Consider the following 143654-nt stretch of genomic DNA (forward strand, 5'->3'; position numbering starts at 1 on the left):
CGACCCCCAGGTGACCCTCATGGATTTGGCTGAGCATCATAGCTCGCATGCTCTGCGGAATCACGATTCTATCGAGCTTCATGAGGATGCCGTCCACCTCCGTCACGTCGTCCTTGACGTTGTAAAACTGGGGACACTGTCCCTTCTGCCAGCCATTTGTGAGGTGCTGCATCACACGCTGTAGCAGAGGATCCTTGGCCGTTTCCTCATGAATTTGAATGACCCTCTCATCAGAGGCCGGAAGGTTGGAGGCACACAATTGCACCTGCGCGTCGATTTGGCAGACAAAGTCAGTTTGCTCACATGGTGTGGTGATAGATCTGGAAAGGGCATCTGCAACAATGAGTTCTTTGCCTGGTGTGTCGACAAGTTCAAAGTCATAGCGGTGTGGCTTGAGAAGGATTTGTTGTAACCGGGGCATCATGCCGTTTAAGTCCTTCTGGATTATGTGGACTACTGGCCTGTGGTCCGCCTCAACCGTGAATTTTGGGAGGCCACACACATAGTCGTGAAACTTGTCGATTCCCGTTGGGAGGCCCAGGCATTCCTTCTCAATCTGAGCGTACCGTTGCTCAGTGGGCGTCATGGCTCTGGAGGCATCTGCAACTGGGGCCCAAGAGGAGGAGTCATCCCGTTGGAAGAGCACTGCCCCAATATCGTCCAGGCTCGCGTCAGTGGATATTTTGGTCTCCTTGGTAGGGGCGAAGAACGCCAGAACCGGGGCTGTGGTGAGTTTTGCCCTCAGCTCACGCCATTCTTTCTCATGAGCGAGCAGCCACTGGAATTCCGTCCACTTTCTGACGAGATGGCGGCGGGCTGTGGTGTGGGACGCCATGTTGGGAATGAACTTCCTGAGGAAGTTGACCACCCCTAGAAAGCGGAGGACTGCCTTCTTGTCCTCTGGGGTGTTCATGGCGTTGATCGGCGAAACCTTGTCAGCATCTGGCCGCACACCTTGCTGCGAGATGTGGTCACCAAGGAATTTGATTTCTGATTGATCGAACGAGCACTTGACCCTGTTGAGTTGGCGGCCATGCTCGTAGATTCTGTGGAATCTACAGAATCTCCCTCCCTCCCTCCCTTCGTCCCTCCCTCCCTCCCTTCGTCCCTCCCTCCCTCCCTCCCTTCGTCCCTCCCTCTCTCCCTTCGTCCCTCCCTCCCTCCCTCCCTCCCTCCCTCCCTTCGTCCGTCCCTCCCTCCCTTCGTCCCTCCCTCCCTCCCCCCCCTTCCGCCCTTTGTCCCTCCCTCCCTCCCTCACTTCGTCCCTCCCTCCCTCACTTCGTCCGTCCCTCCCTCCCTTTGTCCCTCCCTCCCTCCCTCCCTCCATCCCTTCGTCCCTCCCTCCCTCCCTCCCTCCCTCCCTCCCTCCCTCCCTCCCTCCCTCCCTCCCTCCCTCCCTCCGTCCCTCCGTCCCTCCCTCCCTTCGTCCCTCCCTCCCTCCCTTCGTCCCTCCCTCCCTTTGTCCCTCCCTCCCTCCCTTCGTCCCTCCCTCCCTCCCTTTGTCCCTCCCTCCCTTCGTCCTTCCCTCCCTCCCTTCGTCCCTCCCTCCCTCCCTCCCTCCCTCCCTCCCTCCCTCCCTTCGTCCCTCCCTCCCTCCCTTCGTCCCTCCCTCCCTCCCTTCGTCCCTCCCTCCCTTCGTCCCTCCCTCCCTTCGTCCCTCCCTCCCTCCCTTCGTCCCTCCCTCCCTTCGTCCCTCCCCTCCCTTCGTCCTTCCTCCCTCCCTTCGTCCCTCCCTCCCTTCGTCCCTCCCTCCCTCCCTCCCTTCGTCCCTCCTCCCTCCCTCCCTTCGTCCCTCCCTCCCTCCCTTCGTCCCTCCCTCCCTTCGTCCCTCCCTCCCTTCGTCCCTCCCTCCCTCCCTTCGTCCCTCCCTCCCTTCGTCCCTCCCTCCCTTCGTCCCTCCCTCCCTCCCTCCTCCCTCCCTCCCTTCGTCCCTCCCTCCCTTCGTCCCTCCGTCCCTCCCTCCGTCCCTCCCTCCCTCCCTTCGTCCCTCCCTCCCTCCCTTCGTCCCTCCCTCCCTCACTTCGTCCCTCCCTCCCTCCCTTCGTCCCTCCCTCCCTCCCTTCGTCCCTTCGTCCCTCCCTCCTTCCCTTCGTCCCTTCGTCCCTCCCTCCCTCCGTCCCTTCGTCCCTTCCTCCCTCCGTCCCTTCCTCCCTCCCTCCCTTCGTCCCTCCCTCCCTCCCTCCCTCCCTCCCTCCCTTCGTCCCTCCCTCCCTTCTCCCTCCCTCCCTTCGTCCCTCCCTCCCTTCGTCCTCCCTCCCTTCGTCCCTCCCTCCCTCCGTCCCTCCCTCCCTCCCTCCCTTCGTCCCTCCCTCCGTCCCTGCCTCCCTCCCTCCGTCCCTTCGTCCCTCCCTTCGTCCCTCCCTTCGTCCCTCCCTCCCTCCCTCCCTTCGTCCCTCCCTCCCTCCCTCCCTCCCTCCCTCCCTCCCTCCCTTCGTCCCTCCCTCCCTCCCTGCGTCCCTCCCTCCCTCCCTCCCTTCGTCCCTCCCTCCGTCCCTCCCTCCCTCCCTTCGTCCCTGCCTCCCTCCCTCCCTTCGTCCCTCCCTCCCTCCCTTCGTCCCTCCTCCTCCCTCCCTTCGTCCCTCCCTCCCTCCCTTCGTCCCTCCCTCCCTCCCTTCGTCCCTCCCTCCCTCCCTCTGTCCTTCCCTCCCTCCCTCCGTCCCTCCCTCCGTCCCTCCCTTCGTCCCTCCCTTCGTCCCTCCCTTCGTCCCTCCCTTCGTCCCTCCCTTCGTCCCTCCCTTCGTCCCTCCCTTCGTCCCTCCCTTCGTCCCTCCCTTCGTCCCTCCCTTCGTCCCTCCCTCCCTCCCTTCGTTCCTCCCTCCCTCCCTCCCTCCGTCCCTCCGTCCCTCCCTCCCTCCCTTCGTCCCTCCCTCCCTCTCTCCCTCTCTCCCTCCCTCTCTCACTCCCCTGCACACAGACAGAGGTTACACTCGGCAGTTTGTACACCTTGTGCAAACTGTCTGCCTGGCAATGACTGCTCGGAGAGAGGCAACAAACACAAAACAGGAAGCAGAGGCCCGGACCGTTAGTTGAAGCTACGGAGTGTGAAAATTATACTGAGGGCAGAGGGCCTTGGCACGCACTCACTGACACACAGGGAGAGAGAAAGGGAGAGAGAAGGAGCTGGCCAGTACCGGGAGCTGACAGAAGTTTGTGCAGGGGAGTGGAGGCCAGTGACAGGGTAAGGGAGCGGTTTATTCCTCGCTCACTCTGGATTTGGAGATGGGTCAATTGTGGGTGTGGAAGGTGGGCCTTTGGTTGCTGAACTGGGAAACAATGCAGTAGCTGCCCGTCACACAACGAGAGATGGATGTTATGTGATTGGATGGAGTAGAGAGAGGGGGATAGAGATAGAGGAGGGAAATGGAGTGGAGGAGTGTGCCATAAAGCAGGAAAGAGAAATGAAAAAGAAGGAGCGTAATAGAGATTGGGAGCGCTAGCAGAAAAGAAAATACAATGAAGAATTATATTGTAGAGTGGAAGAGAGAGAGAAGGAAAGAGAGGGAAAATGGAGGTGTAGATCTTGGATCGTATTGTAATTGATTGGTCAGTATATTGTGTTCTAATTGATTGGTCAGTATATTGTGTTCTAATTGATTGGTCAGTATATTGTGATAATTGATTGGTCAGTATATTGTGTTCTAATTGATTGGTCAGTACACTGTGTTCTAATTGATTGGTCAGTATTTTGAGATAATTGATTGGTCAGTATATTGTGATAATTGATTGGTCAGTATATTGTGTTCTAATTGATTGGTCAGAATATTGTGATAATTGATTGGTCAGTATATTGTATTCTAATTGATTGGTCAGTATATTGTGATAATTGATTGGTCAGTACATTGTGTTCTAATTGATTGGTCAGTATATTGTGATAATTGATTGGTCAGTATATTGTGTTCTAATTGATTGGTCAGTATATTGTGCTGAAATTGATTGGTCAGTATATTGTGATAATTGATTGGTCAGTATATTGTGATAATTGATTGGTCAGTATATTGTGTTCTAATTGATTGGTCAGTATATTGTGATAATTGATTGGTCTGTATATTGTGTTAATTGATTGGTCAGTATATTGTGTTCTAATTGATTGGTCAGTATATTGTGATAATTGATTGGTCAGTATATTGTGATAATTGATTGGTCAGTATATTGTGTTAATTGATTGGTCAGTATATTGTGTTCTAATTGATTGGTCAGTATATTGTGATAATTGATTGGTCAGTATATTGTGTTCTAATTGATTGGTCAGTACACTGTGTTCTAATTGATTGGTCAGTATATTGTGATAATTGATTGGTCAGTATATTGTGTTCTAATTGATTGGTCAGTACACTGTGTTCTAATTGATTGGTCAGTATTTTGAGATAATTGATTGGTCAGTATATTGTGATAATTGATTGGTCAGTATATTGTGTTCTAATTGATTGGTCAGAATATTGTGATAATTGATTGGTCAGTATATTGTATTCTAATTGATTGGTCAGTATATTGTGATAATTGATTGGTCAGTACATTGTGTTCTAATTGATTGGTCAGTATATTGTGATAATTGATTGGTCAGTATATTGTGTTCTAATTGATTGGTCAGTATATTGTGCTGAAATTGATTGGTCAGTATATTGTGATAATTGATTGGTCAGTATATTGTGATAATTGATTGGTCAGTATATTGTGTTCTAATTGATTGGTCAGTATATTGTGATAATTGATTGGTCTGTATATTGTGTTAATTGATTGGTCAGTATATTGTGTTCTAATTGATTGGTCAGTATATTGTGATAATTGATTGGTCAGTATATTGTGATAATTGATTGGTCAGTATATTGTGTTCTAATTGATTGGTCAGTATATTGTGTTCTAATTGATTGGTCAGTATATTGTGTTCTAATTGATTGGTCAGTATATTGTGATAATTGATTGGTCAGTATATTGTGTTAATTGATTGGTCAGTATATTGTGTTCTAATTGATTGGTCAGTATATTGTGATAATTGATTGGTCAGTATATTGTGATAATTGATTGGTCTGTATATTGTGTTAATTGATTGGTCAGTATATTGTGTTCTAATTGATTGGTCAGTATATTGTGATAATTGATTGGTCAGTATATTGTGATAATTGATTGGTCAGTATATTGTGTTAATTGATTGGTCAGTATATTGTGTTCTAATTGATTGGTCAGTATATTGTGATAATTGATTGGTCAGTATATTGTGTTAATTGATTGGTCAGTATATTGTGTTCTAATTGATTGGTCAGTATATTGTGATAATTGATTGGTCAGTATATTGTGATAATTGATTGGTCAGTATATTGTGTTAATTGATTGGTCAGTATATTGTGTTCTAATTGATTGGTCAGTATATTGTGATAATTGATTGGTCAGTATATTGTGATAATTGATTGGTCAGTATATTGTGATAATTGATTGGTCAGTATATTGTGTTACGATTAATCAATCATTATTTTGTGCCATGATTTATTCACCAATACATTGCATTCCGATCCATGCACACCTATATTGAAATTTATCCAGGTAAATTCCATTGCCCTACTCTGCAGGGATTCTCTGGAAAAACAAGATACTGCGGATGCTGGATATCTGAAATAAAAGCAGAAAGTTCTGGAAGAAATCAGCAGCCATTCCAAAGAGGACCCAAATTGGACTCGAAACGTTATCTCTGTTTCTCTCTCCACAGATGCTGTGAGACTCGCTGAGTTTTTCACAGGACTTTCAGCATTTTATTTTTGAATTCCCTCGTACATGAGCCTGGAAATTACTCCCAATATCTCACAGAATTTACAGCGCAGAAGGAGGCCATTCAGCCCATCGAGTGTGCACCGGCCCGACTTAAGTCCACACCTCCACCCTATCCCTATAACCCAGTAAACCCACCTGACCTTTTTGGAAACTAAGGGCGATTTTGCATGGCCAGTCCACCTAACCTGCACATCTTTGGACTGCGGGAAGAAACCGGAGCACCCGGAGGAAACCCACCCAGACACGGGAAGAACGTGCAAACTCCACACAGACATTCATCTGAGGCCGGATTTGAACCCGGGTCCCTGGAGCTGTGAGGCAGATGTGCGAACCCAATGTGCCACCCAGAGTCCTGAGGTTTATGGGGATTCCCTCATAAATGAAGGCGGGAATCTTCCAGATATCTGATTCTGGTGCAGCTTCCCTCAATATTTATTCCTGGGATGTATTCCCTCAGTATCCGGTGCTGAGGTATATTCACCCAATGACTATGCCGGGTATCACAGCCAGACACGGGATTGGGAATCTCCCGCAGTGAATAGTTCTGGAGTGAATTCTCCCAATGCTTGTCCGGAGAGTATTCCCTCTCACTTAGAACTGAGAAACTCCTCCAATTTCCCTTTGGTACCTTCCTCTCCTGTATTTTGGTTCTGCAGTGTGTTAACCCACTGTTTCTATTGGGGGAATTCCTTTATAGGACTGAGATGAGGAGAAATGTCTTCACCCAGAGAGTGGGCGGCCTGTGGAATTCACTCCCACAGAAAGCAGTTGAGGCCAAAACATTGTTGGCGGTGATTCAGCCACCGCGGGTGGATCTGGCGAGAGCCCCAAATCAGGCTGCCCACCAGGCATCCGGCCAATAGCAAGTCACCCGACTCGCTCCACCCAGCGCGATATGGATCTTACCCTCGCTGGGCGTGATCCAGATCAGCATATTTAAATGAGCCGGACTCCACTTTCACCCGGAGCCCGGGTGTCATCACCCAGCCTGCGAGACCTCGACAGGACGGCGTTCAGCACTGGGCTCCACAAATGTGGACCAGATGTGACGGCACCTCGGGGAGTCTGGCAGGCCATGAGAGACCGCGCCAGCTGTGATACCCAGAAGACTACCGGACCCATCCATTAGAGGTAGACGGAGATAGGCAGGGTGGTACCTTCGCATCACCTCCTGGCACACTGGCCGTCCCACCTGGGCACTCCTGCAGTGCCAACGTGGCACCCTGTTAGTGTCAATCTGGTACTGCAAGGGTGTCTAGGAAGCACTGCCAGGTTGGTGCTGCAAGGTTGCCAGACTGGCAATGCCAAGGTACTCGGGTACCAGGTTGCCACTGCTGTCACTGGCACCCTCCACCATCCCAGAGATGCTCACCGTGGTCGGGCACTTTAGTGAAGAGGCTCCTGAGACACTATCTGGTGCGCACGACACAAATGTAGCGGTGCATCAGGTGGAGGTAGGAACCCCCGAGGGGATGGACGGTCAGTGGGCGGCCTATCCCCTGGGACTAGCTGCAGTCCAGACAGGTCTAGCGCCTCTCGAAAGGGCGGTCCCATCAATGTTGGTGATGAAGGCGCAGAGCCAGGGTCTACATGAGGGGGTGTCAGTAACCATCCAGCGCCTGGAGGTGCAGTGGGAGGAGTCCCACCACCTGCAGGAGGAGGAGGCACTGCTGACAATTCGTGCCTCCCAGACCAACACCACATGGGTTGTGTCCGCAACGGCGGCCTTGGGCACGAATTTCCTCCAGTACCTGGCCCTTGGATATATCCACCCAATGACTATACCAGGAGGGGATTTTCTGCTCCCAGGTCATGTGGTCTCGCTGAAAGTCAACAGGCTCTTTACTGGGCGCCCGAATCTCCCACGGCAGGACCCCCACACCGGGGCCAGGAAATCCTGGCCTCCGTGTCCCTCAGTTTTATCCATCTCTTCACACCACCGCTTATTTCATTGTATCTTTTCATTTTTTATTGACCTGGTTTCAAACCAAAACATTTACATCAGTGAAAACACTTTTAAAAAAGCTGCAGGCAATAATCTGAACATTTGTTTTTACAACAGTTTCCACAAGACCCAGAGAACAAGCCCTTCCCTCCTTCCCATTCTCACACTCCCTCCTGACCCCAAATTCCCAATTCCCCAGTCCCGTCCTTCCCAACTCTCCCCCATCCCATCCCAATTCCCCATCCCAATCATCCCCAGTCCATTTGAACTTTTAACTCCCAGAATGAGTTGTTGCAGTGCAGTAGCCGAGTATTTTCCAGTGTCTGGCAGAAAGTTCCATTCCCAAACATCACAGGGACATTTCTGGACAATTTAGCTCTTGTATAAATCTGAATGTGAGCTGTGAGCATCTGCTGGTCACTGCTGAACCTGTAATACAGATGTCAGAGTGAGAAATGTGTGTGAGCCTCAGTATATCAGGCAGGGTAACCCAAAAACACAGGTAGTCTGTCTGTCTGCTCGGAAGTGACCCTGAAAGGACTCGGGCCTGTCCTTATTCTGGGAAATGGACCCGAAAGAGCTGGCGTCTGTCCTTATTCTGGGAGACTAAATGACAGGGGGTCTGTCTTAATTCTGGGAGATGGACACGAAAGGATAGGGGACTGTCCTTATTTTGGGAGATGGATGCTAAAGGACAGGGGATTGTCCTTATTTTGGGAGATGGATGCTAAAGGACAGGGGATTGTCTTTATTTTGGGAGATGGATGCTGAAGGACAGGGGATTGTCCTTAATCTGGGAGATGGACACTAAACAATAGGGGGTCTGTCTTTATTCTGGGACATGGACAGTAAAGGACAGGGAATCTGACCTTTTTCTGTGGAATATAAACTAACGGACAGGCAATCTGACATTATTCTGGGAAATGGACACTAAAGGACGGGGAATCTGACATTATTCTGGGCAATGGACACAAACGCACAGGGAATCTGACATCATTCTGCAGGATGGAGACTGAAGGACGGGGAATCTGACCTTCTTCTGGGGGTGGAGACTACAGGACAGAGAATTATTCTGGGGCATTTACACGGAAGGACACGAAAACTGACATTATTCTGGAACATGGACATAAAAGGATAAGAAATCTGACCTTATTCTGGGAGGTTTTCGCGAAAGAACAGGGAATCTGACATCATTCTGGGGAATGGACACTAAAGGACAGGGAATCTGACCCTATTCTGGGGAATGGACACTAAAGGACAGGGAATCTGACCCTATTCTGGGGATGCACATTAAAGGACAGGGAATCTGACCTTATTCTGGGAGATGGACAAGAAAGGACAGGGAATCTGACCTTATTCTGGGGGAAGAACACTGAATGACAGGAATATGACATTATTCTTGGAGATAGACACTAAAGGAGAGATAGTCTGACCTTATTCTGGGACCTGGACACTAAACAACATCGAACCTGACCTTGGGCGAAATTCTCCGACCCCACGCAGGGTCGGAGAATCGGCCGGCGGCGGCGTTATTCCCGCTCCCGCCGGGTTTTTAATTCTCCGAGCGGCCAAAAACTGGCGTTGTGCAAATCCCGCCGGCAGCCTCTGAAAACAGCTGGCGCCGGCGGGATGTCATTGATTTTTAACAGACAGATATTCTCCGTGCCGGATGGGCCAAATTCCCGCCGACGTGGCCACGAGTCACGTCGGCGAAAAACAGAGTAGCTTTAAAACGGCGTCAACCATTGATGATGGTTGACGCCGTTCAGTAACCTAGGGCGAGTGCGGGGGTAGTGGCGTTGGAGAGGGGTGGATTGGGGGGGGTTGCGGCGTTTGGGGGGGGGAGTTGTGGAGTTTGTTTGGGGGGGGGTTGCGGCGTTTGGGGGGGGTTGCGGCGTTTGGGGGGGGTTGCGGCGTTTGGGGGGTTTGCGGCGTTTGGGGGGGTTTGCGGCGTTTGGGGGGGTTTGCGGCGTTTGGGGGGGGTTGCGGTGTTTGGGGGGGGTTGCGGCGTTTGGGGGGGGTTGCGGCGTTTGGGGGGGGTTGCGGCGTTTGGGGGGGGGTTGCGGTGTTTGGGGGGGTTGCAGTGTTTGGGGGGGTTGCGGCATTTGGGGGGTGTTGCGGCCTTTGTGGGGGGGGGTTGCGGCATTTGGGGGGTGTTGCGGCGTTTGTGGGGGGGTTGCGGCGTTTGGGGGGGTTGCGGCGTTTAGTGGTGGGGGTTGCGGCTTTGGGGGGGTGTTGCGGCGTTTGTGGGGGGGTTGCGGCATTGGGGGGGTGCGGCATTGAGAGAGAGGGGGGGCGGCATTGGCGGGGGGTAGGGGTGGTGGTGAGGGGGTAGGCGTGGTGAGGGGGGGGTTGGGGTAGGGGCAGCGGCATGCAGAGGGGGGGGCGACGGTGCGTTGGCCCCGGGGATCCATCGCCCCCACCTCTCAACGCCCCTACCCCCCTCCCCACCACCCCTACCCCTCTCCAACGCCGCCCCCCCCCCTCTCAACGCCGGTACCCCCCCTCCTCTCAACGCAGGTACTCTCTCCTCTCCTCTCAACTCAACGCCGCAACCCCCCATCTCCTCTCCTCTCAACTCAACGCCGCAAACCCCCCCTCTTCTCTCCTCTCCACTCTCCTCTCCTCTCAACGCCGTAACCCCCCCTCCCTCTCTCTTCTCCTCTCAACTCAACGCCGCAAACCCCCCCCCCCCCCCCCAAACGCCGGGATACTGTCTCTCTCTGCCACCCCCCCCCCCCAAACGCCAGGTCTCTCTCTTCCCCCCCCCCCCCCCAAACGCCGGGTCTCTCTCTTCCCCCCCCCCCCCCCAAACGCCGGGTCTCTCTCTCCCCCCCCCCCCCCCCCGCCCAAACGCCGGGTCTCTCTCTCCCGCCCCCAAATGCCGGGTCTCTCTCTCCCCCTCCCAAACGGCGGGTCTCTCTCTCTTTCCCTCCCCCCCCCCCCCCCCCCCCCCCCCAAACGCCGGGTCTCTCTTCCCCCCCCCGGGATCTCCGGGCCGGGTGCGATTAACGCGACGGCGCCCTGACGCCAGTCCACCGATTATCCGGTTACTGGAGAATCGGCGCATTTGGCGCTGGCGTGGCACCAGAAAACGCCCCCCCCCCGCCGATTCTCCGCGTGGGATGGGCTGAGAGACCGCGAAGATAGGCCGAGTCCCTCCGGCGACGTTCACATGTCAATTCGATCGATGCGCTGCCAGTCGGGGGTCGTTGAAAGACTCAATTCTCCGCGGACGATCAGCCGAGTTCCCGACGGCGTGGTTCTAATATGGTTCTACCCGGCGGGAGCTCAGAGTCCCGGCTGCATTGGCCGTCCTGGGGGGGTGGGGGGTGGGATCTGTCACCATGGGGGCCTCCATGACGGCGGCGACTGCAATCGGGGGCCACTGATAGGTGGGCGCGTGCGATCTGGGGGGGCCTACTTCTTCGGTGCCAGCCCTCTGCGTGGTCCGCCATGTTGCGTGGGATGAGCCACCACAGGCAGCCGCTGCGCGCCTGTGCGGACCCCCGGCCGGACGTGCAGGGCCCCTTATCGGTAGCCGGAGCTGCGTGGAGCAAGCCCACTTAAAAATGGAGAATCACCCCAGACTTTCAAGAAAAACATCCGGAGTGATTCGCGCCCGTTTTCTTGCGGGTGTGGGTACATAGCCCCATTATTGGAGAATCCCACCCGACCATATGTAATCCCCGCCAACGTGATTCCCGGTACTGGGCTCCGGAGAATCATGGAGGGCCAGAGAATAGAGTGCTGGGCCTGCTAAGGTCATTTACATCCTCCCGCTGGCACGCCATCGTGAACCTCCATCCCGCCACCAGTGCGGTGTTGGAGCATCGCGTTTGTATCGGCGCCGGGCGATTCTCTGACACATCGGGGACCCCGACACCAGGGGCAGGAGACAGAGAATCCCCCCCCCCCTTATAGCCGGATAATAAGATGCGCCAATGTGTTGGAGATAAACCCTGGCTTTATAGTCTGTGTATGTTGTTGTTCATTCGATAGTTAAAGTCTGGTTACCTTGACAACAGTAACAAAGGTGCTGTAGAGGAAACTCAGAATAAACAGAATGGCAAAGGCAGCGACTGTCACCGCGTTGTCGTCTCCTTCCAAATCTCCCATCTCTTCTTTTCCTTCCTCTCCTCCCACATCCTGAGGTTTTTCTGAAACAAAGAGAAAGTTGAATTTAAATCCAGGTCCAGAACATCTTCATCGTTTGAAGATAGTACAGTGAAGGAGGAGATCATACTGGAGGATCAGTGGGAGCAGTGAATCATTAGAAAGTCTTTCTCTCCTTTACCAGCTCTCACTCGCTCGCTGGTTCTGGCTCCCTCTTTGTCTTTCTCCCTCTCGCACTGCCTTCCCTTTATCACTCAGAGATTCTGTTCTCTTTCTGTTTTACCTCTCCCACTTTCTCTCTTTCTTTGTCACACTCTCTTTGACTCCTTGTCTCCAGTAACACCCTTGACTGGCAAACAAATTCATTGATTGTAAAGCACTCGGAGATTATCCCCATCGCCAGAATGAGATTCTTTATAACTTCAAATATTTCTTTCTTTTTGATTCTCTACTTCGATATAATATCTCAGTCAACCTAATATTTTCTGACGCATCGTTAAATGAACTTGTGTTGTTACTGGGTACAACACTGATGTCATCTGCTCAATGACACAAATTCTTGTGACTGGTGGTGTGAGAGAGTGAGAGACCCAATGGGATCTGAAAACCTGCAATTCATGGAAGTCTGTGACGTGGTTTCGTGGATCTTCTGGGTCAGAAGATTGTGGGTTCAAGTTTCACTCCAGAAACTTAAGTGCGTGATTCAGGTCGACACTGCGATGCAGGACTGAGAAAGTGCTGCAGTGTAGGAGGTGCCGCCTTCGAACGAGACGTTAAACGATGGCCCTCAGGCTGATGTTAATTTGTAAATGATCCCACAGCACTAGTGGAAGAAGAGCAGGGAGTTCTCTGCAGTGTTCTGAACCAGCCAACATTTATCTTTCAGCCAAAACACCGTAAACCAGGTGATCTGGTCATTCTCACAGTTCTTACTGTGGGAACTTAGTGTGTGCAAATTGAAATTGGTCAACTGAGAAAGACCAAACCATCCTGATATTAGTATGACACAATGATGATGGAGTTGTGGATCAATCATAGCAATCAGTCTCTTATTAATTAGCCTACAATAATCCCAGACACGAGGCGAGGAAACCCCAATGGGGGGAGATTTGGAAAGTGCAGGGCCAAAGACTCTGTTGGTCACCAGCATGTTACACTCACCACACCTCATGTCCAAGTTACTCATTTACTGTCTCCCAAAACACACCAACAATCAACACTCAAAACTGAAATCTTTTCACATCAGGTTTATTGAAATTGGATCAGGACATTGACATTTTGCCACATACAATTAACCCTTCGTGGGGTTTCGCACAGGTTTCACACTTGATCAAATGCAACACAAAAATATTTCAAAAGGAACCTTCAGACATTTGGCGTAAAGGGATGTTCGTTGTCTGATTTGATCACTGAATATAGTTTTTTCACAATTGTGGAGCAAGGTCAGATTTTGTTCATGTTTTGAATGAACTGCCACCAGAAGAGAGATTTTACAGAGATCATAACAATCCTCTGGTTGCGTTAACCATCCATTTACATTTATTATATAAATGGGTGATTGAATGGCCAGATGTTATGAACAGGATTTAAAGCTGTCAGTTAGGACAAGTGACACATTGACCAGGGTGGGTTTGCTGTGAGATTTATTAATGCTCCTGAACAGATTTGTTGTAGCTGACTCGTGTCCCACCACACAGGAGTAAGTGGTGCCTCTGTTCCACTCGTCTGCAGAGACTGTCAACTGACTGCCCGAGTTCCAGCCACTGCTGCCATCCTCAGTCACCGGCTGGTTCACGAATTCCGACTTCAGAAGGGTGTCGTTGGCCATCCAGGCCAGGTAGATCTCTGCGGGGGAGAATCCGGTGACCAGGCAAACCAGGGTGGCAGTCTGATCCGTCTCCATCTCATCCGGCGAAGGGGGAAGGAGGTAGACTTGAGGGTGAGTCTTAACCTCAACTGGAAACAGAGACAACATAGGTTAGACTGAATCTTTCTCTCATCCTGTATTTACCCAACATGTTCACTTACACAAACCTGGACAACTTCTACATCCCCAGGGACTGCTCCCATATCAGAAACTAAAGACAATTCTCTTTCTGGTCATTGTTGGGGCTGGGGTCCAAGAGGCAGGATCATTGATCTGACTGATTTTATAACTGCCGCTGAGGATAACTTGTTCAGTTTAAACATCGGCAAACAATGAACAACTGGCAATCTGCAGAAAGAGTGTCTGAATGGTGATTGGGGCTGGGCTGATCTTCAAATGATCAAATTCATCAAAGTGCTTAAATTCATGAGGGATTTTAATGGAATAAATCAGGAGAGACTGTTTCCAGTGGCAGGAGATTGAGTAAGCAGAGCACAGACATTTTAGAGAATTGGTTAATGAACCTGAGGGAAGGTGGGATTTTTATTGCTGAGTGAGTTATGATGATCTGAAATGCACAGTCTGAAAGAGGATGGTGGACTCAGATTTTAAATAGTAACTTTCACAAGGGAATTGGACATATTCTCTGTCAGAAGGAAATTGTAAGCCTATTGGAAAAGGGCAGATTGGGTGTGAGATTAATCGAATAGCTCTTGCAAAGAGCTAGCACACGCCGATGGACCAAATGGCTGCCTTCTATACAAGAACCAGAGATCCACTTCCAGACCCTTCTTACTGTTGTCAAGAGGGAGGCTTCAGGGATTCATCTGGTCATGTGGTGTCTGCTCCATCTCCCTTTCCTTGGAATGGATTTTGTCATCTTAGCCTATACCTCAGACCAACAGTTTCCCTCATGTCTTCAATGGCTGACCTGACTCAGCCTCTTTGTCAAATTGTGAAAGCTGCTCATTCTTCTCTGTATATCTCCCATCCCTGTCCACCCATCCCACAGGCACCCGTGTGAGTTGGAGTGAGGTCTTTGTGATGATTCGAGGTTTCATTTGATCTGTTTCTGAGCAGGTTTTGCCCAATGGATCCTTTAACACAATCTGCCACCCCGTGCTCGATATTTACCACTAGATGGTAGTAAATCACTTCATTTGCGAAGATCAGAGCTGCAGTTCCACCCACACGTACCTTGGGCTTTCCTGATTGATCTCTTCTCCGGCGTTGGCAAACTCTTGTCCTCCACCAAACACAAATACTCTACCCCACTCTCCCACTCTGCGGCAGGGACTGTCAGTCTGCTGAAGATCATGTCTTTGTCTCCATCCCTCTTTGGACCCTGAGTCTTCACTCCATCTTCTCTCTTAATTCCATCCACCAACCAGGTTACCCTGACTCCTTCTAAATCACCGTGAAGTATCTCACAGAGAATAGTCGCCATCCTGTTCCTCCAGATCTCTTCGAAAGGAGGCTTCCTTAAAGTGACTGAGATCCCAGTGTCCACATATTCATCTGGGAGAAAAATTACAATTATTATTCAACCATTCCCCAATGGGATGTGGACATTGCTGGCAAGGTTGGCATTTCATGCACATCACCACATGTGCAATAGTGGCTTGCTGAGCTCTTTCAGAGGAGAGTTATGAGTCAACCACATGGGGTTGTGCCTGGAGCCACATCTGGGACAGACAGGGTAAGGACAGCAGGTAGCCTTCCCGAAAGGAACATTGACAAACTATTTGGGTTTTTACCACAATCTAACAGTTTCTGATTCACAGATTTGAACGTTTAATTCCTCAATGTTTCCTTTCTAAAACTGAATTCAAATTCCCAAGCTGTCATCGATTTGAACTCAGTTCTCTGGATTATTGATCATACGTGTCCTCCGCATATGAAGGTTGTATGTTCAAGCCCCACTACAGATACTTGAGTACATAATCAAGAATGGCAAACCAGTACTGAGGGAGCTCTGCACTGTGTTGAGTGCCGTCTTTCAGGAAGAGACGTGAGACCAAGGCCCTTTCTCGGGTTGAACAAACAGATACCATTGTCGGGAATTTGAAAAAGGGAAAGGGTAGAGAGGACAATGTTTAACATATTATCTGATAATAATAATAATAATATAAGATCACTTATTGTCACAAGTCGGCTTCAATGAAGTTACTGTGAAAGCCCCTAGTCGCCACATTCCGGCGCCTGTTTGGGGAGGCTGGTACAGGAATTGAACCCGCACTGCTGCCTTGTTCTGCATTACAAACCAGCTGTTTAGCCCACTGTGCTAAACCAGCCCCAATATGATCATCATATTGCTGTGTGTGAGACATTGCTGCACACAAATTAGTCAACACTGTCGTTACATTGAAACACTGACTGCACCTCATGGAAAGGACTGTTTTGGTTGCAAAACATTTTGGGACATTCTGAGGATGTGAAAGGGGGACATTAATGCAATTGTGTCTTTCTTTGTCCAAGCCTCTGGATTACTGATCCACTCAAACACCCACTGCATAAACACATGCACACTGTTGGTGTTGTACTTTCTGACCCTCATAGAGTTTATAGCCTTCGGGATCAGCAATGTCAATATTGGAGCTAGGCCCAGGATCATACCTTGGACGTGCCTCACTGTCCCATTGGTGTTGAAGTGGGAGGCTGGATGAGACACAGCACAGATGAAGGTCGAGCCTTTCTTCCACTCCTCTGTACTCACAGTCAGGTAGTGCCTGACACTGAATGTCCCAGCCTGCTCCAGATCAGTGAGTCCAGCACGGGTCTTGGAGGAGATCAGATCGCCATCTTTCTCCCAGGTGACATTTATGAGGTCCGGGTAGAATCCAGTGATCACACATTCGAGTGTGGCTGTGTTCTTCATCTTCATCTCCTCACTTGTTGGAGGCAGCAGTCTGACCCTGGGACCTTTTGGCACAACTGGAACAGATGAGTAAACAAAGGAAGTGTTATTCCTTTTTCTCTCAAGTTTAACAGATTCAAGTCATTAATGTCCCATCTCCTGCCCACCTTTTGCTCTGCTTATCCGTTTGGACACTGGTACAGATGAGGAAGCACGCTGGGCAGAGCACACAAACTCCACCTCGCTCTCCCACTCCTCTGCACTGGTTCGAAGTTGGCTGACGATAATGTGCAGGCTCCCTTCCTCTGTCGGGGACTGAGTCGAAACTCCTTCACTTATCTTCTTGCTGCTCACTTCCTGATCTGGACTGAGCTTGGATAAGAACAAACCACTGAGCACTCCAGGGTAGCAGTCCTGTTCATCCAAACCTCTTCAACAGAAAGATCTCGGAGAAAGACAGACATTCTTGGGAATGAGAAAGGGAAAACTTCAGAGGAATTGGCACTGTTTGGTGTCAGCAGGCGTCAGAATTTCAGATAAGACTTTTCTATAGTTGATCAGCAATGGAAGGATAGGACAAAAGTGACTTTAAACCACAATCATTTTTAAACTGTAAAACTTGGGCTGATATTAGATCAGGTTATACTGCAGCTTCTCGCACATTAACAGGGTTATTTCAAGGTCATCTTGCATTTCTTAGTTTTTAGTTTTTGATGGAGAAACACAATGTGAGCACCAAGAACCCACCGGATCTGTTTTCTATCCATTTGCCCAAATCTGACCAATGGATCCGCAGTGGGGTCTGCAATTTGAGTTGTAGGTCTGAGTGTCTTTTAGATGTGGTAATGTTAATAAAATGCAATCTCCAGTTTATATCAAGTGGTCTAATTAGAAAGAGAAACAGTTGAATCAAGGCTTATTTACTGACAGGCTTTGTGGAGCTGTGTATTGATTTGTGACATTGAACAAACTGAATCTTCTCCATTCAGAGTGAGCCTGGGGTTACCTCAATTTGAAACTTCTTATCCTAGTGTTCGAGTGTCTGTCTCGTCTCACTTCTTCCTGCCTGTGTAACCCTCGTCAGCCGCACAACACTGCATTCCTCCAACTCTGACCTCTTGTACATCTCCCCTCCCTTTGCCCCAGGATTGGAGGCTATGCCTTCAGCCACCTCCACCCTAATCTCGGGAACTCCCTCCCTAAACCTCGGTCACTTTGTTTTAGGCTTTCCTGAAAACAAATCTCTTCAGCCAAACTTTTGATCACCTGTCCTACTGTCTCCTTCTTGACTCAGTGTCAATCTTTATCCTCCAGTGAAGAGAAAACCATAAGAAATAGCAGGAGTGGACCATTCAGCCCCTCGAACCTTCTCCATCATTCATTACTATCATGGCTCATCTTCTTCCTCAACTCTCTGTTCCAGCCCACTCCCCATATCCCTTGATTTGATGAAGAATCAAAACATATTGACGTCAGTCTTGAATATACTCAATGCTGGAGCACCCACAGCTCTCTGAAGGAGGCAATGCCAAAGATGCACAACCTGGAAGAAATGTCTCCTCATCTCAGTCCTTCATGATTGATCCCTTAGCCTGAGGCTGCGGCCATCATGTTCTGGATTCCCTAGCCAGGGGAGACTCCCTCTCAGTGTCGATCCTGTCAAACCCCTTCAGAATCTTCTCTGTTTCAAAGAGATCACCTTTTATTTCTCTAAAATCCAGAATGTCTCAATTAACTCAGACCCTCATCATTGGACAACCCTCCCATCGCAGCAACCAATCGAGTGAATCTTCTCTGCATTGCCTCCAAGGCAAGTACATCCTTCGTTTGATATGAAGACCAAAAGTGGACACAGATTAACAGGTCTGGTCCCAACAAATCCCTGTGCGATTGAATCAAAACTTCCAGTCAGCTTGGAACAAAGGTTAACATGTATTTAGCTGCCTCATTACTTGCTGTACCAGAATATTTACTTCCTGTGTGTCTTGTATGGCGCATTCAAGTCCCTCTCAACAGAAGCTTTCAAAAGATTAATGCCTTTTAACAGATATTCTGATTTTGCTGCCAGAGCATTTAACCTCACACTTACACTTTTTATATTCCATCAGCCAGCTTGTTTCCCACTCAGTTAATCTGATTGTATCTCTTTGCAGCCTCTTGGTGTCCTCTTCTCAGCTTACAGTCAAACTTGTCTTGTCAACACATAGCAGAGTCTGTCGTACTGATTATTGTGGCACTCCACTAGTTACAGCCTGATTACTTTAAAATGTCATGTTTCTCCCGACTGTTTCTCTGTTGACAAATCCTCCATCCATTCTGATATTATCCCCAGCATAAGCTCATACCTGGTGAATTAACCTTTTATTTGGCATATTCTTGAAAGTTTTGAAACTCAAAATATACAACATCTACCGGATCCCCTGTGTCGACCCCTGGAGCTCAGTCTTCAAAAAATCAAATTGTCAGATACAATTTTCGTTTGTGAAACCATGTTGCCTTTGTCTGATCAGACGAGGATTTTCAAAGTGTGTGATTCCTCCTTAATAATGGATTCCAGCAACAATAGGTTCCAACATTTTCTGACAACAGACATCAGGCTCAGGGTCTGTAGTTTTCTATTTCCTCTCACCCTCCTTTCTTAAATCGCAGTGTTATTTATGTTTTCTAACTTCCAGTCCACGGGAGTTTGGGGAATTTTGGCTGTGAAGCACTCTGGGATGTCCTGTGGTCATGAAAGACGATAGTTAAATGCAAATTGTTCTTTGCTGTTCTTTTTCTGATTGGAGACAGCCACGATCTCCTCAGTGTTAAAATCCTGATCCTAATGTTCCATTGGCCGGGCCTCTCCCTGTCTGTGTCATCTTCTCCAGTCCTACAACCGCCCAGAAACTCTGCATAACTCTGGTCTCTGGCCCACCCTTCACTCCCTCTCCCCCAGCATTGGTGGCCATGCCTTCAGCCACCTCGGCTCTAATCTCTGGAACTCACTGCCTAAACCTCAGTGACCTGCCACCTCTCTCCCCTCATTAGAGACTCTCCTTAAAACCTTGCTCTTCGCCCAAGTTTTTGGTCACAATCTCTCCTTCTTTAGGCTCAGCGTCAGTTTCTCTTTGGTTTTCCTCCTGTGAGGCACTTTGGAATGTTTTGCTACATTAAAGGCGCTACCTCAATGCAAGTTGTCATTGATTCCCTGTCGAAGAAGATGGTTAGTTTGCATTGGGAGAGCAGCCCCCATGAGTCAGAGGAAGTAACACAAGTCCCCTCTTCCTGCAGATTGAGGATTATTTCTGCCCAACATGTACTTCCTCTAGTTTCATTCCAGAGTTACCGGCCTGGGAAGATAACGGGCGGGATTCTGCTGTAATCGGCGGGGTGGGCAACTCCGGCGGGACGGAGTGGCGTGAACCACTCCGACGTCGAGCCGCCCTAAAGTTGCTGAATCCTCCGCACCTTCATAGGCTAGGCCTGCCCCGGAGTGGTTTGCGCCCCGCCGGCTGGCGGGAAAGGGGCTTGACGTCGCACCAACCGGCGCCAAAGGGCCTCCACTGGCTGGCGCGAGTTGGTGCATGCGTGGGAGCGCCGGCGTGTGCTGGCGTCATCCCTGCGCATGCGCAGCGGGCTTCGTTTCCGCACTGGCAATGGCGAACTGCTACAGCCGCCGGTGCAGAACAATAGAGTGCCCCCACTGCACAGGCCCGCCTGCTGGTCGGTGGGCCCCAATTGCAGGCTAGGCCACCATGGGGGCACCTCCCGGGGCCAAATTCCCCCCACGCCCCTCCAAGAACCCCGGAGGCCGCCCGCGTTGCCAGGTCCCGCCGGTAAGGACCTACTCCAATTTACGGCGGTGGGACTGGCAAAAAACGGGCGGGACTTCGGGCCATTGCTGGCCGAAGAATTCGGTCAGCCCCAGGGCCCATTGAGTCGCGCCGGTCCCCGCCATTCTCCGAGGCGGGCAGCGGGATTCACGCCGGGCCGATTTTTGGGGGGCCGGAGAATTTGGAGGACGGCAGGGGCGGGATTCACGCCGACCCCCGGCGATTCTCCAACCCGGCGGGGGAGGTCAGAGAATCCCGCCCAAAGTGTGATTGAATTGTCCACATTTTCTGATTTGTACTCATCTCCCAGCTATGTTCTGTACTTGATTAAAAGAAACACATTCATTTCCTGAGGTGGTCCACACTGATTGTTCTCTCCCGATGTAATATTAATACTTGGAGAGAAACAGGGGACGGGAGAATCACCGGGGGGCGGCGTGAATCCTGACCCCGCCGGCTGCCGAATTCTCCAGTGCCGGGGATTTAGCAGGGGTGGGAATCGCGCTGCGCTGATCGGCGGCCGCTAGCAGCCGATCCCCGGCAATTCTCTGGCCCGCGATGGGCCGAGTGGGCACCTGTTTTCGGCCAGTCGCGCCGATGTAAATTAGAGTAGCTACTTACCGGCGTGGGCAGCCTCTGGGTTCCTCGGGGCGTGGGGGGGATTTGGCCCCAGGAGGTGCCCCCACGGTGTCCTGGCCCGCGATCAGGACCCACCGATCCGCAGGCGGGCCTGTGCCGTGGGGCACTCTATTCTTCCAAGTCAGCTGCTGTGGTCCTCCGCCATGGCCGACGCGGAGATGAACCCCCCTGCGCATGCGCTGGGATGATGCCAGCAGACGCTGGCGCTCCCGTACATGCGCCATCTCGCGCCGGCTGGTGGAGGTGCAAACCACCCCGGCGCCGGCCAAGCCACTGAAGGTGCGGAGGATTCCACACCTTTGGGGCGGCCCGACGCCCGAGTGGTTCACGCCACTCCTCGGCGCTGGAGTTGCCCGCCCAGCCGATTCCCGCAGAATCCCACCCAGGATTCCTATATTTGTGTCTGGATCAAAATCTTTCGTGTCCGCCAACTATCAGCTCTTCCAGCTGCAATTTGAGCTGATGTTCAGCACACGGTGTCTGGCTGACAGGACCGTGACTGTTATTCGGCTTTGGTCTTTTGAACAAAACCTTCACCAATTCCCTCCCAGATTGGGATTGCTCATTCTATTAGTGAGTAAGTCGAGACTTTTAGAAATCCCTTTTTCTAGTTTGTCTCCTGTCATAAAACCTGATAGAGTTAGAGAAAAGATTCCCCTTCCCTTGTAAAATGATGATATTATTGGACATGTGACATTTAATATTGTTTTCACCTTCTGAGAATATTTTTAAAAACACATCCCCGACTTGGATTGCTGTGAACATTGAGCTCCGATCACTGACTGATATCAGCATCCAGGATTGCAGGAGTGAAGGGAACTGTTTCGATTTCTCCACCCCAGCACTTCATACAAAACCTACCAGTTTGTACAGGACATCAGTGAAATCCTTGTGTCCTGAATCAGCAACTTGCCTGAGGACCAGCATCATTGAAGGGGCCAATCTCACCATTTTACTGGATCAACGAGACCCAACCCACCACCTCCTAACCTCACAGTCTCTCTCTCTCTCTCTCTCTGGGTGACAAATAGGCTTCTAATTCTTGGCAGCTTGAGTCAGCTTTGAGAGACAATGATCAGGCGGTGGGGTCAGGTCCCTATTCAATCTGACCTGGAACAGGTCACGACAAAATGACCGTTTAGTTTAGGAGTGGGTTGGGTGCAGGAACCCAAACCATGGCTGTAATATTCGCAGTGCTGACACTTTCATTCTGACATAAACCATGGGCTGAATCGGAACCATCCTGGATGGTTCGTAATAACATTCAACAGCCAATTCCATTCACAGTCAATCACTTTATTGTACATATCTGTTGGAAACAGTTATATTGGACCTTTTCACCATTTTTGAGGGTCAGATTGAGGTCAGTCTGATAAACAAGCTTCGGCATACACTCAGAACAAGAGCAAGGAGGGCAAGTGCAAGGTTGGTTTCCACCTGGAATTGGAAGAGATGCAGATTAAGTGTTAGACATTTTCACTTCCCCTCCCCTGTGCTGGGAAGGTGCCCAAAACCCTGCTCAGTCCTTTCAGGACCACGTGGATGATGAAAAGCTGCTTCACCTTGTCTAGAATAGTAATGTCAGGGGAAACTGACCTGTGCTTGAAGGGGACGTGTTGGGGTGGCGATTCAATTCAAGACAATGCAGGGAATACATTGATCAGCGATTAATTGGTTAATTTCTGGAGCAGGCACGGGACACAGTGAAGCAAATCCAGGCAATTCCTTCAAATGGGAAATTGGAAAGATTCCTTTCCTAAAACAGCACTTGGGAGATGGGAGCAAAGTAAACGTTAGGAGCTGATTTGAACTGTGGATGGTATTGGATGTGTTGGTCTCAGATGGGACGTATCAGGGGGACCATTTCACATCCTGCCCCATTTTCATTTCTAGTCACAGAGAGTGACATTGGATAAGGGCGTGAACAGAGAGCCAGCCAATTCCCACAGTTTCCCTGCCATTTGGTTAAAATTACTCCCCTTAAATTTAATGTCGAAGCACAAAATACTAAACATTTCACCTCTATCAACAGGATCGATATTTGTGACAGTGATTCATGATTTGAGGGTGAGTCTTACTGCATTAAGTGAAGACAAGTCTAAATTACTGACAGTTTATTCTTTTCCTCTCTCAGACACCACTTACCCTCTCGGTACCTCATGCTGATCCTCTTATCGGAGTTGGAAGGTGTGTGGGTCACTCCACATGTGTAGTCATTCCCTTTCTTCCAATCCGCCACGGGAACTGTCAGGTAAGAAACTGTTGCGAAGGTCTCGTCGCTGCTTTGCTGGGAAGGGAGAACAACACCCGTTTGGTCCATTTCGCCTTTCTTCCAGGAAACCTGTATGCTGTCGGGTGCAAATCCAGATATCATGCAGCCCATGACAGCAGTAGTTTGATTGTAGATAGTCTCCGCGGATGGAACAAGGGGGGTGACGTTTGGTGCTTGAGCTGTAAGACATTTCAATGTTTCAGATTACACAAGTGTTTTGCTTCAGGAAAACCCTTCAACTTCTCGAGTAACCATCACGATGCCAATGCCATTCATTGTCTATTTGACCGGCTTCTCTCTTCCCCTCGCCTGAAATATTTGCTGACTCTTTCATTTCGAGATTTTTCCAAACATTTTACTTCCTGAGTGACTTGCTGCGTAAGGTCAGCTTTTTCCTGCTGATACCTGACAGTCTCACAGTGCCAATAACCAGTCTGGCATTGACACAGTCAGGTAGCACTTTATAAAGTTGTTGCTGAGACGTTGGGGATTTCAGGTAGAATTTGGAATTCTTCACACAGGGTCAAGTTTAGCCTTAACTCCACATTCCACCTCCCTGTGATAACCTTTAACTCCCTAGTTAGCCAAGAATCTATCCATCACTGCCTTAATGATAGACATGGACCCTGCCTTCCCAGACCAGGGAAGACGGTTTCAATGATTGATGACCCTCTGTGAGAAAAGGTTTCTTCTCATCCACATTTTCAATAGAAGGCCCCTTATTTTCAAACTGTGTCTCCCAGTTCTGGCATCTCCCACAAGGGGAACCAGCTTTTCAGCATCCACCCTGTCCAGGCCCCACAGGATCATATATGTCTCAATAAGATCATCTCGCAATCTTCTAAACTCCAATGGATACAGGCCCAGCCTGTCCAACCTTTCCCCATCAGATAACATCCACCCATCCCAGGTATCAGTCGCATGAACCTTCTCTGAACTGCTTCTAACTCATTCATAACCGATATTAAATAAGGAATATTCTAGATGCGGTTTCTCTGACAACCTGTACAACTGTAGAAAAACATCCCTACTTTTGCATTCCATTGCCTCTGCAATAACATCAATATTCTCTTTACCTTCCTGATACTTGCTGTACCGCAGACTAACCTTTCCCTGATTCATGTACCGGGGCACCCAGATCCCTCTGTACCGCAGACTAACCTTTCCCTGATTCATGCACCGGGACACCCAGATCCCTCTGTACCGCAGACTAACCTTTCCCTGATTCATGCACCGTGACACCCAGATCCCTCTGTACCTGCAGACTGACCTTTCCCTGATTCATGCACCGGGACACCCAGATCCCTCTGAACCTGCAGACTAACCTTTCCCTGATTCATGTACCGGGACACCCCGATCCCTCTGTAACTGCATACTAACTTTCCCTGATTCATGTGCCGGGACACCCAGATCCCTCTGTACCGCAGACTAACCTTTCCCTGATTCATGTACCGGGACACCCAGATCACTCTGCACCCACAGACTAACCTTCCTCTGATTCATGTACCGGGACACCCAGATTCCTCTGTACCTGCAGACTCACCTTTTCCTGATTCATGTACCAGGACACACAGATCCCTCTGTACTGCAGACTAACCTTTTCCTGATTCATGTACCGGGGCACCCAGATCCCTCTGTACCTGCAGACTAACCTTTCCCTGATTCATGTACCAGGACACCCAGATCCCTCTGTACCGCAGAATAACCTTTACCTGATTCATGTACCGGGACACCCAGATCCCTCTGTACCCGCAGACTAACCTTTCCCAGATTCATGTACCGGGACACCCAGATCCCTCTGTACCTGCAGACGAACCTTTCCCTGATTCATGTACCGGGACATCCAGATCACTCTGTACTGCTGACTAACCTTTCCCTGATTCATGTACTGGGACTCCCAAATCCCTCTGTACTGCAGACTAACCTTTCCCTGATTCATGTACCGAGACACCCAGATCCCTCTGTAATGCAGACTAACCTTTCCCTGATTCATGCACCCAGACACCAAGATCCCTCTGCACCGCAGACTAACCTTTCCCTGATTCATGCACCGTGACACCCAGATCCCTCTGTACCTGCAGACTCACCTTTTCCTGATTCATGTACCAGGACACACAGATCCCTCTGTACTGCAGACTAACCTTTCCCTGATTCATGTACTGGGACATCCAGATCACTCTGTACTGCTGACTAACATTTCCCTGATTCATGTACCGGGACACCCAGATCCCTCCCTACCTACAGACTAACCTTTCCCTGATTCATGTAACGGGACACCCAGATCCCTCTGTACCGCAGAATAACCTTTCCCTGATTCATGTACCGGGACACCCAGATCCCTCAGTACCGCAGACTAACCTTTCCCAGATTCATGTACCGGGACACCCAGATCCCTCTGTACCTGCAGACTAACCTTTCCCTGATTCATGTACCGGGACATCCAGATCCCTCTGTACTGCTGACTAACCTTTCCGAGATTCATGTACTGGGACACCCAGATCCCTCTGTACCTGCAGACTAACCTTTCCCTGATTCATGTACCGGGACACCCCGATCCCTCTGTAACTGCATACTAACTTTCCCTGATTCATGTGCCGGGACACCCAGATCCCTCTGTACCGCAGACTAACCTTTCCCTGATTCATGTACCGGGACACCCAGATCACTCTGCACCCACAGACTAACCTTCCTCTGATTCATGTACCGGGACACCCAGATTCCTCTGTACCTGCAGACTCACCTTTTCCTGATTCATGTACCAGGACAGACAGATCCCTCTGTACTGCAGACTAACCTTTCCCTGATTCATGTACCGGGGCACCCAGATCCCTCTGTACCTGCAGACTAACCTTTCCCTGATTCATGTACCAGGACACCCAGATCCCTCTGTACCGCAGAATAACCTTTACCTGATTCATGTACCGGGACACCCAGATCCCTCAGTACCGCAGACTAACCTTTCCCAGATTCATGTACCGGGACACCCAGATCCCTCTGTACCTGCAGACGAACCTTTCCCTGATTCATGTACCGGGACATCCAGATCCCTCTGTACTGCTGACTAACCTTTCCGAGATTCATGTACTGGGACACCCAGATCCCTCTGTACCGCAGGCTAACCTTTCCCTGATTCATGCACCGAGACACCCAGATCCCTCTGTACCACAGACTAACCTTTCCCTGATTCATGCACCGGGACACTTAGATCCCTCTGTACCTGCAGACTCACCTTTCCCAGATTCATGTACCGGGGCACCCAGATCCCTCTGTACCTGCAGACTCACCTTTCCCAGATTCATGTACCGGGACACCCAGATCCCTCTGTACCTGCAGACTCACCTTTCCCAGATTCATGTACCGGGACACCCAGATCACTCTGTACCGCAGGCTAACCTTTCCCTGATTCATGTACCGGGACACCCAGATCCCTCTGTACCGCAGACTAACCTTTTCCAGATACATGTACCGGACACCCAGATCCCTCTGTACCTGCAGACTAACCTTTCCCTGATTCAGGTACCGGGACATCCAGATCCCTCTGTACTGCTGACTAACCTTTCCTGAGATTCATGTACTGGGACTCCCAGATCCCTCTGTACTGCTGACTAACCTTTCCGAGATTCATGTACTGGGACACCCAGATCCTTCTGTACCGCAGGCGAACCTTTCCCTGATTCATGTACCGGGGCACCCAGATCCCTCTGTACCTGCAGACTAACCTTTCCCTGATTCATGTACCGGGACACCCAGATCCCTCTGTACCTGCAGACTAACCTTTCCCTGATTCATGTACCGGGACACCCAGACCTTTCTGTACCGCAGACTAACCTTTCCTGATTCATGTACCAGGGCACCCAGATCCCTCTGTACCTGCAGACTAACCTTTCCCAGATTGATGTGCCGGGACCCCCAGATCCCTCTGTACCGCAGACAAACTTTCCCTAATTCATATACCGGGACACCCAGATCCCTCTGTACCTGCAGACTAACCTTTCCCTGATTCATGCACCGAGACACCCAGATCCCTCTGTACCGCAGACTAACCTTTCCCTGATTCATGCACCGGGACACTTAGATCCTTCTGTCCCTGCAGACTCACCTTTTCCTGATTCATGTACCGGGACACCCAGATCCCTCTTCACTGCAGACTAACCTACTAACCTTTCCCTGATTCATGCACCGGGACACTTAGATCCCTCTGTGCCTGCAGACTAACCTTTCCCAGATTCATGTACCGGCACACCCAGATCCCTCTGTACCTGCAGACTAACCTTTCCCTGATTCAGGTACCGAGACATCCTGATCCCTCTGTACTGCTGACTAACCTTTCCCTGATTCATGTACCGGGACCCCCAGATCCCTCTGTACCTCAGACTAACCTTTCCCTGATTCATGTACTGGGACACCCAGATCCCTCTGTACCTGCAGACTAATCGTTCCCTGATTCATGTACCGGGACACCCAGATTCCTCTGTACCGCTGACTAACTTTCCCTAATTCATGTACCGGGAAACCCAGATCCCTCTGTACCTGCAGACTAACCTTTCCCTGATTCATGCACCGAGACACTTAGATCTCTCTGTACCTGCAGACTCACCTTTCCCAGATTCATGTACCGGGGCACCCAGATCCCTCTGTACCTGCAGACTAACCTTTCCCTGATTCATGTACCGGGACACCCAGATCCCTCTGTACCTGCAGACTCACCTTTCCCTGATTCATGTACCGGGACACCCAGATCCCTCTGTACCTGCAGACTCACCTTTCCCTGATTCATGTACCGGGACACCCAGATCCCTCTGTACCGCAGACTAACCTTTCCCTGATTCATGTACCGGGACACCCAGATCCCTCTGTACCGCAGACTAACCTTTTCCAGATACATGTACCGGGACACCCAGATCCCTCTGTACCTGCAGACTCACCTTTCCCAGATTCATGTACCGGGACACCCAGATCCCTCTGTACCGCAGACTAACCTTTCCCTGATTCATGTACCGGGACACCCAGATCCCTCTGTACCGCAGACTAACCTTTCCAGATACATGTACCGGGACACCCAGATCCCTCTGTACCTGCAGACTAACCTTTCCCTGATTCAGGTAACCTTTCCCTGATTCATGTACCGGGACACCCAGATCCCTCTGTACCGCAGACTAACCTTTTCCAGATACATGTACCGGGACACCCAGATCCCTCTGTACCTGCAGACTAACCTTTCCCTGATTCATGTACTGGGACACCCAGATCCCTCTGTGCCTGCAGACTCACCTTTCGCGATACATACACCAATGCAGTTTTAAATGGGAAATAATATCTTGTACTAACGTTTATATATTCTGATTTCATGTCCCACCATTTCCTCTGGCTTGTAGCCCGCTTTGCAGTGATAAACACGACTGGCATTCAAATCTGACGCAGAGACTTGGAGCACACTGCTCATCGTGTATTCCATATCTTTTCCCTGGACTGCGGGAAACTTCTTGATTCCAGTCGTAATGACTCCGGTGTTACTGGACCAGGTCTGAGTGATGCTCTTGGTTTGAAAGCTCTTGACCAGGCAGACGAGGCTGATCTCATCTTGGTTCGCATTCACGTCACAGGAAGGGTTGGAGATGTTGACCGACGATGGGGCAACCTGGGCAGCTGAAATATAAACAATCGCACATCGATAAGCTCAGTAAATAAATACAAACAACATGTCACAGGAGTAGGCCTGTCACACCTTCGAGCTTGCTCTGTCGTTTGATCAGAGCTATCTGATTGTGGCCTCACTTTACTCTCCTGTCTACTGCCTAAAATCTTTGACTCCCTTGTTCATCAAGAATCTATCCAATTCAGCCTTGAAAATATTCAGTGTTCTCCAGCCACTGCAGTCGAGGGAAGTGAATTCCTCTCTTCTACAGACCAATGACTGGAATAAAGAATTTGTCCTCATCTCCATCCTCAGTGGGAGACTCCTTATTTTTAAATGTGTCCCTAGTTCTAGTCTTGCCAAGAAGGGGAAATATCCTTTGAGTATCCACCCTTTCAAGTCCATCAGGATCTTACATGTTTCACTCAGAGTGTTGGCTGCAACTGAAGAGTTTCTTTAATGTCTGAAACCAGGTATTTCCAAAACCAATTACAATTGAAGGTGGATAAAAGGAGGGCAGTGCAGAAGTCAGCGCTGGGTAACTTTAAACTGACTCACTGGGCAGTGAACCTGATGGACTGTGTGAGACGTCAGTCTCATCCCCATCTCAATATTAATCTCAGTGGCTTCAATGGACTGTAACCTCCAGCACAGTGTGAGACCAGTGTTACACCCAATGGACTGTAATCTCCAGCACGGGGTGAGACCAGTGTTACACCCAATGGGCTGTAATCTCCAGCAAGGTGACAGACCAGTGTTACACCCAATGGACTGTAACCTCCAGCACGGTGAGAGACCAGTGTTACACCCAATGGGCTGTAATCTCCAGCACAGGTGACAGACCAGTGTTACACCCAATGGGCTGTAACCTCCAGCAAGGTGACAGACCAGTGTTACACCCAATGGGCTGTAATCTCCAGCACGGGGTGAGACCAGTGTTACACCCAATGGCTGTAATCTCCAGCACGGTGACAGACCAGTGTTACACCCAATGGGCTGTAATCTCCAGCACGGGGTGAGACCAGTGTTACACCCAATGGACTGTAATCTCCAGCACGGTGTGAGACCAGTGTTTCACCCAATGGGCTGTAATCTCCAGAAAAGTATGACTCCAGTGTCAGAGTCCTACACGGTAGGCAGACTGTCTTCAGATGAGCAGATTTATTACTAAAAGCACAAGTGGAAATCCAACATTAGCAGTCAAAGGAATAGCAGAAAAATGGAACATTTATTTACATGAAGGTTTGTTCAAGAAGGAGAGATATACAATTCAGGATGGACAATAAATGCTGTCCTTGACAGTAATGCCCACACCACCTGAAGAAAAATAAATGTTCAAATCTTCTTCTCAAATCGAAGACAGAAAACTTGTAAATAGCAACGGAGGTGATGTACAAAACAGTCAATATTAGACAGCTGCATTGTTAAACATCCTTTTCATCGTTCTGCATTTTGATGGTTTGACAGGAAATTTGGTTCAAGTCAGTTAATGCGCCTGATTGACAGGGAGTTAGAACTGAGGGCAGGAGAGAAAAATTGTCTCTTTCTTATCCCTTCTGGATTACTCAGTCTTGGCTGACACCCAGTGTATTACTGAGGGGGTGCAGCACTGGTGGAGGGGCTGCCTTTCCGATTACTCAGTCTAGGCTGACACCCAGTGTATTACTGAGGGGGTGCAGCACTGGTGGAGGGGCTGCCTTTCCGATTACTGGCTGACACCCAGTGTATTACTGAGGGAGTGCAGCACTGGTGGAGGGGCTGCCTTTCCGATGAGACATTGAAGTTACCCCTTGTAGTCATTGCCAGTGTTTATCCTTCAACCAACATCACTGAAAACAAATCATCTGGTCAGTATCCTGTTGTTGTTTATGGGATCGTGCTGTGCATCAACTGGCTGCCACATTTCCTCTGTTACAGAGACGTCACTTCCATTGTGCTTAACATGCTGTAAAGTGTTCAGCGACAGCCCGAGCACATGAAAGGTGCTCACTGCAGGTTCTTCCTTTCACAATCACTTTTAATTCATGACCATCAATGTCAGTTAATATAACAAAGACAGGTTTGAAAGCTCACCCAGCTGGTGAGAAAAGTATGACTTGGAATTCACACAGCAACTCCTCGGGTGCAGAACTAAAAGTTAGCAATTCATTTGAAAAGTAAAGCCCGATTAAAATATCAGAAATCTGAAACAACTCTGTTCAGAAGCAAAACCCAGACCTGTATCTAACCCCTTGCTGTACCTGTCCTGGGAGTGTTTGATGGGGACAGTGTAGAGGGAGCTTTACTCTGTATCTAACCCCGTGCTGTACCTGTCCTGGGAGTGTTTGATGGGGACAGTGGAGAGGGAGCTTTACTCTGTATCTAACCCCTTGCTGTACCTGTCCTGGGAGTGTTTAATGGGGCAGTGTAGAGGGAGCTTTACTCTGCATCTAACCCTGTGCTGTACCTGTCCTGGGAGTGTTTGATGGGGACAGTGTAGAGGGAGCTTTACTCTGTATCTAACCCCGTGCTGTACCTGTCCTGGGAGTGTTTGATAGGTACAGAAAGAGGGAGCTTTACTCTGTATCTAACCCTGTGCTGTACCTGTCCTGGGAGTGTTTGATGGGGACAGTGTAGAGGGAGTTTTACTCTGTATCTAACCCTGTGCTGTACCTGTCCTGGTAGTGTTTGATGGGGACAGTGTAGAGGGAGCTTTACTCTGTATCTAACCCCGTGCTGTACCTGTCCTGGGAGTGTTTGATAGGGACAGTATAGAGGGAGCTTTACTCTGTATCTAACCCCGTGCTGTACCTGTCCTGGGAGTGTTTGATGGGGACAGTGTAGAGGGAGCTTTACTCTGTATCTAAGCCCCGTGCTGTACCTGTTCCTGGGAGTGTTTGATGGGGACAGTGTAGAGGGAGCTTTACTCTGTATCTAACCCCGTGCTGTACCTGCCCTGGGAGTGTTTGATGGGGAAAGTGAGAAGGGAGCTTTACTCTGTATCTAGCCCCGTGCTGTACCTGTCCTGGGAGTGTTGGATGGGGAAAGTGAGAAGGGAGCTTTCCTAACTGATGGAAAAGTAAATCAGATAGATTGTGGAACTAGCTGGCGATTTATCATCCTGCCTAAAGCTAATTATATCGCCATCAGTGATACATCTCTGAAGAAGATTATTCAACCTATTTTCCCCGTGCATTCTCTTCTCGTGAACTGACCTATTAATCTCACTCCATTGCTCTTTCCCAATAGTCTGCTAAAATGTTTGAGAGTCCAAGATTCATGACGCCACAGAATGAGATCATTCAGCCCATTAAGCCCATGCCAGCTGTCTGCAGAACAATCCAATCTGCCCCATCTCCCCACTCTATCCCTGTGAATATATTTCCCTCAAATGGCCATCTAATTCCTTTGAAAGTGATTGATTACTGCCCTCTTTGGCAGTGGTTTCCATGTATCCAGTTGAAGGAGGGGGAAGAACTCTCTTTTCAATGGAGAGAAAGCAGGAAGGAAAGGTACATTCAGATGTTCCATTCGTTATCTCTCCAATTCCCTTTTTGAATATCCCTATGGAATCTGCTCCTTCCACCATTTCAGGCAGCATATTCCAGAATACAGGAATGACTGTTTCAATGATCCTTCATCACGTCTTATCTGGATAATGTTTGAAAGATTCCCCCCCCCTCCCCAGTGCCCTCAGGATGATTGGTCTGTGATGTGTGAAATAATCCTGCTATTAATTTTCCCCCTGAGGAACAAAAGGAGGCCATTTATTCCGTCGAGCGTGCTCCACCATTCAATTCCTTCATGTCATTGGTCTCCAGAAATAAGAGCTTCCGCAACCTTCTGGGGTCGAAATTTCCAAAGCTTCACCTCACTCTGAGTGAAGAAATCCCTCCTCATCCCAGTCTTTCCCTGAAATTATGTTCCCTTGTTTTAGTCTCACTGGTTGGGGGAAACATCATGGGCGGGATTCTCCGGCCTCGCAGCCAATTGTTTCTCCCAGCCTGTCATTCCTCAAAACCCACTGGAATGCCGACCCGGTCTCCTCAATCTCACCTCATAAAACAATCCCACCATCCCAGGGAATAGTCTGCTCCATGTTTGCACTCCTTCGATGGGAAGTATATCCCATTTCGAGCCTAGATGACCCTTTGCCAAAGGGTCGCAACATTAGCTCTTTTCTCTCCCTACAGATACTGCCAGACCCGCCGAGATATTCCAGCATTTTCCCTTTGGTTTCAGATTCCAGCATCCGCAGTAATTTGCTTTTATGGAAGTATATCCCTCCTTAGATAAGGAGACCAAACTGTAGACAGTGTTGAGGTGAAGTCTCACCAGGCTCTCGACATCTGCATCAAGACATCCTTACTCCTGTACTCAAATGCCCTCACTATGAAGGGCCAACATACCATTTACCCTCCTCATTGCTTGTTGCCCTGCATGCTAACCTTTAGTGACACATGAACAAGGACATCCAGGTCCCTTTGGGCACCTGAACCTCCCAACCTCTACCGTCTGCCTTTCTGCTTTTCCTACCAAAGTGACTAACTTTATCCTTATTCACATCTGCCACATTGCAGCCACTCACTCAGCCTGTCCCAGTCCCCTGGAAGCTCCTTCCATTCTCCTCACAACTTGTGTCTCCCCCAGTTTGGTATCATCGGCAAATTTAGAAAATTAGACTTTATCTCTGCCCCACATCCAAATCATTGATGTAGTTTGTGAACAGCAGTGACCCCAGCACGGATCCCTGCGTTACCCCACTAATCAGAGCCTGCTATCCGGAGAATAATAATAATAATCACTTATTGTCACGAGTAGGCTTCAATGAAGTTACTGCGAAAAACCCCTAGTCGCCACATTCCGGCGCCTGTTCGGGGAGGCCGGTACGGGAATGATCCGATTATTCCCACTCTGCTTCCTGTCTGATAACCAATTCTCAGTGCAGCATACTATATTTCTCCCATTGTATCCTCTCAATGTCATTCCGATTTTAAAAATCTCTTTTCCCGCTCCCCCCACCCCATTCAACCTAAGCGATTAATCCCGGGATATTTTAAATATCTGCCCAATACAGACAGAGGCTCGAGCAGAGAGGGAGAGACTGACTAGAGAGGGAGAGACTGACTCATTCACAGAGAGAGTGAGAGAGACTGACACTGACCCATTCACAGAGAGAGAGAGAGAGACTGACACAGACCCATTCACAGAGAGAGAGAGAGAGACTCACACAGACCCATTCACAGAGAGAGAGAGACTGACACTGACCCATTCACAGAGAGAGGGAGAGAGACTGACACTGACCCATTCACAGAGAGAGAGAGAGAGACTGACACTGACCCATTCACAGAGAGAGAGAGAGAGACTGACACAGACTCATTCACAGTGAGAGAGAGACTGACACTGACCCATTCACAGAGAGAGAGACCAAGTAAGAAAAATGTGAACAAAGAAAAGTGGGAAAAAAAGGAGAAAGAAAAATGGCGTTAAAAAAGGAGATTAACAGATGAGAAGAAAGAAATGAAGGAATTTAGGAAGTGGAACCAAGGGACTAAATTCAGACAAGCTGCTGATCAATAATCACTGCTAAAAACATGGTGAAAATCAACTGGGCACGGGAAATGTTTGCCCAATTTTCAACATCTTTCTGCTGAGGAGGAAGGTGAATTAGGACCGCACAGACTGAGGTATTTTATTCCAGTTCAATAAAGCCCTCACTCAGTGTTTGTGCCCAGTGATGTTCCCATCGCACAGTCTGTGTTAGAATCAAACACTCCAGGCTCGACGTTCACCTCGGGCAGTGACACAAAATGGGTGGTGATCGGGTGGCCTGCTTTTTGTCCACAGCGCCTGTTATTCACTTCCATAGTTGTAAATTGAATTAAATATCAGGTGCTGGGTATGATGGGCAGCCAATATGATACCACCCATGTTGTGCCACCAGCCGAGATGTATTTCTGCACCGTGGGATCCAGGTGCTGAGACCCGGTACAATGAAAGTTTGCTGTGTGTTTTTTCCAAAATGAATCTGGGTAAAGTTCCTCTGGGGGACATATTGAAATCATCATTGTCCCTTTCTGTTAATTTAATTAATGATATTGTTGCAATAAACCAATTCAATGCAGAAAAGTAATTATGGATAGAACCTGGGAGAATTTCACTGTTCCCAGAAATATTTAGTGACCACAATTCCCTTCACAAATCCCTCTCTCAGCTAACCCGGCAGGTTTGGAGATGTCAATGAAACTCCTTTACCTCGAATAGACCAGAAATCTTAACCTGAAAAAGGATCATCTCATTTCTCACACACCCAACTTAAATTTGGGATATTGCCTCTGTTAAAAGCAGCGATCAGCCTGAATATTAAACCTTGTTACACTCACACTGCAAACATCTTATTCCCTCCTATTGGACTCACTCTCATGGTGATATTTAATTATTGAGTTAATATATTTGTATGAATTTCACAGTCCAATGCGTGAATGCAAAAAATTGTAAACATTGAAACAGCGAACAGAAAAATCAGATTCCGATAAATTAACAATGAACAGGTCCATTACTGTCATTCCCAGGAAAATATTCAACCACACAGAAACCCTTCCAGCTCCCAACCCTCGAGTGTGGCTTCAGTTTGAGCTGAAATCTCAGAGGCCAGAGATGATTTAAACTCTATCGAGAGGTCCGACATCACAGAGAGTTAAACAGTTATTGTCAAAGTGCTAATAAAATCCTGTCTCAATAAGACACAATCTTATTCCACATGCCGTCTGTTTCCTGTCCGTCCGGACAATTCACTGGTTTATGCTGTAAACTTGTTAGGATGAGGCATTTTTAACAATCACAAATCCCTGTTTGTCACCCTGTGGAAACCATTTTCCCTCCGGGATCACTAAACTGTCAAGTCAAACATGGAACGTATTCCATGTTCCAGCCATGTTAGAACTGAAATAAATAAAACTTTAAACTGTGACACTATCTGTTCAATCGCAGCACAATTGGATGATGTGTTTTATTTAGATTTTAACAGAATCCTAATCCACCTGCAAAATTCCTGAAATCCAAAATCACCAAACCTGTCCCAAGATAAAATGTTCTGAAAACTACCATCTGAATCAAGCAGAACACATTAAACAGATCCTGAATCTTTATTAGATTCTGGGAATCAATTCTGTGGAGTTAAATCTAAACCTTTGAGAGTAAATCCAGTTATCAGATTTCAGCTCCAATTCCTGGGTCTATTCTCGACTCGACAGAAATCCGCCTCTCTCAGATAGAATCATCTAATTGTTCCAAATATCTCACTGATTTCAGGTGAATCATACACTGCACCTGAATTATTAAATTCACAAATAACAGAAAATAAATATTCGATAAGGAAGGAATTGAGACGTTTGTCTTACCTGATGTTACTTCCACCAAGGTTCCGCTGCCCCAGTAGTCAAAGTAGTCACTGTGCTCCGTCTGTCCTTCACCCCATACAATAACTGAATATGTCCACGATATGTAATAATCTCAGGGTAATGCAGATATAAACCGGGTTTTAACCTGGAGCAGCAGTTTCCTGTATTTTGATCCGGAATTCCATCCTAACCCTGTTCCAAATGTATGAACAAATGAAGTATTTTTGCAGTTTTCCTGTCTGTGAACACCAGATCCTGCACGTTACTGAGAATCAGAATCACCTCCTTTTTGTCCTTTATTTTCCCAGAAATCAACATTTTCCTCCAACAATCCAAGTCAGTGTTTAGATATTTCACTCTGGGAAACATGAATGTGGAATCCATGGACACAGACTCTGATACACACGGTCATTTGTGGTGAGGGAGTTTGTGGCAAGCTCTCTATCGCTGTGGTTCCAGTATCACAGTGCTTCACCCCAGATCATAAACCACGGCTATAAGATCCAGCCCAAAATAAAATGTCCCAGACACGTGTCCAGGAGCTTTATTAACTCCTCAGACTGTATCCGGGTGTCCCCCACGCACCAGGTGTCAAACTCGGGGGTATTTCAGGACTTTACAGGAAGATGAGTGAATCCACACGGAGTTTTCATTGTTCTTCATCCACTCGCTGTTACTCTCTGTTATTCCCCATTTCAAATAATCTCTTCACAGAAAGTTGTTCACACCCAGATTATTGAATCAGGATCTGATTTATATCCACGAGGCATGAGGTAAAGGTGGTGATATCGCCCGAAGGGTCCAGTTTCAATCACTTTCCTGTGGCAGGTTTTTGAATGGAGGGTTCCCCCATCTCTCTCACTGTGCCACCCATATAGACACTGTGATACACTGCCGTACATTAACCTCCTCCCCTTTCACTGTCACTGAGTCCAGTCACTTCACATTGAAACCACATTCACACTGCTACAAGGGAGCAATCCTCTTCTCTCATTCACACTCACCATGGTTTGGGCTGTGGTGTTTCAGTGGATCAGTTCCTGGATCAGTGATCTGAAGGTCTGGGTTTAATAATCCAGAAAATCCCTTGTTTATTCCCTCTTTTGGTGTTTGGGAATTCCACTTTAAACATCCGGGGAAAAGCTGGGATCAGTAAAAGTGACCATGAAACTGTTGGATGGTCAGAAAATCCCAACAGGTCAAATCCTGAACTCGTCCGTCAGTGACTCCAGTCTGGTCTGTGGGTGACTCCAGTCTGGTCTGTCGCTGACTCCAGTCTGGTCTGTGGGTGACTCCAGTCTGGTCTGTGGGTGACTCCAGTCAGGTCTGTGGGTGACTCCAGTCTGGTCTGTGGGTGACTCCAGTCTGGTCTGTGGGTGACTCCAGTCTGGTCTGTGGGTGACTCCAGTCTGGTCTGTGGGTGACCCCAGTCTGGTCTGTGGGTGACTCCAGTCTGGTCTGTGGGTGACTCCAGTCTGGTCTGTCAGTGACTCCAGTCTGGTCTGTCGCTGACTCCAGTCTGGTCTGTCGCTGACTCCAGTCTGGTCTGTGGGTGACTCCAGTCTGGTCTGTGGGTGACTCCAGTCTGGTCTGTGGGTGACCCCAGTCTGGTCTGTCGCTGACTCCAGTCTGGTCTGTGGGTGACTCCAGTCTGGTCTGTGGGTGACTCCGGTCTGGTCTGTGGGTGACTCCAGTCTGGTCTGTGGGTGACTCCAGTCCCACACTCAATGCCGTTGACTGTTAGCTGCCCTCGGAAGGGGTTTGTCAGTCTCTCAGTTACCATCACTTTCTCAGGGTAACGAGGATTAGAGAACAAATGTCCGTCTGGACAGTGATGTCTTCATCCACTCGCTGTTCCTCTCTGTTATTCCCCATTTCTAATAATATCTTCACAGAAAGTTGTTCACACACCCAGATTATTGAATCAGGATCTGATTTATATCCACGGGGCATGAGGTAAAGGTGGTGATATCGCCCGAAGGGTCCAGTTTCAATCACTTTCCTGTGGCAGGTTTTTGAATGGAGGGTTCCCCCATCTCTCTCACAGTGCCACCCATATAGACACTGTGATACACTGCCGTACATTAACCTCCTCCCCTTTCACTGTCACTGAGTCCAGTCACTTCACATTGAAACCACATTCACACTGCCACAAGGGAGCAATCCTCTTCTCTCATTCACACTCACCATGGTTTGGGCTGTGGTGTCTGCCTGAACATTGATATCTTTCAGACCAGGTTCCTGTCAGACCGCAGGGTTCCCATCACATCACCAGCTCAGGAATCGCCAGCCAATAATCACATTCCCATTCCCAGGGGCGGCAGATCCCAGCTCAGTCAGGATGGGAATGAAGCTGTGCTGATAACTGAGGGTTAGTGATCATTCCTCCCCTTTCACTCATTCCACTGGCTGCAGATTGTCTGACTGAGTTTTTGTCCCAGTCCAGCCCTGCTTCCTCTCACTGTGTGTCTAGCACAGTAATAGATGGCCGTGTCGTCCACTCTCAGATCGGAGATTTGGATGTAAGCGGTGTTGCTGACCACAGATGGAGTAAATCGACCTTCAACTCCAGGTGCGAACCCTCCAGGATTGTTATCATGATACAGTAACCATTCCAGCCCTTTCCCAGGGATCTGTTTCACCCAGTGGATATAGGTGCTGCTGATGGTGAACCCACTGACTGCACAGGACAAGCTGACAGACTCCCCCGGCTTTTTCACAACTGACTCGGGCTGGGTCAGCACAAAATCGGACCAGGCACCTGTTAATAAAAGAGAAAAAGAGAATTCACTTCAATAAACCCGTTGGATAAACAGAGGGTGAAAGAGTCTCTGAATAACCAGCCTCTCTGTGTGGGGGTGAAGCCCCGGAACTCTCACCTGTCACACACAGCAGAAGCACACAGAGATAAGGAGCAATCCCCATCGTCCTGGGGATTCAGACACTGACTCAGACACTCCAGAGATCGGCTGCTTCACAGCGACTTGGTTTGGAGCTGGAGTGGGTGCTGTTTAAATAGGGAAGTGGAGGGAGTGAGGGTCCCACAGTTTAAACAGCAGCTCCACCCACTGAAACCAGCACAGCTTCCTGTCTCCGCCCCAGCACACATTTCAATAATCGACAAGTTATTTACTGATACAACAGGAGGCAGATTAGCAGAAATAATAAGATTAAAGATCCACTCACACTTTGACATGCTTTTTTCCAGAGTTAAATAGTTTGGTTACACCAGAAAAAGTGTGATATAATTCAGTGAACAGATTACACTGCACCCTCGGAAGAAGGGACAGACACACCAGTCAGCATATAGATATCTCCCTGAGAGAGAGGGGACTGAGAGACACCAGTCAGTGTACAGATATCTCCCTGAGAGAGAGAGGGGACTGAGAGACACCAGTCAGTGTGCATATATCTCCCTGAGAGAGAGGGGACTGAGAGACACCAGTCAGTGTACAGATATCTCCCTGAGAGAGAGAGGGGACTGAGAGACACCAGTCAGTGTGCATATATCTCCCTGAGAGAGAGGGGACTGAGAGACACCAGTCAGTGTACCGATATCTCCCTGAGGGAGAGAGGGGACTGAGAGACACCAGTCAGTGTACAGATATCTCCCTGAGAGAGAGGGGGGACTGAGAGACACCAGTCAGTGTACAGGTATCTCCCTGAGAGAGAGGGGACTGAGAGACACCAGTCAGTGTACAGATATCTCCCTGAGGGAGAGAGGGGACTGAGAGACACCAGTCAGTGTACAGATATCTCCCTGAGGGAGAGAGGGGACTGGGAGACACCAGTCAGTGTACAGATACCTCCCTGAGGGAGAGAGGACTGAGAGACACCAGTCAGTGTACAGATATCTCCCCGAGAGAGGGGGGACTGGGAAACACGAGTCAGTGTACAGATATCTCCCCGAGAGAGGGGGGACTGGGAAACACGAGTCAGTGTACAGATATCTCCCTGAGAGAGAGAGGGGACTGGGGGACACCAGTCAGTGTACAGATATCTCCCTGAGGGAGAAAGGGGACTGAGAGACATCAGTCAGTGTACAGATATCTCCCGGAGACAGAGTAGACTGAAATTGTTGTGGAAGGCAATGTGCTGAGGCAGTGAGATTGTGGACATGCCGGAAGGATTTGATGGGAAGGATCCTTCTCACTACCAGCCCAGTGAAAATAAATTCTGTCTTTGGGCGCATCGTCCCCATCCTGGGAATAAATTACAAACAGAGATAGTTGATCGAAGGTGGATTATAAACTCCTCACCAGTTGTCTTTCCCAAGGTCTGGACAATGAACATGACATATGTCTGGGTGTTGGGAAAGGCCCCTCCCACTGTCCTGTTCAGTGGTCAGTCTGAGAGAGGCAGCTCTTTTGATGCAGAGTTTTCAGGGACAGGACACAGACACCCAGAGAGGGTTTGGGAAACAGAAGCTCCTCAGTCAGGTGGGCAGCCAAATGATGCCCAATTCTGAGCGTCGCACTTCAGGGAAACGTGAATACCTCAGAAAGGATCCAGAGGAGGATTTTACCAGGATGTTTCTGGGGATGAGGGACTTCAGTTGTGAGAAGCCTGAAATGTTTGGACTGTGGCAGAAGGCAGAGAGTGGGGATAAAAGGGTCTTTTTCAGGATGGCAGCCGGTGACTAGTGGTGTGCCTCAGGGGTCTGTGCTGGGACCACAACTTTTCACAATATACATTAATGATTTGGAAGAAGGAACTGAAGGCATTGTTGCTATGTTTGCAGATGATACAAAGATCTGCAGAGGGACAGGTAGTATTGAGGAAGCAAGGGGGCTGCAGAAGGATTTGGACAAGCTAGGAGAGTGGGTAATGAAGTGGCAAATGAAATCCAATGTGGAAAAGTCTGAGGTTATGCACTTTGGAAGGAGGAATTTAGGCATAGACTATCGTGGCGATCCAACCACTGTATATATGTGTGCTTACAGTAGGGGGATGTATGGCCGTACCTGCATTATAGGTTTCTCCGGTAAGCCCCTGCCGGCTAGCTCCGCCCACAGGGAGCAGTATAAATATTCGTAAGTTTCACTGAGATGCCATTCTACAGCTGCCGCCTGAGGAATAGCATCTCACTGTAATAAAGCCTCTCTTGTACATCACTCGAGTCTTTGTGTACAATTGTTAGCCTTACAACTATTTTCTAAATGGGGAAATGCTGAGGAAATCAGAAGCACAAAGGGACTTGGGAGTCCTTGGTCACGATTCTCTTAAGGTTAATGTGCAGGTTCAGTCGGCAGTTAAGAAGGCAAATGCAATGTTCACATTCATGTCAAGAGGGCTAGAATACTGGACCAGGGATGTACTTCTGAGGCTGTATAAGGCTCTGGTCAAACCCCATTTGGAGTATTGTCAACAGTTTTGGGCCCCGTATCTAAAGAAGGATGTGTTGGCCTTGGAAAGGGTCCAGAGGTGGTTCACAAGAATGATCCCTGGAATGAAGAACTTGTCATATGAAGAACGGTTGAGGACTCTGGGTTTGTACTTGTTGGAGTTTAGAAGGATGAGGGGGGATCTTATTGAAACTTACAGGATACTGTGAGGCCTGAATTGAGTGGACGTGAAGATAATGGGCGGAAGTTTCCGACACCCCGAGAATCGCCCGGGGCCGGTGTCAATCCCGCCCCCGCCGTGGCCCGAATTCTCCGCCACCCGGGAATCGGCGAGGGCGGGAATCACGCCACGCCGGTTGGCGGGCCCCCTGTGGCGATTCTCCGGCCCGCGATGGGCCGAAGTCCCGCCGCTGACAGGCCGTTCCCGCCGGCGGGAATCAAAGCACACCTGGTGCCGGCGGGATTGGCGATGGGGCGGGTGCCGGGGTCCTGGGGGGGGGAGGGGGGGGGCGCCGGGCGATCTGGTCCCGGGGGGTGCCCCCACGGTGGCCTGGCCTGTGATCGGTGCACACTGATCAGCGGGCGGGCCTGCACCGTGGGGGCCACACTTTTTCTTCCGCCCCGCCATGGCCTTCACCATGGTGGGGGCGGAAGAGAACCCCCTCCGCTGTGCAGGCACCGGTATGACGTCAGCAGCCGAATTCCGCACCTTTGGGGAGGCCCAACGCCGGAGTGGTTCACGCCTCTCCGTCCCGCCGGGACCCCTGCCCCACTGGGTAGGGGAGAACCCCGGCCAATGTTTCCATTTGTAGGAAAAACTAGAACCAGAGGTCACCATCTCAGAACAAAGGGACAATCCTTCAAAACTGATATAAGGAGGAATTTCTTCAGCCAGAGGGTGGTGAATCTGTGGAACTCTTTGCCGTGGAAGGCTGTGGAGGCCAAATCACTGAGTGTCTTTAAGACAGAGATAGATAGGTTCTTGATTAACATGAAGATCAGGGGTTATGGGGAGAAGGCAGGAGAATGGGGATGAGAAAATATCAGCCGATTGGATGGCGGAGCAGACGCAATGGGCTGAGTGGCCTAATTCTGCTCCCATGTCTGTGATCTTATGTTCTCTTTGGAATCTCTGGAATTCCTTCCTTAAACCTCTCCACCTCGCTCCCCTCCTTTAAGACATTTGTTCAATCATAACTCATTGACCAAGTGTTTGGTCATTTGTCCCAATAGCCCCTCGTGTGGCCTGGTGTTAAATTTTGTTTGAGAAAGTTCCTGTGAAACATTGTGGGAGGTTTTACTGTGTTAAAGGTGCTATATAGACACAGGTTGGTGGAAATGAGAAGGTTCAGGGATGATTTGATAGACAGATGAATAAAGACAAACTATTCCCTCTCGTGAGTGACTCAATAAAGTGATTGAAAATCATTGACAAAAGATCGAGAAGGTCGAGGAGGAGAATTGTTTTCACTCCGAGAGTTGTTGGGATCTGGAATGGTCTCTGTGAAAAGATGGTGGAAGCTGATCTGATAAATAATGTTTCAAAAGGAGTTAGACAGCGACCCGCGGAGGAGGAACTGAGGGTTACAGACAAAAAGCAGGAGCGAGGGATGAAGCATGACTGCTCTGTCAAAGAGCTAGCACAGGTATGATGGGCAGAATGGCCTCCTACTGTGCTGGAAGGTTCTGGGATTCTAATTTGCAACTTGAATCAAAGTTCACCTGTGTTCCTGCTGACCTGCATTGACACCTGTGTTCCTGCTGACCTGCATTGATACCTGTGTTCCTGCTGACCTGCATTGACGCCTGTGCTCCTGCTGACCTGCATTGACGCCTGTGTTCCTGCTGACCTGCATTGACACCTGTGCTCCTGCTGACCTGCATTGACACCTGTGTTCCTGCTGACCTGCATTGACACCTGTGCTGCTGACCTGCATTGACACCTGTGTTCCTGCTGACCTGCATTGATACCTGTGCTGCTGCTGACCTGCATTGACACCTGTGTTCCTGCTGACCTGCATTGACACCTGTGTTCCTGCTGACCTGCATTGATACCTGTGTTCCTGCTGACCTGCATTGACACCTGTGCTCCTGCTGACCTGCATTGACACCTGTGTTCCTGCTGACCTGCATTGACACCTGTGTTCCTGCTGACCTGTATTGACACCTGTGTTCCTGCTGACCTGCATTGACACCTGTGTTCCTGCTGACCTGCATTGACACCTGTGTTCCTGGTGACCTGCATTGACACCTGTGCTGCTGCTGACCTGCATTGACACCTGTGTTCCTGGTGACCTGCATTGACACCTGTGCTGCTGACCTGCATTGACACCTGTGTTCCTGCTGACCTGCATTGACACCTGTGTTCCTGGTGACCTGCATTGACACCTGTGCTGCTGCTGACCTGCATTGACACCTGTGCTGCTGCTGACCTGCATTGACACCTGTGTTCCTGCTGACCTGCATTGACACCTGTGTTCCTGCTGACCTGCATTGACACCTGTGCTCCTGCTGACCTGCATTGACACCTGTGTTCCTGCTGACCTGCATTGACACCTGTGCTGCTGCTGACCTGCATTGACACCTGTGCTGCTGCTGACCTGCATTGACACCTGTGCTGCTGCTGACCTGCATTGACACCTGTGCTGCTGCTGACCTGCATTGACACCTGTGTTCCTGCTGACCTGCATTGACAGAGTTCATTTCACAAACTCAGCCCTTCCCTGGGCTCTTTCCAGCTTCGGAGTGAGGGTTGTAATGTGGCCAAGATGGGAGATAAACTGCACACAGGAATATCCCACAGACAGCAATGTCCCCAAAACAGCAATCAGATAGAATGACCAGATCATCTCAGTCATGTTGGCTGAGGGATGAATGTTGTCCCAGGACCCTGGGGAACTGTCCTGTTCCTTCATGTCCACCAGGATGGGCAGACATGTCACGATGTCCACCTCCATCTCTGTCTCACACTCTCTATGTGTATGTGTAGATCTGTTTTGTCTATATATATATATATATACAATATATATATATGCTATCATTTATCTATCTGTCTATACGTATATATGATTTCTATATGGGTTAATTATGATGAGGAACGTTGCCCATTACCGTTCCACAGTTGAGTGTCCAGTATCTGTGAGTGATTTACAGAATTGTGCAGAGGTTCACAGCCAGAAAGGATCAGCAACATTACACTGATCACCCTCTCCCCGGCCCCAACACCCACCCAGCACAGGTCAGTGGGCTGCTCACAGAACCGGTCCCCTGTCACACTCCAGATAAAACAGTGGAAACACCTTTTTAAACCGAGTCTTTATCAGCAACAAGCAGCAACGACCCACCCCAAATTAAACTCAGCCCATCAGCAATGATTGATGGAAACCGCACTCCAAATGTTCCACTGACTGGGTCAGCTCCACACACAGCAAATTGTTTCTGAGCTCAGAATGTTGTCCAGCTTCGAATAACCTCTTCCTGTCTTTTCCATCCTGTTGTCTCCTTCACTGTTTCCTCCCTCAAACCTCACTCAGTGAGGCTGGGTAGTGAAGTCTGGTCTGGGGTTCACCGAGCCCTCCCTGAGCTCGACTAACTCGTCACTGATGGGGTTTAAGGAGTGCGGGGAACTGTTCAATAACCATCGTTTCCCAGGTATATTTGACAAGAGTTGATACATTGGACAGTCTCCCTGACAGTGGGACATGGAGGGGCTCTGATTTTGTGACTGGACTCGGAATCCAGAGGCCTGGATTAATCCAGCAAATTTATAAATCCCAACAGTTTGAACATTTGGAATCATGGAGATATTTGGATATCTCAATGTGTGGGTCCAGTCCACGCTGAATCTAAACTCCCCACTGAAGCTGCCCCAGTGAGCCACACAGCCGTATCAAACCGAGATTGCAGAGGAAGATCCAACACCATCACCAGATTCTCAGGGTAACTGGGTGATGGGACTGGAAATACCAAGGCTGCTATTTCACCCACTTACCAAGAACAAGTTATTGCATTTATTGATGAGGGTGATTTTGGGGAGCTGCTGTTGTAAAATTATGTTTAATTCTAGAAATGTAACTTCAACTGATGGATAGGTTTTGGATATCAGCAGCCATCCCCAGTCCCGTTATAAACAGGTTGTTTGTGAGCACAGAACTGAAGGAAGGAGCTGAGTGAATCTCATTGTTGCTGTCGTTAGGGACAGGCTCTGATAGAGATAATCAACACTGCAGGGAACAGAAGGAGGATCCAGACACATTTCTGATGGAGATGTGAGGATTGAGGAACATTCAGGAGGTTTCTTGAACTGTGTTTAACAGCCGGAGAGTTTTTCCCCAGAGATTTTCTCCTGAGATTAAATGGAACCAGAGTTCACGACAGGGGAGAGTTTACAGAGTCTCTGACAGGAGATTAAATGGGTGGGAATCCTGGGACAGTGTGGATTATATATGGGATGTGGAAGGAGATTAAATGGGTGGGAATCCCAGGACAGTGTGGATTGTATATGGGAAGGAGATTAAATGGGTGGGAATCCCGGGACAGTGTGGATTGTATATGGGATGTGGAAGGAGATTAAATGGGTGGGAATCCCAGGATAGAGTGGATTGTATATGGGATGTGGAAGGAGATTAAATGGGTGGGAATCCCGGGACAGTGTGGATTGTATATGGGATGTGGAAGGAGATTAAATGGGTGGGAATCCCGGGACAGTGTGGATTGTATATGGGATGTGGAAGGTGCCAGATTTATGGGTTGACTGGCGTTTACAGTTCAGTGTTTCTGGGTCACAGGGTGAATTCCCTGCGTTGTTGACCAGTTAATCATCACCTTCAATCTGAGGCAATCTCCATCTACCTGATGATCCAAACTAATGTCTTTGTTTAAAGCTTTTGCCGATTTCCTCGTGATTTCAGGTGAAGAATGTCTATTTTAGAGACAGTTTTCTGATGCTCCTGTGCACGGGACAGGCAGTTCTCGAGTCGCGGAGGGAGATTGGATTTTGAGCCTCTTTTACCTTCAAACTTTCCGTCCTGTTGGTCTGGTCGCTTTTCGGTAAATATCAGAATTGTTTCTTGGTGTCGGTCACTAAATCGGAACCTCATTTCCATATGTAAAACACTGTGCTTATTCTTTTTAGTAACAGCGTTCCCTCTGGGAGGCCCCCTGTTCAGTTTAAGCGGTGCTGCTCACTCCTACAGGAAGTGGAAGGAGAAGGAAATAGAGCTGAGGTTGTGGCCAAGTTTCACACATCTGAAAACCAAGAATGAAAATATCAAACCTGTTTCTCCGAACTCGACAGCTGCACATTGAGAGATTCTGTTCCAATACAGAGAGAAATCCGAATGGGAGGAGACCATTCAGCCCCTCAATCCTGTTCTACACTTCAAATTAGACGATGGCTGATCTGTACCTGACTCTATTTTCCTGCCTTGTGTCTGGATCCTTCAATAGTCGGATTTGAACAAAACTCTGTTCATCCCAGTATTGAGTTTTTCACTGGATCCACCAGCCTCAGCATCTTTTCAGATTCGAGACTTCCTGATGTTCACTGCCCTTTGAGTGAAGAAATACTTCCTGACATCACTGGAGTGCTGAACCTGTGGCATTTGAGTGCAACAGTGAGAGTTTGCTGACTGAGGGAGTATAAAGGTTCATTTTTATTTAAAGTCTAGTATTTCTTTTATTTAGTTAATTAACTTAAAAGTTGCTGTTTGGTCCACAAGAAGGTTAATTTTGAATCAGCTTTAAGCAAGGTTCTATTTGTAGGTACTTGCAGCTGGAGTTTGTTAATTAGTTAATTGGATTAGGACAGTTTTCAGAGGCTAGAGTCACAGTCGAAATCTGAGCTAGTTATAGTGCAGACTTTGTTTGCACTGGAGTGCTGAACTTGTGGCATTTGAGTGCTACAGTGAGAGTTTGCTGACTGAGGGAGTGCTGAACGTGGTGCATTTGAGCGCTACAGTGAGAGTTTGGTGACTGAGGGAGTGCTGAACTTGTGGCATTTGAGCGCTACAGTGAGAGTTTGCTGACTGAGGGAGTGCTGAACTTGTGGCATTTGAGTGCTACAGTGAGAGTTTGGTGACTTAGGGAGTTAGGTTTGGAGGGAGTAAGGTGCTCCTTACATTTCATTTCCTATATTTATCAAAGAGCGTGAAGGGAGCCAGGAGTTTAGCGTACAACTGACTGGAAGCAGAGTCGGAGGCCGGAGGTCCAGTTGGTCTACGGGGCAGCTAATTCTGTGAAGTAAGAGGGGATGGAGGCTAGGGCAGTTGCATGCTCCTCCTGTAGGATGTGGGTGGTGAGGGATACCACTGGTGTCCCCGCTGACTATACCTGCGGGAAGTGCACCCAACTCCAGCTCCTCAGAGACCATGTTAGGGAACTGGAACTGGAGCTGGATGAACTTCGGATCATCCGGAAGGCAGAGGGGGTTATCGAGAAGAGTTACAGGGAGGTAGCCACACCCAAGGTACTGGACAAGAGTAGCTGGGTTACAGTCAGGGAAAAGAAAACTAACAGGCAGACAGTGCAGGGATCCCTCGTGCCCGTTCTCCTTCAAAACAAGTATACCATTTTGGATGCTGTTGGGGGGGATGACCTACCGGGGGAAGGCCCTAGCGTCCGGGTCTCTGGCACTGAGTCTGGCTCTAGGGCTCAGAAGGGATGGGGGGAGCATAGAAAAGCAATAGTAATCGGAGATTCAATGGTTAGGGGAATAGATAGGAGATTCTGTGGTCGCGAGCGAGACTCCCGAAAGGTATGTTGCCTCCCGGGTGCCAGGGCCAGAGATGTCTCGGATCGTGTCTTCAGGATCCTGAAGGGGGAGGGTGAGCAGCCAGAGGTCCTGGTGCACATTGGTACCAACGACGTAGGTAGGACAAGGTATGTGGAGGTAATAAACAAGTTTAGGGAGTTAGGCTGGAAGTTAAAGGCCAGGACAGACAGAGTTGTCATCTATGGTTTGTTGCCGGTGCCACGTGATAGCGAGGCTAGGAATAGGGAGAGAGTGCAGTTGAACATGTGGCTGCAGGAATAGTGTAGGAGGGAGGGCTTCAGGTATTTGGATAATTGGAGCGCATTCTGGGGAAGGTGGGACCTGTACAAGCAGGACGGGTTGCATCTGAACCAGAGGGGCACCAATATCCTGGGGGGGAGGATTTCCAGTAGTCTTCGGGAGGTTTTAAACTAATTTGGCAGGGGAATGGGAACCGGATTTGTAGTCCAGCAACTAAGGAAGCCGATATTCAGGACGCCAAAGCACGTAGTGATGCAGTGGGGAAGGTAACACTGACAAAGGGGAGTACTTGCAGGCAAGGAGATGGGTTGAAGTGTGTATACTTCAATGCAAGAAGCATCAGGAATAAGGTGGGTGAACTTAAGGCATGGATCGGTACTTGGGACTACGGTGCGGTGGCCATCACGGAAACTTGGATAGAAGAGGGGTAGAAATGATTGTTGGAGGTCCCTGGCTATAGATGTTTCAACAAGATTAGGGAGGATGGTAAAAGAGGTGGAGGGGTGGCATTGATAATTCGAGCTAGTATAACAGCTGCAGAAAGGCAGTTCGAGGGGGATCTGCCTACTGAGATAATTTGGGTTGAAGTCAGAAATAGGAAAGGAGCAGTCACCTTGTTGGGAGTTTTCTATAGGCCCCCCAATAGCAGCAGAGATGTGGAGGAACAGATTGGGAAACAGATTTTGGAAAGGCGCAGAAGTCACAGGGTAGTAGTCATGGGTGACTTCAACTTCCCAAACATTGAGTGGAAACTCTTTAGATCAAATAGTTTGGATGGGGTAGTGTTTGTGCAGTGTGTCCAGGAAGCTTTTCTAACTCAGTATGTAGATTGTCCGACCAGAGGGGAGGCCATATTGGATTTGGTACTTGGTAATGAACCAGGGCAGGTGATAGATTTGTTAGTGGGGGAGCATTTTGGAGGTAGTGACCGCAAAAGGGCAAGGTTTACAACCTTGGGGGAAGGGTAAATACAATGCTGTCAGACAAGAATTGAAGTGCATAAATTGGGAACATAGGCTGTCAGGGAAGGACACAAGTGAAATGTGGAACTTGTTCAAGGAACAGGTACTGCGTGTTTTTGATATATGTCCCTGTCAGGCAGGGAAGAGATGGTCGAGTGAGGGAACCATGGTTGACAAGAGAGGTTGAATGTCTTGTTAAGAGGAAGAAGGAGACTTATGTAAGGCTGAGGAAACAAGGTTCAGACAGGGCGCTGGAGGGATACAAGATAGCCAGGAGGGAACTGAAGAAAGGGATTAGGAGAGCTAAGAGAGGGCATGAAAAATCTTTGGCGGGTATGATCAAGGAAAACCCCAAGGCCTTTTACACATATGTGAGAAATATGAGAATGACTAGAGCGAGGGTAGGTCCGATCAAGAACAGTAGCGGGAGATTGTGTATTGAGTCTGAAGAGATAGAGGTCTTGAACAAGTATTTTTCTTCAGTATTTACAAACGAGAGGGGCCATATTGTTGGAGAGAACAGTGTGAAACAGACTGGTAAGCTCGAGGAGATACTTGTTAGGAAGGAAGATGTGTTGGGCGTTTTGAAAAACTTGAGGATAGATAAATCCCCGGGCCTGACGGGATAGAGCTGTTGGGGAGGGTTTAAACTAATGTGGCAGGGGGATGGGAACCAATGCTGGAAGTTGGAAGGTAGTAAAACAGGGACAGAAACAAAAGGAAGTAAGGGGAAAAGTGCAAGGCAGAGAAGACATAGTCAGAAATCCATAAGGGCGACAGTACAAGGTACAGTGACTGAGGGGAGCACAGTGAATAGGCCCAGTAATAACAAAAGGAATAAAACTGGAGATGTTAAGATTCAAAACAGAGGTAAAAAAAACCAACATAAGTGTACTTTACCTGAATGCTCGTAGTATTCGGAATAAAGTAAATGAGTTGGTGGCACAAATCATCGTAAATGACTATGATTTAGTGGCCATTACTGAAACATGGTTAAAGGATGGTCACGACTGGGAGTTAAATATCCGAGGGTATCAAACTATTCGGAAGGACAGAGTGGATGGTAAGGGAGGTGGTGTTGCTCTGTTATTTAAGGATGACATCCGGGCAATAGTAAGGGATGACATTGGTGCTATGGAGGATAAGGTTGAATCCATTTGGGTGGAAATCAGGAATAGTAAGGCGAAAAAGTCACTGATAGGAGTAGTCTATCGGCCACCAAATAGTAACGAGATGGTGGGGCAGGCAATAAACAAAGAAATAACTGATGCATGTAGAAATGGTACAGCAGTTATCATGGGGGATTTTAATCTACATGTCGATTGGTTTAACCAGGTCGGTCAAGGCAACCGTGAGGAGGAGTTTATAGAATGTATCCGCGATAGTTTCCTAGAACAGTATGTAATGGAACCTACGAGGGAACAAGCGGTCCTAGATCTTGTCCTGTGTAATGAGACAGGATTGATTCATGATCTCATAGTTAGGGATCCTCTCGGAAGGAGCGATCACAATATGGTGGAATTTAAAATACAGATGGAGGGTGAGAAAGTAAAATCAAATACTAGTGTTTTGTGTTTAAACAAAGGAGATTACAAGGGGATGAGAGAAGAACTAGCTAAGGTAGACTGGGAGCTAAGACTTTATGGTGGAACAGTTGAGGAACAGTGGAGAACCTTCCAAGCGATTTTTCACAGTGCTCAGCAAAGGTTTATACCAAAAAAAAGGAAGGACGGAAGAAAGAGGGAAAATCGACCGTGGATATCAAAGGAAATAAGGGAGAGTATCAAATTGAAGGAAAAAGCATATAATGCTAATTTCCAATCCACCGGGACCACCCCAGAGTCTAGTGAATTTCGGTAAATTATCACTAGTGCATCTGCAATTTCCCTAGCCATCTCTTTTAGCACTCTGGGATGCATTCCATCAGGGCCAGGAGACTTATCTACCTTTAGCCCCATTAGCTTGCCCATCACTCCCTCCTTAGTGATAACAATCCTCTCAAGGTCCTCACCTGTCATAGCCTCATTTCTATCAGTCGCTGGCATGTTATTTGTGTCTTCCACTGTGAAGACCGACCCAAAAAACCTATTCAGTTCCTCAGCCATTTCCTCATTTCCCATTAAAAAAGGAGGTAGGCAGAAAGCAGGAAATTATAGGCCAGTGAGTTTAAATTCGGTAATAGGGAAGATGCTGGAATCTATCATCAAGGAAGAAATTGCGAGGCATCTGGATAGAAATTGTCCCATTGGGCAGACGCAGCATGGGTTCGTTAAAGGCAGGTCATGCCTAACTAATTTAGTGGAATTTTTTGAGGACATTACCAGTGCAGTAGATAACGGGGAGCCGATGGATGTGGTATATCTGGATTTCCAGAAAGCCTTTGACAAGGTGCCACACAAAAGGTTGCTGCATAAGATAAAGATGCATGGCATTAAGGGTAAAGTAGTAGCATGGATAGAGGATTGGTTAATTCATAGAAAGCAAAGAGTTGGGATAAATGGGTGTTTCTCCGGTTGGCAATCAGTAGCTAGTGGTGTCCCTCAGGGATCCGTGTTGGGCCCACAATTGTTCACAATTTACATTGATGATTTGGAGTTGGGGACCAAGGGCAATGTGTCCAAGTTTGCAGATGACACTAAGATGAGTGGGAAAGCGAAAAGTGCAGAGGATGCTGGAAGTCTGCAGAGGGATTTGGATAGGTTAAGTGAATGGGCTCGGGTCTGGCAGATGGAATACAATGTTGACAAATGTGAGGTTATCCATTTTGGTAGGAATAACAGCAAACGGGATTATTATTTAAACGATAAAATATTAAAGCATGCCGCTGTTCAGAGAGACTTGGGTGTGCTAGTGCATGAGTCACAGAAGGTTGGTTTACAAGTGCAACAGGTGATTAAGAAGGCAAATGGAATTTTGTCCTTCATTGCTAGAGGGATGGAGTTTAAGACTAGGGAGGTTATGTTGCAATTGTATAAGGTGTTAGTGCGGGCACACCTGGAGTATTGTGTTCAGTTTTGGTCTCCTTACTTGAGAAAGGACGTACTGGCGCTGGAGGGTGTGCAGAGGAGATTCACTAGGTTAATCCCAGAGCTGAAGGGGTTGGATTACGAGGAGAGGTTGAGTAGACTGGGACTGTACTCGTTGGAATTTAGAAGGATGAGGGGGGGATCTTATAGAAACATTTAAAATTATGAAGGGAATAGATAGGATAGATGCGGGCAGGTTGTTTCCACTGGCGGGTGACAGCAGAACTAGGGGGCATAGCCTCAAAATAAGGGGAAGTAGATTGAGGACTGAGTTTAGGAGGAGCTTCTTCACCCAAAGGGTTGTGAATCTATGGAATTCCTTGCCCAGTGAAGCAGTTGAGGCTCCTTCATTACATGTTTTTAAGGTAAAGATAGATAGTTTTTTGAAGAATAAAGGGATTAAGGGTTATGGTGTTCGAGCCGGAAAGTGGAGCTGAGTCCACAAAAGATCAGCCACGATCTAATTGAATGGCGGAGCAGGCTCGAGGGGCCAGATGGCCTACTCCTGCTCCTAGTTCTTATGTTCTTATGTTCTTATATCCAAGGATTCTATGGCAGGCAAGAAATGAAATTGCAGAGCCGTTCGCAATGATCTTTTCGTCCTCGCTGTCAACAGGGGTGGTACCAGAGGATTGGAGAGTGGCGAATGTCGTGCCCCTGTTCAGAAAAGGGAATCGGGATAACCCTGGGAATTACAGGCCAGTTAGTCTTACTTCGGTGGTAGGCAAAGTAATGGAAAGGGTACTGAGGGATAGGATTTCTGAGCATCTGGAAAGACACTGCTTGATAAGGGACAGTCAGCACGGATTTGTGAGGGGTAGGTCTTGCCTTACAAGTCTTATTGATTTCTTTGAGGAGGTGACCAAGCATGTGGATGAAGGTAAAGCAGTGGATGTGGTGTACATGTAATGTAGTAAGGCATTTGATAAGGTTCCCCGTGGTAGGTTTATGCAGAAAATAAGGAGGCATGGGATAGTGGGAAATTTGGCCAGTTGGATAACAAACTGGCTAACCGATAGAGGAGAGTGGTGGTGGATGGCAAATATTCAGCCTGGAGCCCAGTTACCAGTGGCGTACCGCAGGGATCAGTTCTGGGTCCTCTGCTGTTTCTGATTTTCATTAACGACTTGGATGAGGGAGTTGAAGGGTGGGTCAGGAAATTTGCAGATGATACGAAGATTGGTGGAGTTGTGGATAGTGAGGAGGGCTGTTGTCAGCTTCAAAGAGACATAGATAGGATGCAGAGCTGGGCTGAGAAGTGGCAGATGTAGTTTAACCCTAACATGTGTGAGTTTGTCCATTTTGGAAGGACAAATATGAATGCGGAATACAGGGTTAACGGCAGGGTTCATGGCAATGTAGAGGAGCAGAGAGATCTTGGGGTCTATGTTCATAGATCTTTGCAAGTTGCCACTCAAGTGCATAGAGCTGTGAAGAAGGCCTATGGTGTGCTGGTGTTCATTAGCAGAGGGATTGAATTTAAGAGTCGTGAGGTGATGATGCAGCTGTACAAAACCTTGGTCAGGCCACATTTGGAGTACTGTGTGCAGTTCTGGTCACCTCATTTTAGGAAGGATGTGGAAGCTTTGGAAAAGGTGCAAAGGAGATTTACCAGGATGTTGCCTGGAATGGAGAGTAGGTCTTACGAGGAAAGGTTGAGGGTGCTAGGCCTTTTCTCATTAGAACGGAGAAGGATGAGGGGCGACTTGATAGAGGTTTATAAGATGATCAGGGGAATAGATAGAGTAGACAGTCAGAGACTTTTTCCCCGGGTGGAACACACCATTACAAGGGGACATAAATTTAAGGTAAATGGTGGAAGATATAGGGGGGATGTCAGAGGTAGGTTCTTTACCCAGAGAGTAGTGGGGGCATGGAATGCACTGCCTGTGGAAGTAGTTGAGTCGGAAACGTTAGGGACCTTCAAGCGGCTATTGGATAGGTACATGGATTAGGGTAGAATAATGGAGTGTAGATTAATTTCTTCTTCAGGGCAGCACGGTAGCATTGTGGATAGCACAATTGCTTCACAGCTCCAGGGTTCCAAGTTCGATTTCGACTTGGGTCACTGTCTGTGTGGAGTCTGCACATCCTCCCGGTGTGTGCATGGGTTTCCTCCGGGTGCTCCGGTTTCCTCCCACAGTTCAAAGATGCGCAGGTTGGGTGGATTGGCCATGATAAATTGCCCTTAGTGTCCAAAATTCTATGATTAACCTAGGACAAAAGTTCGGCACAACATCGTGGGCTGAAGGGCCTGTTCTGTGCTGTATTTCTCTATCTATCTATCTATCTATCACCCCTGAAGGGCCTGGCTCGAACTTCCAGGTTCTGCCCCCTAATTCTGGTCACCCCCATCCCCACCAGGGATAGTTTCTCTCTATAGAACCGATCAAATCTTTTATTCGGCTTCAACTGCTCGATTGGATCACCCTTTAATCTTCTATCTTCTATATTTGAGGGAATATGAGCCAAATATAACCTGTCCTCAGGATTTAACCCTTTCTGTCCGGGTTCTCCACAAGTGATCCAACCAGAGCTTTATTCAATCGGAGCACAGCGACCACCTCTTTGTATTCCAGTGTTCATCACCAGCTACTGCACATTGAGAGATTCTGTTTCAATCTGATGTGAAGATTCATTAAAACCCAAATCCTGCCTGTTGTCTCTTTCACATGAAGTAAATTTTCCACCTTGCCCCTCGTGTCGGACACGATTGGTTATTCCACATGTGGGACATTTATTTCAATCAGCTTTGTGATTGGTGTAAATGACATGCTGTATGAGTGTGACCATGGTGCACTGACCCTCCTCATCCTGTTCAACATGTCTGCAGCCTTTCACACGATTGACCACATCATCCTCCCCCAATGTCTCTTCTCCATTATCCAGCAAAGTGGGACGGCCCTCGCCTGTTTCCACTCTTCCCTGTCCAGTCATCGCCAGAGGTTCCCCTGCAATATCTTCTCTTCCTACCTCAACATCATTACCTCCGGAGTTCCCAAGATTCTCGGTCTCTCTCCGATTGACAAATATCTTAAATCTGTGTTAATAACCCTCCGGCCAATGAAATCAGTTCCTCGAGATTTACTCTGTGAAGAAACCTTGTAACATTGAACGGGCAGTTTTATTCACCCTCTCCTCAACTTCAATATGAGAACCATCCCAGCTTCTCCACACTCTCCACATCCCCCATCCCTGCCACCATTCGGAATGGGAAGACGGAAGTCACTGTCTTCAGCTCCCAACACAAACTCTGTTCTTCAGTCACTGATTCCATCTCCATCCCTGGCCACTGTCTCTGGCTGAATTGGGCCATTCACAGTCTCGGCCTCTAATCTGACTCTGAGCTGAGCATCCAAACCTCATCCTCTCCCTCACAAAGACCACCTACTTCTGACCCTCTCACATCAGCCTTCTTCAACACTTCCTCAATTTATTCACTGCTCAAACCTTCCTCTCTACTTCAATTCCCTCCAGACAACCCGATAATAATAATCTTGGTCACAAGTACGATTACATTAACATTGCAATGAAGTTACTGTGAAAGTCCCCGAGTGGCCACACTCTGGCACCTGTTCGGGTACACTGAGGGAGAATTCAGAATGTCTAATTCACCAACAGTACGTCCTTCGAGACTATTTCAATGATCTCCTGGCTGTCCGCCCATCTCCCACCCTCCATAGATTTTACACTGGCTTTCAGTCCACCAGTGCCTCCCTGTTATAATTCCCATCCAGATTTTCAAATCCCTTCATGGTCTCACCCCTCCCTATCCCTAACTTCCCGCAAGCCCCAAATCCCTGCAGGAAATCCGCGTTCCTGCAACTCCGGCCTCTTGTCCATCCGACACTTCCTTTCCTCTATCACTGGCTGCTGTACCTTCAGTTGATGAGGCTCTAAGTGCTGGAATTCACACTGGACCCCTCTGTCTCTCCAGAGTTCAGACCTTCTTTAACACTGTCCTTAAAAACTACCGCTTCATTAATCTTCTGCTCACCGTCCTGTGAATAAAACCTTCTTGATCCTCTGCCCCACCGGGAAAACGGGGCTGGTGGGATGGAGAATCCCGCTGCAGGCGGGGGAGGCAGCGTGCGGGAAAACGGGGCTGGTGGGATGGGGAATCCCGCTGCAGGCGGGGGAGGCAGCGTGCGGGAAAACGGGGCTGGTGGGACGGAGAATCCCGCTGCAGGCGGGGAGGCAGCGTGCGGGAAAACGGGGCTGGTGGGATGGAGAATCCCGCTGCAGGCGGGGAATGCAGCGCGCGGGAAAACGGGGCTGATGGGATGGAGAATCCCGCCCGCTATATCCTGTAATCCCTGGATTGTGGCCCTGGGGGCTGCTTGCAGTCCCAGTCATGTCCACTGGAGCTCCTAATGCAGGGAGTGGAGAGCTGCCACGCAGTCAGGTTGGCTGGCAGCTCTATGAGGTGGGATATCCTCTCTAATGAGGGGCTGAAGTCCCACCTCCAGTCAGTTAACCCTTGTTGAAATGTTAACTGGCTGCAGGGCAGGCAGTATTAGCGGGAATGTGTTCTCCACCAACTCTTCAGATGGCAGGAAGGGAAACATCTCATTCCTAAAACCCCTGGTCATAAAGCCATTACAGGGGGAGAAGGAAGCCATTCAGCCCATTGAGACCACACCATCGCTCAGTAACACATACTAGTCAGTCCCATTCTCCCGCTCTCTCCCCGTATCTCTACAAGATCATTTCCCCCAAACCCAATTATATGCCATCTGGAGTCACAAAATCTGAAATTTCCTTCGCCCTTTCAGATAAAGGCAACTATCAGTAAATCCAATTTGGAAATAAAAGTGGATTGTCCCACTTTCTCAAGGCAATCCTCCAAACGTGGGATAGGGTAATAGTTCCCTATCCGGAAGAGTCCGTTCTTGTAACTGCATTCACCTTTCGATAGTCCACACACAACCATTGGGTACCGTCTGGTTTAGGTACCATCACTATGGGTGAGCTCCATTGGCTGCAACCCACTTCAATTATGCCATTTTTCAGCATACTCTCAATCTCTCTGTTAACCTGTGCCAATTTGAAAGGATTAAGTCTATATGGATGTTGTTTGATAGGAACAGCATTTCCCACATCTATATCGTGTACAGCCATTTTAGTACTTCCCAATTTATCTCTATAAACTTGCCCATGTGATATCAATAACTCTTTCAGGTCAGTTCGTTTTTCCTCTGGAAGGTAACTTAACAATTCATCCCAATTTTTAAGAACATCCTCATTTTCCAATTTAATTTGAGGTATGTCAAGTTCACAGTCATCTGGATTTGGTTCGTCACTTTGAGTTAGAATCATTAAAATTTCCTTTTTCTCTCCTTCCCTTTCAAAGTACCTTTTAAGCATATTCACACGACACACTCGGTGTGTCTTCCTTCTATCTGGTGTTTTTACCACATAATTCACCTCACTTAATTTCTTTTCAATCTGATACGGTCCACAAAACCAAGCTTTTAAAGGTTCACCTACCACTGGTAACAACACTAAAACTTTATCCCCACTGTCAAAACTGCGAACTTTGGATTTGTTGTCCGCTACCCATTTCATCACATTTTGTGCAACTTTCAAATGTTGTCCATCCAATTCACCTGCTCTATTTAATCATTCCCTAAAATTTGGCACGTAATCCAATCGTGTAATTTCCGATTTCTCACTCACCAATTTTTCTTTAATCAATTTAAGTGGTCCTCTTACCCCATGACCAAAAATTAGTTCAAAAGGACTAAATTTGGTAGACTCATTAGGTGCATCCCTAATTGCAAACAATACGAATGGGATTCCTTTATCCCAATCCTCTGGACAATCTTGACCATACGCCCTCAAGATTGTCTTTAATGTCTGATGCCACCTTTCTAACCCTCCCTGCGATTCTGGATGGTACGCAGTTGATTTAAATTGATTTATTCCTAAGCTATCCATAACTTCTTTGAACAACTTTGAAGTAAAATTCGATCCTTGATCCGATTGAATTTCTGTGGGTAGTCCATATCTAGTAAAGAATTTAAGTAACTCCACAATCCTTTTAGCTGTAATATTACGTACTGGAATCGCCTCTGGAAACCTAGTAGACACATCCATTATAGTCAAAAGGTATTGATTCCCACTTTTTGTTTTAGGAAGCGGTCCTACACAATCGATTAGGACCCATGTAAAAGGTTCCTCAAATGCTGGAATGGGTATTAAGGGCGCTGGTTTTATCACTGTTGAGGTTTCCCTATCACTTTCACATGTATGACATGATTGACAAAATTTGACTACATCTTTATGTAGTCCAGGCCAATAAAAATGTTTCTGGATTTTAGCTTGAGTTTTCCTTATTCCCAAATGACCTCCCACTGGTACCTCATGTGCAACTCGCAACACCTCCTTTCTATACCCTACCGGCAATACTACTTGATGAACTTCTGCCCACTTTTCATCTGCCTGCATATGTACAGGTCTCCATTTTCTCATCAAGGCATCACTTTTACGGTAATAACACTCCTGGTATACCCTCAGATTCCTCTTCCGTATATGCTTTCTGATATATCCGTTTTATTTCTACATCTTTCTGTTGTAACTCTGCCAATTTTCCTGAACTAAAAATATCCGCCTCATCCTCCACCTGTTCTTGTTCTTTTTCAACCATCTGACCAAAAATCGTTTCTGATAATTGCACTTCAACTTCATCTTCACTCTTTGATTTCTCCTGTTGTCTTAACTTGTGACTTTGCGACCGGGTTACTACACAATCCGGAAAAATTCAACCCTTCAGTTTTCTGATTTTCCACTGGCTTATCAACCACAGTAGGCATCACTCCCACCTGTGATTCAGCTATATCATTACCCAATATAAACTGTATTCCTGGACAAGATCGTTTATCTATTACTCCTACTACCACTTCACCACTCTTCCCTGGACTTTCCAACCTTACCTTATATAATGGAACGCTACTCCTCTCACCCTGAATTCCACATATCACCACCTTTTCTGGCAACATTCTTCCCAAACTACATAATTCCTCATCTCTTACCATTAAAGATTGACTAGCCCCTGTATCTCTTAAAATTGTGAATTCTTTACCTGCTCCTCCTGATACACACGAGTAAACTTTACCTACACAAGTATATTCTTTAAAGACATCTGGCACCGTCTTAACAATTACTTCTTGAACAGGCTGTACAATCGTTTGCACCTCCTTCACTTCCCTTGGGCTTTCCTTTCCCACTCCAAGAAATCCCACTGTCTTATCCTGTCTTATCGTGTTTGAAACAAACCTGTTGGACTTTAACCTGGTGTTGTAAGACTTCTTACTGTTATCCTGTTTTATCACATCTGCCTTTCCAGTGCTTTTCTTCAAGCCCCAACACTCTGACTTTACATGACCTAGTTTATTACAGTGAAAACATTTGAAACTTTTCATTTCTTTTCCACCCTCTTGGGTTTATTTTTTAATCTAAGGTATCCACTCTCTTTGTTGTCTCCCATCAGATCATCTTTACCTTTACCACTTGATTATTTCTCATGTCCCCAGTTTCTGTCCCTCACCGGCTGAAACTGATGTCGGAAACCAATCTTTGATTTATGAACTAATTCACAATCATCTGTCATTTCTGCTGCTAATCTCACAGTTTTAACCCTCTGTGTTCCACATGAGTTCTCACTACATCAGTAATTGAATTTTTAAACTCCTCCAAAAGTATAATTTCTCTGAGAGCTTCATACGTTTGATCTATTTTCAAAGCCCTTATCCACCTATCAAAATGACTCTGTTTGAGCCTTTCAAACTCCATGTATGATTGACCAAATTCTTTCCTTAAATTTCTAAACCTTTGTCTTTAAGCTTCAGGCACTAGCTCATATGCACTTAAGATGGATTTCTTCACCTTCTCATACGTTCCAGATACCTCCTCCAGTAGTGATGCAAACATTTCATAAGCTCTACCTACCAGCTTTGTTTGAATCAGTAACACCCACATGTCCTGTGGCCATTTCACTTGTTTAGCCACCTTCTCAAATGAAATGAAAAAGGCTTCCACTTCCTTCTCATCAAACTTTGGCAATGCTTGGACATATTTAAATAGATTCCCACCAAGCCTTCAACTATGATGCTCCTTACTATCCTCATCACTATCATCCAACTGTACGTTTCCCTTTATGTCTGCCAATTTTAATTGACTTTCATGTTTCATAGCCATTTTCTGAATTTCAAACTCCCTCTCTTTATCTTTTTCCCTGATCTGTATCTCCCTTTCTTTTTCTTTTTGTTCTGCTCGGGCTATTCTTTCTTTTCTTCTTTCTTCTCTCTCCTTTTCTTTTTCCCCTCTCTCTCTCTCTCTCTTTCTTTTTCCTCTCTCTCTCTTTCTCTTTCTTTTTCCTCTCTCTCTTTCGTATTCAAGCCGCTTTAATTCTTTCTCATGTTCCATTTGTTTAATTTGCAACTGAATTTTTGCCATTTCCAATGAGTCAGACTGTATCTCAGGCAACTTTAAATGCTTAACCGCCGCCATAATTACCTCATCTTTTTGCATTTTGTCAGGTAATGTTAACTGCAATGTTTTTGCCAAATCTAACAGTCTGCTTTTCGTCTCTGTATGTAAGGTACTGCGTGTGACATTCTCCACCCCCAAAAACTTCTGAGCCTCTGAAAGAGCCATTGTTCACAACACTGTCCCCACTTAAACTAAAATACCACACCGGAAACGCAACAATCCTTTACTGTCTTTAAGTTTACAAAAGCCAATCCAATAGATAGACTTTTATCCCCCTCGAGCCCCCAATTGTTATGGGAGCGGCATTTTCAGAACCCCAAAATGTATCATGGAGTTCAAGCAACCTTTCCCTTTAATGGATTGTTGCTTTTGAAGCACGCGCTTGGTCTCCAGGTGAGGTATTACAATTATGGACACGTGGGTATTTAAGCACAAAACAATGTTTATTCCATGAATTCAACTTAACCTTTTTAAATAAACATTGGATCCCTTAACACCCCTTACTTCAAAGATAACCCCGAAAATGATACACTAAATAATCCCTCAAAATGTTCCTTCAAACCTCCAAAAGACTTAACACCTTTAAACAGAAACACATCAGGTTATTATGATTTTAAATCACCCAAATGATTCAAAGATAGTCTTTCCTGGCAGAGATCACAGCAAATCTAGCTCACTGCAAAACACAGACACACCCAAGCTCTTTTCCTCTAAACTGAAACTAAAAAGCAGAAGTGAGCACAGCTCAGATCCCCCCACCCTCTGACATCACTTCAGTAATATGAGCTGCTCTATTTCTTAAAGGTGCATTGCTTAAACATCAATTTCTCAAAGGTACTCTCACATGATACTTTAGAAATAACTCATCATCTCTGCTTCCAGGATCCTCGCAGACAGTGAGTTCTCATGTTGAGTAAATCGGTTTGTCATACCAGCACCCTGTATCTGTGCCGTCAAACCTTCAATCAAAATCCCCAAGTCCTTATCCCATCATCCAATGGGGCAGCTTTTCTTTGTCCAGCTTTTCTACATGTCATTGTCTTGTCCAACTTGATCAGATCTCCCCTCAACTCCTTCCAGCTTCCCCAACAAAACCTTGGAGATAAACCCCCTCATCGCTCACATCCTTCACAACCCTCACTTCCTTCCTAAAGTGTGGTGACTATTTTGGAGATCATTTGCCAATGGGTCTGGCCATGGATGAGACCGGAGAATCCTGCGTTGGGTTTCTGATTCCCAAATCCAAATTGTTTTTGTAAATGGTGAACAACAGTGGTCCCAGCGTCATTCCTTGTGGAACACCACTTCTCACCATTTACCAATCTAATAACTAACTTTATCTCTGTTTTCTGTCAGGTAACCAGCTTGCTCTCCATTCTGTGATAGTCCCGATTCCCACGTTCTGGCCGTCGTAATGAATATTTTCTGAGGTACTTATAGCAGACCTGGTGGAAATCTAAATGTGTTATATCTACCACATCACTCTTATCTTCCTCTTCAGGTAAATTTTTACAGATTTCAATAATATTTATCAAGCAACAACTTCCCTTTTCCTCTCCACACTGATTGCACTTTGTTATATTTTCAGTTGCTTGATATTTTTCTGTCACTTGTTTCAGTAAAGATTCCATTATCTTTCCAACAGCTGACAATTGACAAACTGGCCTTTTGGTACTTGTATTTTTTGTGTCTCTTTTTAAATCGAGGAATCGCATTAGCTATGCAATATGTAATTATATGTAATTATCACAGGGAGTGTTTGATGGGGACGGTGTAGAGGGAGCTTTACTCTGTATCTAACCCCGTGCTGTACCTGTCCTGGGAGTGTTTGATGGGGCAGTGTAGAGGGAGCTTTACTCTGTATCTAACCCCGTGCTGTACCTGTCCTGGGAGTGTTTGATGGGGACGGTGTAGAGGGAGCTTTACTCTGTATCTAACCCCGTGCTGTACTTGTCCTGGGAGTGTTTGATGGGGACAGTGTGGAGGGAGCTTTACTCTGTATCTAACCCCGTGCTGTACCTGTCCTGGGAGTGTTTGATGGGGACGGTGTAGAGGGAGCTTTACTCTGTATCTAACCCTGTGCTGTCCCTGCCCTGGGAGTGTTTGATGGGGACAGTGTAAAGGGAGCTTTACTCTGTATCTAACCCCGTGCTGTACATGTCCTGGGAGTGTTTGATGGGGACAGTGTAGAGGGAGCTTTACTCTATATCTAACCCCGTGCTGTATCTGTCCTGGGAGTGTTTGATGGGGACAGTGTAGATTGATTGCAGAAAACCTAACCTGTTTGCCTGAGGTGAATCATAAGATTGGGAGGTTGAGGTATTTGAATGAAGCCGAAATGAGCAGTTCTTAAATCTCTCAAAAGCTGTCCTCATTTACTAGGAGCTCAGTGACTATTTGTCATTAATACTTGACAGGTGTCCGAAACTCAGCGATATCATCAAGACAAGTTCCTTCTCCTTCCACTTCCTCTCAGAGATCACAGTCAGGTTTAATCTGAGCACGGGGACCTCCCAGAGGGACTTTGTTACTAAAAAGAATAAGCTCATTGCTTTAATTATGGAAATACAATTTGGATATTGTTCTTTGCGCCAATAAACAGGTTTCTATTTACTGAAAGGTGATCGGTGATAGACTGGCTTAACTGAAACTCATGGTCAAAAGATCGGCAACATCAAAACCTCCAAGATGCTGCTAACAATCCACATGTCCTGAGGAAGTTATGGATCTGAAATAGGGTTACTGAGTTGACAATTTTATCATCCCAAATTAAAGCTGTTGGACAACTTACCAAAAAGAGAATCTGGAAACCATGGAAACACAGTTACAGTGTCGGACTGTACACAGTGTGACTGAACTGTACAGAAACACAGTCACAGTTTGGGACGGTACACAGATTGAGGGGAATGTACAGAAACACAGTTACAGTGTGGGACTGTACACAGTGTGACTGAACTGTACAGAAATGCAGTTACAGTGTGGGACTGTACACAGAGTGAGGGAACTGTACAGAAACACAGTTACAGTAGTCGACTGTACAAAGAGTGAGGGAACTGTACAGAAACATAGTTACAGTGTGGGACTGTACACAGAATGAGGGAACTGTACAGAAACACAGTTACAGTGTGGGACTGTACGCAGAGTGAGGGAACTGTGCAGAAACACAATTACAGTGTGGGACTGTACACAGAGTGAGGGAACTGTACAGAAACACAGTCACAGTTTTGGACGGTACACAGAGTGAGGGGAATGTACAGAAACACAGTTACAGTGTGAGACTGTACACAGTGTGACTGAACTGTACAGAAATGCAGTTACAGTGTGGGACTGTACACAGAGTGAGGGAACTGTACAGAGTTACAGTTACAGTGTGGGACTGTACACAGTGTGAGGGAACTGTACAGAAACACAGTTACAGTTTGGGACTGTACACAGAATGAGGGTAATGTACAGAAACACAGTTACAATGTGGGACTGTACACAGAGTGAGGGGAATGTACAGAAACACAGTTACAGTGTGGGACTGTACACAGTGTGAGGGAACTGTACAGAAATGCAGTTACAGTGTGGGACTGTACACAGAGTGAGGGAACTGTACAGAAACACAGTTACAGTGTGGGACTGTGCACAGAGTGAGGGTACTGTACAGAGACAAAGCTACAGTGCGGGGCCGTACACAGAGTGAGGGAACTGTACAGAAGCACAGTTACAGTGTGGGACCGTACACTGTGTGAGGGAACCATACAGAATCAGAGTTACAGTGTGGGACTGTTCACAGAGTGAGGGGATTGTACAGAAACACAGGTACAGTGTGGGACTGTACACAGAATGGGGGAACTGTACCGAAACACAGTTACAGTGTGGGACTGTACACAGAGTGTGGGACTTTACAAAAACACAGTTACAGTGTGGGACTGTACACAGCGTGAGGGAACTGTACAGAAATGCAGTTACAGTGTGGAACTGTTCACGGAGTGAGGGAACTGTGCAGAAACACAGTTACAGTGTGGGACCGTACACAGTGTGAGGGAACCGTACAGAAACAGAGTTACAGTGTGGGACTGTTCACAGAGTAAGGGGATTGTACAGAAACACAGTTACAGTGTGGGACCGTACACAGTGTGAGGGAACTGTATAGAAACACAGTAACAGTGTGGGACCGTACACAGAGTGAGGGAACTGTACAGAAACACAGTTACAGTGTGAGACTGTACACATTGTGAGGGAACTGTACAGAAACACAGTTACAGTATTCGACTGTACAAAGAGTGAGGGAACTGTACAGAAACATAGTTACAGTGTGGGACTGTACACAGAATGAGGGAACTGTAGAGAAACATAGTTACAGTGTGGATTGTATGCAGAGTGAGGGGACTGTGCAGAAACACAATTACAGTGTGGGACTGTACACAGAGTGAGGGAACTGTACAGAAATGCTGTTACAGTGTCGGACTGTACACAGAGTGAGGGTACTGTACAGAGACAAAGCTACAGTGCGGGGCCGTACACAGAGTGAGGGAACTGTACAGAAGCACAGTTACAGTGTGGGACCGTACATTGTGTGAGGAAACAATACAGAATCAGAGTTACAGTATTGGACTGTTCACTGAGTGAGGGGATTGTATAGAAACACAGGTACAGGGTGGGACTGTACACATAATGGGGGTACTGTACCGAAACACAGTTAGTGTGGGACTGTACACAGAGTGTGGGACTTTACAAAAACACAGTTACAGTGTGGGACTGTACACAGCGTGAGGGAAATGTACAGAGATACAGTTACAGTGTGGAACTGTTGACGGAGTGAGGGAACTGTGCAGAAACACAGTTACAGTGTGGGACTGTACACAGAGTGAGGGAACCGTACAGAAACAGAGTTACAGTGTGGGACTGTTCACAGAGTAAGGGGATTGTACAGAAACACAGTTACAGTGTGGGACCGTACACAGTGTGAGGGAACTGTATAGAAACACAGTAACAGTGTGGGACCGTACACAGAGTGAGGGAACTGTACAGAAACACAGTTACAGTGTGGGACTGTACACATTGTGAGGGAACTGTACAGAAACACAGTTACAGTATTCGACTGTACAAAGAGTGAGGGAACTGTACAGAAACATAGTTACAGTGTGGGACTGTACACAGAATGAGGGAACTGTACAGAAACACAGTTACATTGTGGGACTGTACGCAGAGTGAGGGAACTGTACAAAAACACAGTTACAGTGTGGGACTGTACACAGTGTGACTGAACTGTACAGAAATGCAGTTACAGTGTGGGACTGTTCACAGTGTGAGGGAACTGTACAGAAGCACAGTTACAGTTTGGGACTGTACACAGAATGAGGGTAATGTACAGAAACACAGTTACAATGTAGGACTGTACACAGAGTGAGGGGAATGTACAGAAACACAGTTACAGTGTGGGATTGCAGACAGACTGAGGGAACTGTACAGAAATACAGTTACAGTGTGGGGCTGTACACAGAGTGAGGGAACTGTACAGAAACACAGTTACAGTGTGGGACTGTACACAGAATGAGGGAACTGTACAGAGACACAGTTGCAGTGTGGGACTGTACACAGTGAGGTTAATGTACAGTAACACAGTTACAATGTGGGACTGTACACAGAGTGAGGGGAATGTACAGAAACACAGTTACAGTGTGGGATTGCAGACAGAGTGAGGGAACTGTACAGAAATACAGATACAGTGTGGGACTGTACACAGTGAGGGAACTGTACAGAAACACAGTTACAGTGTGGGACTGTGCACAGAGTGAGGGTACTGTACAGAGTCAAAGCTACAGGGCGGGGCCATACACAGAGTGAGGGAACTGTACAGAAGCACAGTTACAGTGTGGTACCGTACACTGTGTGAGGGAACCATACAGAATCAGAGTTACAGTGTGGGACTGTTCAAGAGTGAGGGGATTGTACAGAAACACAGGTACAGTGTGGGTCTGTACACATAATGGGGGAACTGTACCGAAACACAGTTACAGTGTGGGACTGTACACAGAGTGTGGGACTTTACAAAAACACAGTTACAGTGTGGGACTGTACACAGCGTGAGGGAACTGTACAGAGACACAGTTACAGTGTGGGACCGTACACAGAGTGAGGGAACCGTACAGAAACACAGTTACAGTGTGGGACCGTACACATAGTGAGGGAACCGTACAGAAACAGAGTTACAGTGTGGGACTGTTCACAGAATAAGGGGATTGTACAGAAACACAGTTACAGTGTGGGACTGTACACAGTGTGAGGGAACTGTATAGAAACACAGTAACAGTGTGGGACCGTACACCGAGTGATGGAACTGTACAGAAACACAGTTACAGTGTGAGACTGTACACATTGTGAGGGAACTGTACAGAAACACAGTTACAGTATTCGACTGTACAAAGAGTGAGGGAACTGTACAGAAACATAGTTACAGTGTGGGACAGTACACAGAATGAGGGAACTGTACAGAAACACAGTTACAGTGTGGGACTGTACGCAGAGTGAGGGAACTGTGGAGAAACACAATTCCAGAGTGGGACTGTCCACAGAGTGAGGGAACTGTACAGAAACACAGTCACAGTTTGGGACGGTACACAGAGTGAGTGAACTGTACAAAAACACAGTTACAGTGTGGGACTGTACACAGTGTGACTCAACTGTACAGAAATGCAGTTACAGTGTGGGACTGTACACAGAGTGAGGGAACTGTACAGAAACACAGTTACAGTGTGGGACTGTACACAGAGTGAGGGAACTGTACAGAGTTACAGTTACAGTGTGGGACTGTTCACAGTGTGAGGGAACTGTACAGAAACACAGTTACAGTTTGGGACTGTACAGAGAATGAGGGTAATGTACAGAAACACAGTTACAATGTAGGACTGTGCACAGAGTGAGGGGAATGTACAGAAACACAGTTACAGTGTGGGATTGCAGACAGAGTGAGGGAACTGTACAGAAATACAGTTACAGTGTGGGGCTGTACACAGAGTGAGGGAACTGTACAGAAACACAGTTACAGTGTGGGACTGTACACAGTGAGGGTAATGTACAGAAACACAGTTACAATGTGGGACTGTACACAGAGTGAGGGGAATGTACAGAAACACAGTTACAGTGTGGGATTGCAGACAGAGTGAGGGAACTGTACAGAAATACAGATACAGTGTAGGGCTGTACGACAGATGTGAGGGAACTGTACAGAAACTACAGTTACAGTGTGGGACTGTACACAGAGTGAGTGAACTGTACAGAACACAGTTACAGTGTGGTGACTGTACACAGAGTGAGGGTAACTGTACAGAAACACAGTTACAATGTGGGGACTGTACACAGAGTGAGGGAACTGTACAGAAACACAGTTACAGTGTGGGACTTGCAGACAGAGTGAGGGAACTGTACAGAAGACAAGTTACAGTGTGGGACTGTACACAGAGTGAGGGGAACTGTACAGAAACACAGTTACAGTGTGGGACTGTACACAGATGAGGGAACTGTACAGAAACACAGTTACAGTGTGGGACTGTACACAGAGTGAGGGAACTGTACAGAAACACAGTTACAGTGTGGGACTGTACACAGTGTGAGGGAACTGTGCAGAAACACAGTTACAGTGTGGGACCGTACACAGAGTGAGGGAACCGTACAGAACAACAGTTACAGTGTGGGACTGTTCACAGAGTAAGGGGATTGTACAGAAACACAGTTACAGTGTGGGACTGTACACAGTGTGAGGGAACTGTATAGAAACACAGTAACAGTGTGGGACTGTACACAGAGTGAGGGAACTGTACAGAAACACAGTCACAGTTTGGGACGGTACACAGAGTGAGGGGAATGTACAGAAACACAGTTACAGTGTGGGACTGTACACAGTGTGACTGAACTGTACAGAAATGCAGTTACAGTGTGGGACTGTACACAGAGTGAGGGAACTGTACAGAGTTACAGTTACAGTGTGGGACTGTACACAGTGTGAGGGAACTGTACAGAAACACAGTTACAGTTTGGGACTGTACACAGAATGAGGGAAATGTACAGAAACACAGTTACAATGTGGGACTGTACACAGAGTGAGGGGAATGTACAGAAACACAGTTACAGTGTGGGATTGCAGACAGAGTGAGGGAACTGTACAGAAATACAGTTACAGTGTGGGGCTGTACACAGAGTGAGGGAACTGTACAGAGACACAGTTACAGTGTGGGACTGTACACAGTGAGGGAACTGTACAGAAACACAGTCACAGTGTGGGACGGTACACAGATTGAGGGAACTACAGAAACACAGTTACAGTGTGGGACTGTACACAGTGTGAGGGAACTGTACAGAAATGCAGTTACAGTGTGTGACTGTACACAGAGTGGGGGAACTGTACAGAGTTGCAGTTACAGTGTGGGACTGTACACAGTGTGAGGGAACTGTACAGAAACACAGTTACAGTTTGGGACTGTACACAGTGTGAGGGAACTGTGCAGAAACACAGTTAGTGTGGGACTGTACACAGAGTGAGGGAACTGTACAGAAACACAGTCACAGTGTGGGATGGTACACAGATTGAGGGAACTACAGAAACACAGTTACAGTGTGGGACTGTACACTGTGAGGGAACTGTACAGAAATGCAGTTACAGTGTGGGACTGTACACAGAGTGAGGGAACTGTACAGAAACACAGTTACAATGTGGGACTGTACAGAGAGTGAGGGAACTGTACAGAAACACAGTCACAGTGTGGGACGGTACACAGATTGAGGGAACTACAGAAACACAGTTACAGTGTGGGACTGTACACAGTGTGAGGGAACTGTACAGAAATGCAGTTACAGTGTGGGACTGTACACAGAGTGAGGGAACTGTACAGAAACACAGTTACAGTGTGGGACTGTACACAGTGTGAGGGAACTGTACAGAAACACAGTTACAGTTTGGGACTGTACACAGTGTGAGGGAACTGTACAGAAACACAGTTACAGTGTGGGACTGTACACAGTGTGAGGGAACTGTGCAGAAACACAGTTAGTGTGGGACTGTACACAGCGTTAGGGAACTGTACAGTGACACAGTTACAGTGTGGGACGGTACATAGATTGAGGGAACTACAGAAACACAGTTACAATGTGGGACTGTACACAGAGTGAGGGAACTGTACAGAAACACAGTCACAGTGTGGGACGGTACACAGATTGAGGGAACTACAGAAACACAGTTACAGTGTGGGACTGGACACAGCGTGAGGGAAATGTACAGAGACACAGTTACAGTGTGGAACTGTTCACGGAGTGAGGGAACTGTGCAGAAACAAAGTTACAGTGTGGGACCGTACACATAGTGAGGGAACCGTACAGAAACACAGTTACAGTGTGGGACTGTACACAGTGTGAGGGAACAGTATAGAAACACAGTAACAGTGTGGGACCGTACACCGAGTGATGGAACTGTACAGAAACACAGTTACAGTGTGAGACTGTACACATTGTGAGGGAACTGTACAGAAACACAGTTACAGTATTCGACTGTACAAAGAGTGAGGGAACTGTACAGAAACATAGTTACAGTGTGGGACTGTACACAGAGTGAGGGAACTGTACAGAAACACAGTTACAGTGTGGGACTGTACGCAGAGTGAGGAACTGTGGAGAAACACAATTCCAGAGTGGGACTGTCCACAGAGTGAGGGAACTGTACAGAAACACAGTCACAGTTTGGGACGGTACACAGAGTGAGTGAACTGTACAAAAACACAGTTACAGTGTGGGACTGTACACAGTGTGACTCAACTGTACAGAAATGCAGTTACAGTGTGGGACTGTACACAGAGTGAGGGAACTGTACAGAAACACAGTTACAGTGTGGGACTGTACACAGAGTGAGGGAACTGTACAGAGTTACAGTTACAGTGTGGGACTCTTCACAGTGTGAGGGAACTGTACAGAAACACAGTTACAGTTTGGGACTGTACAGAGAATGAGGGTAATGTACAGAAACACAGTTACAATGTAGGACTGTGCACAGAGTGAGGGGAATGTACAGAAACACAGTTACAGTGTGGGATTGCTGACAGAGTCAGGGAACTGTACAGAAATACAGTTACAGTGTGGGGCTGTACACAGAGTGAGGGAACTGTACAGAAACACAGTTACAGTGTGGGACTGTACACAGTGAGGGTAATGTACAGAAACACAGTTACAATGTGGGACTGTACACAGAGTGAGGGAACTGTACAGAAACACAGTTACAGTGTGGGCTGTAGACAGAGTGAGGGAACTGTACAGAATACAGATACAGTGTAGGGCTGCACACAGAATGAGGGAACTGTACAGAAACACAGATACAGTGTGGGACTGTACACAGAGTGAGGGAACTGTACAGAAACACAGTTACAGTGTGGGTCTGTGCACAGAGTGAGGGTACTGTACAGAGACAAAGCAACAGTGCGGGCCGTAAACAGAGTGAGGGAACTGTACAGAAGCCAGTTACAGTGTGGGACCTGTGCACTGTGTGAGGGGAACCATACAGAATCAGAGTTACAGTGTGGGACTGTTCACAGAGTGAGGGGATTGTACAGAAACACAGGTACAGTGTGGGTCTGTTCACATAATGTGGGTACTGTACCGAAACACAGTTACAGTGTGGGACTGTACACAGCGTGAGGGAAATGTACAGTGACACAGTTACAGTGTGGAACTGTTGACGGAGTGAGGGAACTGTGCAGAAACACAGTTACAGTGTGGGACCGTACACATAGTGAGGGAACCGTACAGAAACAGAGTTACAGTGTGGGACTGTTCACAGTCTAAGGGGATTGTACAGAAACACAGTTACAGTGTGGGACTGTACACAGTGTGAGGGAACTGTATAGAAACACAGTAACAGTGTGGGACTGTACACAGAGTGAGGGAACTGTACAGAAACACAGTCACAGTTTGGGACGGTACACAGAGTGAGGGGAATGTACAGAAACACAGTTACAGTGTGGGACTGTACACAGTGTGACTGAACTGTACAGAAATGCAGTTACAGTGTGGGACTGTACACAGAGTGAGGGAACTGTACAGAGTTACAGTCACAGTGTGGGACTGTACACAGTGTGAGGGAACTGTACAGAAACACAGTTACAGTTTGGGACTGTACACAGAATGAGGGAAATGTACAGAAACACAGTTACAATGTGGGACTGTACACAGAGTGAGGGGAATGTACAGAAACACAGTTACAGTGTGGGATTGCAGACAGAGTGAGGGAACTGTACAGAAATACAGTTACAGTGTGGGGCTGTACACAGAGTGAGGGAACTGTACAGAGACACAGTTACAGTGTGGGACTGTACACAGTGAGGGAACTGTACAGAAACACAGTCACAGTGTGGGACGGTACACAGATTGAGGGATCTACAGAAACACAGTTACAGTGTGGGACTGTACACAGTGTGAGGGAACTGTACAGAAATGCAGTTACAGTGTGTGACTGTACACAGAGTGGGGGAACTGTACAGAGTTACAGTTACAGTGTGGGACTGTACACAGTGTGAGGGAACTGTACAGAAACACAGTTACAGTTTGGGACTGTACACAGTGTGAGGGAACTGTGCAGAAACACAGTTAGTGTGGGACTGTACACAGAGTGAGGGAACTGTACAGAAACACAGTCACAGTGTGGGATGGTACACAGATTGAGGGAACTACAGAAACACAGTTACAGTGTGGGACTGTACACTGTGAGGGAACTGTACAGAAATGCAGTTACAGTGTGGGACTGTACACAGAGTGAGGGAACTGTACAGAAACACAGTTACAATGTGGGACTGTACACAGAGTGAGGGAACTGTACAGAAACACAGTCACAGTGTGGGACGCTACACAGATTGAGGGAACTACAGAAACACAGTTACAGTGTGGGACTGTACACAGTGTGAGGGAACTGTACAGAAATGCAGTTACAGTGTGGGACTGTACACAGAGTGAGGGAACTGTACAGAAACACAGTTACAGTGTGGGACTGTACACAGTGTGAGGGAACTGTACAGAAACACAGTTACAGTTTGGGACTGTACACAGTGTGAGGGAACTGTACAGAAACACAGTTACAGTGTGGGACTGTACACAGTGTGAGGGAACTGTGCAGACACACAGTTAGTGTGGGACAGTACACAGCGTGAGGGAACTGTACAGAGACACAGTTACAGTGTGGGACGGTACACAGATTGAGGGAACTACAGAAACACAGTTACAATGTGGGACTGTACACAGAGTGAGGGAACTGTACAGAAACACAGTCACAGTGTGGGACGGTACACAGATTGAGGGAACTACAGAAACACAGTTACAGTGTGGGACTGGACACAGCGTGAGGGAAATGTACAGAGACACAGTTACAGTGTGGAACTGTTCACGGAGTGAGGGAACTGTGCAGAAACACAGTTACAGTGTGGGACCGTACACATAGTGAGGGAACCGTACAGAAACAGAGTTACAGTGTGGGAATGTTCACAGAATAAGGGGATTGTACAGAAACACAGTTACAGTGTGGGACTGTACACAGTGTGAGGGAACCGTATAGAAACACAGTAACAGTGTGGGACCGTACACAGAGTGTTGGAACTGTACAGAAACACAGTTACAGTGTGAGACTGTACACATTGTGAGGGAACTGTACAGAAACACAGTTACAGTGTGAGACTGTACACAGAGTGAGGGAACTGTACAGAAACATAGTTACAGTGTGGGACTGTACACAGAGTGAGGGAACTGTACAGAAACACAGTCACAGTGTGGACTTGTATGCAGAGTGAGGGGAACTGTGCAGAAACACAGTTACAGTGTGGGACTGTACACAGAGTGAGGGAACTGTACAGAAACACAGTCACAGTTTGGGACGGTACACAGAGTGAGGGAACTGTACAGAAACACAGTTACAGTGTGGGACTGTACACAGTGTGAGGGAACTGTACAGAAATGCAGTTACAGTGTGGGACTGTACACAGAGTGAGGGAACTGTACAGAGTTACAGTTACAGTGTGGGACTGTACACAGAGTGAGGGAACTGTACAGAAACACAGTTACAGTGTGGGACTGTACACAGAGTGAGGGGACTGTACAGAAACACAGTTACAATGTGGGACTGTAAACAGAGTGAGGGGAATGTACAGAAACACAGTTACAGTGTGGGATTGCAGACAGAGTGAGGGAACTGTACAGAAATACAGTTACAGTGTGGGGCTGTACACAGAGTGAGGGAACTGTACAGAAACACAGTTACAGTGTGGGACTGTACACAGAGTGAGGGAACTGTACAGAGACACAGTTACAGTGTGGGACTGTACACAGTGAGGGTAATGTACAGAAACACAGTTACAATGTGGGACTGTACACAGAGTGAGGGGAATGTACAGAAACACAGTTACAGTGTGGGATTGCAGACAGAGTGAGGGAACTGTACAGAAATACAGTTACAGTGTGGGGCTGTACACAGAGTGAGGGAACTGTACAGAAACACAGATACAGTGTGGGACTGTACACAGAGTGAGGGAACTGTACAGAAACACAGTTACAGTGTGGGACTGTGCACAGAGTGAGGGTACTGTACAGAGACAAAGCTACAGTGTGGGACTGTACACAGTGAGGGAACTGTACAGAAATGCAGTTACAGTGTGGGACTGTACACAGAGTGAGGGAACTGTACAGAGACACAGTTACAGTGTGGGACTGTACACAGTGTGAGGGAACTGTACAGAAACACAGTTACAGTGTGGGACTGTACACAGAGTGAGGGAACTGTACAGAAACACAGTTACAGTGTGGGACTGTACACAGAGTGAGGGAACTGTACAGAAACACAGTTACAGTGTGGGACTGTACACAGAGTGAGGGAACTGTACAGAGACACAGTTACAGTGTGGACTGTACACAGCGTGAGGGAACTGTGCAGAAACACAGTTACAGTGTGGGACCGTACACAGAGTGAGGGAACCGTACAGAAACAGAGTTACAGTGTGGGACTGTTCACAGAATGAGGGAACTGTACAGAAACACAGTTACAGTGTGGGACTGTACACAGTGTGAGGGAACTGTACAGAAACACAGTAACAGTGTGGGACCGTACACAGAGTGAGGGAACTGTACAGAAACACAGTTACAGTGTGGGACTGTACACAGTGTGAGGGAACTGTACAGAAACACAGTTACAGTTTGGGACTGTACACAGAATGAGGGAACTGTACAGAAACACAGTTACGTGTGGGACTGTATGCAGAGTGAGGGAACTGTACAGAAACACAGTTACAGTGTGGGACTGTATGCAGAGTGAGGGAACTGTACAGAAACACAGTTACAGTGTGGGACTGTACACAGAGTGAGGGAACTGTACAGAAACACAGTTCACAGTGTGGGATGGTACACAGATTGAGGGAACTACAGAAACACAGTTACAGTGTGGGACTGTACACAGTGAGGGAACTGTACAGAAATGCAGTTACAGTGTGGGACTGTACACAGAGTGAGGGAACTGTACAGAAACACAGTCACAGTGTGGGACGGTACACAGTGTGAGGGAACTGTACAGAAACACAGTTACAATGTGGGACTGTACACAGAGTGAGGGAACTGTACAGAAACACAGTCACAGTGTGGGACGCTACACAGATTGAGGGAACTACAGAAACACAGTTACAGTGTGGGACTGTACACAGTGTGAGGGAACTGTACAGAAATGCAGTTACAGTGTGGGACTGTACACAGAGTGAGGGAACTGTGCAGAGTTACAGTTACAGTGTGGGACTGTACACAGTGTGAGGGAACTGTACAGAAACACAGTTACAGTTTGGGACTGTACACAGTGTGAGGGAACTGTACAGAAACACAGTTACAGTGTGGGACTGTACACAGTGTGAGGGAACTGTGCAGAAACACAGTTAGTGTGGGACTGTACACAGCGTGAGGGAACTGTACAGAGACACAGTTACAGTGTGGGACGGTACACAGATTGAGGGAACTACAGAAACACAGTTACAATGTGGGACTGTGCACAGAGTGAGGGAACTGTACAGAAACACAGTCACAGTGTGGGACGGTACACAGATTGAGGGAACTACAGAAACACAGTTACAGTGTGGGACTGTACACAGAGTGAGGGAACTGTACAGAAACACAGTTACAGTGTGGGACTGTGCACAGAGTGAGGGTACTGTACAGAGACAAAGCTACAGTGCGGGGCCGTACACAGAGTGAGGGAACTGTACAGAAGCACAGTTACAGTGTGGGACCGTACACTGTGTGAGGGAACCATACAGAATCAGAGTTACAGTGTGGGACTGTTCACAGAGTGAGGGGATTGTACAAAAACACAGCAACAGTGTGGGACTGTACACAGAATGGGGGAACTGTACCGAAACACAGTTACAGTGTGGGACTGTACACAGAGTGTGGGACTTTACAAAAACACAGTTACAGTGTGGGACTGTACACAGCGTGAGGGAACTGTACAGAGACACAGTTACAGTGTGGGACTGTTCACGGAGTGAGGGAACTGTGCAGAAACACAGTTACAGTGTGGGACCGTACACATAGTGAGGGAACCGTACAGAAACAGAGTTACAGTGTGGGGACTGTTCACAGAGTGAGGGGATTGTACAGAAACACAGTTACAGTGTGGGACTGTACACAGTGTGAGGGAACTGTACAGAAACACAGTTACAGTGTGAGACTGTACACATTGTGAGGGAACTGTACAGAAACACAGTTACAGTATTCGACTGTACAAAGAGTGAGGAAACTGTACAGAAATGCAGTTACAGTGTGGGACTGTACACAGAGTGAGGGAACTGTACAGAAACACAGTTACAGTGTGGGACTGTGCACAGAGTGAGGGTACTGTACAGAGACAAAGCTACAGTGCGGGGCCGTACACAGAGTGAGGGAACTGTACAGAAGCACAGTTACAGTGTGGGACCGTACACAGTGTGAGGGAACCATACAGAATCAGAGTTACAGTGTGGGACTGTTCACAGAGTGAGGGGATTGTACAGAAACACAGGTACAGTGTGGGACTGTACACAGAATGGGGGAACTGTACCGAAACACAGTTACAGTGTGGGACTGTACACAGAGTGTGGGAACTGTACAGAAATGCAGTTACAGTGTGGAACTGTTCACGGAGTGAGGGAACTGTGCAGAAACACAGTTACAGTGTGGGACTGTTCACAGTGTGAGGGAACTGTACAGAAACACAGTTACAGTGTGGGACTGTACACAGAGTGAGGGAACTGTACAGAAACACAGTTACAGTGTGGGACTGTACACAGAGTGAGGGAACTGTACAGAAACACAGTTACAGTGTGGGACTGTACACAGAGTGAGGGAACTGTACAGAAACACAGTTACAGTGTGGGACTGTACACAGTGTGAGGGAACTGTACAGAAACACAGTTACAGTGTGGGACTGTACACAGAGTGAGGGAACTGTACAGAAACACAGTTACAGTGTGGGACTGTACACAGAGTGAGGGAACTGTACAGAAACACAGTTACAGTGTGGGACTGTACACAGAGTGAGGGAACTGTACAGAAACACAGTTACAGTGTGGGCTGTACACAGAGTGAGGGAACTGTACAGAAACACAGTTACAGTGTGGGACTGTACACAGAGTGAGGGAACTGTACAGAAACACAGTTACAGTGTGGGACTGTACACAGTGTGAGGGAACTGCACAGAAACACAGTTACAGTGTGGGACTGTACACAGAGTGAGGGAACTGTACAGAAACACAGTTACAGTGTGGGACTGTACACAGAGTCAGGAAACTGTAAGCTCAGTGTTAAGGTACAGCTCTTGGTGAATTATGAGCTGCTCAAATCTCAAAGGGAAACTTGAACCAGCTGCCAAAATGATTTTTGCAATTTGTGTATTTTGTTGAGGTTTTCTGAAATCAGGAAATTACATTTCCGATCAATTGCAATGATCTATTTTCACGTAAATGTTTATTGAAATAAAGAAGAAAGTGCAGTTAAACACAGGATTAGCTTCACACATTTCACAGGACTTTAAAATAGTTGCAAGTAGATCTCAACTTAAACTACACCCAGAGCTAACGTTTCCTTTTCTGATAGCAACAGTCCTGATAAATTTTCAAATGTATAGAATCCCGATAACCTTTCTACATAATTCCCAGTTCAAAACTGCTCTTTCATTGCCTCAAAAATTCTTATTGAAGTTTCTCTTGGTTCCCCCCCTGTTCATTAACATTTCAAAATCTCTTGTTACTGATGTTCAGACGCTTGCAGTCTCTCTGTCTCTGAATCCAATTACACCAATCACACCCCCACCAGCCTGTTTCCCTTTCATGAGAAATACGTCAATGTTATGACTAAAAGAAAAATATAACTCCTCATTTTTCTGACAATGTGGGACTGTTTTAAGTTTTCATAAATGAATCTTTATTCTGCTCCTTGACAAGACAAAAGATCGGCAGACAGCAGTTTGGGTGCAACATCTGGAGGATTTAAGAACACACGGAGTTTGCTCTCCAGAGTAACTCAGACACAGGTCAAAGTTCATTCCAGTCCGGCCTGACTTCATCCTGCTGTTTCTTTCCTTCTCTCTTCCATCCACCAAACATTCTCACATGTTGATTGTTTCACACGTCACAAATTACAGCTCTGCACAGATGTTGCCGGACCCTCTGATTTTTCCAGAACTTTCTGTCTCAATACAAATTACAACTGGACATTTTCCCCAGTGTCCCATTGTCATTCCACACAGTTACAGGAGGGGGCGGTGTCGAGGTATTGTCACCATCAGGGCAGGTGGTGAAATTTGGATTCACTGAAAAGGAAATCTGGAATTAAATTCTAATGAGCGTGAAGCCATTGTCGATTGTCGTCAAAAACCCACCTGCTTCACGAATGTCCTTTACAGAAGACAATCTGCCGTTCTTACTTGGTCTGGCCTACATCTAACCCCCAGATCCACAGCAATGTGGTTGACTCTGAAATACCCTCAGCAATGGCCCAGCAAACTAATCAGTTCAAGGGGTAATTAGGGATTAGCAATAAATGGTGGCCGGGCCGTTGGGAGTCTCTGTTCCCTCCGGCAGCGCACCCTCGCCAGTGGGGTTTCCGGCAGCGTGGGGAGGGGCTTCAATGGGAAATCTCCTCGACAAGCGGCAGGAAGAGAGAATCCCGCTGTCAGCGAACGGCACGGTGCCGAGAAAGACGCGGCCGGGGGAACGGAGAATCCAGCCCAAAGAATCCATTTGGCACTGCCCAAGAGCCCAACGGGTTAGTTTGTCCAAGTATATCTGCCAAATTGGAAACTTCCAATGTCATGAGAGACGATGTGTAATATAAATGAATTTACACTCAGCAATCTGAAAGTTGTATAAATCAGCAGCTGGCAGCAGAAAGAGTCAAACTTTCTGCCAGAATTTAAAGAAGGAACAACTCATTCTCAGAGAAGAGGACTTTTCAATACTAAACGCCATGGGGATGGGGTCTGGGGGCATGGACAACTCACCCATCCCCCATCCCCGCCCGAAGTCAGTGTGAAGCCAAACCGCTCTACATGGTCCTGCCCCGCAGTGCTGTGGGCAGGTTAAACAAGGGCCCAGTGAGACTTCCATCCCTCACTGGGCAGGAGGTCCTACTCCCGTGATCTGCCGGCCAATCCCCGTCAGTCTCGGCAGGGCCAGGAGTGCATTAGTGGGCGGTTCTGGGCCTGCAAAAGGACAGGGAAGAAGTACAATGTGGATCTCTGGAAACAGGGAAGTCCAGGATCTTGGGCAGCGGGAGTGTGGGGGATGGAATTAAGGCTGCAGAAAGAGAGGGAAGGAGGCAGCACCTGAAGATAGAAGTCCCTCTTCATTCCCTCCCTTTCCTAGAATCACAGAATCCCTACAGAGCAGAAGGAGGCCTCAAACGGAGCTGTCCATGCCTGCCCAGCCTCCCACGCCAAACATTTAATGACATTGGGAACAAGCCTAATTAACCCTTCATTACCCATTAATATATGGCAGGTGGACTGTCGATCTCAGTCCCTCTCCCCCCATATTATGGGGGTGAGCTGGGGTGTTGGTGGAAGAGGTTGTGTGAGCTATTTTAAATGTCCCCTGCTGAAACATGCTCAGTGGGGGGATATAAAATGCAGCCCAAATGTTTCCAAAAAACCTCGTCCGGAATTGTTCTCTGGCGCTGGGATTCTCAGTGAATCCCGCCTCCAGCCAACGGTGTGACGCCTCCCGCTGCCGAGAAGCACGCAGCTGGGAGGCTGGAGAATCCCAGCCCTATTTTCATTCTCCCAAATTCCAATTCACATCAATAAACATTTAATATGAGAGAGCCTTACTTTCCAGAATTAAAATATCTCTTATCACCGGTTTCATAGGATATTCACAGAATTTACATAGAACATAGAACAGTACAGCACAGAACAGGCCCTTCGGCCCTCGATGTTGTGCCGAACAATGATCACCCTACTTAAACCCACATACCCATAACCCAACAATCCCCCCATTAACCTTACACTATGGGCAATTTAGCATGGCCAATCCACCTAACCCGCACATCTTTGGACTGTGGGAGGAAACCGGAGCACCCGGAGGAAACCCACGCACACACGGGGAGGACGTGCAGACTCCACACAGACAGTGACCCAGCCGAGAATCGAACCTGGGACCCTGGAGCTGTGAAGCATTGATGCTAACCACCATGCTACCGTGAGGTACAGTGCAGAAGGAGGCCATTCGGCCCATTGAGTCTGCACCGGCTCTTGGAAAGAGCACCCTGCCCAAGCAGAACACCACCCTATCCCCATAACCCAATAACCCCACTCAAGGCAATTTTGGACACGAAGGGCAATTTAGAACGGCCAATCCACCTAACCTGCACATCTTTGGATGTGCATTAGTGGGCGGTCCTAGAACAAGAACAAAGAACAAAAAAAACTACAGCACAGGAACAGGCCCTTCGGCCCTCCCAGCCAGCGCCGATCTAGATTCTTTATCTAAACCTGCAAGTCCCTAAAGACGTGCTGTTAGGTAATTTGGACATTCTGAATTCTCACTCTGTGTACTCGAATAGGCGTCGGAATGTGGCAATTTGGGGCCTTTCACAGTAAATTCATTGCAGTGTTAATGTAAGTCTACTTGTGACAATAAAGATTATTATTAATTAACTGCACACAATAATAATGTGACCACCAAAATATCCCAGTTTTCACAACTTAATGGAATTAACCGTAATAATGTAAACTGAATTCAGACAAATATCTATTCACTAAACACAAGACAAAATAGCATGTGTTTCTAAAACGGGGAGAAGATAAAAAAGAAATTATTTCAGTTGACTTGTATTTGAAGGAAAAAGTCAGTAAAAATGAGCCTTTAATTTGGGATTTCTGCCAATCATCTTCAAAGCTGCGAGATTGAATCTATTCATTGTCCAGCACTTTTACAAAACTTTATTTTAAATAATCACCACATTCACATCAAGTTTAATTCGAAACAACTTTGAAATATTGATTCCTGTACTGGGTTATAAATTCAAAGCACCAAACAACAGTGTTCCAGGAACAGACTCATGCTTTCAACATGAAATGGAGATGCCGGCGTTGGACTGGGGTGAGCACAGTAAGAAGTCTTACAATACCAGGTTAAAGACCAACAGGTTTGTTTCAAATCACTAGCTTTCGGAGCGCAGCTCCTTCCTCAGGTGATTCCCCTGAGGAAGGAGCAGTGCTCCGGAAGCTAGTGATTCAAAACAAACCTGTTGGCCTTTAACCTGCTGTTGTAAGACTTCTTACTGTTCGACATGAAAGACAGACTACAAAGGGTTAATAATTGTTAGCCCGACAGAAGACAAGAAAACACAGAGGCAAGGACAGACATTCATTCAAAGAAGCTTCCAACATTCACACAGACTCTAACAAAAGACACAGCAACTTGCTTTTACTCACGTCAAATTTCACATTTAGCTTCTCGACACCGAAGTTGATATTTCAATTTGTTTTTGCTTTTTGAACTGTCCACTGAACAGCCCATCCTGCCTGTCTGTCAGCGCCGTGACGGCTCTATAATGACCTATTGCCTTCTCAATCTACTCTCAAGTTGTGAAATGTTCAATTTACACCGAATGCGTCCGTCTCTCTCTGTGGGGTTGCTTGAACCCTTTTCGGAGGGCTCCGTGGAATCCTCCAGGTCCTGTCTAAATTTCCCATTTTCTTTCTGCAATGTTGTCAGGGTCTGTTTTCACCTTCCTGCCCAGCATGCTCTGTCTGGAGAGCAGTCAGGCTCTGTTGCTGCAGGAGAGTGCACAATTGCTCTGTCCTCATTTCAAAGACACAGAGCTGTCTTTATAAATTCTCGATTCCTGCCTGCTGTTTCTTGCTGTGTGTGGTGAATTATAAACCTAGTAATTCACACTGTGTTGTATCATATGTATTGTGTCCTTGTGGGGTCTGTATACGAGCCGTTGCGCGGCTCTGCCCATAGGGGGAGATGAGGAGATTGTACTGGGCTCCACCCTTGGCTCCGCCCATGGCCCCGCCCATGGCTCCTCCCACTAACCGGAAATATAAAGATCTGCAGTCGTGAGCCTGCTGCCAGTTCATCTCGTTGCAGGCAGGCTCAGTTGTAAGACTATTAAAACCACTGTTCACTTCCAATCATGTGTCTTGTGAATTGATGGTCTCATCACTGTGTTCAGCATCTCAATGAGCAGAGGGGAAGGATGCATCGGCCACTAACTTAGTCTGAGTTTTCGTCCAGTATCCTAACAAATGGTGGATCTGGTCCGGCAACCTAACAGCATCCAGTTGTCCTCTGATCTGGAATTCTAGACCTACTGGCCTGTGTAGCTTTAGGCCCGATGATGGAGGATAACCTTCCTCCAATCACAGCTCATCATCAGAAAGAACTCAAACGGCTGAATCTGCATCTAATTTAAAGCATGTCTTGTTCCTAAAAATCCTGTCCTAGATTTGCTCTCATCGCTTATCCAACTTTGAATCAAACATCTCTTTCTCCCTTGATAGCTCACTCTGGTCAGCCAGCAATTTAAAATGCATCTCATCGGTGGATTGAGTGGGACAAGTTGACCAAATCAGCTCCTCAGCAGCTTCTTCAACTGACTCCTCAGAAAAGACAAGGGGGACCTCATCTGGATGGGCACCAGAGTCAAAAAGTGTAAGAAGATCTCAGACCTCGTCTTCAAATCAATCGCCTGCTTCTACAATGGCTTCCTTCTCATGAGCTTTTTCAGGAAAGAGCCAGCGGAGATGGAGAAGCTTCTCTGTCGGGTGGTCACCATCTCTTTCAATAACTTCTAATTCAGGACCTTCCAGCCCGTCTGTGAAAGGGAGTGAGAGATCTGTAATCCTGTGCTCCAGTAGATTCTGCTCCCACAACAAAGAGCGACTCAGTGCTCAATGAGAGCAACTTCCCTTGTTTCTGCCAAATTGAAATCTGTCCGTCCAACAACCAACTCTGGAAATTCCACCTTGAATGTTACTTGACTGTCCCTGACTGAAATCTCGTGAAACTTGTGGAGAAGACCAACACACTGACCGGCTGAGCAGAGGAATTGTCTGGTTCTGTAAAATAGAAAGAGTTTTGTTCATTTCATTTTCTTCATTCCTCAGAGTGATGGTCAGCTGCCTTTTCACCTGGAGATCTTTGCCTCTGGGTCCTTGTAGCTTTAAATCAGATGGTTGGACTTTGATGTCTTGAAGCCATTTTGGAAACCGGGCAACTCTGTCCAATCAGAGGCCGGAATTCCCTGACCGTTCGCTGGTGGCGGGATTCCCTGCACCCACTGGCAGCGGTTTTCCCGGTGATGTGAGGTGGCTTCAGTGGGAATTCCCATTGACAGCGGGAGGAGCAGAGAATCCCAACACCAGCGAACGGCACGTCGCCTCCCACCACCGAGAAACACGTGGCTGGGAAGTCAGAGAATCCTGAGTCTCCTGCTCTGGTGGAGAGGTTAATCTCTGTTCTGTAGCCTTGAACTTCAAACTGCACAGCACAGCTTATCAGCTTCTTTGATTTGTGCAAGGAAGTCATGTGTTCGGAAATATACCACCTATTTCTTAGACTTCGAAATGGTTTGGAACATTTTCCAGATTTCTTCCCTTGAATGCTGCTGTTGATTCACAGAACTGCTCCGAATGACCAGTCCTGTCACAGAGAAAGCATTCAGCTCCCTCTGCTGGGCAGTCACGTTGCAATGTTGTACGTTGACGATGCATCTGGAGCAATTGAATAAAGGCAGAGGAGTTCTTCCTGCCCCTTTAATGGTTTTGCCAGGATTTATTCATGTCCTTTTCTGTGAGCAGGACTCTGACCATGGATCTACGGACTGGATCACCCACTCTCAAGCCATGACTTCACCCTGAATTACACCCCGATTCTGGCATCTCAACTCAACCTGTCTGGCAGATCAGCCTTCTCGAGAGTCAAATTCTCAGCCACACTGAATCATCCCACCCAGACCCGGTAAATGTTCCATATTATTGTGATAGAAAAAGTGTTTGACTAAAAGGGGTTAACTGAACCTGTTTGTTCAGTGACTGTAATTAATGTCAATCTCCATGGATCCTAATTGTGTCACTGGAGAGTTTCCCTCTTCTCTTAATAAGGGGCTCCTTTCAATGTGTTATCCCATAGTGTCAGCGGCAGCATCAACTCCGACACTAACAGGGATCAGCAGCTAGAGGGAGACGGAGAGGAACGATCAGAATCTGAGAACAGATTGGAATGTTACAACAATGGATCAGAATCTGAGAACAGATTGGAATGTTACAACAGTGGATCAGAATCTGGGAACAGATTGGAATATTGCAACAGTGGATCAGAATCTGGGAACAGATTGGAATATTGCAACAGTGGATCAGAATCTGGGAACAGATTGGAATGTTTCAACAGTAGATCAGAATCTGACAGTATTCGATTGGATCATTGATGATGATTTCTTAGCAACGATACCCAGGCCACCTGAATATCCAATAACATTAGCTAATCAGATCAGAAATGTACTGAAGGACATTCAAATGGGTTACTATCCCATCCTGGCTATTGTTGGTGTCCCCGGTAAGTCTCTCGATCCAGTTATTTATTTGTAAACCATGTTGAACTATATTACTGTTCAGTCTCTTCAGCTTCAGTCACTAACCCCATACTCAATCCACAAGGGTGCCAGGGGGGCAACGGCCACAGGTCAGGACCGGAGGTGAGCCATGCCCTTGAAAGGCGGGTGGAGGAATTTATGGAGGTTGGGGTCACTTCATGGTCCCTGAACTTTCAAGTGCTTCCTCGAAGAAACATGTGCCGTGTCTGAGAGGATGATTAGTTGTCTGGATGTCCAGCAATCTTTGATGCCTGAACATTGTGCATGTGCTCTAACAGTAAGTGTGTCGATGACTGCATGCCTCAGAAGGTAGTACGTGGGTTCCCCAACTGGAAAGCACGGTTTAACGGGGAAGTCCACTCCCCAATGAAGTCCAGGTTTGAGGCGTTCAAGACGGGGGGACCCTGACCTCTACAAGAAATCGAGATACGACCTCCACAAAGCCATCAGGGACACCAAGAAACAATACCAGACTAAGAGTCACAGTATTTGAGTTGGAAGGAATGGTTGTCAGATGTTTGGAAGGGTGAGGGAAAGGGGAGGAGGGGTATTGGGTGGACAGCCGAGGTGGAGGGTTGGAAGGGGTGGAGGGGGGGGGGGGGGGCAGTTAAAATGTTGGTGACGAGAATCTCTTTACGAATGAACCGACGTTGGGGTAGGGGCGGCTTCCATTGGCTGCGGCACGGTAGCACAGCGGTGAGCACTGTTGCTTCACGACGCTAGGGCCTCAGGTTCAATTCCCAGCTTGGGTCACTGTCTGTGCGGATATTGCACATTCTCCTTGTGTCTGTGTGGGTTTCCTCCGGGTGCTCCGGTTTCCTCCCGGAAGACCGTGCTGTTAGGCGAATTGGACATTCTGAATTCTTACTCTGTGTACCTGAACAGGCGCAGGAATGTGGCGAATAGGGGATTTTCACAGTAACTTCATTGCAGTGTTAATGTAAGCCTACTTGTGACAGTAATAAAGATTATTATCTTGTGTGGGCCTGGATTCAAGGTAGGTTAGGGCCCAGTTGGAGGTCCTCACAGAGGGGATATGCCTGACTCTACTGGAGGGAGGGTCCGTAGCCCCCCCACTAGGTTGGTGACATGGAACATTAGGGGACTTAATGGTCCCGGGTATTTATTCATTTGAGGACTTTGAACGGAGATGTAGCCTTCTTGCAGGAGGCAAATTTGCGAATCAGGGCTCAGACAAGACTGACGAAAGGGTGGGTGGGGCTGGCGTTCCACTCACATTTTCATACAAGGTCGAGAAGATTTGTGATCTTGATAAATAAGAGGGTGGCATTTACGGCAACTAGCATTTTGAAAGCTTCGGGGGTCACGGTAGCATTGTGGATAGCACAATCGCTTCACAGCTCCAGGGTCCCAGGTTCGATTCCGGCTTGGGTCACTGTCTGTGCGGAGTGTGCACATCCTCCCCGTGTGTGCGTGGGTTTCCTCCGGGTGCTCCGATTTCCTCCCACAGTCCAAAAGATGTGCAGGTTAGGTGGATTGGCCATGATAAATTGCCCTTAGTGTCCAAAATTACCCTTGGTGTTGGGTGGGGTTACTGGGTTATGGGGATAGGGTGGAGGTGTTGACCTTGGGTAGGGTGCTCTTTCTAAGAGCCGGTGCAGACTCGATGGGCCGAATGGCCTCCTTCTGCACTGTAAATTCTATGATAACTGTGTTGTGGTGAGTGGGGTGTAGGCGGGTGCACCAGTGGTATTAGTGAATGTTTATGCACCAAATTGGGGCGATGCAGATTTTATCAAAAGGGTGTTGGCGGCCATCCCTGATGAACTGAGAGCCGGGATTACTGCACGGAACTTTAGGACACCAAGGGACAATTTATCATGGCCAATCCACCCAACCTGCACATCTTTTGGACTGTGGGAGGAAACCGGAGCACCCGGAGGAAACCCACGCAGACAGAGTGTGCAAACTCAACAAAGACAGTCACCCAAGGTCGGAATTGAACCTGGGTCCCTGGAGCTGTGACGCAGCAATGCTAACCACTGTGGCACTGTGCAATCAAAAGGTGCGAAAAAAAACAGGGTAGTTGTGCTGGGTGACTTTAACGTTCCCCATATTGACTGGGAATCCCTTATAGCCAGGGGCTTGGATGGAGAGCAATTTTTTAGATGTGTCCAGGAGGGCTTTTTGATACAATTGTTGACCATTCAACCAGGGAGGGGGGCATATTAGACTTGGTATTGGGGCAATTTCGACAAAATTATGAGAGGCATAGACAGGGTGGACAATCAGAGGCTTTTTCCAAGGGTGGAAGTGTCATTTACAAGGGGGGCACAGGTTCAAGGTGAGAGGGGGAAAGTTTAAGGGAGATGTGCGAGGTAAGTTTTTCACACAGAGAGTGGTGGGTGCCTGGAACGCTTTGCCAGGGGATGTGGTGGAAGCAGGAACATTAGCAACATTTAAGAGGTATCCGGATGGGTACATGAATAGGGAGGAAATAGAGGGATAGGGACTAGGGAAGGGCAGAAGGTTTTTTCTTTAGTGAAGACATTGTGATCGGTACAGGCTTGGAGGGCCGAAGGGCCTGTTCCTGTGCTGTACTTTTCTTTGTTCTCATCAACTGGGCCATGATGTTGAGGCCCTCAGCCATGGTCATCACAGACTGAGCCATGCCTTGGGCACCACTACTCAAAGTGTGGATGTCGTGCTCCAAGTTTTCCATTGCAGACCCCATCCCAGCAGTGTTGGCCTGGGTGCCACGCATTGTCGGCACCACATCCTGCACCTGAAGGGCTTTGGGACTCCTCCAATCGTCTATGTGCTCGCTGGAATGTCACTGATACCGTCTCCTGAATGTCACGGTCGTGTCCTATCACCCGTATCAACTCTGGGAGAACCTTGTCCAGAGTCTCAACATCTGACTGTGACCCAGCTGAGTCCTGGGACCCAGCAGTCCTCCAACTGCTGTCTGCCTTGGCTGCTCCTACCTCCACCTGATGGGCATCAGCAACTGTGTTGTTCTCACCAGATTGTACCTTCTAAGCCTGCCCACTAATGCCGCCCATCGAGATGTGTGTATCTGCGCTGGTGGAAGGTGCGGGCTGATAACTGTGATGCCTCACCGGCGATCTCCTTGGACCTCTCCTCTGAGGTGCTCCCCTGGGTGGCGGGGTGGGGGGGAGGGTACATGACTCACCGTATGATGACCCTGCGAGACAACGGACATGCGGTCAGTGAGAGGGAAGGATCATTTTGGGAAACATGAACGAGTCACTTGAAACTGGTCATCTGGATGAAGGAGCTGTGAATCATCACTTCTCTGGCACAGGCTGACCTCGCTGTCGGTCACTGCTCTCTCCTTGGGCAACCCTGCCATCTCTAGGACCCTTATCACATCGGGGGTGAGGACTCAGATCTCGGACTCCACCTCCTGTCTTGGCCCTTCCCTGCTTATTATGGGCTGCCTTCTCCTCCGGGGACAAAGAGGGGGCATTGTGAGCTGCATGCTTGATGGGTCAGGGGGGTCTATAGCAGGTGGCATGTGAAGGGGTTGTGCTGCTGGGTGCTAGGGGCTTCTGAGGAAAAAGCTTATGACTCTCTTGTTAGTCAAGAATCTATCTACCTCGACCATAAAAATGTTCAATGACTCTGCCTCTACCCTCTCTGGGGAAGAGAGTTCCAAAGACTCTCGATCCTCTGAAAGGAAAGGTTTCTCCTCATCTCCTCCTTAAACGGGAAGGCCCCTTATTTTTAACCTGTGCCTCCTTTAAAGCTCTACCCTCACCCACAGGGAAAATATCCTCTAAGTACCCACCCTGTCCAGTCCCCTAAGGATCTTATGTTTCAATAAGGTCACCTCTCAATCTTACAACAGGCCCAACCTGTCCAATCTTTACTCATAAGGTAAACACAGCCACAGCACACCCCCCGCCGAGCCCCTACCACTCCCCACCCCACATGTCACGTATCGGTCGAGTGAACCTCCTCTGACCATTTATATCTTTTCCCAAGTGAGGAAAGCAAAGCCGGTGTGCAGCATTCCAGATGTGGCCTCACCAACACTCTACAGCTGCAAATCCCGACTTGTATAGTCCATTCCTCTTGCAATAAACGGCAACATTCCATTGACTTCCCAATCACTTTCCTGGGGAATTTGAGGTGACCAGGCACTTCTCAGGGCTGAAGGTCACAGCTGTTTGTGAGTTTGGGGGGGTGGTACACAGTGATCGCTGATCTGAACAGGTTAGTCATTGTCCTGCAGGGTAACTCCGATGTGCTGGATTTCTGCGTCAAGTTTACAAGGTGAGCAAATAGCTAGAGTGTTATTTGCAAGATTGCTGATCAGGCCAATCTTACGGGATGTGAAAGTGTATGAATTCCAATGGGATATCGGCCGGTGAAGGTAGGCCTGTGGTAGACAGTTTTGGAGAAGCCATGATCAGATTGTCCAGTAGTTCCAGACCTTCATGAATGAGATTTGATGTTTTAGACAAGAAAGGAAAGGGTAAGTGTGGCGTACAGACGTTTAGTCATCCTGTGATCGATGATGCTGTTTATGGTTATTGTTCTTTCTCTATGACCGCTGTGGAGTTATATCTGAACGATGAGCAGTCTTCTGGCAAGGGAGAGACAGAAATAATGGTGGACCACAAGTAGTTTGTTTCATTCATTCCATCAGCAGCACACAGCGACAGCAGTGTGTGTGACATCTACAAGATGCACTGCAGCAAGTCACCAAGGCTCCTTAGGCAGCACCTTCCAAACCTGTGACCAAAATCATCAGGAAAGGCAGCAGATACCTGGGAACCCCACCACATGGAGGTTCTCCTCCAAGTCACTCACCACCCTCACTGTCGCTGGGGCAACATCCTGGAACTCCCTCTCTAACAGCACATTGGGTGCACCTACACCTGAAGGACTGCAGGGGCTCAAGAAGGCAGCTCACCACCACCTTCTGAAGGGCGATTAGGAACTGGGAGGGATGTTGGGAGGGGTACGAGGTACCAGCCAGTGGATTGGGGAGGTAGATCGGGGAGTTTGGGAATTTGAGGGGTGGCAGGTGGGACTGATGCCATGAGAGAGGTGGTAACCCTTGCAGCTCCTTAGAGATCGTTGGTCTTCTTCCGACATTGGACGTGGGTCCTCCTGGTCATGGTGCCCACACTAGCAGCCACGGCCTCCCAGGCGGCATCGCTGACCCTGCTGACTGGTTCTCTACTGACAGGCATCGAGAAGCCTGGTCAGATCGGCATCCCCAGAGCAAGGAGCAGGTCTCTGCGCTGCCATCCTTGTGTCTTGGCAGAGAGTGAGTGCTGAGGGAACATCTAAAAGCAGCTTCCCCTGGTTAATGGTGAGCAGCTGAGGCAGGAGTCGGGTGAATCAGACGCCAAGGATGTCAGGCATGTTGAGATTCACCTGGGGGCTCGCTTCTTGCACTAAGTGCTATTGAATAGCGGTCTTCATCTCGCCATTGCAGCGGACACAAAACCCCCCACCAAACCCGCCCGAAATGACTCTCCAAAATGTTTCCATTGAATCGTGCCCAATGAGCTTCCTTTCTATTTATACAACCAAAATGGATAACCTCACACTTATCTATGTTAAACTCCATCTGCCACATCTTGGCCCACTCACCTAACCTATCTATATCCATTTGCAAATTTATTATTTCCTCATTGCAACTTACTATCCCACCGGACATACTCTCTTCCACCTTCTTCCGTCAGGAAAAAGATACCAAAGTTTGAGGTCACGTACCAACTGACTCAAGAACAGCTTCTACCCTGCTGCCATCAGACTTTTGAATGGACCTACACCTTATTAAGTTGATCTTTTCTCTACACCTTGCTATAACTGTAACATTATATTCTGCAGTCTCTCCTTCCTTCCCTATGTACGGTATGCATTGTTTGTACAGCATGCAAGAAACAATACTTTTCACTGCATACTAATACATGTGACAATAATAAATTAAATCAAATCTTGATCTTGTGTATTAACCTTTTCAGCGGCACCTTATCAAACGCCTTCCGGTAGTCCATCTGCAGCATCCCCATTATCCACTTTGCTTGTTCCATCTTCGAAGTGCTCTTGCAAATTAGTCAGCATGATTTACCCTTCATGAAACCAAGCTGACTCTGATGGATTGAGTTTTGACTTTCTAAATGTCCTGTTGTTAATTCCTCAATAATGGATTCTAACAGTTTCCCAATGACAGATGTTCAACTAACTAGTCTATAGTTTCGTATTTTCTGCCTCCCTCTCTTTTTGAGTAAGGGCGTTACGTTAGCATTTTTCAATCCCCTGGAACTTTTTCCATATCCAGGGAATTGATAATAATATTTATTATTGTCACAGGTTGGCTTACATTAACGCTGCAATGAAGTTACTGTGAAAATCCCCTCGTCGCCACAGTACGGCGTCTGTTTGGGTACACAGAGGGAGAATTCAGAATGTCCAATTCACCTAATATGCATGTCTTTCTTCTGGGAGGAAACCGGAGCACCCGGAGGAAACCCACGCAGACACAGGGAGAACGTGCAGACTCTGCACAGACAGTGATCCTAGCCGGGAATCGAACACGGGTCCCTGGCGCTGTGAAGCAACAGTGCTAACCACTGTGCCACCAATAACTCCTCAATCACACTGGTCATTTCACTACCAGCCTGATGTGTAATTTCATTGTTTATTTTCCTTCCTTACAGTGAACTTAGTCACGGTTGTGATCCTCATCCGCAAAAACTGTGGTCTCTCCAAATGTGTCACTCATTACCTGGTGGCCATGGCATTGGCAGATCTACTGGTCGTTATCCTCGACCTAATATTGAGACACATTCCGATTGTTTTCCATGAACAGTTTCATTTCCTGGAGTTCATCCCCGTGTGTAATATCCACGCCATCCTGCTTTATGCAGCCACTGACTGTTCTGTCTGGTTCACCGTCACTTTCACTTTTGATCGATTTGTGGCCATTTCTTGTCAGAAGCTGAAAAGTAAATATTGCAGCGAGAAAACGGCGTCTGTGGTTCTGGGAACAGTGACTGTGCTGAGCTGTTTAAAGAACATTTTCTGGTATTTTATGGTAGGCGGCCAGTATGTGCTGATTAATGACCCCTGGTTTTGTAATTACACATTTGCTGTTGTGTTATCTCTGGCCTGGGGCTCAATTGTGTTCCTCCATTTCATTCTAAACCCATGTGTCCCATTTGTCCTCATTCTGCTGCTCAATGTTCTCACCACCAGACACATTTTAGTGATGAGCAGAGCCCGCAGGAGACTCCGGGTTCACAGCAGTGAACAGAGTCCCAGAGACCCAGAGATGGAGAGTCGAAGGAAATCCATCATTTTACTGTTCGTTATCTCGGCCAATTTCATTCTGTTATGGTCAACATTAATTGTTACTACTTTAAATTTCCAGATATGGTGGTTGACGTTTCAATCTGCAAATCTGGATGCTTTTGTTGAAGAATTGGGCTACATGCTGCAGCTACTGAGTTGCTGCACAAACACTGCTATTTATGCCGTGACACAGACAAAGTTCAGGGAGCATTTGAAGAACGTGCTGAAATATCCCTTTACTCCAATTCTTCAATTAATCAAATGATGAGAAGATCTGAATCACTCAGAGTTTCCAGAGCTTTCTCATTTTGTTTCACATTTCCAGAAGGGTAGAGGGGAACCCACACCACAGGGTCTCTCCCCTTCCATTGGCTAGGTGATGTGTCCATAATCCAGCTACCATACGCTGATTGGACAGGAAAGCAACTGCACTGACATTTCACCTCTCCCATTCGCCAGTCCAACTATCCATCATCTCGCTGCTTCACACTAATTGGACATGAATCCTCCATCCATCACCTGATGGGCAAGTGGGTCTACAATTCCCAGAGTGCACCAGTTTGTGGGGAGGGCAGACTAGATGAGGTGAGATGACGAAGAGGAAGTGAGGTAATAAAGTGTAAGTGAGTCACATAGAAAAAGGAGCAGGAGTAGGCCACTCGGCCCTTCAAACTGTGGTGATATGCATCACTGTAAATACACAAGGGGTTAATGTAAATACACTACGACTAAGTAAACACTAGAGGGAGCACCAGAGCCGGCATGACATGCAGACATTCAGCTAATGAACACCTAGAATAGGACACGACAAATGGACAGTCAAGACACCCAGAGGTGACACTACCACAAGGGGGCATACAACAACCCATATATAAGTACAGGGCACACATGACCTGTCTCTTTCCATAGGCGAAACTTAGAGAGTAGGACAGGGGCAGATTAGAAGCATCACACCCACCACATGGCTGAGAGCAGACTGGTTAGTTAGACTGAGTTCCTACAGCAAGATTAGCAGGAGAGTCGAACTCATGGGGAACTGTGCTAATGGTTCAATAAATTACACTGAACTTACTTCAACGTCTGGAGTATCTTTTGGTTAAAGCTGCATCGATTTGCAGCCTGTGTTATCCCAGAGTACAGAACACAACAAAAGCCTGCTCTGCCATTCAATGTGATCATGGCTGATTTTCTATCTCAATGCCGTAATCCCGCTTTCTCCCCCTACGCCTTGATGCCATTAAAATCTAAAAACTTATCGATCTTTTTCTTGAATATATTCAGTGACGTGGCCTTCACAACCTTCTGTGGTACAGAATTGATGGATATCAATTCAGTCAAGACTCTTAGTAGTGAACCGATGCTTTAATAGACATAGACATAGAACATAGAGTGCTTGATTGGTCCTCCTTACACTAACCCTCCACCACCGACGAGCAGTGGCAGCCTTGTGTGCCATCTACAAGATGACCTGCAGTAACTCACCAAGATTCCTCAGACAGCACCTTCAAAGCCCACGACCACCACCATCTTGAAGGACAAGAGCAGCAGATACTTTGGAACCCCACCACCTGGAGGTTCCATTCCAAGTCACTCACCACCCCGACTTGGAAACATATCGCCGTTGCTTCACTGTCGTTGGGGCAGCATCCTGAAACTCCCTCCCTAACAGCACTGTGGGTGTATGGACACCTCAGGGACTGCAACGGTTCAAGAATGCAACTCTTCACCATGTTCTGAAGGGCAACTCGGGTGGACAATAAATGCTCGCCTAACCAGCAAGGCACATATCCTGTAAATGAATTTCAAAAAACACCTGGAGTACTGTGTGCAGTTTTGATGTCCTTATCTGAAGAAGGATATTCTTGCTATGGAGGGAATTCAGCTGATTCCTGGGATGGCTGGACTGCCATATGAGGAGAGACGAAGTTGGTTCAGATTAAATGGATTTGAGTTTAGAAGAGTGAGAGGGAGGTCTCATAGAAACTTCTAAATTTCTAACAGGATTACACAGGGCAGATTCAGAAAGAATGTTCACGATGGTGGGGGTCCAGAACGAGGGGTCATAGTTTGAGGATAAGTGGAAACCTTTTAGGACTGAGGTAAAGAGAAATGTCTTCACCCAGAGAGTGGTGAGCCTGTGGAATTCACTTCCACAGAAAATAACTGAGGTGAAAACTTTGTGTAATTTCTATTTTCTCTGTATCAATGAAGTGATACCAAGTTACCGGCATGTCAGCCCACATCCTTGCAAAGGTCCACAGTGCCTCTTCATGTAGAGGAAGCAACGAGCAAAGGAAATGAAATAATCTGTACTTAATTTCTTCCAAAGGTAATGGAGAAGGTGGATGGAGAACCATGTAGTGATTCTGCCACTGAATCCGTTCACAAAATACAGGCAGTTCATGGAGCCAATGATCTGCCATCCTCTGAGTCTGAAATAAAGAGGAACAGTCGAAATCTGGAAAGCACAAAATGTGTAAGTTGGTATTGCTAAATGGAGATAAGAGGTATGATTACAAAGACTCCGATGAGGAGGTAAAAGCTGTAAAACAGAAAATGGTGCCAATCAACTCTGTGGAGATTGAACCCTCAGCTGTACGTGTCACTGAAAGTAACCATGTGAAGGAAAAGTGAGGATATAAAGGTGGAGGGGTTGAAGAGTATTTATTGATTAAAAATGAACCAAATATTTCCCTCAGTATTGACAATACTACTTGTTGTAAGAGATCTTCGAAATTTGGTTAAACATTCATTGGCCAATTAGAAAAGATTGACTGCATTACACAAGACACAGAAAGAGATAGATAAAATAAAGATATTGAAAGAGTATGGACAGGATTGTGGGGAAACACCAGCAGGCACTCAGTTACCTAATCATGATGTAGGTATAAAAAACTCTGAACTAATAAGCGTCATCCGTCTCGACTAAAACCACGGAGACTGGCTAAGTTAGAGACTGAAATGCAGTGCATGTTGCACAAACAGGTGAAACGGCTGTGTTCCACAGAATGCCAAGTAGAGGTTCAAAGATTGATGTGTTACTGCACAAACTGGTGCTGGCCGTTTCAGACCATTTAAGATGGTCACAGACGTCAGTGATCTTGGGGTCGGGGCAGTGCTACTACAAGATGAAAATGCAGGAATAGAGAGGCCAGTGGGATATTTTGTTTTAAATCTAGGTCCGTGCCTGAGAAAATATTCCACTATTGAAAAGGAAGCCTTCGCCTTGACACCAGCCCTTCAGCTTTGAAGTATATATCCATCATAACAATCAACAAAGCTTGATTTGCACAGACCATATCCACTTGTGTTTCTAGAGTAAAGCCTAGAATGCAGCATTATATTGTTCTAGTTTATTATCCCAACAGTTCAACTTTACAATTGTACACATTCCTGAAAAGGACAATGTGATTGCGGATGATTTGTCACGTGTTTAAGGGCTGACTATTCACCAATGTAGAGACTGGGAAGGGGACTTGTATAACCGAGATGGTTTAGTTGGTTAGTTGTTTGAAATTAATATCTTGCATACCTCGTAATGAAACGTACATGTCCTGAAGTTTCATTCTTTTTGGGGAGGAGGTATGTAAGGGTTCTTCCTGTTCCCTGTTTCCTTTTTCCCCATTCTTTTCATTTGCTGTTGCATTTTGGATTGATGGATGATTGATGGACATCTCCCTTTAAGGCAAGAAACCTGAACCTTTAATTCAAACAGAGGAGTCTGGAAGTCTGTGCTGATGGTTGCAGACTGGCTGGTATCACAGAACATAGAATAGTACAGCACAATACAGGCCCTTCGGCCCTCAATGCTGTGCTGACCATTTATCCTAATCTAAGATCAATCTAACCTACACCTCTTCAATTTACTGCTGTCCATGTGCCTGTCTAAGAGTCGCTTAAATGTGCTTAATGACTCAGATTCCACCACCTCTGCTGGCAGTGCATTCCACACACCCATCTCTCTGTGTAAAGAACCTACTTCTGACATCTCCCCTATACTTTCTCCAATCACCTTAAAATTATGTCCCCTCATGACAGCCATTTCCGCCCTGGGGAAAAGTATTTGACTATCCACTCTATCCATGCCTCTCATCACCTTGTACACCTCTATCAAGTCACCTCTCTTCCATCTTCGCTCCAGTGAGAAAAGCCCTAGCTCCCTCAACCTTTCTTCATAAGAGATGCCCTCCAGTCCACACAACATCCTGGTAAATCTCCTCTGCACCCTCTCCAAAGCATCCACATCATTCCGAGAATGGGGCAATCAGAACTGGATACAATATTCCAAGTGTAGTCTAACTAGAGTTTTATGAAGCTGCAGCAAAACCTCATGGCTCTTAAACTCAATCCCCTGTTAATGAAAGCCAACACACCATACGCCTTCTTAACAACCCTATCAACCTGGGTCGCAACTTTGAAGGATCTATGTATGTAGACCACAAGATCCCTCTGTTTCTCCACACTTCCAGGAATCCTGCCTTTAACCCTGTATTCAGCATTCAAATTCGACCTTCCAAAATGAATCACTTCACATTCATCTGGATTGATCTCCATCTGCCTCTTCTCAGCCCAGCTCCGCATCCTGTCAGTGTCCTGTTGTAACCTGCAACAGCCCTCGACACTATCTACAACTTCACCAACCTTCATGTCACCGGCAAAATTATTAACACACCCTTCCTCTTTCTCATCGAAGTCATTTATAAAAACCACAAAGAGCCGATGTCCCAGAACAGGTTGAAAATGAAATGAAATGAAAATCGCTTATTGTCACGAGTAGGCTTCAAATGAAGTTACTGTGAAAAGCTCCTAGTCGCCACATTCCGGCGCCTGTTCGGGGAGGCTGTTACGGGAATCAAACCGTGCTGCTGGCTTGCCTTGGTTTGCTTTCAAAGCCAGCGATTAGCCCTGTGAGCTAAACAGCCCCTTCCTGTGAACCACCTTCATTGTCATCCAAGGCTCCTTCACCTTCCCATTCCTTCCTTGTCTCAGTGGGACAAAACTATCCAGCACTTTCAAGTGCTCCTTAAACAACCGCCACATTACTGTTGTGCATTTCCACAAGAACAACTCTTCCCACTTTATACTCCTCAGCTCCTGCCTAATAGCAGTATAATTTCCCCTCCCCCACTAAATACCTTCCCATACTGTCTGCTCCTATCCCTCTCCATGACTACAGTAAGAAGTCTTACAACACCAGGTTAAAGTCCAAAATGTTTGTTTCAAACACTAGCTTTCAGAGCACTGCTCCTTCCTCAGGTGAATGAAGAGGTCTCTCAATGACTATGGTAAAGGTCAAGGAGTTGTGGTCACTGTCACCGAAATGCTCTCCCACCGAGACATCTGACACCTGGCCTGGTTCGTTGCCAAGCACCAAGTCCAATATGGCCTCCCCCCGAGTCGACCTATCAACATATTGAGTCAGGAATCCTTCCTGGACACACCGGACAAAATCTGCTCCATCCAAACCATTTGCACTCAGGAGGTTCCAGTCAATATTAGGGAAGTTGAAGTTACCCATGACAACAACTCTGTTAGTTCTGCACCTTTTCAAGGTCTGCTGCCCAATCTGTTCCTCCATCTTTCTGTTGCTGTTGTGGGGTCTACAGAAAACCCCCAGTGAAGTGACTGCTCCTTTCTTGTTCCTGACTTCCACCCGTACTGACTCAGTAGACAAACCCTCCTCAACTACCTCCTTTTCTGCAGCTGTGATGCACACCCTAATTAACAGTGCCACTCCCCCTCCTCTTTTACCTCCCTCCCTATTCTTCTGAAAACATCTAAACCCCGGAACATCTAACAACCATTCCTGCTCCAGTGAAATCCATGTTGTAATGGCCACAACATTGTAGTTCCAAGTACTGATCCATGTTCCAAGTTCATCTCCCTTATTCTTGACACTTCTTGCACTGAAACAGACACACTTTAACAAACACTGAGTGCAACTTTGCCCTATCAACTGTCTATCCTTCCTCGCAGACTCACTGCATACTATTTCTGCCTGTTCAACAGCTACCCTATCTTCTGACCCATAGCTCTGGATCCCATCCCCCTGCCAAACCAATTTAAACCCTCCCAAAGAGCTCTAGCAAATCTCCCACCCAGGATATTGGTGCCCCTACAGTTTAGGTGCAATCCGCCCTTCATGTACATGTTCCACTTTCCCCAGAAGATATCCCAATGATCCACATATCTGAAGCCTTCCCTCCTGCACCAGCACTATAGCCATGTGTTCAGCTGCACTCGCTCTCTGTTCCTTACCTCACTTGCACGTCGCACTGGTAGCAATCCTGAGATCACTACTGTGCTGGTCCTGCTCTTTAGCTTCCAACCTAACTCCCTAAAATCACTTTTTAGACCCTCACCCCTTTTCTTAGCTATGTCGTTGGTGCCAATGTTCACCATGACTTCTGGTTACTCCCCCTCCCCCTAAAGAATTCTGTAAACTCGATTTGAGACATCCCTGACGCTGGCACCTGGGAGGAAACATACCTTCCGGGAGTCTCGTTTGCGACCACAGAATCTCCTATCCATTCGCCTAACCATTGAGTCTCCTATCACTATCGCTTGTCTATTCTCCCCTCCTTCCCTTCTGAGCCACAGAACCAGATTCAGTGTCAGAGACCTGGCCGCTAGGGCCTTCCCCTGGTAGGTCATACCCCCAACAGCATCCAAAATGGTGTACTTGTTTTGAAGGGGAATGGCCAAGGGGGTTCCCTGCATTGTCTGCCCGTTTATTTTCCTTCCCCGGACTGTAACACAGACACTAGTGATATCCCTCACCACCCACATCCTACAGGAGAAGCATACAACTGCCCTAGCTTCTATCCCCTCTGATCTGAATTCCCAAAGAGATTTAAAAAGGAAAAAAAAATTAAACACCCGTTAGGCCCTTTAAAAATATATGTGTATATATATACTGCTGCTAGTCTCTTCGGTGAACCCTCTAAAATTGGTGATTCTGCTGAATAATACAAAGATAGCTTGTTGCCCCCAAAAAACAAAAAAACCATCTTACTTTACAGAAATGTAGCTGCCTGTGAACCAACTGGAACTCCGCCCTCCGACTCTGCTCCCAGTCAGCTGCACCCCGGCTCCCCTTCACGCTCTGTGGGGAAATGTAGGAAATGAAATGAAGGTGCACCTTGCTCCCTCCTGACCCAACTCCCTCAGTCACCAAACTCTCACTATAGCACTCTAATGCACCCAAATTCAGCACTCCAGTGCAAACAATCAGTGAGGACTTGGTGGCCAATGAATGGGCCCAGAGGGCTGTGCTCTGCCCAGTAACAGGTTGGTACTTAAAAAATTCATTTATGGGATGTGGGAAGGGCCACTTAGGTCAGCATTTATTGTCCATCTTTTGTTGCTTATCAGACAGTGATGGTTAGTTGTCTTCTTGAACCTGAGGTGTAGGTATACCCACTGTGCTGCCCTTGATCTTTTCATTGAGAACTGTTGACGGGACATTGGCCATCTTAATTCTTCTCCCCTCCCCCCCTCCCCCATTCCAACCTCTCTTCTTCCGAACTTTCTGCTCTTCACTCCGTCAGGCCTAACTCCGACTTTGTCATCAAACCTGCCGACAAAGAGGGTGCTGTTGTCATCTGGGGTTCTGACCTCTACCTCACAGAGGCTGAGCACCAACTCTCAGATACATCCTCTTACCTCCCCCTGGACCATGACCAGACCACTGAACATCAAGCCATTATTTCCAACACTGTTAGCGACCTCATTTCCTCTGGATGCCTTCCCCCTACTGTTCCCTATGTTGCTCGTTCTGGGTGAGTGTGCTTAACACTCAATTTGGCTCTGTTTCGTTACTTCGCTCTGGAGTCGCCAGGTATCGTTAAGATACCGCCACAAGTTTCAAGGTCAAGTTCAAAGCAATAAAACCATACACCAATTAGTAAGTTCAAACAACTGAGTTTATTATAATACAATTATAATACTGCCCATGCACACACTAAGAGGATTAAACTATTCCTACCGCTAAATAAACCAATAAGTATCTCAAAGGGAACTGCCGGATCAGGGGACAAGGCCTCTTGCTCTGCTCTGCTCTGCAGACTTCAGGTTGGTACGGGTTAAAAAGGGGTCAGGAGTGTCTATCTCTGGTAGCGATCGCTGTGAGACTTACTTGCTGGCGGCTGCTGTCCCAAACCTCTCCTCTCTCTCGTTCAAGGTCTTCTTTGGCAAAAGCTGGTCGAGCTGCTGGTCCAGAGGGGAGGGCTGGTTAAGAAGAATGAACTAAGTGTGGGACCTGTCTTTTATAGGTCCTAGGGCTTCGCGCCCTTTTGGGCGGACCCTTTTCTTGCTGGGAATCGATTGGGTCTCTTCCCAATCGATATGTTTGAATCTCCCCAATACTGAGGCTGTTCCTTGGCTACTGGGCGGGCTTTGTTTTGTTTTCGAACCCCGCTGGTGCTGGGGTGTCTGGTTTCCTATACACTGTTGCGATCACTTCCCCATTTGTGTCCATTGTCCCTGGGATCGTTCCATTACTATGTTAACTATCCCGGAGATTTCCTCATTAGTATGCGGAATGTTCATTTCGGTGCTGTCTGCTCTCTTAGCAGACAGAATACACACTGGCTTGGTGCAGCCTGTTGTGCTGTTAACATTGTCCATTTTAACCTGCAAGCTTTGCGTTCCTCCATTTTGTATTTAGGGAATGGCCAACTTTGGTGGCTACATTCCCTCCTTGTGATCCTCATGAGAAATCATGAAGGATCACCCAAGTACGGTGTCTTTGGGTCCCCTGGCCTCAGCGAGTTCTATGGCTTCTATCCTTTCCTCAACTATGGCAAAAAAATTTAAGTAACAATTTCTGATTGGTGCTGTGTCAAAGGGGATATGCATTACCAATTGGAATCGGGAACCTCTAACTATCCTCAATAAACTACTCTCATCTCATATATAAACATTCTACAATATTCTAAACCCTTAATCATTCATACAACAGCATCTTTACATTTCATTTTCTGACTCGGCAGTCGAGCGCAGAACGTTATAATACATCCGCAAAAGTCTTTATTTACAGATCATATCAAAGTTAAATACTTTATTACACATCAAGGGGTTGGGGGGATTGGTGGAATCCGAAAATAGGGGATTGTACTCTGTACACTGTTGAGGCACGAGAGCGGTGGGCTCTCCTTCTCCATTTCCTCATCCTGAGGGTTTGGACTATAATACAGAGAACTGCAATCACCAAAAGTGATTCTATTACATACGACAAGGAGTACCATGTCAGAAATGTGGTACACTAGGTCGGGGTACTGTTACCATTGACTGGGCTGGGGGTGGTCTCGGTTTGGGAGAAGTTAGCAAACATTGTACTGTGGGAAAGGGGGTCCGCGTCCACGCGCAACCACACAGATGCCACAATAGCTAAAAACATAGCAATTGGAATGCTCTTCATCTTCTCTGTCTCTTCTCTTCTCTTCCTTCCTGGGATCTTGCTGTGCTGTTCTTCGGTTCCTCTCTTGAACGTCCAAAAGCTAAGGGATCAAGCATATTATCTGTTCGTGTCCAGCTTAATATCTTGACTGTAAGTATATCTGTCCTCTTGTTCCAATTTTCCCTTTATGATGGTCACCTCCATGTGACTCGCTCATTTATTTTTCAAAACGGATTTAGGACCAGACACATACTTATCTATTAAACCAGTGCAAGCCGTCTCGCAGAGTGTTGCAATTTACCATCCCAAAATGTTCCTGGATGTAAATAGAATTGTCCCTGTGCCAAATCATGGGGTCTAAAACTGAAGGAGCGTTGTCGGGGTCGTCAGTGTTGGGTGTTGGGTTTTTAATGTAGGTGATCTCCATGGGGTCACTGGAGTTGGGGTCGTAGTCACTGAAGTGGGGGCTGTAGGGTGGAGTGCTGTGGCTGTCCTCAGTCTCACAGTCACTGTCACTGTCTCTGCTGTGGCAGCTTGTGGGCGTTCCGGGCCGCGGTCTGGAGTCAGTGGGTGGAGTCGAGGGTCGAGTCCGATGAGGAACTGGTCTATGAGGGGGAGGGTGGAAATGTGTCTCTTGTGGGCAGGACGAGGTGTTCTGCTGCATCGAGCAGGACATGGTGCGAGTGGTTTGACTGTGTTCCATAAGCCTTTAGCTGGTTAATATGGAACCACTCAGTCTTACCGTTTGGGTATTTTATTCTATATACTGAGGGGCTGATTTTGTCCGAAATTGAGAATCGAGTCCCCATCTCGTAAAGGTGTGGTGGGTCACATGTCTTTGCTGTGTTGGTGCGGGAAGGGAATGCCTCTACCCATTTGGTAAAGGTATCTATGACCACCGGAACATATTTATAGCCATTCCTGCAAGGGGGGAAATGGGCCTATAAAATCGATCTGGAGGTTTGTCCAGGGGCCATTAACGGGGCGAGTGTGGCTGAGTTGTGCCTTCTTTGAATACCTCTCCGGGTTATTCTGTGCACAAATTAAACAATTCTCGATATAGTGGGTAACATCTTGTCTTAAGTTGGGCCACCAACAGAGTTGTCTAAGGTGTGTTGTGGTAGGGTCGATCCCTTGGTGTCCATGACTATCATGGAATAAGGCAATCATTTGATTCCTGTCCTTTTCAGGAACCACATACAATTTGTCTTTTATGATCACACTCTCATGCGTGGTCAAAGCGTGTTTGAATTTATCATACTGGGCCACAAAGTTTCCTTTTAAAATCTCCTGGAGATTTTCGTCCTGCTTCTGTGCCTGTACTAAATCTTCTATTTCTGTCTGTGAGACCTGAACTGAACTCACAGGGGCGCTAGCTGGTGTGCTAGCTGGGGGTGTCTAAAAATGACCTCGCCTGGAACCTGCTTTAGCCAGTGCGTTGGCTTTTACATTTCCAGGGGGGGATGATCGATGGTGGCTTCTAACTTTGATAATGCCATGCGTCCTATCCTTTGCCTTCTCTAGGATATGGAGGAGTAATGGGGCTGATGGAAGGGGCTTCTCGTTCGCGGAGACAAAACCTCTTGTCCTCCACAGGGTTAGAAAGTCTGTGAGGCTGTTACAGACATATAAACTGTCCGAGTATATGTCTGCTGGGCTGGGGAACGAATCTGGGTGGTCCACTATATATGCAATGGCCGCGAGTTCTGCTGCCTGCGCGCCTAAGTGACCTGGGAGTTTTAGAGATATCTCCTCTAAAGCGCGTCCCTGTGCATCCTCAACATAAATCCCGCATCCTGTGATGCGTTCGCCATCTAAAACTGTGGATGAACCGTCCACATATATATTCAGTGGGGCACACACGTCTGTGTGCTGGGGGCTCTGGCTTGAATTCCTTATCTTCCTGGGGGGCGTTTTGGCAATGAATGGTGCTGTGTTGTGTAGGGGTGCTACTATCTCACAATCATGGGGTTGTCCTGGATACTGTAGGTTGTCCGCTAGAAATGTGTGTGTCTTGGTCCGTTTAACTGTTATGTCCCATCCTTGTAACAGAAGTGTCCACCTAGCTTCTCTTATCTGGCTCACTGAACCGTCCTTCAGTCGACCGTCTAAAAGTAACTGTGTGGGGGTGTGTTCGGTCGAAATGGTGATGGGATTGAATCCGGTAATGTACGAAAAGTACTGAACTGCCCAAAATACTGCTAGTAGGTGCCTCTCGCTGAAAATCCTTTTTCTACGGGGTCTAAAAGTCTGGAGGCATAAGCCACTGGTCGCAGCTGCTTCTGCCATTCCTGAAGGAGCACGGCCGAGAGGGTCAGATCGGTGCTAGCTACCTCTATTGCATAGGGGGAGAGTTGGTCTGGAACTTGTAGTGCGGGTGCTAAGCTGAGGGCTTTCTTTCACTCTTCCACAGCCTCTGTATGCTGCGGAAGCCATTCCCAAGGGGCTCCTTTCTTAAGGATGTCTGAAAGTGGGGCTGCCTTGGTCGCAAAACCATCAATATGGTTCCGACAATACCCAACCAGTCCTAAAAGTGACCGGAGGGCTGAAACATTCTGGGGAAGGGGCAATTTGACGATCGAGTCAATTCTTTTGAACTCGATCTCGCGTTTGCCGTGTGTGATGACTGTACCCAAATACATCACTTTATTCTCCAATATTTGGGCCTTTCTGGGGTTAACTTTACATACAATGTCTTGTAAAAGTTCCAGGAGTTCGGACAGAAGCGTGATGTGCTCTGCCTTGGTGTCTGTCTGCAGTAATAGGTCGTCCACACACTGTACCAGACATTTGGGTCGGGAAAATTTTGCAAATCTATTTGCCAGCTGTCGGTGGAAAATGGAGAGGGAATTGTGGAATCCTTGTGGGAGGCATGTCCACGTGTACTGCTGACCTTTAAATGTGAAGGCAAATTTGTACTGGCACGCTTTTGCCAATGGATTGGCCAGAAGCCATTGCTAATGTCCAACACCGTGAAATATTTGGAGTGCAGTCCCTGTTTGAGCATGGTCTCGGGACTTGTTGCTACCATGGGGGCTACTGCTGGGGTTACTTTGTTGAGTTCCCGATAATCAATGGTCAGACGCCATGATCCGTCGGGCTTCCTCACTGGCCAAATAGGTGCATTATTAGTTGAGGCTACTGTCCTAAGTACACCCTGCTCTAATAAGCTCTCTATAACTTTTCCAATTTCTCCCTCTGCTTCTAGGGGAAATCGGTACTGTCTCTGTGGTCTCGGGTCAGGTCTAGTAACTTGAACTTGTCCAGTCATTCTGCCGCAGTCGTGCCAGTGACTGGCAAATGCTGTCCTGTGTCTGTTCAAAACTGCCCTAACCTGTTTGTCCGTGCTAAGCGTGGTCGGGTCAAAACAATAGTCGCCTACTGCGCTAATCCTGTTCGCATACTCTCCTACTGTGAGAGTTGCGGGTGCTCTGTCGGATTTCGCCATTCGCCAGACACACTGATTTACTGGATCGAACGACAGGCTGTGGGCATTCATAAAGTCAATGCCCAGTATGTGTTCGGCTGTGCGGGGCAGCTTAACTAAAACAACGGGGTGTCTGGTGGAGATGTTCCCTAGCTGAATTGATACAGGGGCTGTAATGTGTCCCTGCTGTGAGTGACCTGTAAATCCGCTGAGTGTTATTGTGGCTGTAGTGGGCCACGTGTCTGCCTGTGGTGTAGTGGAGGAATTAATGGTCGTGCGGGACCCTCCTGTGTCCCAAAGTAATTCTATGGGCTTCCCTCTAATTTTTGCTGTGACCACCGGTCTTCCGGATCGGTCCCAGAGGGTGTCACAGACCCAAGTGGGGGAGCCCAAACACCGTCAGTCCGTTCTGTCCACATTGGTCTGTCTTGACTGTGTCCCTATACTGTGGATTGGCTTTGCTTTGTTCCTGGTTAGAGTGCCTGTCTGCTGGCCTCTCTGAGATCTCTGTGGGGCGTTGTATTCTTTTGCAAAATGTCCTAAATGTCCGCAGTTGTAACATTCCCGCGACTTCTGTGGGGGGCTGTTCTTTCCTTCATTTACCCATGCGGGATTTTGGTGCACTCTTACTGCCTGTATATCTGCTGCAGCCTGAGCTTCTTCTGGGGTCTTTACTTTAACCTTGCCCTGGACAGATTGTTCCCAAGCGCGGGACAATCTTTTCAGTACCCATTTTTCATTATGGGCCTCTTCTGAGGGGTCATAATTGGAGCAGACATTCTGTCCTGCATCTGTGGGGTGGAAGATGATTGTGCGGGTCCATTTAACCATATTGTCGCGGGTTAAATGTGCTCGGCCTAAATCGCCAAAACCGGCAGTGAAATGAATCCACAGCCTTCCTGCGAATGCTGTGGGGTGCTCTGTCCTTTTCTGCCTACACTTATTTAGGCCTTCGACTGGGTCTCCTCTGTTGTACCCTATCGCGTCTAAAATAGCTGTATGCATCTCCTCTAGTGTGCCTCCTCCAACGTTCTGTGGGTCGGGGAGGGCTGCTACAACTGATGAGTCTAAACTCAAGACTGTGAGCTTTACCTGCTCTCGCTTATCCAGGCTGTACATGGTCGCCTGCTGTTTTACTCTCGCGAAAAATTGGTGGAGGTCTGCAGTGGGTTCATAGGTGCGGGTGCTTGCTGATCTGTGGGGGGTTGGGGCGCTTTCCTTTTCTGTTGCGCTGCTGGCGCACATGTTCCCTGAACATAGCGCTGCACAGTTTCGCTTAATTCCTGCCAATCTGGGGCATTTTCCTCATCTAATTGTGTTCCAAATGTCTCTTGGAACCCATTCTGCACAGAAAGCAGAGATTGCAGCTGCGCAATCTGCTTCCTGCATTTCGCATGATCCACTGTGCTTTGCCTTTGTTCAGTGGTGGCAGCATGGAGCGCTCTTAAAGCTGCCTTTTGGTCAGAGCATTGCCTTTGCAATGCCTCTACCTGCTTCTCTGAATTTTCCCTGATCAGAACTGCACGCTGCACATCCTGATAGGCTTTCTCATACTGGGTTTGGGAACTGCTCAGATGGGCTAGACAAGACTGATGTGCCCTCTTGGCATCATCCACCTCTCTATCCTTCTCTGCCAACTTCCTTCTTAATTCTAGATTCTCCTTTTCGATGTCCCTGACATCCACTTTGCTCATCCTATTCCTCCCTTCTAATTCTTTGCGGAGCGTCCGAACGACCTCCTCTGTGACTCGCAATTGTGCCAAGCAGGACACAATTGCCATCGGCTTGCGTGCTTTACTTAAATTCTTTTTATGAATTTGAGGTAGGTTGTCCCACCAAGTATGTCCTTTACTCCCGGGACCTGTCTCCTCATTCAAACAAAACTCACTCCAATGGGGCCATCCTTTCCCTTTGAGGTACTTCCTGAGTTCCAGCTCTCATCCGGGACACTGGCCTACTCTGCTACAGCTGGTCGCTGCGACCACGAACTGTTCTGGGTTCATGAGGCGTTCCATTGCCTGCATGGCCATTTTCTCTTATGCTCTCTTTAATTTGGAAGGAGAGATGATAAGGTAATCCTTAAAATACGGGTACGGCTTTCGCTATGTTCCGACTTATAAAATTCCCGACAGTTTGTCGCTACAAAAGTCTCTCGGTTTAACCTTACAACCCTGTTAGTTACGCATGCAAAAACACACTTCTGAATTATGACTATTGATTTGAACTCCTTGAACACTTGTGGTTTTTCCTTTTCCCAATTGGATTTCCAATTCAAATTTCTGGGTTCTCTCGGAGTGGGGGGGGGGGGGGGGGGCACTTCTAATCAAGTCCCATCTAGGAGTCGCCACTAAATGTTGCTCGTTCTCGGTGAGAGTGCTTAACACTCAATTTGGCTCTGTTTCGTTACTTAACTCTGGAGTCGCCAGGTATCGTTAAGATACCGCCACAAGTTTCAAGGTCAAGTTCAAAGCAATAAAACCATACACCAATTAGTAAGTTCAAACAACTGAGTTTATTATAATACAATTATGATACTACCCATGCACATGCTAAGAAGATTAAACTATTCCTACCGCTAAATAAACCAATACTTATCTCAAAGGGAACTGCCGGATCAGGGGACAAGATCTCTTGCTCTGCTCTGCTCTGCAGACTTCAGGTTGGTACGGGTTAAAAAGGGGTCAGGAGTGTCTATCTCTGGTAGCGATCGCTGTGAGACTTACTTGCTGGCGGCTGCTGTCCCAAACCTCTCCTCTCTCTCGGTCAAGGTCTTCTTTGGCAAAAGCTGGTCGAGCTACTGGCCCAGAGGGGAGGGCTGGTTAAGAAGAATGAACTAAGTGTGGGACCTGTCTTTTATAGGTCCTAGGGCTTCGCGCCCTTTTGGGCTGACCCTTTTCTTGCTGGGAATCGATTGGGTCTCTTCCCAATCGATATGTTTGAATCCCCCCAATACTGAGGCTGTTCCTTGGCTACTGGGCGGGCCTTCAGGTGCTTTGTTTTCGAACCTCGCTGGTGCCGGGGTGTCTGGTTTCCCATACACTGTTGCAATCACTACCCCATTTGTGTCCATTGTCCCTGGGATCATTCCATTACTATGTTAACTATCCCGGAGATTTCCTCATTAGTATGCGGAATGTTCATTTCGGTGCTGTCTGCTCTCTTAGCAGACAGAATACACACTGGCTTGGTGCAGCCTGCTTGTGCTGTTAACATTGTCCATTTTAACCTGCAAGCTTTGCGTTCATCCATTTTGTATTGAGGGAATGGCCAACTTTGGTGGCTACATCTACTTCCCAAAATCCACAAAAAGGACTGTCCCGGCAGGCCCATTGTGTCAGCATGCTCCTGTCCCACCGAACTTACTTCCTCTTATCTGGACTCCATCCTCACTCCTCTGGTCCATTCCCTCCCCACCGACATCCGGGATTCCTCTGATGCCCTGCGCCATATTGACAGTTTCCAATTCGCGGGCCCTAACCGCATTCTATTCACCATGGATGTGGGATCCCTCTACACCTCCATCCCACACCAGGATGGCCTGAGAGCCCTTCGCTTCTTTCTCGAAAAGAGACCGGACAATTCCCATCCACCATCACTCTCCTCCGCCTGGCTGAACTCGTTCTATCTCTCAACAACTTCTCCTTCAACTCATCCCATTTTCTCCAAATCAAAGGTGTAGCAATGAGTACCAGCATGGGTCCTAGCTATGCTGCTTTTTTATGGGCTATGTGCAATATTTCTTGTTCCAGGCTTACCCCGGTCCCCTCCCACAACTCCATTACCGATACATTGATCAACTTCGCTTCCAGTTTCCACCCCTCCATCACTTTCACCTGGTCCATCTCAGACACTTCCCTCCCCTTCCTTGATCTTTCTGTCTCCATTTCCGGCAATAGACTATCCACTAATCTCCACTACAAGCCCACTGACTCCCACAGCTATCTGGCCTACAGCTCTTCACACCCAACACCCTGTAAGGACTCCATCCCTTTCTCTCAACTCCTTCACCTCCATCGCATTTGTTCCAAAGATGCCACTTTCCAAAATGGTGCTTCGAAAATGTGTTCCTTCTTCCTCGACCGTGAATTCCCACCGGCAGTTGTTGACAGGGCCCTCAGCAGTGTGCGGTCCATCTCCTGCGCCATTACCGTCGCATACCACCTCCCTCCCAGAACAAGGATAGAGACCCCCCCGTTCTCACATTTCATCCCACCAGCCTCCGTATGCAAAGCATAATCCTCCGCCATTTTCACCAACTCTAGCGTGATGCCACCACCAAACACATCTTCCCTTCACTCCCTCTGTCATCATTCCTCAGGGACCTTTCCCGCCGAGATAATCTAGTCTACTCCTCCACCAAAACCAACACCTCTCCCATCACCCATGGCACCTTCCCATGCAATCGCAGAAGGTGTAACACCTGCCCCTTTACCTCTTCCATGCTTAACATCCCAGGCCTAAAACACTCATTCCAGGTTATGCAGCGTTTCACTTGCATCTCTTCCAATTTGGTCTATTGCATTCGCTGCTCCCAATGTGGTCTCCTCTGTATCGGAGAGACCAAAGGCAGACTGGGTGATCGCTTTGCTCAGCATCTTCGGTCTGTGCACATTCAGAACCCTGACCTTCCCGTTGCTTGCCATTTTAACACAAGACCCTGCTCCCATGCCCACATGTCTGTCCTTGGCCTGCTGCAATGTTCCAGTGAAGCTCAACGCAAACTGGCGGAACAACATCTCATCTTCCAGTTAGGCACGCGTCAGCCTTCTGGCCTGAGCATCGAATTCAACAACTTCAGATGATTAACTCTACCACACCTCAACCCATTTGTTTTCATCTCGTTTCATTTTCACTATCTTTTACCATTTCTTGCTTTCTGGATTGGATTGGATTTGTTTATTGTCACGTGTACCGAGGTACAGTGAAAAGTATTTTTCTGCAAGCAGCTCAACAGATCATTCAGTACATGGGAAGAAAAGGGAATTAAACAGAATTCAAGAAAATACATGAGAATACATAATAGAGCAACACAATCTATACAATGTACTACATAAGCATTGGCATCGGATGAAGCAGACATGGGTGTAGTGTTAATGAGGTCAGTCCATAAGAGGGTCATTTAGGAGTCTGGTGACAGTGGGGAAGAAGCTGTTTTTGAGTCTGTTTGTCCGTGTTCTCAGACTTCTGAATCTCCTGCCCGATGGATGAAGTTGGAAAAGTGAGTAAGCTGGGTGGGAGGGATCCATGATTATGCTGCCTGCTTTCCCCCGGCAGCGGGTGGTGTAGATGGAATCAATGGATGGGAGGCAGGTTCGTGTGCTGGACTGGGCTTTCTTAATATAAATTTAACTCCCCCCCCCCCCCCCCCCCCAACACAATCTTATCCAACTTTCCTTACCCTTTCTCCTCATTGCTTCCCCCTTCCTCTCCCCCCACATCTGCAATTCATCCTCTAATGTTAGTTTCTCTGCTGTTTGGCCTTTCACATCCTTTGTCCTGTCTGGGGACTGCCATTAACACTCTTTCCCCTTTGTTTCTGTGGCCATTAGCACCCGGTTTCCCTCGGTTTCTGTGGCTATGACTCATCTTTCATTCTCACTCCACAGCATAAATATTTCCCTCTTTCTCTGTCTGTTAGCTTTGACAAAGAGTCATCAGGCTCGAAACATTAATGCTTTTCTCTCCCTACAGATGCTGCCAGACTTGCTGAGATTTCCCAGCATTTTCCCTTTCGTTTCAGATTCCAGCATCCGCAGTCATTTGCTTTTATCAAGTGCCGCTTGATAGAGCTGTTGATGACTCCTTCCATCACTTTGCTGATGATGGAGAATAGACTGATAGGGCGGTAATTGGCTGGGTTGGATTTGTCCTGTTTCTTGTGTACAGGACAAACCTGGGCAATTTTCCACATTGCTGGGTAGATGCCAGTGTTGCAGCTGAACTGGAACAGCTTGGATAGGGGAGAATCAAGTTCTGGAGCGCAAATCTTCAGTACTATTGCCGGGATATTGCCAGGGCCCAAAGCATTTGCAATGTCCAGTGCCTTCAGCTGTTTCTTGATAAAACATGGAGTGAATCGTATTGGCTGAAGACCTGGCATCAGCTGTGAAGCGATTGTGTTATCCGCAATGCCACCGTGATGTTGGGGACCTCTGGAGGAGACTGAGATGGATCATCCACTCAGCACTTCTGGCTGAAGATTGTTACACATGCCTCAGCCTTGTCTTTTGCACATATGTGCTGGGCTCCTCCATCATTGAGGATGGGGATATTTGTGGAGCCTCCTCCTCCAGTGAGTTGTTTAATTATCCAGAAACATTCACGGCTGGATGTGGCAGGAGTACGAGAGCTTGGATCTGATGCATTCATTGTGGAATCGCTTAGCTCTGTCTATTACTTGCTGCTTATGATGTTTGGCACACAGTAGTGAAGCCAGCAAGGTGATAACAGTGGTTAGCACAGCTGTCTCACAGCGCCAGGGACCCAGGTTCAATTCCGGTCTTGGGTGACTGTCTGTGTGGAGTTTGCACTTTCTCCCCGTGTCTGTGTGGGTTTCCTCCGTGTGCTCCGGTTTCCTCCCACAGTCCAAAGATGTGCAGGTTCAGTGGAGATATGGGGTTACAGGGAGAGGGCAAGGGAGTGGGCGTAGGAACAGTGCTGTTTCAGAGGGTCGGTGCAGACTCGATGGGCCGAATGGCCTCATTCTGAACTACAGGAATTCTATGGTTCCAATCCTGTGTTGTAGCTTCACCAGGTCGACACCTCATTTTTCGGTTTGGCTGGTGTTGCTCCTGCCGTGCTCTCCTGCACTCGTCATTGAACCAGGCTTGTTTTCTTATTCGTTCATCGCAGGCTGTGCCAGCATTTATTGCCCATCCCTAATCGACCACATTGGTGGGTCTGGAGTCACATGTTGGCCAGGCCAGGTAAGGATGGCAGATTTCCTTTCATAAAGGACATTACTGAACAGAAGGGTTTTTCCGACAATGGTTTCATGGCCATCTTAGACATTTTAATTCCAGATATTTTACTGAGTTTGAATTCCACCACCTGCCGTGTTGGGATTCAAACCCAGGTCATCAGATCATTATTCTGGGTCTCTGGATTCCTAGTCCAATGACAATCCCTCCCCATGGTGGTAATGGTAGATTGGAGAATATGCCAGGAGGTTTCCTTGTCCATGTTTAATCTGAAGCCATGAGACATCATGAGGTCCAGAGTCGATGCTGAGGTCTCCCAAGGCAACTCCCTCCCGACTGTATACCACTGTGCCACTGCCTGGCTGTCTCTGTTGTTGATCAGGGAGGGACAAAGATCACTGGAACAATAGATATAAGGTACCCTATGGTTAGGGGTACAGATCGGTGCTTCTGTGGGCATGAAAGAGACTCCAGGATGGTATGTTGCCTCCCTGGTGCCAGGGGCCGGGATGTCTCTGAATGGGCAGAAAGCATTCTGAAGGGGGAGGGTGAATAGCCAGAGGTCGTGGTACATATTGGTACTGACAATATGGGTGGGAAGAGTGACGAGATCCTGCAGCAGCAGTTCAGGGAGTTAGGTAGAAATTGGGGTCTCTTCCGGGGCAGGTGGGACCTGTACAAGAAGGACGAGTTGCATCTGAACTGGAGGGGCACCAATATCCTGGCTGGGAGGTTTGCTAGTGTTACACGGGAGGATTTAAACTAGTTTGGTAGGGGTGGGGGGTGGGAGCCAAAGCAAAGGTGAATTAACTGAAGGAGAATTGGAGAGTAAGGCCAGTCAGACTCCAAGGAAGAGCAGGCAGGGTGTGGTTGCTAAACACAGTGAGACTGATGGTCTGAAACGCATTTGTTTGCAATGCGAGAATTATAACAGGTAAGGCAGATGAACATAGAGCTTGGCTTAGTACTTGGAACTATGATGTTGTTCCCATTACAGAGGCTTGGTTAAGGGAAGGACAGTATTGGCAGCTTAACGTTCCATGATACAGATGTCTAAGGAGGGATAGAGGGGGATGTAAAAGGGGTGGGGGAGTTGCACTACTGGTTAAGAAGCATATCACAACTGTACTACGGGAGAACACCTCGGAGGGCTCATGCAGGAGGCAATATGGTAGAGCTCAGGAATAGGAAGTGTGTAGACACAATGTTGGATGTTTACTGTAGGCCGCCCAACAGCCAGCAGGAGATAGAGGAACAGATATGTAGGCAGATTTTGGAAAGGTGTAAAAGTAACAGGGTTGTTGTGGTGGGGGATTTTAACTTCATACTGGACCTGGTATTGGTGAATACGCTATTTCCATAGGGGAGCAGTTCGGGAACAGTGACCACAATTCAGTAAGCGTTAAGGAACTGATGGATAAAGATAAGTGTAGTCCTCAGGTGAAGGTGCTAATTGGGAGAAGGCTAATTACAACAATATTAGGCAGGAGCTGAAGAATGTAGATTGGGGGCAGATGTTTGAACGCAAATCAACATCTGGCATGTGGGAGGCTTTTAAGTGTAAGTTGGTAGGAATTCAGGACCAGCCCTTTCCTGTTAGGATGAAGGATAAGTATGGCAAGTTTCGAGTACCTTGGATAATGAGAGATATTGTGATGCGAGTCAAAAAGAAAAAGGAAGCATTTGGCAAGACTCGGAGGCTGGGAACACACAAAGCAAGTGTGGAATATAAGGAAAGTAGAAAGAAACTTAAGCAAGGAATCAGGAGGGCTAAAAAAGGTCATGAAAAGTAATTGGACAGCAGGATTAAGGAAAATCTCAAGGCTTTTTGTACATATATAAAGAGCAAGGGGGTAGCCAGGGAGAGGGTTGATCCACTCAAGGACAGGGGAGGGAATCTATATGTGGAGCCAGAGGAAATGGGCGAGGTATTAAATGAGTACTTTGCATCTGTATTCACCAAAGAGAAGAACTTGGTGGATGATGAGTCTGGGGAAGGGTGTGTGGATAGTTTGGGTCATGTTGAGATCAAAAAGGAGGAGGTATTGGGGGTCGTTAAAAACATGAAGGTAGACAAGACTCCAGCCAGATGGGATATACCCCAAAATATTGAGAGGCAAGGGAGGAAATTGCTGGGCCTTGAGATAAATCTTTGTCTCCTCACTGGCTGCAGGTGAGATCCCAGAGGACTGAAGAATAGACAATGGTGTTCCTTTGTTTAAGAAGGGTGGCAAGGATAATTACAGGCCGGTGAGCCTTACATCAGTGGAAGGGAAATTATTGGAGAGGATTCTTCAAGACAGGATTTATTCCCACTAGAAAACAGAGTGAACAATGGAAGGGTGTGTTTCTGAATGGAGGGCTGTGACTAGTGGCGTTCCTCATGGATCGATGATGGGACCTTTGCTGTTTGAATATGTATAAACGATTTGGAGGAAAATGTAACTGGTCTGATTAGTAAGTTTGTGAACGACACAAAGGTTGGTGGAATTGCGGATAGCGATGAGGACCGTCAGAGGATACAGCAGGATTTAGATCGTTTGGAGACTTGGGCGGAGAGATGGCAGATGGAGTTTATTCCGTATAAATGTGAGGTAATGCATTTTGGATGGTCCAATACAGATGGGAAATATACAGCAAATGGCAGAACCCTTAAGCGTATTGATAGGCAGAGGGATCTGGGTGTACAGGTACACAGGTCACTGGAAGTGGCAATGCAGGTGGAGAAGGGAGTCAAGAAAGCATACAGCACGCTTGCCTTCGTCGGCCAGGGCATTGAGTATAAAAATTGGCAAATCATGTTGCAGCTTTATAGAACCTTAGTTAGGCCACACTTGGAGTATAGTGTTCAATTCGGGTCGCCACACTACCAGAAGGATGTGGAGGCTTTGGAGAGGTTACAGAAAAGATTTACCAGGTGTCGCCTGGTATGGAGGGCATTAGCTATGAGGATAGGTTGGCGTAACTTGGTTTGTTCTCACTGGAACTACAGAGGTTGATAGAGGTCTACAAGATTATGAGGGGCATGGACAGAGTGGATAGTCAGAAGCTTTCTCCCAGGGTGGAAGAGTCAACTCGGGGGGCATAGGTTTAAGGTGCGAGGAGCAAGGTTTAAAGGAGATGTACAAGGTAAGTTTTTTACACAGAGGGTGATGGGAGCTTGGAACTCGCTGCTGGGGGAGGCAGCGGAAGCAGATACGATAATGACTTTTAAGGGAATCTTGACAAATACATGAATAGGATGGGAATAGAGATATATGGTCACTGGAAGGGTGGGGGTTTTAGTTCAGACGGGCAGCATGATCGGTGCAGGTTTGGAGGGCTAAAGGGCCTGTTCCTGTGCTGCAATTTTACATAATAACATAAGTACTACGAGCAGGAGTAGGCCATATGGCCCCTCGAGCCTGCTCCGCCATTCAATGAGATCATGACTGATCTTTTGTGGACAACCCTAGATTAAAGTCCAACAGCTTTGTTTCAAACATTAGCTTTCGGAGCACTGCTCCTTCACCTGATTCTCCTGAGGACGGAGCATTTTTCCGAAAGCCAGTGATTCGAAACAGACCCTTTAACCTGGTGTTGTAAGATTTCTTACTGTGCTCGCCCCAGTCCAACACCGGAATCTCCAGATCATACTTCCCCTTATTTTAAGGCTATGCCCCCTAGTTCTGCTTTCACCCGCTAGTGGAAACAACCTGCCCGCATCTATCCTATCTATTCCCTTCAGAATTTTATATGTTTCTATAAGATCCCCCCCCCCCCTCCGTCCCGCATCCTTCTAATTCCAACGAGTACAGTCCCAGACTACTCCAACTCTCCTCTTAATCCAACCCCCTCAACTCTGGGATTAACCGAGTGAATCTCCTCTGCATACCCTCCAGCGCCAGTAAATCCTATCTCAGGTAAGGAGACCAAAATTGAACACAATACTCCAGGTGTGGCCTCACTAACACTTTATTGCAGCATAACCTCCCTAGTCTTAAACTCCATCCCTCTCGCAATGAAGGACAAAACTCCATTTGCCTTCTTAATCACCTGTTGCACCTGTAAACCAACTTTTTGCATCTCATGTACTTGGACACCCAGGTCCCTCTGCACAGCAGCATGTTTTAATATTTTATAATTTAAATAATAATCCCTTTTGCTGTAATTTCTATCAAAATGGATAACCTCACATTTGCCAACATTGTATTCCATCTGCCAGACCCTTAAACTATCCAAATCCCTCTGCAGACTTCTGGTATTCTCTGCACTTTTTGCTTTACCATTCATCTTAGTGTCGTCTACAAACTTGGACTCATTGCACTTGGTCCCCAACTCCAAATCATCTATGTAAATTGTAAATTATTTGTTCTTTGTTCACCTCTGCTGGGTCTGTCCTGCCGGTGAGAAAGGACATACCCAGGAATGGTGATGGTGTCTGGGACATAGTCTGTGAGGTATGATTCTGTGAGTATGACTGTCAGGCTGCTGCTTAACTAGTCTGTGAGACAGTTCTCCCAACTTTGGCACAATCCCCAGATGTTAGTGAGGAGGACTCTGCAGGGTCGACAGGGCTGGGTTTGCCATTGTCATTTCCGGTGTGTCGGCCGTTGCTGGTGGTCCAGCCGGTTTCATTCCTGTTTTATGGGGGTTTGTTGTTGAATATAACTGAGCAGCTTGCTCGGCCACTTAGAGGGAATTTAAGAGTCAACCACATTGCTGTGGGTCTGGAGTCACATGTGGTAAGGATTTCCTTCCCGAAAGAACATTAGTGAACCAGATGTTTTACAACAATCGACAATGCTTTCGTCGTCACTGATAGACTTTTAATTCCAGATATTTTATTGAGTTTAAATTCACCACCTGCCAGGGTAGGATTCGACCCCGGACTCCCAGATCATTACCCAGAGTCTCTGGATTACTAGCCCAGCGACAATACCACTATGCCACCGCCTCCACATGTTACTGTCGCTGGACAGAACATACAGTGCAGAAGGAGGCCATTCTGCACCGACCCATTTAAGCCAGACAGATGGTCACTGTCTCCGAATCCTCTTTTCACCCGCTCGCTCCACCTTGAATAGGTTTATAGTTCCTTGGTCTCTCCCTCCCACCTTTTAAAAACATGGTGAGAGATTTACAACCTCCCATCCTCTGCCACCACTCCCATACCCAAGGAGGATTGAAAGATTATGGTCAATCCCTCCGCCATTTCCACCATTCCTGCCCTCAGCCACACTGAATCATCCCACCCAGACCCGGTAAGTGTTCCATTTTATTGTGATGGAAAATGTGTTTGACTGAAAGGGGTTAACTGAACCTGTTTGTTCAGTGACTGTAATTAATGTCAATCTCCATGGATCCTAATTGTGTCACTGGAGGGTTTCCCTCTTCTCTTAATAAGGGGCTCCTCTCAATGTGTTATCCCAAAGTGTCAGCGGCAGCATCAACTCCGACACTAACAGGGATCAGCAGCTAGAGGGAGACGGAGAGGAACGATCAGAATCTGAGAACAGATTGGAATGTTACAACAATGTATCAGAATCTGAGAACAGATTGGAATGTTACAACAGTGGATCAGAATCTGAGAACAGATTGGAATGTTACAACAATGGATCAGAATCTGAGAACAGATTGGAATGTTACAACAATGGATCAGAATCTGAGAACAGATTGGAATGTTACAACAATGGATCAGAATCTGAGAACAGATTGGAATGTTACAACAATGGATCAGAATCTGAGAACAGATTGGAATGTTACAACAATGGATCAGAATCTGAGAACAGATTGGAATGTTACAACAATGGATCAGAATCTGGGAACAGATTGGAATGTTACAACAGTGGATCAGAATCTGAAAGTATTCGATTGGAATTTTGATGAGGATTTCTTCGCAACGATCCCCAGGCCACCTGAATATCCAATAACATTAGCTGATCAGATCAGAAATGTACTGAAGGACATTCAAATGGGTTACTATCCCATCCTGGCTATTGTTGGTGTCCCCGGTAAGTCTCTCGATCCAGTTATTTATTTGTAAACCATGTTGAACTATATTACTGTTCAGTCTCTTCAGCTTCAGTCACTAACCCCGTACTCAATCCACAAGGGTGCCAGGGGGGGCAACGGCCACAGGTCAGGACCGGAGGTGAGCCATGCCCTTGAAAGGCGGGTGGAGGAATTTATGGAGGTTGGGGGTCACTTCATGGTCCCTGAACTTTCAAGTGCTTCCTCGAAGAAACATGTGCCGTGTCTGAGAGGATGATTAGTTGTCTGAATGCCCAGCAATCTTTGATTCCTGAACAGTATGCCTGTGCTCTAACAGTAAGTGTGTCGATGACTGCATGCCTCAGAAGGTACTACGTGGGTTCCCCAACTGGAAAGCATGGTTTAACGGGGAAGTCCACTCCCCAATGAAGTCCAGGTTTGAGGAATTCAAGACGGGGGGACCCTGACCTCTACAAGAAATCGAGATACGACCTCCACAAAGCCATCAGGGACACCAAGAAACAATACCAGACTAAGAGTCACAGTATTTGAGTTGGAAGGAATGGTTGGCAGATGTTTGGAAGGGTGAGGGAAAGGGGGAGGAGGGGTATTGGGTGGACAGCCGAGGTGGAGGGTTGGAAGGGGCGGAGGGGGGGGGCAGATAAAATGTTGGTGACGAGAATCTCTTTACGAATGAACCGACGTAGGGGTGGGGGCGGCTTCCATCGGCTGCGGCACGGTAGCACAGCGGTGAGCACTGTTGCTTCACGACGCTAGGGCCTCAGGTTCAATTCCCAGCTTGGGTCACTGTCTGTGCGGAGTTTGCACATTCTCCTTGTGTCTGTGTGGGTTTCCTCCGGGTGCTCCGGTTTCCTCCCGAAAGACGTGCTGTTAGGTGAATTGGACATTCTGAATTCTCCCTCTGTGACCCGAACAGGCGCAGGAATGTGGCGAATAGGGGATTTTCACAGTAACTTCATTGCAGTGTTAATGTAAGCCTACTTGTGACAGTAATAAAGATTATTATCTTGTGTGGGCCTGGATTCAAGGTAGGTTAGGGCCCAGTTGGAGGTCCTCACAGAGGGGATATGCCTGACTCTACTGGAGGGAGGGTCCGTAGCCCCCACCACTAGGTTGGTGATATGGAACGTTAGGGAACTTAATGGTCCCGGGTATATATTCATTGAGGACTTTGAACGGAGATGTAGCCTTCTTGCAGGAGGCAAATTTGTGAATCAGGGCTCAGACAAGACTGATGAAAGGGTGGGTGGGGCTGGCGTTCCACTCACATTTTCATACAAGGTCGAGAGGAGTTGTGATCTTGATAAATAAGAGGGTGGCATTTACGGCAACTAGCATTTTGAAAGCTTGGGGGGTCAAGGTAGCATTGTGTATAGCACAATCGCTTCACAGCTCCAGGGTCCCAGGTTCGATTCCGGCTTGGGTCACTGTCTGTGCAGAGTCTGCACATCCTCCCCGTGTGTGCGTGGGTTTCCTCCGGGTGCTCCGGTTTCCTCCCACAGTCCAAAAGATGTGCAGGTTAGGTGGATTGGCCATGATAAATTGCCCTTCTTGTCCAAAATTACCCTTGTTGTTGGGTGGGGTTACTGGGTTATGGGGATAGGGTGGAGGTGTTGACCTTGGGTAGGGTGCTCTTTCTAAGAGCCGGTGCAGACTCGATGGGCTGAATGGCCTCCTTCTGCACTGTAAATTCTATGATAACTGTGTTGTGGTGAGTGGGGTGTAGGCGTGTGCACCAGTGGTATTAGTGAATGTTTATGCACCAAATTGGGACGATGCAGATTTTATCAAAAGGGTGTTGGCGGCCATCCCTGATGAACTGAGAGCCGGGATTACTGCACGGAACTTTAGGACACCAAGGGACAATTTACCATGGCCAATCCACCCAACCTGCACATATTTGGACTGTGGGAGGAAACCGGAGCACCCGGAGGAAACCCACGCAGACAGAGTGTGCAAACTCAACAAAGACAGTCACCCAAGGTCAGAATTGAACCCGGGTCCCTGGAGCTGTGACGCAGCAGTGCTAACCACTATGGCATTGTGCAATCAAAAGTTGCGAAAAAAACAGGGTAGTTGTGCTGGGTGACTTTAACTTTCCCCATATTGACTGGGAATCCCTTATAGCCAGGGGCTTGGATGGAGAGCAATTTTTTAGATGTGTCCAGGAGGGCTTTTTGATACAATTGTTGACCATTCAACCAGGGAGGGGGGCATATTAGACTTGGTATTGGGGCAATTTCGACAAAATTATGAGAGGCATAGACAGGGTGGACAATCAGAGGCTTTTTCCAAGGGTGGAAGTGTCATTTACAAGGGGGGCACAGGTTCAAGGTGAGAGGGGGAAAGTTTAAGGGAGATGTGCGAGGTAAGTTTTTCACACAGAGAGTGGTGGGTGCCTGGAACGCTTTGCCAGGGGATGTGGTGGAAGCAGGAACATTAGCAACATTTAAGAGGTATCCGGATGGGGACATGAATAGGGAGGAAATAGAGGGATAGGGACTAGGTAAGGGCAGAAGGATTTTTCTTTAGTGAAGACATTGTGATCGGTACAGGCTTGGAGGGCCGAAGGGCCTGTTCCTGTGCTGTACTTTTCTTTGTTGTCATCAACTGGGTCATGATGTTGAGGCCCTCAGCCATGGTCATCACAGACTGAGCCATGCCTTGGGAACCACTACTCAAAGTGTGGGATGTCGTGCTCCAAGTTTTCCATTGCAGACCCCATCCCAGCAGTGTTGGCCTGGGTACCACGCATTGTCGACCACATCCTGCACCTGAAGGGCTTTGGGACTCCTCCAATCGTCTATGTACTCGCTGGAATGTCACTGATACCGTCTCCTGAATGTCACGGTCGTGTCCTATCACCCGTATCGACTCTGGGAGAACCTTGTCCAGAGTCTCAACGTCTGACTGTGACCCAGCTGAGTCCTGGGACCCAGCAGTCCTCCAACTGCTGTCTGCCTTGGCTGCTCCTACCTCCACCTGATGGGCATCAGCAACTGTGTTGTTCTCACCAGATTGTACCTTCTAAGCCTGCCCACTAATGCCGCCCATCGAGATGTGTGTATCTGCGCTGGTGGAAGGTGCGGCTGATAACTGTGATGCCTCACTGGTGATCTCCTTGGACCTCTCCTCTGAGGTGCTCCCCTGGGTGGCGGGGTGGGGGGGAGGGTACATGACTCACCGTATGGTGACCCTGCGAGACAACGGACATGGGGTCAGTGAGAGGGAAGGATCATTTTGGGAAACATGAACGAGTCACTTGAAACTGGTCATCTGGATGAAGGAGCTGTGAATCGTCACTTCTCTGGCACAGGCTGACCTCGCTGTCGGTCACTGCTCTCTCCTTGGGCAACCCTGCCATCTCCAGGACCCTTATCACATCGGGGGTGAGGACTCAGATCTCGGACTCCACCTCCTGTCTTGGCCCTTCCCTGCTTATTATTGGCTGCCTTCTCCTCCGGGGACAAAGAGGGGGCATTGTGAGCTGCATGCTTGATGGGTCAGGGGGGTCTATAGCAGGTGGCATGTGAAGGGGTTGTGCTGCTGGGTGCTAGGGGCTTCTGAGGAAAAAGCTTATGACTCTCTTGTCAGTCAAGAAGCTATATACCTTGACCATAAAAATATTCAATGACTCTGCCTCCACCCTCTCTGGGGAAGAGAGTTCCAAAGGCTCTCGACCCTCTGAAAGAAAAGGTTTCTCCTCATCTCCACCTTAAAAGGGAAGCCCCTTATTTTTAACCTGTGCCCCCTTTAAAGCTCTACCCTCACCCACAGTGGAAATATCCTCTAAGTACCCACCCTGTCCAGTCCCCTCAGGATCTTATGTTTCAATAAGGTCACCTCTCAATCTTACAACAGGCCCAACCTGTCCAATCTTTACTCATAAGGTAACCACAGCCACAGCCCCTCCCCCCCCCCCTCTCCCCGCCCCTGCCACTCCCCACCCCACATGTCACGTATCGATCGAGTGAACCTCCTCTGACCATTTATGTCTTTTCCCAAGTGAGGAAAGCAAAGCCGGTGCGCAGCATTCCAGATGTGGCCTCACCAACACTCTACAGCTGCAAATCCCGACTTGCATCCCGACTTAGTCATCCTGTGATCGATGATGCTGTTTATGGTTATTGTTCTTTCTCTATGACCGCTGTGGAGTTATATCTGAGCGATGAGCAGTCTTCTGGCAAGGGAGAGACAGAAATAATGGTGGACCACATGTAGTTTGTTTCATTCACTCCATCAGCAGCACACAGCGACAGCAGTGTGTGTGACATCTACAAGATGCACTGCAGCAACTCACCAAGGCTCCTTAGGTAGACCTTCCAAACCTGTGACCACAATCGTCAGGAAATGCAGCAGATACCTGGGAACCCCACCACATAGCGGTTCTCCTCCAAGTCACTCACCATCCTCACTGTCGCTGGGGCAACATCCTGGAACTCCCTCTCTAACAGCACATTGGGTGCACCTACACCTGAAGGACTGCAGGGGCTCAAGAAGGCAGCTCACCACCACCTTCTGAAGGGCGATTAGGAACTGGGAGGGATGTTGGGAGGGGTACGAGGCGCCAGTCAGTGGATTGGGGAGGTAGATTGGGGTGTTTGGGAATTTGAGGGGTGGCAGGTGGGACTGATGCCATGAGAGAGGTGGTAACCCTTGCAGCTCCTTAGAGATCATTGGTCTTCTTCCGACATTGGACGTGGGTCCTCCTGGTCATGGTGCCCACACTGGCAGCCACGGCCTCCCAGGCGGCATCGCTGACCCTGCTGACTGGTTCTCTGCTGACAGGCATCGAGAAGCCTGGTCAGATCGGCATCCCCAGAGCAAGGAGCAGGTCTCTGCGCTGCCATCCTCGTGTCTTGGCAGAGAGTGAGTGCTGAGGGAACATCTAAAAGCAGCTTCCCCTGGTTAATGGTGAGCAGCTGAGGCAGGAGTCGGGTGAATCAGACGCCAAGGATGCCAGGCATGTTGAGATTCACGTGGGGGCTCGCTTCTTGCACTACGTGCTATTGAATAGCGGTCTCCATCTCGCCATTGCAGCGGACACAAAACCCCCCACCAATCCCGCCCGAAATGACTCTCCAAAATGTTTCCATTGAATCGTGCCCAATGAGCTTCCTTTCCATTTATACAACCAAAATGGATAACCTCACACTTATCTACATTAAACTCCATCAGCCACATCTTGGCCCACTCACCTAACCTATCTATATCCATTTGCAAATTTATTATTTCCTCATTGCAACTTACTATCCCACCTATTTTAGCATTATCTGCAAATTTGGCTCCAGTACCTTCCATCCCTACATCCAGGTCATATATATTGTAAATAGTTAGGGCCAGAGGACCGAATCCAGAGGTACCTCACCAGTTCCATCTTGCCGACTTTCTGCCTACTGCTGCTTATCCAGTCTTCTATCCAAACTAATAAATTACCCCTAATCCCATGTGATTTCTCAGAAGACTAAGGAAATTTGGCATGTCAGCTACGACCCTCACCAACCTCTACAGATGCACCATAGAAAGCATTCTTTCTGGTTGTATCACAGCTTAGTATGGATCCTGCTCTGCCCAAGACCGCAGGAAACTACAAAAGGTCGTGAATGTAGCCCAGTCCATCAGGCAAACCAGCCTCCCATCCATTGACTCGATCTATAATTCCCGCTGCCTCAGAAAGGCAGCCAGCAAAATTAAGGACCCCACGCACCCCGGACATACTCTCTTCCACCTTCTTCCGTCAGGAAAAGACACAAACGTTTGAGGTCACGTACCACCCGACCCAAGAACAGCTTCTACCCTGCTGCCATCAGACTTTTGAATGGACCTACCTCTTATTAAGTTGATCTTTTCTCTACACCTTGCTATAACTGTAACATTATATTCTGCAGTCTCTCCTTCCTTCCCTATGTACGGTTATGCATTGTTTGTACAGCATGCAAGAAACAATACTTTTCACTGCATACTAATACATGTGACAATAATAAATTAAATCAAATCTTGATCTTGTGTATTAACCTTTTCAGCGGCACCTTATCAAACGCCTTCCGGTAGTCCATCTGCAGCATCCCCATTATCCACTTTGATTGTTCCATCTTCGAAGTGCTCTTGCAAATTAGTCAGCATGATTTACCCTTCATGAAACCAAGCTGACTCTGACGGTTTTGACTTTCTAAATGTCCTGTTGTTGCTTCCTCAATAATGGATTCTAACAGTTTCCCAATGACAGATGTTAAACTAACTCGTCTATAGTTTGGTATTTTCTGCCTCCCTCTCTTTTTGAATAAGGGCGTTACGTCAGCATTTTTCAATCCCCTGGAACTTTTTCCATATCCAGGGAATTGATAATAATATTTATTATTGTCACAGGTTGGCTTACATTAACGCTGCAATGAAGTTACTGTGAAAATCCGCTCGTCGCCACAGTACGGTGTCTGTTTGGGTACACAGAGGGAGAATTCAGAATGTCCAATTCACCTAATATGCATGTCTTTCTTCTGGGAGGGAAACAGAGCACCCGGAGGAAACCCACGCAGACACAGGGAGAACGTGCAGACTCTGCACAGACAGTGACTCAAGCCGGGAATCGAACACGGGTCCCTGGCGCTGTGAAGCAACTGTGCTAACCACTGTGCCACCAATAACTCCTCAATCATACTGGTCCTTTCGCTACCAGCCTGATGTGTAATTTCATTGTTTATTTTCCTTCCTTACAGTGAACTTAGTCACGGTTGTGATCCTCATCCGCAAAACTGTGGTCTCTCCAAATGTGTCACTCATTACCTGGTGGCCTGGCATTGGCGATCTACTGGTCGTTATCCTCGACCTGATATTGAGACACATTCCGATTGTGTTCCATGAACAGTTTCATTTCCTGACGTTCATCCCCGTGTGTAATATCCACGCTGTCCTGCTTTATGCAGCCACTGACTGGTCTGTCTGGTTCACCGTCACTTTCACTTTTGATCGATTTGTGGCCATTGCTTGTCAGAAGCTGAAAAGTAAATATTGCAGCGAGAAAACGGCGTCTGTGGTTCTGGGAACAGTGACTGTGCTGAGCTGTTTAAAGAACATTTTCTGGTATTTTATGGTAAGCGGCCAGTATGTGCTGATTAATGACCCCTGGTTTTGTTATTACACATTTGCTGACCTGTTATCTCCAGCCTGGGGCACAATTGTGTTCCTCCATTACATTCTAAACCCATGTGTCCCATTTGTCCTCATTCTGCTGCTCAATGTTCTCACCACCAGACACATTTTAGTGATGAGCAGAGCCCGCAGGAGACTCCGGGTTCACAGCAGTGAACAGAGTCCCAGAGACCCAGAGATGGAGAGTCGAAGGAAATCCATCATTTTACTGTTCGTTATCTCGGCCAATTTCATCCTGTTATGGTCAACATTAATGGTTACTACTTTAGATTTACAGATATGGTGGTTGACGTATCATTCTGCAAATCTGGATGCTTTTGTTGAAGAATTGGGCTACATGCTGCAGCTACTGAGTTGCTGCACAAACACTGCTATTTATGCCGTGACGCAGACAAAGTTCAAGGAGCATTTGAAGAATATGCTGAAATATCCCTTTACTCCAATTCTTCAATTAATCAAATGATGAGAAGATCTAATCACTCAGAGTTTCCAGAATTTTCTCATTTTGTTTCACATTTCCAGAAGGGTAGAGGGGAAACCCACACCACAGGGTCTCTCCCCTTCCATTGGCTAGGTGACCTATCCATCATCCAGGTACCATACGCTGATTGGACAGGAAAGCAACTGCACTGACATTTCACCTCTCCCATTCGCCAGTCCAACTATCCATCATCTCGCTGCTTCACACTAATTGGACATGAATCCTCCATCCATCACCTGATGGGCAAGTGGGACTACAATTCCCAGAGTGCACCAGTTTGTGGGGAGGGCAGACTAGAAGAGGTGAGATGACGAAGAGGAAGTGAGGTAATAAAGTGTAAGTGAGTCACATAGAAAAAGGAGCAGGAGTAGGCCACTCGGCCCTCAAACCTGTGGTGATATGCCTCACTGTAAATACACAGGGGTTAATGTAAATACACTATGACTAAGTAACACTAGTAGAGGGAGCACCAGAGCCGGCATGACATGCAGACATTCAGCTAATGAACACCTAGAATAGGACACGGCAAATGGACAGTCAAGACACCCAGAGGTGACACTACCACAAGGGGGCATAAAACAACCCATATATAAGTACAGGGCACACATGACCTGTCTCTTTCCATAGGCGAAACTTAGAGAGTAGGACAGGGGCAGATTAGAAGCATCACACCCACCACATGGCTGAGAGCAGACTGGTTAGTTAGACTGAGTTACTACAGCAAGATTAGCATGAGAGTCGAACTCATGGGCAACTGTGCTAATGGTTCATTAAATTACACTGAACTTACTTCAACGTCTGGAGTATCTTTTGGTTAAAGCTGCATCGATTTGCAGCCTGTGTTATCCCAGAGTACAGAACACAACAAAAGCCTGCTCTGCCATTCAATGTGATCATGGCTGATTTTCTATCTCAATGCCGTAATCCCGCTTTCTCCCCCTACGCCTTGATGCCATTAAAATCTAAAAACTTATCGATCTTTTTCTTGAATATATTCAGTGATGTGGCCTTCAGCACCTTCTGTGGTACAGAATTGATGGATATCAATTCAGTCAAGACTCTTAGTAGTGAACCGATGCTTTAATAGACATAGACATAGAACATATAGTGCTTGATTGGTCCTCCTTACACTAACCCTCCAGCACCGACGAGCAGTGGCAGCCTTGTGTGCCATCTACAAGATGACCTGCAGTAACTCACCAAGATTCCTCAGACAGCACCTTCAAAGCCCACGACCACTACCATCTTGAAGGACAAGAGCAGCAGATACTTTGGAACCCCACCACCTGGAGGTTCCATTCCAAGTCACTCACCACCCCGACTTGGAAAGATATCGCCGTTGCTTCACTGTCGTTGGGGCAGCATCCTGAAACTCCCTCCCTAACAGCACTGGGTGGGTGTATGGACAACCTCAGGGACTGCAACGTTTCAAGAATGCAACTCATCACCATGTTCTGAAGGGCAACTAGGGTGGACAATAAATGCTGCCTAACCAGCAATGCCCACATCCCGTAAATGAAATTTCAAAAAACACCTGGAGTGACTGTTTTGATGTCCTTATCTGAAGAAGATATTCTTGCTATGGAGGGAGTTCAGCGAAGGTTTACCAGGCTGATTCCTGGGTTGGCTGGACTGCCATATGAGGAGAGACGAAGTTGGTTCGGATATAAATGGATTTGAGTTTAGAAGAGTGAGAGGGAGGTCTCACAGGATTACACAGGGCAGATTCAGAAAGAAGATGTTCACGATGGTGGGGGTCCAGAACGATGGGGTCATAGTTTGAGGATAAGTGGAAACCTTTTAGCACTGAGGTAAAGAGAAATGTCTTCACCCAGAGAGTGGTGAGCCTGTGGAATTCACTTCCACAGAAAATAACTGAGGTGAAAACTTTGTGTAATTTCTATTTTCTCTGTATCAATGAAGTGATACCAAGTTAACGGCATGTCAGCCCACGTCCTTGCAAAGGTCCACAATGCCTCTTCATGTAGAGGAAGCAACGAGCAAAGGAAATGAAATAATCTGTACTTAATTTCTTCCAAAGGTAATGGAGAAGGTGGATGGAGAACCATGTAGTGATTCTGCCCTGAATCCGTTCACAAATACAGGCAGTTCATGGGGCCAATGATCTGACATCCTCTGATTCTGATATAAGAGGAACAGTCGAAATCTGGAAAGCACAAAATGTGTAAGTCGGTATTACTAAATGAAGATAAGAGGTATGATTACAAAGACTCCGATGAGGAGGTAAAGCTGTAAAACAGAAAATGGTGCCAATCAACTCTGTGGAGATTGAACCCTCAGCTGTACGTGTCACTGAAAAGTAACCCTGTGAAGGAAAAGTGAGGATATAAAGGTGGAGGGGTTGAAGAGTATTATTGATTAAAAATGAACCAAATATTTCCCTCAGTATTGACAATACTACTTGTTGTAAGAGATCTTCGAAATTTGGTTAAATATTCATTGGACAATTAGAAAGATTGACTGCATTACACAAGACACAGAAAGAGATAGATAAAATAAAGATATTGAAAGAGTATGGACAGGATTGTCGGGAAACACCAGCAGGCACTCTGTTACCTAATCATGATGTAGGTATAAAAAACTCTGAACTAATAAGCGTCATCCGTCTCGACTAAAACCACGGAGACTGGCTAAGTTAGAGACTGAAATGCAGTGCATGTTGCACAAACAGGTGAAACGGCTGTGTCCACAGAATGCCAGTAGAGGTTCAAAGATTGATGTGTTACTGCACAAACTGTGCTGGCCATTTCAGACCATTTAAGATGGTCACAGACGTCAGTGATCTCGGGGTCGGGGCAGTGCTACTACAAGATGAAAATGCAGGAATAGAGAGGCAGTGGGATATTTTGTTTTAAATCTAGGTCCGTGTCTGAGAACATATTCCACTATTGAAAAGGAAGCCTTCGCCTTGACACCATCCCTTCAGCTTTGAAGTATATATCCATCATAACAATCAACAAAGCTTGATTTGCACAGACCATATCCACTTGTGCTTATAGAGTAAGCCTGGAATGCAGCATTATATTGTTCTAGTTTATTATCCCAACAGTTCAACTTTACAATTGTACACATTCCTGAAAAGGACAATGTGATTGCGGATGATTTGTCACGTGTTTAAGGGCTGACTATTCACCAATGTAGAGACTGGGAAGGAGACTTGTATAACCGAGATGGTTTAGTTGGTTAGTTGTTTGAAATTAATATCTTGCATACCTCGTAATGAAACGTACATGTCCTGAAGTTTCATTCTTTTTGGGGAGGAGGTATGTAAGGGTTCTTCCTGTTCCCTGTTTCCTTTTTCCCATTCTTTTCATTTGCTGTGCATTTTTGATTGATGGATGATTGATGGACATCTCCCTTTAAGGCAAGAACCTGAACCTTTAATTCAAACAGAGGAGTCTGGAAGTCTGTGCTGATGGTTGCAGACTGGCTGTATCACAGAACATAGAATAGTACAGCACAATACAGGCCCTTCGGCCCTCAATGCTGTGCTGACCATTTATCCTAATCTAAGATCAATCTAACCTACACCTCTTCAATTTACTGCTGTCCATGTGCCTGTCTAAGAGTTGCTTAAATGTGCTTAATGACTCAGATTCCACCACCTCTGCTGGCAGTGCATTCCACACACCCATCTCTCTCTGTGTAAAGAACATACTTCTGACATCTCCCCTATACTTTCTCCAATCACCGTTAAAATTATGTCCCCTCGTGACAGCCATTTCCGCCCTGGGGAAAAGTATTTGACTATCCACTCTATCCATGCCTCTCATCACCTTGTACACCTCTATCAAGTCACCTCTCTTCCTCTTCGCTCCAGTGAGAAAAGCCCTAGCTCCCTCAACCTTTCTTCGTAAGAGATGCCCTCCAGTCCACACAACATCCTGCTAAATTCCTCTGCACCCTCTCCAAAGCATCCACATCCTTCCGAGAATGGGGCAATCAGAACTGGATACAATATTCCAAGTGTGAGTCTAACTAGAGTTTTATGAAGCTGCAGCAAAACCTCATGGCTCTTAAACTCAATCCCCTGTTAATGAAAGCCAACACACCATACGCCTTCTTAACAACCCTATCAACCTGGGTCGCAACTTTGAAGGATCTATGTATGTAGACCACAAGATCCCTCTGTTTCTCCACACTTCCAGGAATCCTGCCTTTAACCCTGTATTCAGCATTCAAATTCGACCTTCCAAAATGAATCACTTCACATTCATCTGGATTGATCTCCATCTGCCTCTTCTCAGCCCAGCTCCGCATCCTGTCAGTGTCCTGTTGTAACCTGCAACAGCCCTCGACACTATCTACAACTTCACCAACCTTCATGTCACCGGCAAAATTATTAACACACCCTTCCTCTTTCTCATCGAAGTCATTTATAAAAACCACAAAGAGCCGATGTCCCAGAACAGGTTGAAAATGAAATGAAATGAAAATCGCTTATTGTCACGAGTAGGCTTCAAATGAAGTTACTGTGAAAAGCTCCTAGTCGCCACATTCCGGCGCCTGTTCGGGGAGGCTGTTACGGGAATCAAACCGTGCTGCTGGCTTGCCTTGGTTTGCTTTCAAAGCCAGCGATTAGCCCTGTGAGCTAAACAGCCCCTTCCTGTGAACCACCTTCATTGTCATCCAAGGCTCCTTCACCTTCCCATTCCTTCCTTGTCTCAGTGGGACAAAACTATCCAGCACTTTCAAGTGCTCCTTAAACAACCGCCACATTACTGTTGTGCATTTCCACAAGAACAACTCTTCCCACTTTATACTCCTCAGCTCCTGCCTAATAGCAGTATAATTTCCCCTCCCCCACTAAATACCTTCCCATACTGTCTGCTCCTATCCCTCTCCATGACTACAGTAAGAAGTCTTACAACACCAGGTTAAAGTCCAACATGTTTGTTTCAAACACTAGCTTTCAGAGCACTGCTCCTTCCTCAGGTGAATGAAGAGGTCTCTCAATGACTATGGTAAAGGTCAAGGAGTTGTGGTCACTGTCACCGAAATGCTCTCCCACCGAGACATCTGACACCTGGCCTGGTTTGTTGCCAAGCACCAAGTCCAATATGGCCTCCCCCCGAGTCGACCTATCAACATATTGAGTCAGGAATCCTTCCTGGACACACCGGACAAAATCTGCTCCATCCAAACCATTTGCACTAAGGAGGTTCCAGTCAATATTAGGGAAGTTGAAGTTACCCATGACAACAACTCTGTTACTTCTGCACCTTTCCAAGATCTGCTGTCCAATCTGTTCCTCCATCTTTCTGCTGTTGGGGGGTCTACAGAAAACCCCCAGTGAAGTGACTGCTCCTTTCTTGTTCCTGACTTCCACCCGTACTGACTCAGTAGACAAACCCTCCTCAACTACCTCCTTTTCTGCAGCTGTGATGCACTCCCTAATTAACAGTGCCACTCCCCCTCCTCTTTTACCTCCCTCCCTATTCTTCTGAAAACATCTAAACCCCGGAACATCTAACAACCATTCCTGCTCCAGTGAAATCCATGTTGTAATGGGCCACAACATTGTAGTTCCAAGCACTGATCCATGTTCCAAGTTCATCTCCCTTATTCTTGACACTTCTTGCATTGAAACAGACACACTTTAACAGACACTGAGTGCAACTTTGCCCTATCAACTGTCTATCCTTCCTCGCAGACTCACTGCATACTATTTCTGCCTGTTCAACAGCTACCCTATCCTCTAACCCATAGCTCTGGATCCCATCCCCCTGCCAAACCAGTTTAAACCCTCCCAAAGAGCTCTAGCAAACCTCCCACCCAGGATATTGGTGCCCCTACAGTTTAGGTGCAATCCGCCCTTCATGTACATGTTCCACCTTCCCCAGAAGATATCCCAATGATCCACATATCTGAAGCCTTCCCTCCTGCACCAGCACTATAGTCCATGTTTCAGCTGCACTCGCTCTCTGTTCCTTACCTCACTTGCACGTCGGCACTGGTAGCAATCCTGAGATCACTACTGTGCTGGTCCTGCTCTTTAGCTTCCAACCTAACTCCCTAAAATCACTTTTTAGATCCTCACCCTTTTCTTAGCTATGTCGTTGGTGCCAATGTTCACCATGACTTCTGGTTACTCCCCCTCCCCCTAAAGAATTCTGTCAACTCGATTCGAGACATCCCTGACGCTGGACCCAGGAGGAAACATACCTTCCGGGAGTCTCGTTCGCGACCACAGAATCTCCTATCCGTTCCCCTAACCATTGCGTCTCCTATCACTATCGCTTGTCTATTCTCCCCCCCCCCCTTCCCTTCTGAGCCAGAGAGCCAGACTCAGTGTCAGAGACCTGGCCGCTAGGGCCTTCCCCTGGTAGGTCATCCCCCCAACAGCATCCAAAATGGTGTACTTGTTTTGAAGGGGAATGGCCAAGGGGGTTCCCTGCATTGTCTCCCCGTTTATTTTCCTTCCCCGGACTGTAACACAGACACTAGTGATATCCCTCACCACCCACATCCTACAGGAGAAGCATACAACTGCCCTAGCTTCTATCCCCTCTGATCTGAATTCCCAAAGAGATTTAAAAAGGAAAAAAAAATTAAACACCCGTTAGGCCCTTTAAAAATATATATAAATATATATATATATACTGCTGCTAGTCTCTTCGGTGAACCCTCTAAAATTGGTGATTCTGCTGAATAATACAAAGATAGCTTGTTGCCCCCAAAAAACAAAAAAAACCATCTTACTTTACAGAAATGTAGCTGCCTGTGAACCAACTGGAACTCCGCCCTCCGACTCTGCTCCCAGTCAGCTGCACCCCGGCTCCCCTCACGCTCTGTGAGGAAATGTAGGAAATGAAATGAAAGGAGCACCTTGCTCCCTCCTGACCCAACTCCCTCAGTCACCAAACTCTCACTATAGCACTCTAATGCACCCAAATTCAGCACTCCAGTGCAAACAATCAGTGAGGACTTGGTGGCCAATGAATGGAACCAGAGGGCTGTGCTCTGCCCAGTAACAGGTTGGTACTTTAAAAATTCATTTACGGGATGTGGGAAGGGCCCTTAGGCCAGCATTTATTGTCAGTGTTGGTATACCCACTGTGCTGCCCTTGATCTCTTCATTGAGAACTGTCGACGGGACATTGGCCGTCTTAATTTTTCTTCCCCCCCTCACCCATTCCAACCTCTCTTCTTCCGAACTTTCTGCTCTTCACTCCGTCAGGTCTAACCCCGAGTTTGTCATCAAACCTGCCGACAAAGAGGGCGCTGTTGTCGTCTAGCGCACTGACGTCTACCTCGCAGAGGCTGAGCGCCAATTCTCCGATACTTCCTCCTCCCTCCCCCTGGACCATGACCAGACCACTGAACATCAAACCATTATCTCCAACACCGTTAGTGACCTCATTTCCTCCGGATATCTTCCCCCTACAGCTTCCAACCTCATAGTCCCCCGACCCCGGACAGCCCGCTGTTCCCTACTTCCCAAAATCCACAAAAAGGACTGTCCCGGCAGGCCCATTGTGTCAGCATGCTCCTGCCCCACCGAACTTATTTCCTCTTATCTTGACTCCATCCTCACTCCTCTGGTCCATTCCCTCCCCACCTACATCCGGGATTCCTCTGATGCCCTGCGCCATATTGACAGCTTCCAATTCGCGGGCCCTAACCGCATTCTGTTCACCATGGATGTGGAATCCCTCTACACCTCCATCCCACACCAGGATGGCCTGAGAGCCCTTCGCTTCATTCTCGAAAAGAGGCCTGGACAATTCCCATCCACCATCACTCTCCTCCGCCTGGCTGAACTCGTTCTATCTCTCTACAACTTCTCCTTCAACTCATCCCATTTTCTCCAAATCAAAGATGTAGCAATGAGTACCAGCATGGGTCCTAGCTACGCTGCTTTTTTATGGGGTATGTGCAATATTTCTTGTTCCAGGCTTACCCCGGTCCCCTCCCACAACTCCTTTACCGATACATTGATCAACTTCGCTTCCAGTTTCCACCCCTCCATCACTTTCACCTGGTCCATCTCAGACACTTCCCTTCCCTTCCTTGATCTTTCCGTCTCCATTTCTGGCAATAGACTATCCACTAATATCCACTACAAGCCCACTGACTCCCACAGCTATCTGGCCTACAGCTCTTCGCACCCTACACCCTGTAAGGACTCCATCCCTTTCTCTCAACTCCTTCACCTCCATCGCATTTGTTCCAAAGATGCCACTTTCCAAAATGGTGCTTCGAAAATGTGTTCCTTCTTCCTCGACCGGGAATTCCCACCGGCAGTTGTTGACAGGGCCCTCAACAGTGTGCGGTCCATCTCCTGCGCCATTACCGTCGCGTACCACCTCCCTCCCAGAACAAGGATAGAGACCCCCTTGTTCTCACATTTCATCCCACCAGCCTCCGTATGCAAAGCATAATCCTCCGCCATTTTCACCAACTCCAGCGTGATGCCACCACCAAACACATCTTCCCTTCACTCCCTCTGTCAGTATTCCGCAGGGACCTTTCCCGCCGAGGTAATCTAGCCCACTTCTCCACCATAACCAACACCTCTCCCATCACCCATGGCACCTTCCCATGCAATCGCAGAAGGTGTAACAGCTGCCCCTTTACCTCTTCCATGCTTAACATCCCAGGCCCAAAACACTCATTCCAGGTTAAGAAGCGTTTCACTTGCATCTCTTCCAATTTGGTCTATTGCGTTCGCTTCTCCCAATGTGGTCTCCTCTGTATCGGAGAGACCAAAGGCAGACTGGGTGATCGCTTTGCTGAGTATCTTCAGTCTGTGCACATTCAGAACCCTGACCTTCCTGTTGCTTGCCATTTTAACACAAGACCCTGCTCCCATGCCCACATGTCTGTCCTTGGCCTGCTGCAATGTTCCAGTGAAGCTCAACGCAAACTGGAGGAACAACATCTCATCTTCCAGTTAGGCACGCGTCAGCCTTCTGGCCTGAGCATCGAATTCAACAACTTCAGATGATTAACTCTACCCCACCTCAACCCATTTGTTTTCATCTCGTTTCATTTTAACTGTCTTTTCTTGCATTCTTAATATATATTTAACCCCCCCCCCCCCCACCCCTCCCCACACAATTCTATCCACCTTTCCTTAACTTTTCTCCTCATTGTTTCCCCCTTCCCCTCCCCCCACATCTGCAATTCATCCTCTAATAGTTTCTCTTCTGAAATGAAATGAAATGAAAATCGCTTATTTTCACGAGTAGGCTTCAAATGAAATTACTGTGAAAAGCCCCTAGTCGCCACATTCCGGCGCCTGTTCGGGGAGGCTGTTACAGGAATCGAACCGTGCTGCTGGCCTGCTTTCAAAGCCAGTGATTTAGCCCAGTGCTAAACAGCCCGGAATAAATATTGCCGGAATATTGTCAGGGCCCATAGCCTTTGCAGTATCCAGTGCCTTCAGCTGTTTCTTGATATAACATGATGTGGAGATGCCAACGTTGGACTGGGGTGAGCACAGTAAGAAGTCTTACAACACCAGGTTAAAGTCCAACATGTTTGTTTCAAACACTAATGAATGAAAATGAAGGGCAGCACGGTGGCCTAGTGGTTAGCACAACCGACTCACGGCGCTGAGGTCCCAGGTTCGATCCCGGCTCTGGGTGACTGCCCGTGTCTGCGTGGGTTTCGCCCCCACAACCCAAAAATGTGCAGAGTAGGTGGATTGGCCATGCTAAATTGCCCCTAAATTGGAAAAAATAATTGGGTAATCTAAATTTATAAAAAAAAATTAAAAAATGAATGAAAATGAAATGAAAATCGCTTATTGTCACATGTAGGCTTCAATGAAGTTACTGTGAAAAGCCCCTAGTCACCACATTCCGGCGCCTGTTCGGGGAGGCCGGTACGGGAATTGAACCATGTTGCTGTCCTGCCTTGGTCTGCTTTAAAATCCCCTAGCTTTTGGAGCACTGCTCTTTCCTCAGGTGAATGGAGGAAGGAGCAGTGCTCTGAAAGCTAGTGTTTGAAACAAACATGTTGGACTTTAACCTGGTGTTGTAAGACTTCTTACTGATATAACATGGAGTGAATCATATTGGCTGAAGACCTGACATCTGTGATGTTGGGGACCTCTGGAGGAGACTGAGATGGATCATCCACTCGGCACTTCTGGCTGAAGATTGTTACACATGCCTCAGCCTTGTCTTTTGCACATATGTGCTGGGCTCCTCCATCATTGAGGATGGGGATATTTGTGGAGCCTCCTCCTCCAGTGAGTTGTTTAATTATCCAGAAACATTCACGGCTGGATGTGGCAGGCGTACGAAGCTTGGATCTGATGCATTCATTGTGGAATCGCTTAGCTCTGTATAATTACTTGCTGTTTTGATGTTTGGCACACAGTAGTGAAGCCAGCAAGGTGATAACAGTGGTTAGCACAGCTGTCTCACAACACCAGGAGCCCAGCTTCAATTCCGGTCTTGGGTGACTGTCTGTGTGGAGTTTGCACTTTCTTCCCGTGTTTGTGTGGGTTTCCTCCGGGTGCTCCCGATTCCTCCCACAGTCCAAAGATGTGCAGGTTCAGTGGGGATATGGGGTTACAGGGAGAGGGCAAGGGAGTGGGCGTAGGAACAGTGCTCTTTCAGAGGGTCAGTGCAGACTCGATGGGCCGAATGGCCTCATTCTGCACTACAGGAATTCTATGGTTCCAATCCTGTGTTGTAGCTTCACCAGGTGAACACCTCATTTTTCGGTATAGCTGGTGTTGCTCCTGCCGTGCTCTCCTGCACTCGTCATTGAACCAGGCTTGTTTTCTTATTCGTTCATCGCAGGCTGTGCCAGCATTTATTGCCCATCCCTAATCGACCACATTGGTGGGTCTGGAGTCACATGTTGGCCAGACCAGGTAAGGATGGCAGATTTCCTTCCGTAAAGGACGTCAGTGAACAGAAGGGTTTTTCCGACAATGGTTTCATGGCCATCATTAGACATTTTAATTCCAGATATTTCACTGAGTTTGAATTCCACCACCTGCCGTGTTGGGATTCGAACCCAGGTCATCAGATCATTATTCTGGGTCTCTGGATTCCTAGTCCAATGACAATCCCTCCCCATGGTGGTAATGGTAGATTGGAGGATATGCCAGGAGGTTTCCTTGTCCATGTTTAATCTGAAGCCATGAGACATCATGAGGTCCAGAGTCGATGCTGAGGTCTCCCAAGGCAACTCCCTCCCGACTGTATACCACTGTGCCACTGCCTGGCTGTCTCTGTTGTTGAGCAGGGAGGGACAAAGATCACTGGAACAATAGATATAAGGTACCCTATGGTTAGGGGTACAGATCGGTGCTTCTGTGGGCATGAAAGAGACTCCAGGATGGTATGTTGCCTCCCTGGTGCCAGGGGCCGGGATGTCTCTGAATGGGCAGAAAGCAATCTGAAGGGGGAGGGTGAATAGCCAGAGGTCGTGGTACATATTGGTACTGACAATATGGGTGGGAAGAGTGACGAGATCCTGCAGCAGCAGTTCAGGGAGTTAGGTAGAAATTGGGGTCTCTTCCGGGGCAGGTGGGACCTGTACAAGAAGGACGAGTTGCATCTGAACTGGAGGGGCACCAATATCCTGGCTGGGAGGTTTGCTAGTGTTACACGGGAGGATTTAAACTAGTTTGGTAGGGGTGGGGGGTGGGAGCCAAAGCAAAGGTGAATTAACTGAAGGAGAATTGGAGAGTAAGGCCAGTAAGACTCCAAGGAAGAGCAGGCAGGGTGTGGTTGCTAAACACAGTGAGACTGATGGTCTGAAACGCATTTGTTTCAATGCGAGAATTATAACAGGTAAGGCAGATGAACATAGAGCTTGGCTTAGTACTTGGAACTATGATGTTGTTCCCATTACAGAGGCTTGGTTAAGGGAAGGACAGTATTGGCAGCTTAACGTTCCATGATACAGATGTCTAAGGAGGGATAGAGGGGGATGTAAAAGGGGTGGGGCACTACTGGTTAAGAAGCATATCACAACTGTACTACGGGAGAACACCTCGGAGGGCTCATGCAGGAGGCAATATGGTAGAGCTCAGGAATAGGAAGTGTGTAGACACAATGTTGGATGTTTACTGTAGGCCGCCCAACAGCCAGCAGGAGATAGAGGGACAGATATGTAGGCAGATTTTGGAAAGGTGTAAAAGTAACAGGGTTGTTGTGGTGGGGGATTTTAACTTCATACTGGACCTGGTATTGGTGAATACGCTATTTCCATAGGGGAGCAGTTCGGGAACAGTGATCACAATTCAGTGAGCTTTAAGGAACTGATGGATAAAGATAAGTGTAGTCCTCAGGTGAAGGTGCTAATTGGGAGAAGGCTAATTACAACAATATTAGGCAGGAGCTGAAGAATGTAGATTGGGGGCAGATGTTTGATCGCAAATCAACATCTGGCATGTGGGAGGCTTTTAAGTGTAAGTTGGTAGGAATTCAGGACCAGCCCTTTCCTGTAAGGATGAAGGATAAGTATGGCAAGTTTCGAGTACCTTGGATAATGAGAGATATTGTGATGCGAGTCAAAAAGAAAAAGGAAGCATTTGGCAAGACTCGGAGGCTGGGAACACACAAAGCAAGTGTGGAATATAAGGAAAGTAGAAATAAACTTAAGCAAGGAATCAGGAGGGCTAAAAAAGGTCATGAAAAGTAATTGGACAGCAGGATTAAGGAAAATCTCAAGGCTTTTTGTACATATATAAAGAGCAAGGGGATAGCCAGGGAGAGGGTTGATCCACTCAAGGACAGGGGAGGGAATCTATATGTGGAGCCAGAGGAAATGGGCGAGGTATTAAATGAGTACTTTGCATCAGTATTCACCAAAGAGAAGGACTTGGTGGATGATGAGTCTGGGGAAGGGTGTGTGGGTAGTTTGTGTCATGTTGAGATCAAAAAGGAGGAGGTATTGGGGGTCGTTAAAAACATGAAGGTAGACAAGACCCCAGCCAGATGTGATCAACCCCAAAATATTGAGAGGCAAGGGAGGAAATTGCTGGGCCTTGAGAGAAATCTTTGTCTCCTCACTGGCTGCAGGTGAGATCCCAGAGGACTGAAGAATAGACAATGGTGTTCCTTTGTTTAAGAAGGGTGGCGAGGATAATTACAGGCCGGTGAGCCTTACATCAGTGGAAGGGAAATTATTGGAGAGGATTCTTCAAGACAGGATTTATTCCCACTAGAAAACAGAGTGAACAATGGAAGGGTGTGTTTCTGAATGGAGGGCTGTGACTAGTGGCGTTCCTCATGGATCGATGCTGGGACCTTTGCTGTTTGAATATGTATAAACGATTTGGAGGAAAATGTAACTGGTCTGATTAGTAAGTTTGTGAACGACACAAAGGTTGGTGGAATTGCGGGTAGCGATGAGGACCGTCAGAGGATACAGCAGGATTTAGATCGTTTGGAGACTTGGGCGGAGAGATGGCAGATGGAGTTTATTCCGTATAAATGTGAGGTAATGCATTTTGGAAGGGCCAATACAGATGGGAAATATACAGCAAATGGCAGAACCCTTAAGCGTATTGATAGGCAGAGGGATCTGGGTGTACAGGTACACAGGTCACTGGAAGTGGCAATGTAGGTGGAGAAGGGAGTCAAGAAAGCATACAGCACGCTTGCCTTCGTCGGCCAGGGCATTGAGTATAAAAATTGGCAAATCATGTTGCAGCTTTATAGAACCTTAGTTAGGCCACACTTGGAGTATAGTGTTCAATTCGGGTCGCCACACTACCAGAAGGATGTGGAGGCTTTGGAGAGGGTACAGAAAAGATTTACCAGGTGTCGCCTGGTATGGAGGGCATTAGCTATGAGGATAGGTTGGCGTAACTTGGTATGTTCTCACTGGAACTACAGAGGTTGATAGAGGTCTACAAGATTATGAGGGGCATGGACAGAGTGGATAGTCAGAAGCTTTCTCCCAGGGTGGAAGAGTCAACTCGGGGGGCATAGGTTTAAGGTGCGAGGAGCAAGGTTTAAAGGAGATGTACAAGGTAAGTTTTTTACACAGAGAGTGATGGAAGCTTGGAACTCGCTGCTGGGGGAGGCAGTGGAAGCAGATACGATAATGACTTTTAAGGGAATCTTGACAAATACATGAATAGGATGGGAATAGAGATATATGGTCACTGGAAGGGTGGGGGTTTTAGTTCAGACGGGCAGCATGATCGGTGCAGGTTTGGAGGGCTAAAGGGCCTGTTCCTGTGCTGCAATTTTACATAATAACATAAGTACTACGAGCAGGAGTAGGCCATATGGCCCCTCGAGCCTGCTCCACCATTCAATGAGATCATGACTGATCTTTTGTGGACAACCCTAGATTAAAGTCCAACAGCTTTGTTTCAAACATTAGCTTTCGGAGCACTGCTCCTACACCTGATTCTCCTGAGGAAGGAGCAGTATTCCGAAAGCTAGTGATTCGAAACAAACCTGTCGGTCTTTAACCTGGTGTTGTAAGATTTCTTACTGTGCTCACCCCAGTCCAACGCCGGAATCTCCAGATCATACTTCCCCTTATTTTGAGGCTATGCCCCCTAGTTCTGCTTTCACCCGCTAGTGGAAACAACCTGCCCGCATCTATCCTATCTATTCCCTTCAGAATTTATATGTTTCTATAAGATCCCCCCCCCTGCCCCGCATCCTTCTAATTCCAACGAGTACAGTCCCAGACTACTCCAACTCTCCTCTTAATCCAACCCCTCAACTCTGGGATTAACCGAGTGAATCTCCTCTGCATACCCTCCAGCGCCAGTAAATCCTATCTCAGGTAAGGAGACCAAAATTGAACACAATACTCCAGGTGTGGCCTCACTAACACTTTACTGCAGCATAACCTCCCTAGTCTTAAACTCCATTCCTCTCGCAATGAAGGACAAAACTCCATTTGCCTTCTTAATCACCTGTTGCACCTGTAAACCAACTTTTTGCATCTCATGCACTTGGACACCCAGGTCCCTCTGCACAGCAGCATGTTTTAATATTTTATAATTTAAATAATAATCCATTTTGCTGTAATTTCTATCAAAATGGATAACCTCACATTTGCCAACATTGTATTCCATCTGCCAGACCCTTAAACTATCCAAATCCCTCTGCAGACTTCTGGTATTCTCTGCACTTTTTGCTTTACCATTCATCTTAGTGTCGTCTACAAACTTGGACACATTGCACTTGGTCCCCAACTCCAAATCATCTATGTAAATTGTAAATTCTTTGTTCTTTGTTCACCTCTGCTGGGTCTGTCCTGCCGGTGAGACAGGACATACCCAGGAGTGGTGATGGTGTCTGCAGCGGCGTGCAGAGGGGGGGGGCCGACGGTGCGCTGGCCCCGGGCAGCCATTGGATGGGGGCAGTGGCGTGCAGAGCATGGATCGCGCCTGCGCACCGCGGTCGGCCGGAGCGCGCCTGCGCACCGTGGTCGGCCGGAGCGCGCCTGCGCACCGCGGTCGGCCGGAGCGTGCCTGCGCACCGCGGTCGGCCGGAGCGCGCCTGCGCACCGCGGTCGGGTGGAGCGTGCCTGTGCACCGCAGTCGGGTGGAGCGCGCCTGCGCACCGCGGTCGGGTGGAGCGCGCCTGTGCACCGCAGTCGGGTGGAGCGTGCCTGCGCACCGCGGTCGGGTGGAGCGCGCCTGCGCACCGCAGTCACCGCTGGTGAAGAGGCGGCTTTGCACTCGGCGGCTGGAGCAGGAACAGAAAGGGCGCGAATTCTCCAGAATCGACGGCAATGCCACCATGGGTGAGTTTTATTTATTCTTTATCTTTATCTTTTGATCTATTTTAAAACTCTTCTCTGCACCCTCTCTGTAGCTGTCAACTTACTAAACTGTCGTGCCCAGAATTTGACATTTGGGCCAGGGGCACCCATTTGGGACAGAACCAGTATTTTATAAAGATTCATCATGGCCTCTTAACTTTTGCCCTCTTACCCTTTATACTTAAAGCCCAGGGTCCTATAAATGGGAGATTCTCAGAGACTTGACTGCAAGCTGCTGGAGCTCGGATCTTGAACAGAGCTTTTATATCTGGATTTGGGGACCCTTTATGCACTGGCATAGTGCAAAAACAGGCCCCACATGACCAGGGTTTTGTGAAGAAGAAGGGATCTGGAAATGTGTTGACTGTGAAAATTATATTTGTGGAAATTGGGTGAAGTAATGCCGGTGTTTGATGAGACTTGGTGCTAAAGCTTTAGAGAAATGAAGATGGAATTTGATTTGAAGAAGTTCAACGTTTTGAAGGATATTGTGGCTGAAATGAAAGCGATACGTGCTGAATGAGCTGACCGAAATGTGTGAGATATGTCTTTGTATCTGCTATGTGTAATTTATCGGTCATATTATTGCAATTTTCCTGTTAATTCATGTTTAATTTACGTTGATTTTGGTGTGATTGCTAATATAAAAGTGAAGTCTTGTATATTGGTCTTCGTTGGGTTGTTTGTAGTTGTTTCCACAAGGGTCATAACAGTATTTCCATGACGTTGCTGCTCTTACCCTTCTCCATGGGGGTTGCAGAGGAGGGAGGCACAACTTTTGAGACATAACATCTCACCCATTGCTGCAAAGCAAAATGACTGAAGAAGAGAACAATATCCCTAGAATCCCAGCGCTAAGGGGAAATTGACTAACTCTTACAGCGCAATTTAACCTCAGGCAGCCGTCCTATACCTTAGAGATGGCAAAGATAAAGAGGTCAGTGAATAGCTCTAGAACGGGTGCAACTTCGTTTTTTATAGGTTTTTTGGTGATATTTAATGAAATATTTACGTGGGATGTAGTAAGAGTGAAGCCTGGATGATCAGAGGACTGCTATGGCATTTAATCTCGGAATAGGAGACATTTATTCCTTAACATGCTAATATTCGAATACAGATACCACTAATTTGCAAGTCTATGATATAAATTGCACAAAATTATCAGTGGAGAATCAGTGTGAAATAATTTGATACGAAGGAACAAAGAAATGACATATGGTTTATCCGTCTGCAACTGACCGATTGTTTACCATTTTCTTCCCATTTTTTTGAGATAGAAAATGAAGTGTTAAGAGCATTTTGTGTACAACCGAGTGGAGCACAGAACAGGAAAAAAAAGAGGGCCAGAGTCGAAGAAGAGTCCCATCAAAGAGGGGCATTAGATGCATGGATAAAAAGAAGTAAAGAAGAAGTAGGAGAACCTGGAGAAGTAAAAGATGATGTGGGTGCAGAGAAGGATTTTTCTGCTACAGATTCAGCTATGTCAGAACATAATACTCTCTCTCCTCAGTCTCGTTGTCAGGATGATGATCCATGTGAAGAAAATAAAGAAGATTTTTGCATATTTTAGCAAAGAAGCGATTTTGGCCGTTTGAAGAAACCGATTCCAGATCATTTGAAGATGACAATATTACAACATGGCCCTGAAAGATATCAGAATAAAAGTGGTCCATTTGCTGAGAAGGATGGGAGATAATTTTCCAAACAGTGGTTTGATAAAGTTTCCACAAACGGAGAAATTTTGGAGAGAAAATGGTTGTTATACTCTCCATATCGGAAAGCATGCTACTGTTTTGTTTGCTTTTTGTTTTCAAAGGAGCATTTGTCGTCTGTGTCAAACTTTGGAAAGGAAGACGGTTTCTCCACTTGGAGAAAATTAAATCCAAGAATACCTGATCATGAGAAAAGCCCTTCTCATAGAGCTCACATGAGGGAATACCTGAACCTCGTAGTTCGACTCCATCATTCAACTACGATAGATGCTGAACTTCAACAGCAAATGTCTGCTGAAA

The 143654-nt window shown here is 47.5% G+C and overlaps 1 protein-coding gene and 1 pseudogene across 7 annotated transcripts; one reads left to right on the plus strand and one right to left on the minus strand.

The window, feature by feature from the left end:
• Positions 1-2977: 2977 nt before the first annotated feature.
• On the plus strand, positions 2978-93277 carry LOC119951149 (probable G-protein coupled receptor 139). Of its 7 annotated transcripts, XM_038774160.1 has the most exons (6): positions 23145-23250; positions 46541-46679; positions 62480-62624; positions 84453-84612; positions 84784-85206; positions 91909-93277. In XM_038774160.1, the coding sequence occupies exons 5-6, from the start codon at positions 84885-84887 to the stop codon at positions 92805-92807; spliced, it is 1221 nt and encodes a 406-aa protein (XP_038630088.1). In that variant the 5' UTR covers positions 23145-23250; positions 46541-46679; positions 62480-62624; positions 84453-84612; positions 84784-84884; the 3' UTR covers positions 92808-93277. The 7 variants fall into 7 exon arrangements, 4 of the variants coding, with proteins under 4 accessions (XP_038630088.1, XP_038630089.1, XP_038630090.1 ...); XR_005457516.1 differs by lacking the exons at positions 84453-84612; positions 84784-85206 and adding an exon at positions 2978-3178 and having other exon boundaries at positions 23134-23250; positions 91909-93079; XR_005457517.1 differs by lacking the exons at positions 84453-84612; positions 84784-85206; positions 91909-93277 and adding exons at positions 2978-3178; positions 63726-63828 and having other exon boundaries at positions 23134-23250.
• On the minus strand, positions 12269-39353 carry LOC119951169 (annotated as a pseudogene).
• Positions 93278-143654: the final 50377 nt, after the last annotated feature.

The sequence above is a fragment of the Scyliorhinus canicula genome, chromosome 17 (assembly GCF_902713615.1).
Source record: "Scyliorhinus canicula chromosome 17, sScyCan1.1, whole genome shotgun sequence".
NCBI classification, from domain to species: domain Eukaryota; kingdom Metazoa; phylum Chordata; class Chondrichthyes; order Carcharhiniformes; family Scyliorhinidae; genus Scyliorhinus; species Scyliorhinus canicula.

What these genes read in the sequence shown, in the direction of transcription:
- LOC119951149 (XM_038774160.1), top strand. Translation starts at nt 84,885, where the DNA reads ATGGATCAGAATCTGAGAACAGATTGGAATGTTACAACAGTGGATCAG. An exon ending in GGCTATTGTTGGTGTCCCCG is followed by an intron (nt 85,207 to 91,908) that starts GTAAGTCTCTCG and finishes CCTTCCTTACAG; the next exon opens with TGAACTTAGTCACGGTTGTG.